The sequence below is a fragment of the Aphidius gifuensis genome, linkage group LG3, assembly GCF_014905175.1.
Source record: "Aphidius gifuensis isolate YNYX2018 linkage group LG3, ASM1490517v1, whole genome shotgun sequence".
NCBI lineage: Eukaryota > Metazoa > Arthropoda > Insecta > Hymenoptera > Braconidae > Aphidius > Aphidius gifuensis.
The window spans coordinates 6,915,338-7,059,516 of record NC_057790.1 but is presented as its reverse complement, the minus strand read 5'-3'; the positions used below and the strand labels follow the sequence as shown (position 1 = coordinate 7,059,516).

At 24.8% G+C, this 144,179-nt stretch overlaps 13 protein-coding genes and 3 long non-coding RNA genes across 28 annotated transcripts in view; 10 read left to right on the top strand and 6 right to left on the bottom strand.

The window, feature by feature from the left end:
• The window catches only part of LOC122851785, a 656-nt gene extending 306 nt beyond the window's left edge, over positions 1–350 (bottom strand). Inside the window, exons 1-2 of the long non-coding RNA XR_006373743.1 lie at positions 243–350; positions 1–128 (exon numbers count right to left, since the gene is read on the bottom strand). The exon at positions 1–128 is cut by the window's left edge and continues 74 nt beyond it. This is a non-coding gene — a long non-coding RNA (uncharacterized LOC122851785). The remainder of the gene's footprint in view (positions 129–242) is intronic.
• Positions 351–7,977: 7,627 nt separating this feature from the next.
• Positions 7,978–9,399, bottom strand: LOC122851784. Its single transcript, XR_006373742.1, has 4 exons — positions 9,171–9,399; positions 8,893–9,072; positions 8,577–8,778; positions 7,978–8,496 (listed from the first exon to the last, which is right to left on the bottom strand). It is a non-coding gene; the product is annotated as an uncharacterized LOC122851784 (long non-coding RNA).
• Positions 9,400–19,786: 10,387 nt separating this feature from the next.
• Positions 19,787–22,216, top strand: LOC122850817. Its single transcript, XM_044149883.1, has 7 exons — positions 19,787–20,128; positions 20,275–20,404; positions 20,487–20,851; positions 20,935–21,173; positions 21,279–21,577; positions 21,650–21,818; positions 21,910–22,216. The coding sequence occupies exons 1-7, from the start codon at positions 19,787–19,789 to the stop codon at positions 22,214–22,216; spliced, it is 1,851 nt and encodes a 616-aa protein (XP_044005818.1).
• A 3,346-nt stretch (positions 22,217–25,562) lies between these two features.
• LOC122851780 lies at positions 25,563–27,097 on the top strand. Its single transcript, XM_044151238.1, has 5 exons — positions 25,563–25,702; positions 25,821–25,855; positions 26,073–26,222; positions 26,369–26,413; positions 26,495–27,097. The coding sequence occupies exons 2-5, from the start codon at positions 25,823–25,825 to the stop codon at positions 26,651–26,653; spliced, it is 387 nt and encodes a 128-aa protein (XP_044007173.1). The 5' UTR covers positions 25,563–25,702; positions 25,821–25,822; the 3' UTR covers positions 26,654–27,097.
• A 622-nt stretch (positions 27,098–27,719) lies between these two features.
• Positions 27,720–30,275, bottom strand: LOC122850816 (ecdysone-induced protein 78C-like). Its single transcript, XM_044149882.1, has 5 exons — positions 29,991–30,275; positions 29,393–29,746; positions 29,009–29,290; positions 28,556–28,728; positions 27,720–27,765 (listed from the first exon to the last, which is right to left on the bottom strand). Exons 1-5 carry the CDS (start codon positions 30,273–30,275, stop codon positions 27,720–27,722), a joined length of 1,140 nt encoding a protein of 379 aa, XP_044005817.1.
• Positions 30,276–35,910: 5,635 nt separating this feature from the next.
• Positions 35,911–36,802, top strand: LOC122850815. Its single transcript, XM_044149880.1, has 4 exons — positions 35,911–36,010; positions 36,129–36,163; positions 36,389–36,565; positions 36,704–36,802. The coding sequence occupies exons 2-4, from the start codon at positions 36,131–36,133 to the stop codon at positions 36,800–36,802; spliced, it is 309 nt and encodes a 102-aa protein (XP_044005815.1). The 5' UTR covers positions 35,911–36,010; positions 36,129–36,130.
• Positions 36,803–36,844: 42 nt separating this feature from the next.
• Positions 36,845–39,553, bottom strand: LOC122850814 (ecdysone-induced protein 78C-like). Its single transcript, XM_044149879.1, has 4 exons — positions 39,450–39,553; positions 39,066–39,347; positions 38,653–38,784; positions 36,845–36,952 (listed from the first exon to the last, which is right to left on the bottom strand). Exons 1-4 carry the CDS (start codon positions 39,450–39,452, stop codon positions 36,845–36,847), a joined length of 525 nt encoding a protein of 174 aa, XP_044005814.1. The 5' UTR covers positions 39,453–39,553.
• Positions 39,554–43,358: 3,805 nt separating this feature from the next.
• Positions 43,359–44,668, top strand: LOC122851782. The gene is made up of 4 exons (XR_006373740.1): positions 43,359–43,514; positions 43,636–43,809; positions 43,908–44,106; positions 44,185–44,668. It is a non-coding gene; the product is annotated as an uncharacterized LOC122851782 (long non-coding RNA).
• A 4,264-nt stretch (positions 44,669–48,932) lies between these two features.
• Positions 48,933–52,064, top strand: LOC122850813 (receptor-like protein Cf-9). The gene is made up of 5 exons (XM_044149878.1): positions 48,933–50,045; positions 50,202–50,637; positions 50,998–51,180; positions 51,286–51,672; positions 52,018–52,064. The coding sequence occupies exons 1-5, from the start codon at positions 48,933–48,935 to the stop codon at positions 52,062–52,064; spliced, it is 2,166 nt and encodes a 721-aa protein (XP_044005813.1).
• Positions 52,065–74,743: 22,679 nt separating this feature from the next.
• On the top strand, positions 74,744–76,521 carry LOC122851769 (glutamyl-tRNA(Gln) amidotransferase subunit A, mitochondrial). The gene is made up of 2 exons (XM_044151225.1): positions 74,744–75,379; positions 75,450–76,521. The coding sequence occupies exons 1-2, from the start codon at positions 74,857–74,859 to the stop codon at positions 76,478–76,480; spliced, it is 1,554 nt and encodes a 517-aa protein (XP_044007160.1). The 5' UTR covers positions 74,744–74,856; the 3' UTR covers positions 76,481–76,521.
• Positions 76,522–79,728: 3,207 nt separating this feature from the next.
• Positions 79,729–125,210, top strand: LOC122851762 (kazrin). Of its 13 annotated transcripts, XM_044151205.1 has the most exons (18): positions 99,755–99,776; positions 106,969–107,484; positions 110,008–110,120; positions 114,885–115,371; positions 115,451–115,879; positions 116,578–116,954; positions 117,979–118,185; positions 118,262–118,628; positions 118,965–119,054; positions 119,350–119,563; positions 119,631–119,895; positions 119,957–120,304; positions 120,377–120,500; positions 120,565–120,709; positions 123,111–123,303; positions 123,750–123,776; positions 124,551–124,571; positions 124,870–125,210. In XM_044151205.1, exons 2-18 carry the CDS (start codon positions 107,391–107,393, stop codon positions 125,200–125,202), a joined length of 3,834 nt encoding a protein of 1,277 aa, XP_044007140.1. In that variant the 5' UTR covers positions 99,755–99,776; positions 106,969–107,390; the 3' UTR covers positions 125,203–125,210. The 13 variants fall into 13 exon arrangements, with proteins under 13 accessions (XP_044007145.1, XP_044007152.1, XP_044007140.1 ...); XM_044151210.1 differs by lacking the exons at positions 99,755–99,776; positions 106,969–107,484 and adding an exon at positions 79,729–79,812; XM_044151217.1 differs by lacking the exon at positions 106,969–107,484 and having other exon boundaries at positions 99,751–99,776.
• LOC122850811 lies at positions 125,206–125,514 on the top strand (the record flags this gene model as incomplete). The annotated part of the gene is made up of 1 exon (XM_044149877.1): positions 125,206–125,514. A coding segment is annotated over one exon (309 nt), but the record flags the coding sequence as incomplete, so codon positions are not given.
• A 1,101-nt stretch (positions 125,515–126,615) lies between these two features.
• LOC122850810 lies at positions 126,616–130,453 on the top strand. Its single transcript, XM_044149876.1, has 9 exons — positions 126,616–126,806; positions 126,892–126,957; positions 127,210–127,413; positions 127,490–127,744; positions 127,808–128,047; positions 128,117–128,182; positions 128,264–128,939; positions 129,646–130,223; positions 130,310–130,453. Exons 2-9 carry the CDS (start codon positions 126,937–126,939, stop codon positions 130,451–130,453), a joined length of 2,184 nt encoding a protein of 727 aa, XP_044005811.1. The 5' UTR covers positions 126,616–126,806; positions 126,892–126,936.
• Positions 130,454–131,738: 1,285 nt separating this feature from the next.
• Positions 131,739–134,582, bottom strand: LOC122851770 (EIN3-binding F-box protein 1-like). The gene is made up of 4 exons (XM_044151226.1): positions 134,448–134,582; positions 133,626–133,721; positions 133,195–133,526; positions 131,739–133,115 (listed from the first exon to the last, which is right to left on the bottom strand). The coding sequence occupies exons 2-4, from the start codon at positions 133,696–133,698 to the stop codon at positions 132,144–132,146; spliced, it is 1,377 nt and encodes a 458-aa protein (XP_044007161.1). The 5' UTR covers positions 133,699–133,721; positions 134,448–134,582; the 3' UTR covers positions 131,739–132,143.
• Positions 134,583–136,928: 2,346 nt separating this feature from the next.
• Positions 136,929–137,639, bottom strand: LOC122850809 (trypsin beta-like). The gene is made up of 2 exons (XM_044149875.1): positions 137,160–137,639; positions 136,929–137,072 (listed from the first exon to the last, which is right to left on the bottom strand). Exons 1-2 carry the CDS (start codon positions 137,637–137,639, stop codon positions 136,929–136,931), a joined length of 624 nt encoding a protein of 207 aa, XP_044005810.1.
• Positions 137,640–139,648: 2,009 nt separating this feature from the next.
• LOC122850808 (trypsin 3A1-like) lies at positions 139,649–140,845 on the top strand. The gene is made up of 4 exons (XM_044149874.1): positions 139,649–139,703; positions 139,775–140,097; positions 140,187–140,447; positions 140,699–140,845. The coding sequence occupies exons 1-4, from the start codon at positions 139,649–139,651 to the stop codon at positions 140,843–140,845; spliced, it is 786 nt and encodes a 261-aa protein (XP_044005809.1).
• Positions 140,846–144,179: the final 3,334 nt, after the last annotated feature.

The following is a 144,179-nucleotide window of genomic DNA, read 5'->3' as shown; positions in this document are numbered from 1 at the left end:
AGCATAGTAGGAGGAAATTTACACCAGAAAAACCAGCCTTTTTGTTCTCCCAGAGATGAATACACAGTCATTAAGGTCCATATAATTATGTACGTGATCATTGCATAAAATAAGATTTCTGACTTTTTCTAAAATTTATAAATATCATAATTAACAAATATGGTTATTAAAATAAAATTAGATAATATAAAAAATGATTTATATTTGAAAAAAAAAATATTTAGTATTTCATAATAACTTACAAAAATGGCACTAAACAACATAGCCAAAAAAACGACAGGTAGAAAAACTGCGAAAATATAATCCATTACTTGTGGTGAAGTATCAATGAGGGTCTTGGTGTCTATACCGTTTTCTGATGAAATAGTATAGAAAATTGACCCCTTTTTATTAAAAAAACAAAGACACCACAAGAAGTGTAACTATAAAAAACAATAGATAAATTTAATTTTTCATATAGTTAAATGACATTTTAAATTATTCACAAACAAATTAAATAATTTCATTTTATTGTATTTATTTTATTTTATTTAATTTTAACTTACCAACAGCATTCCAACACAAAAGATTGTCATAGGTCGAATACTATTCGAAAAACAGCAAAAAGTATTAGCCATTTTTCTTATACACGTGGCTCGATGAACAAAAAAAAAAAAAGAAAATGTGATGATCAAATTGTTGAATTCAATAGAAGAAGTATCCTGAGCGACAGGTTGAGGTAAACTGGGTAAACTGATTCAAGAATCAAGATGCTTGTTCCTGTTGCTCGTTGGAGACAAATTTACCAACTATTTGCACATGCGCAAAAGATGAAATCTTCTGTGAAATTTGAAAAAGAGTATGCATGAGCCTAAAAAAAAAAAAAACATATACATACATACCTTTATCATCACCTTTGAATGACTAATATCGATAGCTGACTCATCATAGTTAATTTTCTATACATGATGACAAATATAAGTTCAAAAAAAAAAAAAAAAAAAACCATATGTTGTTCAGAAACTAAAAACAGGACTCTTTTTTAAATTCACCGAATGTTTTACATGCCATAACAAAATAGAATTGTTTTATTAAATAATTTTTTGATAGGATTAATTATCTACCCATATAATTCTTATATTCGACAAGACTTTCAATTGAAAATGATCTTATCTCTTCAATTATTGACAAAAAAAATAAATAATTTAGTTGGAGAAATAACAAATATAAATAAAAAAATAAAACTTGCGGGAAAAACTATTTAGAATGAAAAAAAAAAAACCAATGATTAAAGGATTTTTGAACTGAATATATATATCGAATTGAATTGAACAATTCTACAATCTGTAAAGTATAGCATATGTAATGCTAGACATCAAAATTATTTTTGTATAGCTTTTATCAAATTTTTTTTTTCTTATCTATAAAGTTTAGAGGCTGTATATTTTTTTTTCTTTTTCTTTATCAGACTGTCACATTTAGTGGAATATATTTTGAGCACATTTAATGCCTTTAGGCTATATATGTTTAACTAAACTTCTAATACGTCATGTCTATTATTAAGCCAACTATATCAGCTTGAAAAATAAATTTTAATATTTATTATTTAGTCATTGATTTGTTTTCGAATTCTAAATGGTTTTTTCCAAGTTTTACCTATCATTTAAATTTGTTGTTTCCCCAACAGAATTATTTATATATTTATTTTTTTCGTCAATAATTGTATAAGGACGAATATTTCAAATATTATCAATATTTCAGTCCTGATTTTAGTTTAATGGTTATTTTTCGAAAAATAAGCAATGCAGCATAAAATAAATTAGTGTATGATTTAGGGTCAGTTAAAAAAATTGTTTAGTTGTAGATTTTTTCATCACTTTGTCGAAAAAACTAATTAATTTATTTTAACACGTGAACAATGTATCATCAATCATTATATATAGGCACTTTAATATTACATAAATTACATAAACAAATTTTTATTTATAATAAATGAAAACTTGATTGTAGGTATTCAAAAATGTGAAAAAAAAAAAAAAATTCTTAATTAAAAAGTGCTTTTATAATTCTATTAATGGGATAATGATACTCATATATTTTTATATTTTGTCAGTGGTAGCTGTAGTTTTGGTGCTGCTGTACAAGCACCAGTACGTGTTTATTTGGTGGTTGTTCTATGAGCACCAAGTGCATTTGATATTACTTGGTTGTTATTTATATATGGTTATCTTGTTGAATGTGCACATCAACGTGTACCTTTAATTCTTTTTTAAATAATCATTCATGATCGTAAAAATCTACCACGTAGTTGTGTTGTTACTTCTATAGCACAAAAACACTGTGCTATATATATAAAAAAATTATCATATAATAGCATTTAAAACCTCATAGAATTCCAAAAAAAAACTCTTACAGCCATTTGTTTTTTGCTTTTATTATTGTGACAATAGCTACTTCAAGTTTATGTTTATACGATCTTCATCAATTTCATTCCATATATTATTTTTTCTAGTTCTGATTTACCTTTAGCAGCAACTGTTTGTATTTTAACACGATGCTTTTCCCATTGCCAATGGTAGTAATCCTCTAACAAGATCTTATTCTGGTATATTTGTTTCACTTGGAATTTCTTTATATGTTAATTTATCATGATTATATTAAACAGCATTTAAACACACAGTTGATACTTGAATTATGTGTTACCCTTATATTTACACTACAACTAACACGTTGTTGATTAATACTCTTTCCACTGAGACAACTTGGATTACTTATTGAGCTTGTTGATGATGGTGTTTTAAATCTATTGTTACACCACCACAATTATTTGTATCATCTATTTTTTGTCCTTCATGAAATACAGTATTTAAATCAGCTGATCCAAATTGTTGTAATGTTAATTCAGTTAATTGTCTATCACTATGTATGGCAAGATAAAAACGACTAGAACAATCAAATGCTTCATGTGCTGATGATGGCATCCTACATTTTGGTGTTGCTGATTTAGTAAAGATGGACACGAGACGAGATGAGACGAGATTTGATCGAGTCTCTTCTCGGTCTCGTCTCGAGTAAAAAGAATCAGAGTCTCGTCTAGTCTCGGTGGTATAAATATAAAGTGAACAAAAGTAAAGTGTTTTTTTTGTCATTATCAATACAACATTTTCAATGTGAACACAATGATTCAAGTCTATTATTTTCATAAAAAAGATCAGGTGAAATAATAGCTAAATTATTATTGCTGATATCCAAATATTTGAGATCAAACAATTTATTGAAAATAATAAACTGAAGACTTGTCAGGTTGTTTGATCGTAAACACAAAAATTCAAGTCTTTTATTTTTATTAAAAATATCAGGTAAAATTTCTTGTACTTTATTATTACTGATATCTAAGAATATGAGATAAGACAAGCTGTCAAAAGTAGTAGACTGAATACTTGTCAATTTGTTTGATTTTAAATTCGAATAATTTAAAGATGTTAAACTCTTTAAAATGTCAATTGGCAAATATTGTAATTCATTACTACTGACATCAAGGTTCTTAAGATAATATAGTGGCTTAAAAGTATCAGAATCTAGATGTGCAAGTTTATTTAATCTCAAACTTAATTTTTCTAATGCAAACAATCATTTGAAAATTTCTTGGGGTAGTGATTGTAAACTATTGTTACTTATATCTAGATATTTAAGATGAATCATCTGGATAAATGTACGAGACTCAAGAGTTGTTAAAATATTTGAATGTAAATACGAGCTCTCTAAAGATCTCAATCCTCTAAAGATCTCAATCAAGGCAACGTACTTGCTATAGTATTTTCATTTATTTTTATTTTATTTTACAACAGGAAATTTATCTGGGTATTGTAAAAATACAAATTCTTAATTGATATGATTTACATGAATCACATGGAAAAAATCACATGGATAAATTTGTTAATCTATATGGAAATACTACTTTGTAATATATATTTCCAGTTTATCATTATATATATAACCATAGATGGTCGAAAAAAAACATATACACACGCCTTTTGTCATCACTTTTGAATTACTAATATCGATAACTGACTCATCATAATTAATTTTCTATACATGAAAAATTATGTAGGTATGTTTGAAAAAAAAAAACATTGTTATTCATAAACTTAGATCAGGACTCTTTTTTATTTCAAATAATGTTTTACATGTAATAAGTTATTACTAATAACGAAAAAAAAATTGTTTTAATATTTAATTTCTTTTGTATAGGATTAATTATCTACCCATACAATCTGTATATTCTTCAAAACTTTCAATTGACAATATCCTTACTTAAACAATTATTGACAAAAAAATAAATCTATAAATAATTCTATTGAAGAAATAACAAATATACTTAAATGACAAATAAAACTTGGAAAAAACAATTTAGAATTTAAAAAAAGAAAATAATGACTGAATAATAAAGATTAAAATTTATTTTTCAAGCTGATAATAAGCTTAATATACATGACGTATTGGAAATTTTGTTTATCATACCCTGAAGGCATTGAAAAATAATAATAATAATAATCATTCACGTGTGCCCAGAATATATTCCACTAAACGTGGCATTCTGATGAAGAAAATAAAAATATATACGCGGCCTCTAAACTTTATAGATAACAAATAAAAATTTTTGATAAAAACTACGAGAACAATTTTGATGTCTATATAATTACATGTGCGCATATTCTACATTTTACAAATTGTAGAATTGTTCAACTTCAATAATCATCTTTCGAAAAATAACCAATAGATCACAAAATAAATTAGCATGATTTAAGGTCAGCTAACAATTATTGTATACCATAGTCATTACTAATGAGTCATTAGTAATGACTAATCAGTCAAATATAAAATCGAAAGACCGCACTGCGGTATATCAAGACTCTCCGCAGTTTTTTGTTGATAGAATATCAGCTACTTTGTAATATTTTTCCAGATTATTACATACATTATCTTTTTTATCAACATATACTGGCCTTTGCCAAGTGATTCCAAATTTATTGAAAAAAATTTTACCTAGGATAAATAAATTCAAGAAAAACTTCACAGCTATATCATTTTGTTTTGTTTGAATAAACACCATTTTTTTTTAATACGTATAAATTTTATAATTTAAAAACAATTTTAAACTTTATTAAAAACAAAAACGTGGACAGAATAATTATTTATTTATTTTTACTTTTATGGTTCATTATAAATGATGTTTATTATTAATATTTTTTTTCAAAAGTTTAAAGATTTTTTAAAGAACGAATTATTCAAAAAATCTTGATACAATAATTATTTATAATTTTTATGGTTTTTTTTTTTTTACTGCTACTTTTTGTTGAATGTATTTTTGGTAATTGACTTTTGTTGATTTTTTTTTTTTTTTAAATATAGTCATTATCATTGATGCGTCAGTGTAAGGTTTTTGTTAAGACAAAAAATATAAAAAAAAAAAAAAATGCTGACGATGATATTTTTTTGAAAATGACTTGAACGAAAATTTTGATATCACATGATTTTTGAGACCTGTTTATCCATGTAGCGTATTATGCACTGGTAGCTTGGCCTGATGTTGCAATGCCTTGTCGAAGTTGTCGAACATAGAAGAATGCAACAACTAGGGAATACCCTATGAAAGCTGTGAAATAAATAAATAGTAATGTTGATAATATTAGCGGTGATAGAATTTTATATATATATATATAAATAAATAAATTTAATTACCGTATCCAATCACAACGACAGTAACTGATGGATAGTGTGGAGGAATTTTAAAGGAAATCCAACAGCCTCTTTCTTTTCCCACAGATGAGTACACAATCAATAAAATGAATACAATTATGAACGCGTTCAATGCACGAAATAAGATTTCTGACTTTCTCTAAAATTTATATATGATAATTAACAAATGGTTATCAAAATAGAATTGAAAATCAGAAAAATTCAATTTTATTCGGGAAAAAATATTCAGTATTTTATATTAACTTACAAAAGTTGCACTCAATAACATTGCTAAAGTGACAACAGGTAGGCAAACTGCGAAAATATAATCCATCCCTTGTGGTGAAACGGGAGTTCTCTTGATGACGATTTTGAATTCATTATAGATAGATAAATCCTTTTCCTTAAAAAAGGGAGGTAATACCAAAAAAAAAGCCTATAAAAAAAAAAAATTCATTTTAATATTTAATACAGTTCAATGACATTTTCAATCATTCATAAATAATTAAATAATAATATTCTATTTTACTTACTAGCAGTAATGTCATATTAATGATCGTTAAATTTCGAAGAAGCATCCATGCGGAGAAAGTAGAAGCCATTTCTCTTTCACGTGGCTTGATGAACAAAAAAAAAAAAAAAATGTGATAATCAAATTATTGAATTTAATAGAAGAAGTATCCTGAGCAGCAGGTTGAGGTAAACTGATTCAAGAAGCTAGCTGGCACTTGTTGGACACGAGTTTTCTGAAATTTATCAACTGTCTTATCATATTTTTAAAAAAATACATATGTAAATAATTCTATTGAGGGAATAACAAATATAAATGATAAATAAAACTTTGGAAAAACAACTTAGAATTTCAAAAAAAACCAATGATTAAATAATAAATACTAAAATTTATTTTTCAAGGTAATAGTTGGCTTCATAATATAGACTTGATGCATATAAAAATTTAGTTTATCATACCCTGAAGGCCTTATAATAATCATTGGCGTGTTCAAAATATATTCCACTAAATGAGACGGTCTGATAAAGAAAAAGAAAAAAAAAATATACAGCTTCTAAACTTTATAGATAAGAAAAAAAAATATTTGATAAAAACTATAAAAACAATTTCGATGTCTAGAATTACACAAGCTATTTTACAAATTGTAGAATTGTTCAATTTCAATAATAATTTTTCAAAAAATAACCAATGCGTGACAAGGTAATTGGTATGATTTAAGGTCAGTTTGAAATTATTTAATTGTAGATTGTTTTATCACTTTGTCGAAAAAACAAATTAATTTATATATTTTTATATTTTTTCAATGGTAGCTGTATTTTTTGTGCTGGTGTATAACTACCAGTACGTGTTTATTTGATGGTTGCTGTATAGGCACCAAGTGTATGGTTATCTTGTTGAACGTGCACATCAACGTGAACCTTCAATTCTTTTTTTAATAATCATTCATGAGTTGTATGTATGATAACTAAATATTATGTATACTCTAAAATATGCTCTTGTTGCTGGATTTCTTGCTGGTGGTGATCCAAAATCATGTCTTAAAACTGGTTGTAAAGCTGCAGCTATGATGGTTACTCGTCTTGGTGTTACTCTACCAAATGATGTTCCAGATGGAATTTTTAAGTAATAATAATATTCAAATGTAATATGAATTTGATTATTTTAAATTGATTTTATTTTGTGTGTATGTTAATTATTTGTGTATGTATGATAACTAAATATTATGTATACTGTACAATTTATTTTCAAAAGAAAAAAGTAATCAGTATTTAGCCAACAATTAATTGAGTACAAATAAAGTATTTATTTAATGTTATATCATTTTTTGTATATTGTTTTATAAATACAATTGGTTTTTTTATTGTTATCTATTTTATAAATACTTGGATAAAATTGGATATTTGAATAACACAGCTATAAAACTAAAACATGACAAATCAGGGTCATTTTGTTCTTAGTCATTTAATTATTGGTCATAAAATAAGGGCTATTTAAGGAGAAAGAAAATGAGATGGGCAACGTACTTGTTATAATATTTTAATGAAAATAAGCAACAAATTTAAAGAACACTGTATTTTTTTACATATTGATTGTGATTTGACACCTTATTTTATTTACGATCATCAATTTTTTATTTGATCAATCTACTCTGACAAGCACATTTAAAATTCTAAGATGGGAAAATAAATAAATAAAAAAATAAAAAATAAATAGATGAAATAAATAAAATAATATTTTAATAAATGAACAACAAATTTATAGAAAACTGTATTTTTTTACACAAATTATCATGAATGTAGTTGCTATTTGACTTTAACCCTGAGATGGCATCAGTGATACATCCATTTTTTATAAAATTAAATTTTTAAGCTAATAGTTTACAGATACGACATTAAATTGTGTTTGTGACTATATTTTATCACTTTTTATTTCATTTTACAACAGGAAATTTATCTGGGTATTGTAAAAATAAAAATTCTTAATTGATATGATTCACATGGAAAAAATCACATGGATAAATTTGTTAATCTATATGGAAATACTACTTTGTAATATATATTTCCAGTTTATCATTAGATACATTATCCTTTTTATCCTCATACTGAATTAAATAACAGATACCACCTTGAGCCATTTCTCGTATTTTAATTTGAGCATATCTCCTATGTATCCATATTATACACTGATGACTTGGCCTGATGTTGAATAGCCACGTCGGAGTTCTCGAATATACTCATACATCAACAACAAGAAAATCACTCTATATACTGTGAAAATGATAAATAGCAATGTTAATAATATAAACAGTGATAAAATTTTATATATAAAAATAAATAAATTTAATTACTATTTTCGACCACAGCGTAAAAAGGTGAAGAAAATTGTGACTTTCTAGAAATTATTTTTTGTTTTGATCCACTCAACAAAGTAGGAGGAAATTTACACCAGAAAAACCATCCCTTTTGTTCTCCCAAAGATGAATACACAATCAATAAGGTCCACAAAATTATGTACGTGATCATTGCATAAAATAAGATTTCTGACTTTTTCTAAAATTTATAAATATCATAATTAACAAATATGGTTATTAAAATAAAATTAAATAATATAAAAAATGATTCATATTTGAAAAAAAAAATATTTAGTATTTCATAATAACTTACAAAAATAGCACTAAACAACATAACCAAAATAACGACAGGTAGAATTACTGCGAAAATATAATCCATTACTTGTGGTGAAGTGTCAATGAGGGTCTTGGTGTCTATACCGTTTTCTGATGAAACAGTATAAAAAGTTGACTCCTTTTTAGTAAAATTAAAAAGATACCACAAGAATTCAAACTATAAAAAATAATAGATAAATTTAATTTTTCATATATATAAATGACATTTTGAATAATTTACAAACGAATTAAATAATTAAATTTTATGCAACTTACCAACAGCGCTACAGCACAAAAGATTGTCACACGTCGATAACTATTCGAACAGCAAAAATTATTAGCCATTTTTGTTATACACGTGGCTCGATAAACAAAAAAAAAAAAAAAAGAAAATATGATGATCAAATTGTTGAATTTAATAGAAAAAGTATCCTGAGCGACAGGACGACAGGTTGAGGTCAGCGTTGCCACAGCCAATGAGCCAAATATGAAAGTGTGAAAGTGTACCTCGAGTCCTCGGGGACGTTCCGAAAATCACTCGGAAACCCGGAAGTTCAAGATTGTGATCATAGAAAACTTTTGATATTTTGTTGTGGTAGACATGATTCTTTGTTTATGTATTTTTATAGGCACAAATCAATAAATTATTATTGTTTAATTATTAATAATAATTATAAAAATACTTTTCACAACTGTAATAAGTAACAAAAGCAAATGGCATATGCAATATGGCTGTTGGGGCTGTTGGCCTAGAGTGAAACCGTCAGAAGTTCACGAGGTATGTTATGCGCATGCGCGAATATTGACGCACGCAGAGACAAATAGACGTGTTTATTTGGTGATTGCTCTATGGGCACAAAGTGCATTTGATATTACTTGGTTGTTACGTGTACCTTTAATTCTTTTTTAAATAATCATTCATGATTGTAACAATCAACCACGTAGTTGTGTTGTTACTTCTAGCACAAAAACACTGTGCTATATATAAAAAAATTATCATATAATAGCATTTAAAACCTCATAGAATTCCAAAAAAAAACTCTTACAGCCATTTGTTTTTTGCTTTTATTATTGTGACAATAGCTACTTCAAGTTTATGTTTATACGATCTTCATTAACTTCATTCCATATATTATTTTTTCTAGTTCTGATTTACTTTTAGCAGCAACTGTTTGTATTTTAACACGATGCTTTTCCTATTGCCAATGGTAGTAATCATCTAACAAGATCTTATTCTGGTATATATGTTTCACTTGGAATTTCTTTTTATGTTAATTTATCATGATTATTAAACAGCATTTAAACACACAGTTGAAACTTGAATTATGTTACCTTCATATTTAAACTACAACTAACACGTTGTTGATTAATACTCCTTCCACTTGGACAACTTGGATTACTTATTAAACTTGTTATAATAATGGTGTTTCAAAACTATTATTACAACTACCATTCACACCACCACAATTTGTATCATATTTTCTTTTATTCTCCATGAAATACAGTATTTAAAACACCTGATCCAAGTTGTGGTTGTAATGTTAATTATCTATCACTATTTTTTTCAAGATAAAAAACTACTAAAACAATTAAATGCATCACGTGCTGATGATGGCATACTACATTGATTGAGTTAATGGTCAAAAAGCAGTTGTCAATATACACGTACACTTGAATCAATACCTAAAAAATTTACATCCATATTTGCATTACTTACGCTTGATGCCATTACTAATACTGCTACTTGGACAACTTGGATTACTATTCACTTATCGAGCTTGTTGATGATGTTGTTTTAAAATTATTGTTACACCACCACAATTTGTATCATCTATTTTTTGTCTTTCATGAAATACAGTATTTAAATCAGCTGATTCAAATTGTTGTAATGTTAATTCAGTTAATTGTCTATGTATGGCAAGATAAAAACAACTAGAACAATTAAATGCTTCATGTGCTGATGATGGCATCCTACATTTTGGTGTTGCTGATTGAGTTGGTGAAAAAAATACCTAAAAAATCATTCAGATATTTTATTCAACAATTTTAAATAAAATAAAATAAAAAATAAGTAAAGACAAATGCAAATGCGATTTAAATTAAAAAATGGAGCCTGCTTTTTTCACACAAAATAAGTGTGATAAAATAAAAAAATGAAAATTAATTTGTAATTTATAATTGATGATAAATTTTAATAAATTAAAATGAGCGGAGAATTATGTGAAAAAATTAGAAAAAAGTACCTCATATAGATCATTTTTGATGCGCAATGTGCAACTGCCTCACATGATCCTTGATTCCGCATCACCGTGTATCTATATATGTGCACCAAACAATGCAAGGATTTTTCAAAAAGATCGAAGTTGCCACACCGAAAAAAATTCTCATCTTATTTCTCCGCATGGGTCAATTTGGTAGAAATTCTGAGTTACCGAGTAGAAGTTCGGAGTAATTACGGAAAAAATTCAGAGTAATCACGGAGAAACTCGAAAAATTCGAAGGAATATTTTCACCAGTGTTAACTGTATCACCATTACACTCTTGAATTAAAAATTTAACAACTATATTAACAAAAACTTTAATAGTTTAATTTAACAATATTATATTGATTAAATAATTAATTATTTTATTTATATTTATAAATTAGGTTATAATTATATAGTTATATATTATATTATAATTATATAGTTAACTCACCAATTATTTGTCTTTTTGTTTTAGAAATCAAAACTTCACCGCTGAACTCACATACAGAAACAGGAGGGTACAACATTTTTATTATTGTATGACAAAACCATATACCTTAACCTGGTCATCACATGATGTGCTCAATAATTCCATATTCGGCAAACTTTAAATTTTTTCGGAAACTGTTTTGTTTTTGTTTATTAACTAATTCGTAAAAAAAAAAATTGAACAATTTTATTGTTGGTTATTTTTATCATAAATATATTTTTTTTTAACAATAAAATTGTTCAATTTTTTTTTCACGAATTGATTAATAAACAAAAACACAAGAGACTTTTCAGAGTTTCCAAAAACTAAAGAAAGAGATTTAATTTTCAAGCCTATTATTTAATTTATTATTTCTTTTTTTTTTTTTTTTATGAAGTAAAATTATTCAATTACAAAATACTTGATTATTCACATGATAGAAGCTTGGTAAAGATGCTCGCTCAGTTGTCTATATTTAGTCGAATTCAAATACACCTCAAATGCTCATAAATATTATTATTATTATTATTATTATATTATTGTTATTATTTTATGAGCATTTGATGTGTATTTAGTCCCATTTCATGATTTCTATGAGATTTCATTAGCTGGGTGATGCTCTAACTGCATGTTCCCAGTTCTTTAACATTAATGAATAATATTTTTTTTTTTTTTGTTGAATGTGCAACGTAAATGACTGGTGTGAATTATTTATTATTTGTAGTGATTACATAACTTGATATGAAACGCATTATCCAATTATATAAATTTTTCATTACAAATTAACGTTATTCAATTAATAATACTTTATTTTCACATTAATAATACTACAGTCGTTTGCAAAGATCACTCAAGGTATATTATAGTTTCTGGATATATTCTCACAAGATATATATTCTAAAGGCCAAATAGATATATTTCCCAGTTATTTTTTTTCCCATGCAGACAGAACAACCTGGAACAAGAGTCCCTGGTGAAATAATTTTTCGAATTTCTCTGCTTTTTATCCGACTCTACGCAAATGACCTAGGGCGGAGAAATTTTTTCACTTTTTCTCCGGTTTTTTTCTCGACTGGCGGAGACATTTCCTAGGTGCAAAAAGGCGGAGATGCGATTCTCGTGATCGTAGATGTGATAATTTGTTTATATTAAATTTATTTGTGCTTTCTTGATTGATAATAAAAATTTAATAATATAAATAGATATATTTTAATTTATATATTTATTTAAATAATTACAAATTTATTTATCATAGTAAAATATTTAGTTTTCATTAATAAAATTTAAAACTATTTTATAAATTTAATCTTTGCTAATTTTTTGAAACCTAAAGTTTAATATTTTTATCCTGATCATTTCATAAATCAAGCATAAATATTAAAAATAAAATTAAATTTATAAATTAATTTTTAATTAGTGTCAATAAAGAATTTAAAAAATATTTTAACATAAAAAAAAAAAAAACGAAGTTTTATCAAGTCTCCTTTCATATTTGTTTTTTTTTTTTTTACAAAATATATCTTGAAAAAAAATGAAATAAAAAGTAATATTAAATAGTTAAATATATGACAAGTGCATACTTCTCTTTTTGAGTTCACCTAAAATTATTAAGCATACCAAAAACTGGTATCACAAATATATGTAGACAACCATACTGCACAATAATATAACACCTTGTAGTGTTAGTGTTTCAATTGATGTTGATAGACTAACATCATTTGTTCAACTCTACGTTATAAATACTCTAGGATATAGTTATTAGTAAAATATAAAATCAAAAGAGTCCACTGCTTGAAAAAATTGATATCATAATTAGCACAATAAGTTCAGGGATGCATACATGTATCAAGATTATCCATGGTATATGGTAGCAATATTTAGAAAGGGATTCTTTTTCTGCATCAAAATCATACCATGAAAAAATTTACAAAAATTTATTAATGCTGTTTCTGAACATTACGATCCATTTTTTGTTTTTTTTTTTTTGTATCCAAAAACTTGATTTTTATTATTGGAATTTTTTGTTTTTTTCATAGCTCCATCTTTTTTTTTCTCTTTTTTGCTGCCTGAGTTAATTAACAACAGAAAACTAAAGCTGAAAATTAATTTATTATCAATTGAAAATTATATATAAATATATATTGAAATTAATAAACTTTATCTAGCATTAATAAAAATAATAATAATTATACTATTATTGTATGGATAAATAAAAATACACTTTATGTATTTTTGGAAGCTGACATAAAATAGTGGGACAGTGATTTCTTCAGTCCAAATCGTATTTGTAAACTATTAATTCGGAAGTATAATAAATTTACTTTTAATTTACTCAATTTTTAACTTTATAAAAAATGAATGTATCATGGATCTTTTGATTTTACATTTGACTAATGACTGTCGTAGATTATTTATAACTGGTGATAAACGTGACAAAATAAATTTATTTGTTGTTTCGACAAAGTGATTGAAGAATCTACAATTTAACAAATTTTTTGATTGACCTTCAATAATACATTGGTTATTTTTTGGAAGATGATTGTTGATAATTGAACAATATTCTACAATTTGTAAAATAGCATATATAATTCTAGACATCAAGTTTAGAGGCCGTATATGTTTTTTTTTTTTTTCTTCATCAGAATGCCATGCTTAGTAGAATATATTTTGGGTACAGGTCAAAGATTATCATTATTATTTTATGCCTTCAAGGAATGATAAACTGAATGTCTATCTGTATAATCCGTCAACTATCAGCTTGAAAAATAAATTTTAATCTTTATTATTTCGTCATTGGTTTTTTTTAAATTCATTCTGAATTAAGTTACTCGAATGTAAAGTTTTATTTATCATTTATATTAGGATTTATATTAATATATTCATTTTATTTGTCAATAATTGTATAGAGAAGAATATTTTCAATTGAAAGTCTTGTCGAATATATATAATATATATATACAAATTATACATGGAAAGATAACAAATCCTACACAAGAAATTAATTATTAAAATAATTTGACTCTGTTATCACATGTAAAATATTCTATATGATACATAAAAGGGATCTTGATTTTATTTTTTAAATAATATATTTATGAATAATAAATTTTTTTTTTTTTTTGAACATATCAATCATAATATACAAAACTGATCATGATAAGTCAGTTATCGAAAGTCTGGAAGTTCAAAATGGCTGTACACGAAAATAAAATATTATCAAAAGTTATGATGGTATTTATGTTTGTGTAACAGCTATCTTGAGCTTCCGGGCTTCGAAGTGACTTTTCTGCGTGACCCCTTATGTTTTTTTCTGAACACCCATACTAACTCTTTTTCAAATTTTATAGTAGATTTTATCTTTTGCGCATGTGCCTGTACATTCGTCGTGAAACATGATAAGACATTTGATAAATTTTGGTAAATTCGTCGTGTCCAAGAAGTATCAACTAGCTTCTTGAATCATTTTACCTCAGCTTGTCGCTCGGAATACTTCATCTTCTAATAAATTCAACGATTTGACCATCACATTTTCTTTTTTTTTTCTGTTTATCAAGCCACGTGAAAGAGAAATGACTAATACTTGCTGCTTTTGTTTTGGTCTTCGTCTTGGAACAATCATTATTTCGGTGATACCATTGGTAAGTTACATATAAAATATTATCATTGAAATTTTTTATTATTAATCTAAAATGTCATTTAACTATATGAAAAATTAAATTAAATCCTTCATTTTTACAGATTTACTATTTGTCAATTCCTTTTAATTACGAAGGAACATCGATATTGGCTTTCTATACTGTTCAAACATTAAAAAACGGCACGAAAATCAAGAACCTCACGTTAATTGATGTTTCACCTCAACTAATGGATTATATTTTCGCAGTTTTTCTACCTGCCGTTACTTTGGCAATGTTGTTGAGTACTATTTTGGTAAGTTAATATGGAATACTAAATATTTTTTTTTAGAATACAAATGATTTTTTATATTATTTAAATCTTTTTTAATAACCATTTGTGAATTATCATATATTCATAAATTTTAGAAAAAGTCAGAAATTTTATTTTATGCAATGATCACGTTCATAATTGCATCTATTTTATTGACTGCGTATTCGACTTTGGGAGAAGAAGGAGGCTGGTGGTTCCAGCAAAAATTTCCTCCTCCTGTTGCTCCTTCTCTGTTTAAGTCTACTGATGAAGTTGATGCCTTGTCGGAATCCGAAAGATCTCTTAGCGCTGTTATTGGATATGGTAATTATATCTCTTTATTTATTTAGAAAATTTTATCACTGCTAATATTATTGACATTGCTATTAATTAATTTCACAGTTATCGAAGGGTATTTCATGTTTGTTGTGTACTCGTATGTTCAACAACTTCGACAAGCCATTCCAACATCAGACATAAAAAGTCCATTAATATTTTAAGAATCTGAATAATTATTATTGTTTCTGAGAGAAAACAAATAACAAAACTTAATAAAATTAATTTTAACGTAAATCAAATTGAACCACTAAAATATAAAATACAATAAAAACGAAGAAAAAAAAAATATAATTTTTATAGTAAAAATTTTGATAGTCGAGTTGCGTTGATGTGGTCCAAAATATATCATATAATCTTAACATTTTTTGTTGGAGTCATTTTCGAAAAAGTATATCATTTTCAAGAATTTTTTTTTATCAAATAAATTTATGAAAAATTATCAAGTTCTTTTTCATTTATTATTATTATTTTTTTTTTTGTTATCTCTACAAAGCCTAACACTGATACATCAATGATAATGACTATTTACTCTCAAAACACATATGAATAAGAGTCATTTACCGAAAGTACATTTAAAGAAATCTAGCAATAAAAAAAAAAAAAACCATTAAAATTATAAATCATTATTGTGTCAGCATTTTTGTAAACGTTCTTTTATCCTCGAAAAAACAATATTCTTCTAAAAAAAATAATTAATAATATAAACCTCATTTACAACAAAATATAAAATTGTAAAAAAATCATTAATAATTATAATGTCAACGTTTTTGTATTTTATAAGATTTACAATTATTTTTAAAATATAAAATTTTCGTATTAAAAACAATTTGTAATTAGTTTTTGTAATCCAATCTGTATAATAATAATAATAACATAAACTACAAAAATAATAAACACAAATGAAAAATACGATTTGAAATTCAAAATGTTTTTTTTCTCCCTCTCTTGCTTTTTTCTTCACCTGAGTACAGAGATCGGTGGTTGAATGAGAAAAAAAAAAAAAAAAAAAAAAAACAAACAATCGTAAGCTTCTCTCTTTTCTCCAACAAACAATTTATAGCATACAGTACAGGTTTAATTTATTTTTCCGTTCTATCAAGTCAGTGTATAATTTTGAGAAAAAGTATTGATAATTTTTATATTATTTTAAGTATACTTTTTATTTTTTACAAAAAAAAAATATTTCAATATCAGTTTATTTTAAATTAACATTTAAAGAATAAAATTAATAATTCTGACTTGTAGAACGATAATAAATTTTCGTTTGATGTCAAGATATTTTTGACAAAGAAAATACTTAAAGAGTTTTTTTAAGAATAAATTTAAGAAATATAAAAGCATACATTTCCATCAACGAGAGCACCATGCTCGTGTTTATGATAAGATAATTAATTTTTTTAATGAATAAGGTTGAAATAAACCTGGATGTATAAAATTATGTTTCAAACACAGACACTATGTATATTGTCAATTTTTTGTTCACTCATTTGTATAGAAAAATAGACGAGAGAGTAACAAGATTGAATCAAGTGATTTATTTTTTCATCATGTAAATTATGACAATATTGTACAAGCATTTTTACAACAATATTATTAGCACTTGAAATAATAAATAATGGCATTCTAGATGAACTAAATAAACCACAAAAAATACATGCTATAAAAAAATATATTGATTGACTCCATGATACTTTATCAATAATCCATTCTTTTTCTTGTAAAAATATATAGAGTACACGATGAGAATTCCTTCAATTTTTTGATCAGTCATCTGTATAAAAAAATAGATGAGAGAGTAATAAGATTGAATCAAGTGATTTATTTATTTTTTTTAATTTAAAAACTTACTCTTTTAAATCTTTCCTTCAATTTATCATTAACATCATCAATGAATAATGAAAGATATTCTGGACATTTTGAATTTAAATTACGATAAAATTCCAAATTCTATACAATCATTTGTTCAAATAATTTATATCATTATTAAATTAATTATGAAGAAAACGATCAAAACGTTCTTTCAAGTCAAGTAATTTTTGTATAAAATGTACAGCATTTTATGATGCATCTTGATTTTCTTGTACCACTGATTTTCCTTGTCTTTTTAAAAAATTTGACAAACAAAATAAAGTTGTTTTAACATTTATATTAAAATCTCACAATACTTGTACTCAAAAAGAATTATCTCAACAATTGTTTGAATGTAAAATTCAATAAATACAATATCAACTACAAAAATAGTAACCACAAATGCAAAATGCGATTTAAAATTCCAAAATAAAGCCCGCCTTTTTTAACGTCTTCACACCACATCAATGTTATAAAAAAAAAAAAAAAAATTATTTATAATTTATAACGAATGTTAAATTTTAATAAATTAAAATATAAATTTTAGTTAGCATTCAGGATGAAAAAAAAAAATTAATAAAACATTTTAATTGATATTTTGATAGGTAAGTACAATTGTCAGTTTTTTTTTTTTTCTCCCACTTTTGCTTTTTTCTTTGTTCAACGACTTGGATAGGGGAAGAGAGAGAAAAAAAAAGTAAAAATTGGAAAAAAAAATCATTTTCAATTAAACTTTGTCAGTTGATGAGATTACAAAATAGTATATTGTGATACTAGGGGGTAAAGTAGTGTTTGATAAAATTCTGCTTAACCCCCTAATTTCACATATATTTTTCTTTCACGTAAGAGTTTACTTTAAACGCGTTTGTTGTCGTAAATTGAATTATTATCTCACTTTTCGCTGTACACGTCTTTTTCACTTTAACCGAAAATTCCGGTAAAATAATTTTTACGGTAAAATGAAAGTTACGCTTCCGGTAAAATGAAAGTTACGCACGGTAATGTGAAAAAGACGTGTGGAGCGGAGAGTGAGATAATAGTTCACTTTACCACCGCAAACGCGTGGAAAAAAGTAGTAAAAAAAATGCCTCAGTGAGGAAAATTATCATGAACTATTCGAAATTAATTTAATAGAAAAATGATAATAAAATGATGGATAATTAATTATTAATAAACGAAAATATTCATTGAATTTTATATGATAAATTTAGATAGAAAAAATTACATGAAATTATTTTTAATTAGTCGAAAATGTTTTATTATATTCATGATATTCTCACAAAGATAATAATTGTCCTAGAAAAATATGTAATTGATTGGTAATAGATTAAGCGATGGGTTTTTTTATTTTTTATATTTTATATTTGTATATTATATTTTGGAATTTGTACGACATTTAGGTAGAGTGGTTTCTTTTTTTGTTTGTCGTGATATCGAAATGGTCAATTAATTGAGTGGACTTTTGACCATGTGAACTTGCTTAAACTTTATAAATAACAAAATAGAAATAAAATGGCAATTTAATGTTTAAAAAAAGATATTAAAATAGATATTAGTGTTATACTTTTAATAGCAGTATCAAAAATTGGACTCATTAAGAGAAGAAATGGATAGAAATATCGAAATTTTTTTCGTGCAATCATGCTCTAACATATTCAAGTGTGATATGAGTCCTAATCTTTTTCTAAATTTACTTGTTATCAGTATTAATAATAGGTCAATACATATATTAATAATTTACATTTGTCTATATATAAAAAGTCATTTAGTCAATATAAATTAAGTCCAAATGTTTGCCGAAATTAATAGTTTTCTCTGAGACTTCCATTCGATTGGCAGGTCTCAAAGCTTTCTCTATATTTTTTATTTTTCTAATTAATTATTGGTAAGTCCAGGATAAAATAATTTTACATGAAATAAATTTATAAAATAAATAATAAATTTGATTTTAATATTTTTTAGAAATAAAATTAACAGGAAAGATGAAGAAATTCCAGTTGATATTAATATTTTTAATTTCATATAATTTAATTGAAATTATTAAATGTGAACCTGGAACGCCAATGGAGGCTTTGACAACAGCGAGTAAAATAAAAACAAGTCTCTCAATGCAATGGGTACCAGATCCAATAATAGCTAAAAGTTTTGTTGATGAATTAACTTATCAGTATAAATATGGAATCAATGATGATGAAAAAATACGTCCTGAAGTACGTCATTTTTTAAATTACATTGTTCATGATCATGATGGTACAGATAAAAGTCTGGAGATACTCGATTGGGATATGAAAAGAATTGACGAATTTTATATACCATTTAATGAACTTTTACAGTCAAATAAAGATGCTAATTTAACAGCTCTTGAAAATTATTTCAACGTTGTTTTATCAGATCAAGATGATGGGGTTCAATATGCTCTCAATCAAATGCAATCTTCAACAAGAAAAATATTTGATTTATTAAATTTAAAAATAAACACTGTCAAAGTAAATATTAATTTTAGCTGGACGTGAAAAAAATATTTATTTTAACGAAAAAAATTTATTTCCAGATGTGTAACGACAACATGATTTTGCGTCAGCAGCATATATCAAATTTTTTAAATGTCGCGATAAATAAAGCATATAAAGGATACTTTTTAATAATATCAGCATATAAATTTTTGATAAGAAAACATCAAGGTTTGTTTAAATAATGAAAATTAAAAAAAAATATTAAATTTAAAAGTAAATAGCTAACATTCAATTATTTTTTATACACCAGAGGATTATACACATAAAATAAACAATGCAATTGAAGAAGCAGAAGTACAAATACAACGTTTTGTTGACGATGCACGTAGTGCAATGTTTAAAGCATCAAGAGATATTCGTAATTGTAATACCCAATATGATATTAAGAATGTAACATTCACTGAAATTGTTGGACCATCCCAAGGATTCGTCTTTGATTCATCAGCAGTTGATATGAATTCCGATTGTCGTTCATATAACGTTGAATACAAAGTCATTCAGGACTCATGCAAATCTGATAAATCATTATGTTTCGAGCAGACATGTGCAGCAGATGGTGGAGTGCTTAAAAATTGTGATACAATAGGTGGTGATGCCATAAAAATATGTCCAGCAGTAAGTTAATCAAATTAAAATATTTTTATATTTTACAAACGATATTAAATAATTTTTATTCATTATACATATTTTGAATGTAGACAGATGAATCAAAACGTTATTTATCTGTTGATACTTATTGGGCGAAATATGGAAATCATTCAGCCACTACACATTGCCCGAAAAATTATGTATCAGGACATGTCATAAAGCAATCTTCGCTTTTCAGTGAAACAACCAGTCAATTTTGTTACTGCCAGTGTGAAAGAAAAAAATGGAAACACGGTGATGTTCGTGCAATATCTTTTCAATTGGCTCAGGCTGATTACTCATCAAACAAGTAATAAAATTAATTATTTATTTATTTATTTAAACATGTTTAATGGCAATAGTTATTTAAAACTTTCACTAGACATGAATTTTAAATTAATAAAAATTTTAATAGGGTCATTACGAGCTTAAAATTTCGAGAAATAGATGGTATGATATCATTGGCTGCACAGCACGGAGTTCTTTTACCTGGTGGAATTATTGATCAAAAGACAATTCAATGGGTTAAGACATCATATCGAAAAATAATGGACCATCAAGATGTTGTTCCAGAATATCAGTATTATCGCTATAATGATCGACAAATTATCAATGAACGAATATTGAAAGTTGGAAAAGATTTTTTGTATATAACATCTGGTCTATCAATAAATCTTGATGACATAACTGTTCCTCCAGGTCATGTTGTCATAGGTTCGTTGTTTAACATCTTGCTTTACAATTATTTGTACAATCAAAAATATAATTTTCATGTTTTTCTTTAAGGTGCTAAATTAAATAAATCTGAGGTTGTTGATGACAAAGATCGTGATGTACTTGAATTGGTTGTTTTGTCAATGGAATTTAATATTTATACAGGTAAATTAGATAATTCACAGCCACATTACACCTCAGCAACAAAATTCATGATGAAAAAACTTGGCCACACAAAAAGGTAATTAATAAAAAATCAATTTTTCAATACAATAATTTATGACTAATTTTTTTTACAATTTTATTTGTTTTTTTTTTTTTTTATTGTTTAGACAAATGATTGATCTTGGCGAGGCTGGAAATCCAATAACAATGCAAGGAAGCAACAATAAAATTTCAGCTGCTCATAGTAAAATTAAATTTCAACCAACCGATGAAAAAAAAGATCTTGGTCAATCAATTGTTCCATTTATTGATATACGCGATACGAGTTCACTATCATTATCATTGCCATTATCTTCTGTTGGTCTTTATCACCGTGGAGCTGATGGCTCTGGAGGATTTATTGGACTCAAATTTCAATCCTCTGATATTAGTGGCTATTTCGAAAAAGTAATTAACGATAATACAAGTGCTTAAATTAAAAATAAAATTTATTTTTAATTAATTACAATTATATTGAATATTATAATTTTTTTTTTTCGTTCGAATTTTTTGTTTTTTATTCTTTAAATATTATATTATTGTCACAAAAATAGATTAAAAAAAGTAATTACATTATCTTGTTGATAAGATGTTCCAAATAAAAATGATACCTCAATAATAGTAAAAAATAAATTAATATTTTTAATTATAGATTGGAAAAAACGTTGATGAATATTTTTGCTTATATAAAAAAATATTTTTAGTGATGCTGATAAAATAAATTAAAAAAAAAATATATATAAAAAATTTGTTCATTTTATAATGACCTCGTTTAATTATTATTTCTATTTTTTGATAAAATGTTTTTTTCAGACTTGTAATTCTTCCACAAGGTTATTTTTTATTCTATTTTTTATCAGTGACGAGACTGAGCGCCCGCTTGCGCGGTCGTTTTTATTTAACTTGAATGTCGATAGCTATTAGTACCTTGTTCTTTTTTATATAGGATTGTTTCATTGAAATTTAAATTGGAATGTAAATTTCATGTAAAAAAAAAAAAGCAATCAACAACAAATGAAACACAAAAAACCTTATTTTTTTTTTTCTAATTTTTATAATAATCATAAGAACTATCAATAATTAATCAGTTTCTTTTTCTTTTTCTCATTTATTAAATAAAGTTCTCATTCATTAAGTAAATTTCAAGTTGAAAAAAAAACAATTCACAAAAAATGAAACACAAAAAGTATTATTTTTATTTTCTATTTATGATGTAAGGATTATCAATAATTAACAAGTTTCTTTTTTGTTTTTCTCATTCATTAAATAATACTTTGTAATACATCATTGTTTATTGAAATTTAAATTAAAAAGTGAATTTCATGTTAAAAAAAAATTGTGTTTTTTTATTTCAAATTTTAGTTGTTCCATTTCAGGTTCTTCATGATTGTCATTTCTAAAAAAATGATTATTAAAATATTATTATACAATAATGTCATGTAACAATTTGAATTACCAAAAAATTTTATTCATTTTTGCTATGTTTTATAAATTAATCATTTTTAAAATTAAATTTTTTTTTACATTTCTCGAATAATAAATTGAAAAAACAAAATTATAGTAGATATTTACAATAATTAAATTTATTTTTATCACAACAAATAGCTTTTAACAAAGTGAGGTATTGGTTAGTATTTTTATGATATATTTTAAATTTATTCTTATATAGTTTTTATTACTATAATTAATAATGAAAATAGAAAAATATAAATGGACGTTATTATAGTTATTAATTATAGTTGGTCAACACAAGCATTTTAATGAAGATTAAATTTTGTTTTATTCTTTTGAACCAATTGAAAGCAATAAAAAAAGTTATTAAAAATAATTCAATCTCTAAAATATTATGTAAAATGTTTGAAAAAAACTTTTAAATTATTAATTAACTTGCTACATTAAAAACTTTAACAATAAACAAGCAAGCTTTCTGGATCTATTTGTCAATGAAAAAAAAATCTATCATTGAATACTTACTCCGTACATAATATCAAGTTGTTTTCGTGAAAAACCATTCTGACCTATTGCAAATGAGCTTTCAGTCATTAGCGGTGTATATTGACAAATCCATACCTTAATAAGACCAACTTTAAGAAGACGTATTGTATCTTCCCTGTTTAATGGGCCAAGATATTTACGAATAGTATGTAATGAATTACCTTAATTCCTATTGTATATACATATAAAGTCCATTTTTTCCCATAATTTAATTTTTTGAAATTCAACAATTTCAGCAACCGATGATACTCCTTCTGGATTTTCATACTTCATTAAAAATACATAAAAAAAAAACATTAGTACATATCAATCTATATATTCAAGTTTATCTATTCATATCAAAGAAAAAAGAAAATTAGGCAACAATTTACCATTGACACAGGTCTTGCAATTCCAAAATTTTCAAAAAAAAATGTTGAAATTTTTATCTTAGTCCAACGTTTTCGGAACCAATCGCGTATATATTGGTATTGACAATCAAGGTCATTTAATTCTGATATCTTTTGTGAGATGTCAAAAGTTGGTGAATTATCATTTGTACTTTCATGATGTTTTGTTATTTCTACTTTGAAATCTTCATATACACGATCAAATGTTCTTGCTTCTTCAGGAATATAACGATGTAAATGTTTCAATACCACAGCAGTACGAAACATATCCAATGCAGCTTTAGATAATACTTATAATGACAATGAAAATTTGATCATTGCATCAACAAAACCAGGCTGAAAATAGAAAAATATATATGGACATTATTATATTTCTAAAAAAAAAAAAAAACAACAATTTTTTTAATTCAATTAATATCAATCCAAATTGAGAGTGAATGTTTATTGATATTTATTTTGTAGACGAGATTGATAAACTATTAATAGTTGTTACCTTTTAACATGTGATTAAAAGGAATGGTTTAAAAATTACCTCAAGTTTTGTCATCAGATACTGATTTCAACAATAAATAAATAAATAAATGTTTAGCCAAATGTTGTTTATAGTAACGTTCAAATACATCTTTTTCTCGTAAAAATCTATAGAATACCCAAGTGTCTTGTCGAGAATTTTTTCAATTTTTTGATCAGTCATCTGTATAAAAGAATAGACGAAAGAGTAATAAAATTTAATCAAATGATTTTCTTTTTTTAATTTAAAAACTTACTCCTTTGACTCTTTTTTTAAATTTATCATCATCATCATCAATAAATAATGAAAGGTATTCTGGACTTTTTCAATTTAAATTAAGAAAAAAGCATTTGACGATGCATCTTGATTTTTTTGTACCACTGATTTTCCTTGTTTTCTTGAAAAACTTGACACAAAATTACAACACTTATTTTCCATCTACAAAAAAAAAAAAAAATAAAGTTGTTTTAACATTTAAATTAAAATCTCACAATACTTGTATTTAAAAAGAATTACCTCAACAATTGTTTGAAAGTAAAATTCAATATATTACATTATAAACTACAACAATAGTAAACACAAATGCAAAATACGATTTAAAATTCAAAAATAAAGCCCGCCATTTTTAACGTCTTCACACCAAATCAGTGTTATAAAAAAAAAAAAAAATTATTTATAATTTATAACGAATGTTAAATTTTAATAAATTAAAATATAAATTTTAGTTAGCATCCAGGATGAAAAAAAAAAAAATTAGTAAAATATTTTAATTGATATTTTGATAGGTAAGTACAATTGTCAGTTTTCTTTTATTTTATTTTTTTTCTCCCACTCTAGCTTTTTTCATTGTTCAACTACTTGGATAGAGGAAGAGAGAGAGAGAGAGAAAAAAAAAAAAGTAAACAAGCAAAATTGTGAGATTTTTTTCTTTAGTTTTTGGAAACTGAAAAATCTCTCGTGTTGTTTGTTGATTTATTCATTCGTGACAAATTCGACAATTTTATTGTTAAAAAAAAAGAAAAATCGGTTAGTAAAACGAAATTATAAATAATTTTCATAAAAAATTATCAATTTATCGAAATTTATCAAAGTTTATTAATAAAATGATGAGTATATGTATTAATAAAATAAAATTTTGTTGTAGACATGGAGTCAAGTACATCACGTGGTGACAGCCAGGTTAAGATACCTAATTTATATTGTTTTATCTTACAATAATAATAGTATTATAATTTATTTCATCATTATCTCTTACTGGGTTTTTTATATTAGTTTTTTTTTTTTTCAAAAATAATTAGATTTTTTTTTTTATACAAATAATTAATTCTTAATTTTATAATTGGCATGATTTAAAGCTTTCAACTAATCTTTATTATTTATTTATTTTTGTCAAAAGATCCCTGATGATGTTGAATCAATGGATTGCAATGATGATGGACAAGCTCCAATTATTCAAGGTCAAGCTGGAGAACAAAAGTCAGATGGTCAAGCTGGAGAAAAAATATCAGATGATCAAGCTGGAGGACAAAGACCTGCAGATGCAGCTGTGAGTACATTTTTTTTTTTAATCTTGATTGTTTGTTATACTCTAGATCTACTGCCATTTTGCATTTATTATTATATAATTTTTTTCTATAAATTAACTTTATTCAAATACTAAAAACTTTTTTTTTCACATTGTTGATATTGCAGCTGTTGGAAAGTATTCCTGATGTAACAGAACAACCTGGAACAGGAGTAAGTCATGTTTATATCTTTTTATTTATCTTAAAACTACTTTTTAACTATTAACTAATCATTTTAATAATTTTTTAACAGCGATTGGCTGTTTCCAATTCAACGTTAAATACAATGTTGAGCAATCCAAGAAACGTAGAAGTGGAGAGACAACGTGCTAACGTTCGACAGAGAGTAACGCAGGAGGTACCAAAGTTACCTCGTGAGAGCTGGGTTAAAATAGTGCCAAGACAACCATAAAAATATAATAACAATAATGAAAGACTGGTAGTGTCTGTTTCAAGTTATTAACCAACAAAAAAGCTTCATCTGAGCCTTTGTTGTATCAACAACAACCACAACAGTAACAGCAGCAAATTTCACAGCAACAACAAGCACATTACACAAAATGCATCATCAAACCAACATTATCAACACTGGTATTTAGTTTCTGATAATCAACTCTCAATTACACGACCACCACCCCCAACAATCAACAGACCACCAGGTTTAAATTAAAAAGTTATTGTTATTAAATTTTTTTTTTTTGTTCTTGAGACTTCGATTTAACTTTTTCCTCTTATCGTATTAATACTTTTTTTTGTTCTCTTTATATGAAACTTATCTACATTTAATAAGGTTTTTTCTTTTTATTATCATTGTTTCACTGAAATTCAAATTGAAATGTAAATTTCATGTAAAAAAAAAAAAAGCAATCAACAACAAATGAAACACAAAAAACCTTATTTTTTTCTTTCTAATTTTTATAATAATTATAAGAACTATCAATAATTGATCAGTTTCTTTTTCTTTTTCTCATTTATTAAATAAAGTTCTCATTCATTAAGTAAATTTTAAGTTGAAAAAAAAACAATTCACAAAAAATGAAACCCAAAAATTATTATTTTTATTTTCTATTTATGATGTAAGGATTATCAATAATTAACAAGTTTCTTTTTTGTTTTTCTCATTCATTGAATAATACTTTGTAATACTTTATAATATTTTTCATCATTGTTGATTGAAATTTAAATTAACTTCTTTATATAAAAATTATCTAGATTTAATAATTTTTTTTTTTTATCATCATTGTTTCATTAAAACTCAATTTTGAACGTAAATTTCAAGTAAAAAAAAAAAAAAGTCAACAAATGAAACCCAAAAATTATTATTTTTTTTTTTTATTTATGATGTAAGGGTTATCAATAATTAACAGCTTTCTTTTTTGTTTTTCTCATTCATTAAATAATACTTTGTAATACATCATTGTTTATTGAAATTTAAATTAAAAAGTGAATTTCATGTTTAAAAAATTTTGTTTTTTTATTTAAAATTTTAGTTGTTCCATTTCAGGTTCTTCATGATTGACATTTCTAAAAAAATGATTATTAAAATATTATTATACAATAATGTCATGTAACAATTTGAATTACCAAAAAATTTTATTTATTTTTGCTATGTTTTATAAATTAATCATTTTTTAAATTAAATTTTTTTTTGTCAATCAATATATTTATTATAGAATCATTCAAAATAATACAATAACAGAGTTTAAAAAAAAAAAGAATAAAATGTGTAAAAATCAATCAGTATTTGTTAGTTAATATGAATGTTTTTCAAGAGATAACTTGTCTTCTCTCAAGACTGTTTATTTCAGTCTAAATGATAATAACATGGAAAAAATAAAGTCATCATCATCATCATCATAGTAAAAGATAAATAATTAATTTAATAATTGATGATTCATATAGATATAACTTCTACGGATCAAGATTCATCCAAGGCTCTTCGTCTAATAATATTGATAATAATATTATAAAAACTTTCAAAATAATAAAATAACATGTTTGAATTTAAAAAAAAAAAAAGAAAAAAGAATGGAAAAACTCTAATCTGAATACGAATATTATGATGTTTTGATAACTTTTTTTTTTAATTATCGTTTTTTTCAATTATTTATTTCATGCTGAAATTTCTTGACAGTTTTCAATATCAAAAAATTCACGAAACAAAACCGAAAATTCTATTTTACTTGAATTTTTTTTTAACCAATCGAGACAATTCTCGTGTAGTAACTTAAGTTCTTGTAATTCTGATACTTTATTTAAAATATCAAGAGTTGATAGTATATCATCTGAATTTTTATGATATTTTGTTATTAGCTTATTGAAATTTTCAATTTCGCGATCTTGTATTTTTCGTACAGTTTCAGGATCTATTAGACCAGGTGTCGGGCTAAATAAAGCAATTACACCAATTAATTCCGTTTCATCTGAAGACAATTCAAATGGTTCTAGCGACAATGTAAATTTAATCCATGCATCAACGAAATCAGTCTGAAAATAGAAAAATATAAATGGATATTATTATAGTTATTAATTATAGTTGGTCAACACAAGCATTTTAATGAAGATTAAATTTTTTTTTATTCTTTTGAACCAATTGAAAGCATTAAAAAAAGTTATTAAAAATAATTCAATCTCTCAAATATTATGTAAAATGTTTGAAAAAAACTTTTAAATTATTAATTAACTTGCTACACAAAAAACTTTAACAATAAACAAGCAAATTTTCTAGATCTATTTCTCAATAAAAAAAAAGTCATTGAATACTTACTCCATATATGATATCAAGTTGTTCTCGTGAAAAACCATTATTACCTACTGCAAATGAGTTTTCAGTTATTAGCGGTGTATATTGACAAATCCATACCTTAATAAGACCAACTTTAAGAAGACGTATTGTATCTTCCCTGTTTAATGGGCCAAGATATTTACGAATAGTATGTACTACAACCTTAATTCCTAATGTATATATATAGTCCATTTTTTTCCATAATTGAATTTTTTGAAATTCAACAATTTCAGCAACCGCTGATACTCCCTCTGGATTTTCATACTTCATTAAAAATACATAAAAAAAACATTAGTATATATAAATATATATATTCAAGCTTATCTATTCATATCAAAGAAAAAAGAAAATTAGGCAACAATTTACCATTGACACAGGGCTTGCAATTCCAAAATTTTCAGAAAAAAATGTTGAAATTTTTATCTTAGTCCAACGTTTTCGGAACCAATTGCGTATATATTGGTATCGACAATCAAGTTCATTTAATTCTGATATCTTTTGTAACATGTCAAAAAGTGGTGGTTTATCATTTGTACTTTCATGATGTTTTGTTATCTCTACTTTGAAATCTTCATATACACGATCAAATGTTCTTGCTTCTTCAGGAATATAATGATGTAAATGTTTCAATACCACAGCAGTACGAAACATATCCAATGCAGCTTTAGATAATACTTGTAATGACAATGAAAATTCGATCATTGCATCAACAAAGTCAGGCTGAAAATAGAAAAAATTGATTGAACATTATTATATTTTTTAAGTATAAATTGTCAACACAAACAGAAAGTTTGCTTGTTGATTGAGATTTATATGGAGATTATTGAATAATTGGACATATTGGAAAGAAAAAAAAAAACTTGTTAGATAAAAAAATACCATGTGTCATAGACAATAGTAAAATACTTATTGATACTTAAATGTAAAAAAAAAAATAATAATAATGTCATTGAATTAAACTCACGTTAATGAACAAAAATTCAAGTTGTTTTCTTGTAAAACAAGTACCATCTTCAAATATAATTGAACCTTCACTTGTCATAGATGAAGATGTTTGACAAATCCATGCCCTAAAAAGTGTAAACCGAACCGTTGTCGACAAATCTGATTCCTCTACGTCAGTCTTACTGAAAAATGTACCAACTAAATCTACCACTTTTTGTATTGATGGTTCTATTTTTATTGAAAACTGTTCGAATAACTTAATTCTTGATGATTCAACATCTTCAAGAGTTGATAATGCTCCCATTAAATTTTCAAGACTTTGAGGCTATATTAAAATTTAAATATACATAAATTTATTATTAATATGTCTATCATCTATTAATTCAAGTAATCTCAATTCATAAAAATAAACTAATCTATGTTATTACCATTCTAGAAGTTCTGTTAACTATTGTTTTTGATGACTTGACAGTTTGACACGTTATGTGCTGTTCAGTGCTGTTGTTGGCTGGCGCGTTGGGGATGCCAGATGAGTGATATCAGCTGATTTATCGAAGAAACCGATATTGACGATTTATCAATTCGATATATCTCGGATGTTCGATATTACTTTGCATACTTGCTTGTTGCTGAAATCATCAATAATTATTTTTTTAATTGGTCTATTTTAAAAACTATTATATTAGCTACACAGAAAATAATCGTTAGAAAATTGTTTATTATTTTTGTCTAATGTTAACACTAAAATATATCGTGAGATTTTTTTAATGTCGAATCGACAAATATTTTTATCGAAATAAAAAATATTTACGTGGCAAAAATGCTTGAGGCTGTGGTTTTTTTTTTTCGTTTTTTTAAAAAAAGACTAAATATGCCTTATCATATCTCGTATTGTTTTTTAGTGATAATAAAATAATCTGAAATAAATTTTTACAAAACATACATGTAGGAGTAAAAATTCAAAATCCATATAAAAAATAAATAGATATATTTGTTGAACGTATATAATAATATTATTTTTCATATTTTATATTTACTCTGAACTACCAATTTATTCATATTGAAATAAATGTGAAAAATATTTTTTTTTATTAAACAAACTATTTTCGAAACAACATTTATAAATAGTCAAATATATTTTTATGATCGATTGATTTTAAAATGCCGCCTGTTTGAGCCACTGTCTATATATGACATCAATGCCACGAAAATATTAGACAATTTATAATGAATTTTTTTTATCATTAAACAAGCTTATAAATGCATATATTGAATAAGAAATTATTTCACTATTATTCAATTTGTAAGTACTTATTGATATAATATCAAGAGATTCGGCAGATCAACTGTCGCCTCACTTTTTTAAAATCGTCCGAGCTAAATAATTTGCTGAATTAGAAAAAAAAAAAAAAAAAAAATTTAGCCAGTTTTCATTGTAATATTGTGTATTTAATATATCGAAATTGTTATCGTGAGAATGTGCTCAATTTTTTTTTTCATACAACAAATTATTCAGCTTATTTGTACAAAAGTTATTACAAAATTTTGACATCTTTCTGCGCATATCAATTCTTTTAATTAGTAAAAATAAAAAAGCAGAACAAAATTTTGAGGCCTTTGATAATAATAAAAATTTAATTTATTTGAACTTTATAATCATATTATAAATAGATATTTTAATTCATAAATTTTCAGAAAAAATTTCAAGAAAAAACTTGTAATATTCATTCAAAAAATTCAATTATCAAAGTAAAATAATTAATTTTTATTAATAAAATTTTAAACTATTTTCCTGCTGATTTATTGGTACCCAAATTCAAATATTTTCGTACTAATCAATCAATAAATTAAGCATAAATATTAAAAACGACTGACCTTAAATCTACAATTTGTAAAATTAGCATATGTAGATTTAGACGACAAAATTTATATATTTAATTTTTTTTTTCAACAATTGCATGGGTAAAAATACTTTGAGTTAAAAATAATAAGTATAAAAAAGATTCCTGGATTTTGTTTATGAATAACAATGTTTTTTTTTTTCAACATATATATTTTTCATAACATACAAAATTGACTATGATGAGTCAGTTTTCGATATTAGTTATTCAAAGGTGCTGATAAAAAGTGCAGTGTATGTGTTTTCAAAACATTTATACTAACTCTATTTCAAATTTTACTATTTATCAATTGCACAGTTACCGGAGGGTATTTGGTGTTTGTTGTGTACTCGTATGTTCAACAACTTCGACAAGGCCAAGTTATCAGAGTATAATGGACTCAAGTCAATACACCATAGTTACAAGTTCCATGGCATATCGTTGTTGTTATTTTAAAAATTTGATTCATTATTATTATTGATAAATCAAAAAAAAATAAATAAACACAACCTCACAATAAAATCAATGTTAACGTTAAAATCAAAATAGATTTCAAATAAAATATTTTGAAAATCGAGTCATATTGCTGTAGCTAAAATTTTTGTCTTATTTGACTGAGTCTATTTCAAAAGAATATTATTGTCATTATTTTTTTAATAAAATTTATTACAAATAAATTATCAAGTTTTATTTAATTTTTATTAAAAAGTTTTATCAAATCTTATCCCTTTATATTTTTTTTTCTTCCACAAAATATATCCAATGTGGGTACTTGAAAAAAAAATAAAATTAAAAAAAATGTTGAATAGTTAAATATTCTAGAAGTGCATTTTTCTTTTTCTGTGTTCACCTAGAATTATAAAGCATATCAAAAACTGGTATCACAAATATATGTATAATAATAACATCCTGCATAATAATGACACTTTGTAGTGTTAGTTTACTTGTTACCATTGCAATTATTGCTGTTTCATAAATAAATAACAGTGTATAAGATTAATTATCTTTCCATATAATTTGTATGTTCGTCAAGACTTTCAATTGAAAATATTCTTACTTATACAATTATTGACCAAGAAATAAATATATAAAACTAATAAAACTTATGAAAAACAATTTAGAATTTAAAAAAAAAAAACCAGTGACTATATAATGAAGATTAAAATTTATTTTTTAAACTGATAGTTGGCTTAATAATAGACATAACGTATTGGAAATTTTGTTTATCATACCTTGAAGGCATTGAAAGCTAATAATAATAATAATCATTGACGTGTGCCCAAAATAAGTTCCACCAAACGTGGCATTCTGATAAAGAAAAATAAAAAAATATATATATACGGCTTCTAAACTTTATAGATAAGGAAAAAACTACGAAAATAATTTTGATGTCTATACAACTACACATGCTCTTTTACAAATCGTATAATCGTCCAATTTCAATAATCATCTTTCGATAAATAACCAATGCATCACAAAAATTATTATCGAAATTATTATTGAATTATTTGTCGAAAAAACAAATAAATTTATTTTGTCACGTGAACAATATATCATCAATTATAAATACTCTATGACAGTCATTAGTTAAATATAAAATCGAAAAAACCACTGCTTTAATTAAATGATAAAATTATCAACCCAATAAGTTCAGGGATCCATCAAGATCATCTGTGGCAATATTTCAAAAGAAAAATTTTTCTGCATCAAAATTATGCGATGCAAAAATTGAAAAAATATAAAATATAATTTTATAAGAAAAAAAAATAATTTTCTTAATTAAAAAGTTTATTCAATTTTATTAATTGAATAATGATACTCATATGTATATTTTTATATTCTTTCAGTGGTAGCTGTAGTTTTGGTGCTGCTGTACAGCCACCAATGATGATGTCTGAAAACCAGTACGTGTTTATTTGGTGGTTGTTCTATGAGCATCAAGTGCATTCATTTTACTTTGTTGTTATTTATATGGTTATCTTATTGAACGTGCACATCAACGTGAACCTTTATTTTTTTTTTAAATAATTATTCATGATCGTAAAAATCTAACACGTAGTTGTGTTGTTACTTCTGACACAAGAACATTGTGCTTGAAAAAAAAAAAAATAATACCAACATTTGTTATATCAAACAATTTAATTATGAAAATAAAATTTAAAAAAAAAAAACAACACTTATAGGCATTCGTTTTCTTGCTTTTATTATTCTGACAATAGCTGCTTCAATTATATGTTTACGATTTTCATCAACTTCATTCCGTATTTCATTTTTTTCTAGTTTTGATTTACCTTTAGCAGCAACTGTTTGTATTTTAACACGATGCTTTTCCCATTGTCGATGATTTTAATGCTCTAACAAGATCTCTTTCTGGTATATGTGTTTCACTTTGAAATTCTTTGTATATGTTAATTGATCACGATTATTAAACAGCATAGTTGATGAGTTGATACTTGAATTATGTGTTATCTTATATTTAAACTACAACTAACACGTTGTTGATTAATACTACTTCTACTTGGACAACTTGGATTACTTTTTGAACTTGTTGATGATGGTGTTTTAAAACTATTATTACTACCACCACAATTTGTATCATCTTTTCTTTTGTTCTCCATGAAATACAGCTATTGAATCACCTGATCCAAGTTGTGGTTGTAATGTTAATTGTGTATTACTATTTTTTGCAAGATAAAAACTACTAAAACAATCAAATGCATCACGTGCTGATGATGGCATACTACATTAATTGAGTTATGGCCAAAAAGCAGTTGTCAATATACACGTACACTTAAATCAACAGCTAAAAAATTTACGTACATATCATTTAGAGATTTTGTATAACAGTTTTATTTTTTAATTTGATTTCATTTGCACTGCTTACACTTGATGCCATATGGTGATCGTTAAATTCATCCATTATTGTGTTGCTAACCCTATACCAAGTAAACAGTATAATCCAAAAATATTTGATGAATAGGACAATCTATGATCCATTGTATTTTCAGCATTATCATCATCATGAATAAGTGAGAATTCTTCAACTATTTTTAAATGGCAACATTTTTCAATCCAAATTGAGAGTGAATGTTTATTGATATTTATTTTGTAGACGAGATTGATAAACTACTAATAGTTGTTATTTTTTAATACGTAATTAAAATGAATGGTTTAAAAATTACCTCAAGTTTTGACATCAGATACTGATTTCAACAATAAATAAATAAATAAATAAATGTTTAGCCAAATGTTGTTTATAGTAACGTTCAAATACATCTTTTTCTCGTAAAAATCTATAGAATACCCAAGTGTCTTGTCGAGAATTTTTTCAATTTTTTGATCAGTCATCTGTATAAAAGAATAGACGAAAGAGTAATAAAATTTAATCAAATGATTTTCTTTTTTTAATTTAAAAACTTAGTCCTTTGACTCTTTTTTTTTAATTTATCATCATCATCAACAAATAATGAAAGGTATTCTGGACTTTTTCAATTTAAATTAAGAAAAAAACATTTGACGATGCATCTTGATTTTCCTTGTTTTCTTGAAAAACTTGACACAAAATTACAACACTTATTTTCCATCTACAAAAAAAAAAAAATCAAAGTTGTTTTAAATTAAAATCTCACAATACTTGTATTTGAAAAGAATTACCTCAACAATTGTTTGAATGTAAAATTCAAAAAATACATTATAAACTACAAAAATAGTAAACACAAATGCAAAATGCGATTTAAAATTCAAAAATAAAGCCCGCCATTTTTAACGTCTTCACACCAAATCAGTGTTATAAAAAAAAAAAAAAAATTATTTATAATTTATAACGAATGTTAAATTTTAATAAATTAAAATATAAATTTTAGTTAGCATCCAGGATGAAAAAAAAAAAAATTAGTAAAATATTTTAATTGATATTTTGATAGGTAAGTACAATTGTCAGTTTTCTTTTATTTTATTTTTTTTCTCCCACTCTAGCTTTTTTCATTGTTCAACTACTTGGATAGGGAGAGAGAGAGAGAGAGAGAGAAAAAAAAGTAAACAAGCAAAAGTGTGATCTTTTTCTTTAGTTTTTGGAAACTGAAAAATCTCTCGTGTTGTTTGTTGATTCATTCATTCGTGACAAATTTGACAATTTTATTGTTAAAAAAAAGGAAAATCGGTGAGTAAAACGAAATTATAAATAATTATCATAAAAAATTATCAATTTATCGAAATTTATCAAAGGTTATTAATAAAATGATGAGTATATGTATTAATAAAATAAAATTTTGTTGTAGACATGGAGTCAAGTACATCACGTGGTGACAGCCAGGTTAAGATACCTAATTTATATTGTTTTATCTTACAATAATAATAGTATTATAATTTATTTCATCATTATCTCTTACTGGGTTTTTAATATTATTTATTGGTTTTTTTTTTTTTTCAAAAATAATTAGATTTTTTTTTTTATACAAATAATTAATTCTTAATTTTATAATTGGCATGATTTAAAGCTTTCAACTAATCTTTATTATTTATTTATTTTTGTCAAAAGATCCCTGATGATGTTGAATCAATGGATTGCAATGATGATGGACAAGCTCCAATTATTCAAGGTCAAGCTGGAGAACAAAAGTCAGATGGTCAAGCTGGAGAAAAAATATCAGATGATCAAGCTGGAGGACAAAGACCAGATGACCAAGCTGGAGGACAAAGACCTGCAGATGCAGCTGTGAGTACATTTTTTTTTTTAATCTTGATTGTTTGTTATACTCTAGATCTACTGCCATTTTGCATGTATTATTATATAATTTTTTTTTAACATTACTTATTAACTAAAAAATTTTTTTATACATTGTTTATATTGCAGTTGTGGGCACACATTCCTGATGTTACAGAACGACCTAGAACAAGCATGGATCATGTATATATTTTTTTATTCATCTTGAAACTACTTTTCAACTATTAACTAATTATTGTAATAATTTTTAACAGGATTGTTGTTTCCAATTCAACGTTTAGTATGTTGAGCAATGAAACGTAGAAGTGGAGGTCTTGAAAACGTGCTAAGTTTATGATGAAGTAATGCAGGAGGTACCAAATTTACCTCAACAGGGCACTAAAATAAAACCAAAAAAACCATAAAAATATAATAACAATAATAAAAGACTGGCAGTATCTGTTTCAAATTATCAACAAACACAAAAGCTCCATCTGAGCCTTTGTTGTATCAACAACAATCACAACAGTAACAGCATCAAATTTCACAGCAACACCAAGCACATTACACAAAATGCATCATCAAACCAACATTATCTAACACTTTATTTATTTGTTTTCTGATATTCAACTCTCAATTACACGACCACCACCCCACAATCTACAGAACACCAGGTTTAAACTAAAAACAAAAGTTATTGTTATTAATTTTATTTTTTCTTTCGTTCTTGAGGCTTCGATTTAACTTTTTCTTATAACGGATTAATACTTCTTTTTTTTTTCTCTTTTTTATATTAAAATTATTTACGTTTAATAAGGTTTTTTTTTTTTTTTATATTATCATTGTTTCATTGAAATTTAAATTAAAAAGTAAATTTCAAGTAAAAAAAAAAAAAAAATCAACAACAAATAAAATACAAAAATTATTAATTTTTTTTCTAATTTTTATAATTATAAAAATTATCAATAATTTATAAGTTTTTTTTTTCTTTTTCTCATTTGTTAAATAAACTTTTCATTCATTAAGTAAATTTCAAGTTGAAAAAACAATTCACAAAAAAATGAAACACAAATTATTTTTTTTTTTTATTTATAATGTAAGGGTTATCAATAATTAACAACTTTTCTTTTTTCTTTTTCTCATTCATTAAATAATACTTGATAACACTTTATAATACTTTATATTTTTCATCATTGTTTATTGAAATTTAAATTAAAAAATGAATTTCATGTTAAAAAAAAATCGTGTTGTTTTATTTAAATTTTCAATTGTTCCATTTCAGGTTCTTCATGGTTAATATTTCTAAAAAAATGATGAGTTAAATATCTTTTTTTATTACCAAGTAACAATATTATTTACCAAAAAATTTTTATTTATTTTAGCTATGTTTTATAAATTGATTTTTTTTAAATTAAATTCTTGTCAATCAATATATTTATTATAAAATCATTCAAAATAATAAAATAACATAATTGATTTTAAAAACAAGAAAAGAATAAAATGTGTAAAATCAATCAGTATTTGTTGATTAACATGAATGTTTTTCAAGAGATAACTTGTCTTCTCTCAAGACTGTTTATTTCAGTCTAAATGATAATAACATGGAAAAATAAAAGTCATCATCATCATCATCAGTAAAAAGATAAATAATTAATTTAATAATTGATGATTCATATAGATATAACTTCTACGGATCAAAAGATTCATCCAAGGCTCTTCGTCTAATAATATTGATAATAATATTTATAAAATCATTCAAAATAATAAAATAACATGTTTTGAATTTAAAAAAAGAAAAAGAATAGAAAAACTTTTATCTGAATACAAATATTATGATGTTTTGATAACTTTTTTTTTTAAATTATTTATTTCATGCTGAAATTTCTTGACATTTTTCAATATCAATACAAACCGAAAATTCTATTTTACTTGAATTTTTTTAACCAATCGAGACAACTTTCGTGTAGTAAATTAAGTACTTGTAATTCTGATACTTTTTGTAAAACATCAAAAGTCGATGGTAAATCGTTTGGATATTTATGATTTTTTGTTATTTCTTCATTGAATTTTTCAATTTCACGATCTTGTAATCTTTGTACACCTTCAGGGTCAATCAAACCAGGTATTGGGTTAAATAAAGCAATTATACCAATTGATTTCATTTCATCTGGAGTAAATTCATATGGTTCTAATGACAATGTAAATTTGATCCATGCATCAATAAAATCAGGCTGAGAATAGAAAAATATAAATTGACATTATTATATTTCTTAATTATAGTTTGTCAACACAAGAATTATTATAGAGATTAAATTTTTTTTTATTCTTTCGAACAAATTGAAAGTGATAAAATAAGTTATTCAAAAATAAGTCAATCTCTCAAATATTATATAAAATGTTTGAAAAAAATCTTTAAATTATTAACTTGTTGCATAAAAAACTTTAACAATAAACAAGCAAGCTTTCTGGATCTATTTGTCAATGAAAAAAAAATCTATCATTGAATACTTACTCCGTACATAATATCAAGTTGTTCTCGTGAAAAACCATTCTGACCTATTGCAAATGAGCTTTCAGTCATTAGTGGTGTATATTGAGAAATCCATAACTTAATAAGACTAACTTTAAGAAGACGTATTGTATCTTCTTTGTTTAATTGGCCAATATATTTATGAATATTATCTGCTATAATCTCAATTGATATCCTATATATATACTCCATTTTTTCCCATAAACGAATTTTTTGAAATTCAGCAATTTCAGCAACCGATGATACTCCTTCTGGATTTTTAGGCTTCATTAAAAATACATAAAAAAAACATTAGTACATATAAATATATATATTCAAGTTTATCTATTTATATTAAAGAGAAACGAAAATTAGGCAACAATTTACCATTGACACAGGTCTTGCAATTCCAAAATTTTCAAAAAACAGTGTTGAAATTTTTATCTTAGTCCAACGCTTTCGAAACCAATTGCGTATATATCTGTATTGAAAATCGAGTGCATCTAATTCTGATATCTTTTCTGAGATGTCAAAAAAGGATTGTTTATCATTTGTACTTTCATGATGTTTTGTTATTTCTACTTTAAAATCTTCATATATATTAACAAATGCTTTTGATTTTTTATTTATATAACTATGTAAATGATTCAATACTACAGCAGTACAAAATATCTCCAATGCAGCCTTAGATAATACTTTTAATGACAATGAAAATTTTATCAATGCATCAACAAAGTCAGGCTGAAAATAGAAAAAATTGATTGAACATTATTATATTTCTTAAGTATAAATTGTCAACACAAACAGAAGGTTTGCTTATTGATTGAGATTTATATGGAGATTATTCAATAATTGGACATATTGAAAAGAAAAAAAAAAAACTTGTTAGATAAAAAAATACCATGTGTCATAGACAATAGTAAAATACTTATTGATACTTAAATGTAAAAAAAAAATAATAATAGTGTCATTGAATAAACTTACATTAATGAACAAAAATTCAAGTTGTTTTCTTGTAAAACAAGTACCATCTTCAAATATAATTGATCCTTCACTTGTCATAGATGTAGATGTTTGACAAATCCATGCCTTAAAAAATGTAAACCGAACAAGTGGTGACCAATCATCTCCATTTATGCCAGCTTTACGGCTGACTGTATCAACCAAATCTACCACTTTTTGTATTGATGGTTCAACTTTTATTGAAAACTGTTCGAATAACTTAATTCTTGATGATTCAACATCTTCAAGAGTTGATAATGCTCCCATTAAATTTTCCAGACTTTGAGGCTATATTAAAATTTAAATATACATAAATTTATTATTAATATGTCTATCATCTATTAATTCAAGTAATCTCAATTCATAAAAATAAACAAAACTATGTTATTACCATTCTAGAAGTTCTGTTAACTATTGTTGTTGACGACTTGACAGTTTGACACGTTATGTGCTATTCAGTGCTGTTGTTGGCTGGCGCGTTGGGGATGCCAGATGAGTGATATCAGCTGATTTATCGAAGAACCCGATATTGACGATTTATCCATTCGATATATATCGGATATTCGATATTACTTTGCATACTTGCTTGTTGCTGAAATCATCAATAATTATTTTTTTAATTGGTCTATTTTAAAAACAATTATATTAGCTACACAGAAAATAATCGTTAGAAAATTGTTTATTATTTTTTTCTAATGTTAACACTAAAATATATCGTGAGGTTTTTTTTAATGTCGAATCGACAAATATTTTTATCGAAATAAAAAATATTTACGTGGCGAAAATGCTTGAGGCAGTGGTTTTTTTTTTTTCCTTTTTTTTTTAAGTCTAAATAAGCCTTATCATATCTCGTATTGTTTTTTAGTGATAATAAAATAATCTTAAAGAAATTTTTACAAAACATGCATGTAGGAGTAAAAATTCAAAATTCATATGGAAAAAAAATAGATATTTATTGAACGTAATAATATTATTTTTCATTTTTTATATATTTACTTTAAACTACCAATTTATTCATATTGAAATAAATGTGAAAAATTTTTTTTTCTATTGAACAAATTGTTTTTAAAACAGCATTTATAAATAGTCAAATATATTTTTATGATCAACTGATTTTAAAATGCCGCCTGTTTGAGCCACTGTCTATGACTTATCAATGCCATGAAAATATTAGACAATTATAATAAATTTTTGTTATCATTAAACAAACTTGCATACATTGAATAAAAAATTATTTAACTATTTTTCAATTTGTAAGTACTTGTTGATATACTATCAAGAGACTTGGCAGGTCAACTGTCGCCTCACTTTTTTAAAACTCGTCGGAGCTAAATAATTTGCTGAATTTGAAAAAAAAAAAAAATTTAGGCAGTTTTCATTGTAATATTGTGTATTTAATATATCGAAATTGTTATCGTGAGAATGTGCTTAATTTTTTTTTTTACACAGCAAATTATTCAGTTTTGTAAAAAGTTATTACGTACTCTAAAATTTTGATATCTTTCTGTATATCAAGTCTTTTAATTAGTAAAAAAATGAAAAAGTATAACAAAAAATTGAGACCTTTGATAATTAAAATTTAATTTATTTCAACTTTAATAATATAAATAGATATTTTAATTTATAAATTTTGAGAAAAAATATCAAGAAAAAAAATTCTAATAAATATTCATTTAAAAAATCTACAAATTTAATTATCAAAGTAAAATAATTAATTTTCATTAATAAAATTTTACACTATTTTAAAAATTTAATCTTTGCTGATTTTTTAAAATCTAAATTTAAATATTTTGGTACTAATCATTTTATAAATTATTAAGCATAAATATTAAAAATAAAATCAAATTCATATAAATTGATTTTTAATCAATGTCAATAAAAAATTAAAAAAATATATCAATATAATAAAAACTAATTTTTTTTAGATATAAAAAAAAAAAAAAAATTTATTACATATACTACATTATTTTATGGAAAAATAATGAATTTCAAATGTGAAATTTACAGATACAAACAACAAGTTGTTATCTAGTAAATAATCATTATTCGTCATCAAACTTTATGTAAACAACCACGTCTTTGTTTTTAGAACTATCATGCATTAATAAATTATTTATTTATATTTTTTCAATTTTTTTATCGCATAATTTTGATGCATGGAAAAGATCTTTTATCAATTATTGCCACTGACTATCTTGATACATCCCTGAATTTATTGTGTTGTTAATTTTGTCATTTTATTCAAACAGTGGTCTTTTGATTTTATATTTGACAAATGACTGTCATAGAGTATTTTAACTGATGATATATTGTTCACGTGACGAAATAAATTTATTTGTTTTTTCGACAAAGTAATAAAAAAGTCTAAAATTAAACAATTTTCAACTGACCTTGAATCCCTTGAATCATGCTATTTTATTTAGGACGCATTAGTTATTTTTCAGAAGGAAATTATATTGAAATCAAACAATTTTACAATTTGTAAAATAGCATATGTAGATTTATAGACATTAAAATTATTTTCGTACTTTTTATCAAATTTTTTTTTTATAATTATCTATAAAGTTTAGGGGCCGTATATTTTTTTTTCTTTTTCTTCATCATAATGCCACGTTTAGTGAAATATATTTTGAACACACTGATAATTGTTCAAAGTATATAATAAATAAAATTTCCAATGCTTCAAGTCAACTATCATCTTAAAAAACAAATTTTTATTTTTATTATTTAGTCATTGTTTTTTTTTTTTTAATTTTAAATTGTTTTTTTCAAGTTTTATTTATTATTTATGCTTGTTATAACTATATATTTCTCCAATGAAATTATGTATATATTTAATTTTTTTGTCAATAATTTTATAGCTAAAAATATTTTCTATTGAATGTCTTGTCGAATATGCAAATTATATAAAACAATAATTAATCGTACACAAGAAATAACTTATAAACCAATATTGGTTTGTTATCACATGTAAAAAATTCTTTGATATGAACAAAAAAGTCCTGATTTTAGTTTATGAATAACAATGGTTTTTTTTTTTTCAACATTTATGAGTCAGTTATCGATATTAGTTGTATTTAAAGATGTGTATTAAAGATGTGTATATGTTTTTTTCGCAACACTCATACTGACTCTTTTTCAAATTTACAGGAGATTTGATTTTTTGCGCATGTGCCAGCGCATGCGTTGTAAAATATGATAAGGCATTTGATATAAATTCGATACTCTTCTTGTCCAACAAGTGCCAACAAGCTTCTTATAATTTCTTAAAGCATTTTACCTCGACCTGTCGTTCAGGATACTTCGTCTTCTAATAAATTCAATAATTTGATCATCACATTTTCTTTTTTTTTTTTTTGTTCATCAAGCCACGTGAAAAAAATGGCTAATTCTTGCTGCTTTTGTATTGGTCTTCGATCTGGAACAATTATTATTACGATGTACCTGTTGGTAAGTTACACAAAATATTATCATTTAATTTTTTCATGAATGATTTATAATATTATTGAATTATACAAAATTAATTATATAAAAATAATATAAAAAATTAAATAATTATTATTTTTTATAGGCTATTTTTTTGCTGATACCTTTTTCTAATGACAGAGAGTACATTATTTATAGTGATCCATCGAATATGACTGAGAAACCCATCCAAATTGATGGTTCACCACGTGGAGTGGATTATATTTTCGCAATTTTTCTACCTGTTGTTACTTTTGCTATGTTGTTGAGTGCTATTTTCGTAAGTTAATATAAAATACTGAATCTTAATTAAATTTTTATATTTTTCTATTCTATTTTAATAATCATTTTTTAATTATCATATTATATAAATTTTAGAAAAAGTCAGAGATCTTATTTTATGCAATGATCACATTCATAATTGCATTTATTTTATTGACTGTGTATGCAACTGTGGGAGAAGAAAGAGGTTCGTGGTTTCTGTTTAAATTTCCTCCCACTGGGTTTTATCAACAAGATGAGAAACTGTATACTCAGTCTAAGCCCACAGTATTTTTAATATCTGTAATTCGATATGGTAATTATACCTCTTTATTTATATATAAAATTTTATCACTGTTAATATGACTAACATTACTGATTATTATTTTCACAGTTACCGGAGGGTATTTCATGTTTGTTGTATACTCGTATGTTCAACAACTTCGAGAAGGCATTCCAACATTTGGCCAAGTCATCCGTGTATAATATGCTCGAGTTAAGAAAACATAGACATGCAGGTCTCATATATAGTATGGTTTTTATTCAATTTAGAATTTTGAGTAACTATTGTTGTCGCCTAAGAAAAGAATAGAACCTTTCAATAAACTTAATCTTAACGTAAATTAAAATAGACCACTCAAAAACAAAATACAATTAAAACTTACAATAAAATATATTTCAAAATAGTATAATTTTTAAAGTGAAAATTTGGATAATTGAGTCACGTTATTTTGGTTACAAAAATATCATGTAACATCAAAGTTTTTGTTTGAGTCACTTTCGAAAAAATATCATTGTCAACATTTTTTTAAATAACATTTATAAAAAATTATCGAATTTTTATTTATTTATTTTCGTTATCTTATGAAAGCCTCATGCTCACGTATCGATGATAATCACTATATCTTCTTGGAAAAAAAAAATATTAATAAAAGTACTTTACCGAAAATAAATTTAAAAAAAACGTAGCAGAAAAAGAAAAAAGAAAAAAACCAAGAATTCTAAATACTTATTGTGTCAACATTTTTGTTTTTTATAACGTTTTTTTATTCTCGAAAAAATAATAACTTAAAAAAAAAAAAATATTAATAATCTAAACATCATTTACAATGTAATATAAATGTAAAAAAAAATCATTTATAATTATTATGTCAACATTTGTGTTATGAATAAAGTTTAAAACTATTTTCAAATTTAAAAAAAATAAATGCATTGAAAAAAAAAAAATTGTATTTATTTATAAATAAAAAAAAATATACATATTGCTACGAAATTTTTTCTCAATATATTTATTTATTATTATTACTATTATTATTTAGTATTACGTCTTGTAATTTAGAGAAACTGAATACTTTGCTAGTTAACAATGAGTTTGAGACTCAATTTATATCTTTGGAAATAATGAATTTGAAATTATCCTATTTAACAGATTTATTTTTGATACTTGTTATTTATTTCTTTATTATTTTTATCTATTTTATATTTAAAAATACTTGAGTGAAACTGGATTAGTAAATATATACAAAATTGACTATGATTTGTCATTCAAAGGTACTGACAAAGGTGTGTATATAATTTTTTCAAAACATCTATACTAATTTTATTTTAAATTTTACAAGTGTTTTCATCTTTTGATGAGACAACTGATAAATTTTGGTGGATTTGATCCAACAAGTTTTTTGAATCAGTTTATCTCAACCTGTCGGTCAGGATACTTTGTCTTCTAATAAATTCAATAATTTCATCATCACATTTATTTATTAATTTTTTTGTTTGTTCATCAAACCACGTGATAGAGAAATGGCTGATACTTGCCGCTTTTTTTTCGGTCTTCGCTCTGGAACAATCATCATTTCGGTGTTACTGCTGGTAAGTAACATAAAATATTATCATTAAAATTTTTATAAATAATTTAAAATGTCATTGAACTATATAAAAAAATTAATTAAATTATTATTTTTTATAGGCTACCTTTTTGTTGGTACCTTTTTATAATGACAGGGTGTTCACTTTCTACAATGATCCATTAAAAAGAATTGAGAAACCCATGACAATTGATGGTTCACCACGTGGAGTGGATTTTAGTTTTGCAGTTTTTCTACCTGTTGTTACTTTAGTAATGTTGTTGAGTGCTATTTTTGTAAGTTAACATAAAATACTGAATATTTTATCTAAATGAAATTGAATTTTTATATTTTTCTATTCTACTTCAATAATCATTCGTTAATTATCATATTATATTATTTTTAGAAAAAGTCAGAGATCTTATTTTATGCAATGATCACGTTCATAGCTGCGTTTATTTTATTGACTGGGTATTCAATTGGGAGGGGGGGGGGAAGAAAGAGGTTCGTGGGTTCGGTTTAAATTTCCTCCTACTGGGTTTTGTTAACGAAATGAAAAATTGCATGCTATGCCTAAACCAACAACATCTTTTATTGCTGTGATTCTATATGGTGATTATATATCTCTTTATTTATACACGGCTAATATTATTAACGTGCTACTATTTATTAATTTTACTGCAGTTATTTATGGGTATTTCATGTTTATTGTGAACAACTTCGACGAGGCAATCAGTGCATAATATACTTGAGTCAAAAATGCATGGATATACAGGTTCCATGGTATGGTTGTTGTTATTTTAAAAATTTGATAAATTATTATTGTTGATGGATCAAAAAAAAAAAAAAAAACAAAACAAAACAACAACAACACCTCTCAATAAAATTAATGTTAACGTCAAAATCACAATACATTTCAAGAAAATATTTTGACAATTGAATCATGTTGCTGTGGCTAAAATTTTTGTCTTATCCAACTGAGTCGACTCAATCATTTCAAAAGAATATTAATGTGATTATTTTTTTTAAAAAATTTATAACAAATTATCAAGTTTTATTTATTTTTTATTAAAAAGTTTTATCAAATCGTATCTCTTCATATTTTTTTTTCTTCCACAAAATATATTCAATTTTGGTACTTGAAAAAAAAATAAAATTAAAAAAAAAAAAGGCAAAGGATCAAATTTAACACGAATGAACGGAGAGGAAAAATATTTCGATATATTCAATATCGTGCTGAAGTTGAATTAAAATGTATAAACGAAAAAAAAATATCAACTGATGATTCCTCATTAGCAGCATTATCATCAACAACATGATATTACAATGATGTGAATTTATAAAAATATGTTGTTATTTTTTGTGGCATTAACTGTACAGTTGAATTTATAAAATTTTCTTTTTCAAATTGTCGAATTTCATTGTAAAGTTCTATACGTGATTTAATACGTTTTTTAATTTTTTCAATAAAATTTTCAACACTATAATGAGTCAATTTATTTGCTGTTGTTATTTTATTAGTATAATTTTTAATATTTTGTGTTATAAAATTTAAATCAGCCATATTTTGTGCCCATTTACATGGCTGACCAATACCAAGTGTTGTAAATTCACAATTTTGCTTTTTCAGAGTGGTATACTATATCGTAAAAATATAGATAAAATTCAAAAACAATTTTTTAAATTAAATAACTAATTATTTTTCTTGTATTTCATAGTTGATAAATACAATTGATTTATTATTACGACAAAATATAAATTTTTAAAAAATTGGCTCATTTAAAATTCCAAAAATTACCATTATATTATCAAGATATTTGTTTATGGTATACATTCATGATAACATTCAAAAGAGCCTGATTTATTTGTATGATTTATTTAATAGGCAACTCATACAGGAGAATTAATCAAAATACATAGGAAAAAACAGAATTATATCAACGATACAGTATATTGTTAGTGTTCATTCTCAGAGAGCATGTAATGGCCTGGCGAAAGTGTTTTCCCTCCAAATGTTGTGAGCGGGCTCTCGATTAAGTAACGAACCATATTTTATGTTACAGATAGTAGGATAATGTGTAATTTCCAAAAAGCGCACTACCCCTCTTACGCTTTGGAAATTCACACATTATGTTTACTAACTCAGTTTACATATGCTGTTGTTACATGTGCCCAATCAGAGAGTCATTAACTTCATTTGAGGGAAACACTCGCCAAGGCTCGATTTTGCCCCTCCAAATTTCCGTTGAGCATACTGAGTGGGCACTTGTAATTTTAACCATGTTTGTGTTATTAGTAATAATGTGAATTTCAAAAGCGCACTACCCCTTGCGCTTTGGAAATTCACAATACTGTTCCCACTGCCCTTGTAACATATTGATAATTATATCAATATTAGGGACAGGGAATATGTGTGAATTTCTAAAAAGCGCACTACCCCTCTTGCGCTTTGGAAATTCACACATTGTTCCCACTGCCCTTGTAACATAATATACTATAATGTTACTAGGGACAGTGGTAATAATGTGTGAATTTCCAAAAAGCGCACTACCCCTCTTACGCTTTGGAAATTCACACATTATTCCCACTGCCCTTGTAACATAAAATTATTTGCACTTCAATTACATCATCAAAAAGTTGAATTTTCTGGTACTCATTCATTTCCAATAAATTCAAAACTCTATTGCAAAATTTAAACTAATTAATTAAAATTTATAAACGAGCATTTTATTGAAAAATTTTTTTTACAAATGATTGGTCATGTGATAAGCTCGTGATTCTCATATACAGTTTCAGCCGCATCAGTAGAATAAAATTTGATTTATTGTCATGTGGTAAATTTTTTTTTATTCAATTATGAACAATAAATTTATAATATAATTTTTTTACAAATCTCAAACTGCTGACTTTTTATTTTATAGATAATAATCTCGACATAAAAAGTCACGATGTTATACAGATAATATAAAACATGCACAGGTTAAGACATTAAAAAAATTAATTTATGACTTCCGCGTTATTTAGCTTGGTAAAAAAAATATAAAAAATATTCGTCTCAATTTGAATATTTAATCAGTGATATTGTATTATTTTTCATACCTATGCCTATCCATTATTTGTACAATATGTAAATTTTATATATAAAAACATTTTAATCTTATTTTTTTCGTCATGGAATATTTTTTTTATTTATCTATGTCAAAAATGACTATAGCTGTCGTCAAAGATTAGTTGTGTCTATGCATATATAAACGAGCAAAGCGACACATCTAAATCAGTGTATCAAAAAAATTACACAATGTATTACATTGGAATTTTTTTGTTAATAATAAAGTATTCATCATTAGTGGCTTCTGAAAAAATTCATATTAATACAACGCCTAGTACAGCAATCGATATATATTCAAGGTCAAGTAATTGGAAAAATTTTCTTGTAAAAGATTCACTTATAAAATGGTATTCAAACAGCCTTCAAATAATAAATAAAAAAGCCAATGCTATTTTATCTGATGCATTCGACAGCATATCATCTCCATCGATTGAAACACTTCAACTAGATTTGGCTGATGGACGACTGTATATTGATTCGAGCTGTCTTTTAAATTTTCAAAATCTAAAAAATTTAGAAATTAATTCAGCATCAGTCTTACTTAATCCATATAGTTTTTATGGGCTTAAAAATTTAACGTATCTCAAAATAAAGCTGGACAATGAAACAGCACGACACATAGATAAAATATTATATCAACAATTGCATTTAAATAAATTGGAACTTGTAGATAATCATGATTCAAATATTTGTTATTCAACAAAAGAAAATAAGACTATTAATCTATTACAACTTCATTATACAGGTGGTTTGTTTAAAACACTGCCTCATAATTCATTTGTGTGTTTTGCAAATCTTCGGAGTATAACAATCACTGGAAGTGAACTGATGCTTCTTGAACCTGGTGCATTTAATGGTTTAAAAAAATTGGAAACCATCTCACTAATATCGAATGATAAACTCACTCATGTACCTTCAAATGTATTCAATGTTCAAAGTTTAGAAATAATAAATTTGAGTAACAATTCAATAAGTACAATCGATAATGAAGCATTGAAAATTGATAATAGTAAATTATCATTAGTCAATTTGAGCCACAATTCATTGGAAATAATTGAACAAGGATCATTTCGAAATATTAAATGTCATTTTATTGATTTAACACAAAGTGGAATAATTGGTATTGTTGATGGTGCATTTAATACCTCACGTATAAATATCATTGATCTAATGAAAAATAAAATTCTAAAATTTAATTCATTTAAATGGGGAATTAATTATACTATTACATTGGCTTTACTCGATATTATAACATTCGATATTGCAACGAGCTCGAGCCACAATGATAACAAAATTTTTAGAGTAACATATAAATTAAATTCCATTTATTTAAAAGAATCATCTCAGTGTTATTTAAGTGAATATGGTATTTTTAAAATTTGTAAAAGTAAAAATAAGAGCATTAACTCAGTCACTGATATTTCTACCTTTATTTCAATACTAAAACTCGAAATACAGGACGACGAGGCATCATCAATTGACAATTATGCATTTAAAGATTTGAAAATTTTAACTTTGCAGATGAGCTCTGCCGCAGACAAATTTACTATTAGTAATAATTCTTTTGCAGGATTGCCGAGTCTTAAAGTTCTCGAAATTAAAACAAAGCCAATTCAATTAAAAACACCTGTTTTTTATAATTTACAATCATTGATAGCTCTCGAGATACCAATGATTGAACCTCAAGAATTTCAATGTCAATCATTTTCAAATCTTCAAAGTTTAGAGGAGCTGATACTTGTGAATTATAATACAGTTAACATTTGTTATGGTCTATGTTATACTATCGATTTTGGTATTAAAAGTCTTGAATACAAAAATAGTACTTTTACAAAGTTCGGATCAATGAAATTATCATGCTTGAAAAAATTAGAACATCTTGCTATAACCAATGGTGAGCTTAATGCATTAACATCTCACTCATTCTATGGATTGGAAAATATAAAATCTTTGGATCTATCATCAAATCAATTGACACATATAGATCAAAATATTTTTAAAGTATTAATTCATTTAGATCATCTCTTACTGAGTCATAACAAAATTAATTTAATTGATGATAAATCATTTGAAAATAAAATAATATCAATGCTTGATTTGAGTTACAATGAGTTAATATCGATTAATAAATATACATTTTATGGTCTTAAATGTAAACATTTGGATATATCAAATAATAAATTATTATCAATTGAAAATTCGGCATTTTCAAGCATGGATCTTGATATATTGTATGTTTATAATAATATTCAAGTTTTAAATAATAACACCAATGCTTGGATCGTTGGTGAATTTAATATGCAAACTGATTGTTTTGATGAAAAACCATTTACAATTTGTAAAAAATTTAATACTTTAACATCGGTGAACCTTATGAAAACTGAATATGACTATATAAATTTTAAGCTTGCTCTCAAGCTTAATGTTATTTTGGAAAGTCAGAAAGTTGAATTATCTGGACAAATATATTCAATTGATAGAAATGCATTTAAAAATTCAAATATTAATACAAATTTGAATACACTAATATTTCATCAAACAGACCATGTATTTACAATTTATCCAGAATCATTTGAGGGCTTAAAAAATCTAGAAAATTTGGAATTAAATGTTGGAGCAATCGTGCTGAAAGCTAATTTATTTAATAAATTACCATCTTTAAAATATCTTAAAATTGAAGTTGATGAAACTTTACTATATCTCAGTCAAGTATTGGGGAGTTTAAAAAATTTAAAAACCTTGGAAATTGTTGGAAATGATACTATTGGTATTTGTCAAAATGCATTTTCATATAAAATACCACATTCGTTGACTGACGTTCGTTATACAAATGGTATGATTAAAAACTTACAAGCAAATTCAATGACATGTATGCCACAACTTGAAAAACTTATTATAACAAATACACAATTAATGACTATTCAAGCTGGTACATTTAAATCAATGAATAATCTTAAATATTTGAGTTTCGAATCTAATAAAATAACAAGAATTGAAAAAGGTACTTTTGAGAATCTCAAATGCATTGATTTACATTTGTCTTTAAATAACATAAGCAGCATTGAGGATGATTCATTTAAAAATTCTAACATTCAAAATATTTATTTATTTAAAACTGGTGTTACTTTAGTCAGGAAATCTTCGGGAATATCTAAATCTACTCATATTAAAATTTCTACTGATGCTGAAATAGAACGTCAAATATATTTGAGAAAATCAAATTATGTGCAATTCAAATAGCTTCTTTAATCACATAACGTCAATATTATTTCAGAAAGTTATTTTCTTTGTCATTCAAATGAATCACATATATTATTATAAACATTTTTTTTTTTTTTTTATCATTAGTTTTCTTGATTAAAAAATTTTAATTCGATATTACAAATTTTATTTTCTATGATAATGTCTTTCATATGTACGTGAACAAATTAATCAAAATCAAATAAATTATGTTACGAGCATATTACATTTAATTTTTTCAAGCTGTTTATTGAAAATAAAAAATTTGTTAAGATTATGTATATCGTATAAATGAAAAAAATAAAAAAATTTATTTCACTCAAATTAATGATGGATCTATTGAAGCTTTTTAATTTAACCATTTGTTTGGATTTTTTTTTTTTAATATCTTATTTGGTTTACAAATTATGAAAGTACTTGCCCTACTTTTTACTATCCATTATACGATAATGAAATTACATTTTGGAATGATTGGTGATATTATTTTTTACGCACAATACGTTTCTTATACAATAATCAACCAATTCCTGGTGAAAATTTTTCTCCGAATTTTTCCGAATTTCTCTGTGATTACTCCAAATTTCTCGGCGATTACTCCGAATCTCTCCCAAATTAACCCATGCGGCGAAATGAGTGGAAAAATTTTCTCCTCGTCGACGATTTCGGAAGAATTTATCCACGGTAAAATTATTTTTTTTCACATGTTTCTCCGCGTGTGTTTTTTTCGCGGAGAAATATTTCCGAACGTTCCCTTACCCAAGTTGATTCGGAGAAATGACGGAAAAATTTCTCCTCGTCGTTGATTTTAGAAAAAATTATTTTTGCACACAGTTGGAGAAATGGCGGACAAATCTCTCCACCCTTTCTCTAACTTTCTCCACCATTTGTTCAATTTTTTTGTACCTTTTTCAATTTTCAATTTTTCCAAAAAAAAAATGACTAATTATTAATCGTTACATAACGCAAAGCTTATAATGATGTTTATTTAAAAAAAAAAAAAAAATGAAAATTCGAAGACACTTTTTTTCAAAAAAGTTGATATACCTGAGGTACTTGGTCTACAAAACTTCCGTGATCGTTTCATCAAATTGATTAATGTGGGGAAATGAGTATAGAAAAATTTCTCCTCGTCGTTGATTTCGGAAGAATAACTCTGCGGTGAAATTTTTTTTTTCACACGCTTCTCCGCTTATTTTTATCGCGGAGAAATATTTCCGAACGTTTCTCCACCAAAGTCAACTCGGAGAAAATTCGTAAAAAATTTTTCCGCGGTAAAATTATTTTTTTCACATGTTTCTCCGCGTATTCTCAAAATGGAGAGATATTTCCAAACGTTTCTTCACCCAAGTCGATTCGGAGAAAATTCGAGGAAAAATTTTGATACCTTTCCCCACTCATTTCTCCGCATGGGTTTATTTAGGAGAAATTCGGAGTAATCGCGGAAAAATTCAGGAGAAATCGCGAAGAAATATTTTTCACCAAGGAAACAGTAAATATATACACGAAAAAAAAGTTTTGAGAAAAAAAAATCAATACTATTTCAATAAAATTCTTGGAAAACTTTTTTTTTTTTACTTCGAGCAGTTGCGGACCTCAGCGAGCGACGTTAGCATACAATTTTTGAGAATCAACTTAATGTAGTCTATGTTTTTTTTTTTTTTTTCACTAAATAATATTTTATATTGTTTTACACGCTAATATATATTCACCAAATAAACTTAAAAAACTATAAAAACTTCATTTTATATTTTTTTTACACTAAAATTTGAAAAATTTTCACGACATTTCGAAATTTTTGAAGTCCGTATGATTGAAACAGTGTGTGTGATTCAACAGATAAATATTTTATCAATATATATTTTCTACCACGTGCTCCTCTCTGTCTACGAAAGTGTTGGCGACGATACCACCTGGAACTAAAAAACAAAAAAATTTATGAAAATAAATAATTAAAAAATGTAAAATTAATTGTACCTATGCCCACCACCACGTCCACGTGCACCACTATACCTCGTTCATCATCTCCATTATCAAGTTGTTGTTGTTAATTGTCAGGTTGTTGTTGTTGGTGATTTTCATCCAGATCAGGATCAACAATGACTATGTTGAGTGCTTTTGCTTCAGCTATAAGGCTTTCTTTTGAGCAGCAATAGCATCAGCATGTTTTTTTCGTATATGATTTCCTCTTTGTTTTCCATTTTTTCTAAAAAAAAATTTTAAAAATATTTATTTAAAAATTTTTTTAATTTTTTTTGTAACAAATTAATTAATTTATATTTTATAATCACAGGCTGCAAGTAAACTTAACGATAAAGTATCAATAGCTCAGATGCATTGCTTTACATTTGTCTTTAAATAATATAAGCAGTATTGAGGATGATTCATTTAAAAATTTCAACATTTAAAATATTTATTTATTTACAACTGGTGTTACTGTCAGAAAATCTTTGGGATTATCCAAATTTACTAATATTAGAATTTCTACTAATGCTGAAAAAGAACGTCAAAACTATTTTAGAAGGTTAAATTCTCCGCCATTCATACAGGTTTTTAAATAACATAACGACAATATTATTTCATAAAGTTATTTTCTTTGCCATTCAAATGAATCACATATATTATAAACATTTTTTATCTTTTTTTTATCATTAATTTTCTTGATTAAGAATTTTTAATTCAATATTACAAATTTTATTTTCTTTTATACTATGTGCTTGAACAAATTAATCAAATAAATTACGAGCATATTACATCTAATTTTTTTCAAGCTGTTTATTGAAAATAAAAAATTTGTTAAGATGATATATCCGATATAAATAAAAAAAATAAAAAAATTTATTCACTCAAATTAGTGATAAATCTATTGAAGATTTTTAATTTAACCATCTGTTTGTATTTTTTTTTTTTTTTTGAATATCTTATTTGGTTTACAAGTTATAAAAATATTTACCCAACTTTTTACTATCCATTATATTTCTTGTTGGAATGATTGATGATATTATTTTTTACGCAAAACGTATCTTACACAACCAATACTCAACAAAGCAACTAATATATGGAAAATAAAAAAAGCGTCTTCTATCGTTGTAATAAAATAAAAAAACAAATTTTTTTACAAAAAAATACTTGGCTACAAAATAAGTTTTAACAATTTAGTAATATTTTATTTTAAATTAATCTCGTTATTTATTGAAAAGAATCATTGCATACAGCAGCTGGATTTTTTTAATAATATTCTTAATAATGTTTTTAATATTACTAATGATTATAACATGCTTATGTTAATTTGTAAAATAAAGATAAGAATAAATTTCTTAATTATTGATTATTTAAATTTATAACTGTACATTAAGTTAAACATAACTCTTAGATTAGTGTAATCAGAAGAATTTTTTTTTTCATCAATAAATTCGATGTATATTATGTTGTTTTATTAGTTAAAAAAAAAACTGATTCATCCCTTTTTTTAAAAACATCAAATATTATTCAAATCAAATGATTTCGGAAATTTAAAAAAAATGTAAAAAACCCTTCTCTAAAACTAATTTTGGTAAATTTTACTCTTGTAACGGATTCGTTCTATTGAAAATTGAAAATTTTCAAAACTCCGGCGAAAGCCCGTGTGGTTTATCTCGATTATTTCAAATTTATTACAGTTTAATTCTTTTTACAATTTTAAATTATATGATTGAATTTTTTTTTTTTTTGCCTTGACGTGTGCGCTGTCAAATTATGTACACAAATCAAAATACAGAACAAATTTGAGGTTATACTTCATGTAGGTATTGATATCAATGATTCTATTAGATTTGTTCAAGAAATAAATCAATACAAATATTAAAAAAATAAATCGTTCAATTTACTTTTTTTTTAACTAAATAAATTTTTTTTTTCAAATCATTTTGTTTAATACTTTTATTTATAAAAATTTTTCCGTGGCAATTTTTTTTTTTTTTTTTAATAACGTGATAATTTAAATAACTATTTTATCGATCAAGCAAATTATAACCACGGCAAAGAAACTTTTACGCATGCGCGCATCCCTTTTTTGTCAAAAAACGGTGTTAAAATTTAAATTATTAGTTGTTTATACTTTCAATAACTTTTGAACAAATAAACATAAAAAAAATTTGTAAAGCCCAAAAAATTCCTGATTAAATTTCTGAGAGCCACACTCTCTTCTAAAAAATCGTTAAAAGCAATCCTTCATGTCTATTTTTTTATTAGAACATACCAGACACTACTTATTATTATAAACAATTGTTGATATCTAATTAACGCGAGTTCGAAGCGTTTTTTATCAAGACAGTTTGGCTCTCGGTATTTGAAAGGCCAACAATTTGAGACCGAATGGAAGTATATATAAGTTAATTTTTTAAAAAGTTATGCGAGGTATAAAAAAACGTAACTTTTGTTTTTTTGTTAATTAACAAATTTCTAACAATAGCAAAAAAAAAACTACCTCTTAAATGTCTATGCAAAAAAATGCATCCACGATTTGTTTTTAGTGTTCTTAATATTTTGATTTTAAAATTTTTGCAAAAACATTTTTTGTTGATAACTAATTTATTAACGATGAGAATATTTTTTTTTTCTATTCTTGGTTGTAGTATTTCTTCTAGGCTTTAATTTGGTTCTAATACCAACATCCTATCTAAATTATTTCAGAAGATATGAACATTTTTCTAAATTCATATAGTAAAAACAATACTATATAGTAGGCTTCCGCCTACGTAAAAATGTTGAATAGTTATATAATCAAGAAGTGTATTCTTTTTCTTCTGTGTTTACATGGAATCATCAAGTGTACCAAAATCTGGCATCACAAATATATGTATACTACCATACTGCATAATTATAATAACACTTTGTAGTGTTGGTGTACTTGCTACTGTTGCAAGTGCTACTGTTTCATAGATTAGCCTCCCTTATACTCAACCGTTGATATATAAAATTATCATAACTCACTGCATTTGCCGTTGAGTCAATGCCCTAGACATAAGAATTATCAAAACACACGGGTAAAATTATAAAATTTGAATTGTTATTAGTATAAATATTTTTAAAAGTTAATTAAATTGTGGAGAAGATATTGAAGAATATATGATTTAAATATTTGTTTGTAATAGCTCTGTATTTTTATTTTAGATTACTCCATAACTTTTTAGCATTTATATTTAACTAAAAAAATTTAATCTCTTTGAATTGTTTATTTTTATTATTGAAATTTTCTATTTCTTTATTTTGCAACCTGAGTCGATTAACGACAGAAAATTAAGCTGAAAATTAATTTATTATTAGTTGAAAATCATAAATATTTTGAAATTATTTATAAGCTTTATCTAGCATTAATGAAAATAATAATAAATATACTATTATTGTACGGAAAAATAATAAATTTCAAATGTAGAATATACAGATACCGGCAAGAAGTGAAACAAGCTGTTCTCTGTTGTTATAATAATCATTTATCTTTTAACTTTATGTATTTATAGAAGCTTGCATAAAATAGTGCAACAGTGATTTCTCTCGTCAAGGGTCGTATTCGTAAATAAATTATTTTATATTTTTTCAATTTTTTCATCGTATAATTTTGATGCAGGGAAATGACATTTTTTTAATTATTGCCACGGACTATCTTGATACATCCCTAAACTTATTGTGTTTTATTTTTTTTATTTTATTATTTTATTTTTTTATATTTGACTAATGACTTTCAAAGATTATTCATAACTGACAATATATTGTTCACGTGACAAAATAAATTTATTTATTTTTTCCACTAAGTGATATAAAAAAAATCTACCATTAAACAATTTTTAACTGAACTCAAATCATATACTAATTTATTTTGTGACGCATTGGTTATTTTTCGAAAAATGATTATTGAAATTAAACAATTCTATAATTTGTAAAATAGCATGTGTAATTCTAGACATTAAAATTATTTTCGTAGTTTTCATCAGAAATTTTTTTTTCTTATCTATAAAGTTTAGAGGCTATATAATATATAATTTTTTTTCTTAATCAGAATGCCACGTTTAGTTTTGGTCACACGTCAATGATTATTATTATTATTATTTAATGCCTTTAGGGTATATGATAAATAAAATTTCCAATGCGTCATGCCTATTATTAAGTCAACTATCAGCTTAAAAAACAAATTTTATCATTTATTTTACGTAGGTGGATTTATTAGTCATTGGTTTTTTTTTTAAAGTCTAAATTGTTTTTCTCAAGTTTAATTTTTTCATTTATATTTGTTATTACCTGAACAAAATTATTCATATATTTATTTTTTTTGTCAATAATTTTATATAGGTGAAAATATTTTCTATTGAAAGTCTTGTCGAATATACAAATCGTATGGAAAGATGATTGATCGTACACAAGAAATTAATTATTAAAACAATTTTATTTCGTTATTACATGTAAAACATTCTTTGATATGAAAAAATTTTAGTTTATGAATAACAATGGTTTTCTTTTTTCAACATTTATTAGTCATAATAATAGACAAAATTGATTATAATGAGTCAGTTATCGATATTAGTCATTCGAAGGTGATGACAAAAGGTGTGTATATGTTTTTTTCGAACACTCATACTTACTCTTTTTCAAATTTTACAGGATATTTCATCTTCTGCGCATGTGTCGTAAAATATGATAAGAGAGTTGATAAATTTTGTTAAATTCGTCGGGTCGTGTCCAACAAGTGCCAGCATTCCAACAAGCTTCTTGAATCAGTTCACTTCAACCTGTCGCTCAGGATACTTCTTCTATTAAAATCAACAATTTGAACATCACATATTCTTTTTTTTTTTTGTTCATCGAGCCAAGTGTATAACAAAAATGGCTAATACTTTTTGCAGTTTTTTCACGAGTTATCGACGTTGTACAATCTTAATTGTTGGTTTGCTGTTTGTAAGTTACATAAAATTTAATTGTTTAATTTGTTTGTGAATAATTTAAAATGTCATTTAAATATATGAAAAATTAAATTTATCTATTATTTTTTATAGTTACAATCCTTGCACTGTCTTTTTATTTTTGATACTGAGAAGTCAATCGGAATACTGTTTCACTAGAAAACGGCACAGTCACCAAGATCGTCATTGGTACTTCACCACAAGTAATGAATTATATTTTCGCAGTTTTTCTACCTGTCGTTTATTTGGCTATGTTTTTAAGTGCTATTTATGTAAGTTATTATGAAATACTGAATATTTTTTTTTTCAAATATAAATCATTTTTTATATTATTTAATTCTATTTTAATATTTGTTAATTATGATATTTATAAATTTTAGAAAAAGTCAGAAATCTTATTTTATGGAATAATCATCTATATAGTTTTCTGGACCATATGGACTGTATATTCATTTCTGGGAAAAGAAAAAAGCTGTCTTTTAGGGTGTCTATTTCCTTATACTATATTGGGTGGATCGAAAAATGAAGAAGTTAATTTCAAGTCAAAATTCTTTTGGTCTATGATTGAATATAGTAATTATATCTATTTATTTATATATATAAAACTTTATCATTGTTTATATTATTAACATTGCTATTTATTATTTTCACAGTGCTCGGAATTGTTTACATGACTATAGTGTATGAGTATGTTAAAGAACTTCGACGTGGCTATTCAACAGTCATGAGTGCATAGCAGAAGATATGTTCCATATAGTATTTCCATATAGATTAACAAATTTATCCATACAATACTCAGATAAATTTCCTTTTGTTAAATAAAATAAAAAGTGATGAAATTTAGTCACAAACACATAAATTAATGTCATATCTGTACACTATTGATTCAAAAGTTAAAAATTTAATTTTATAAAAAATGGATGTATTTTTTTTTCTTATCTATAAAGTTTAGAGGCCGTATATATTTTTTTTTCTTTTTCTTTATCATATATGATATAATGCCACGTTTAGTGGAATATATTTTGGACACGTCAATGATAATGCCATCAGGGTATGATAAAAAAAATTTCTAATACGTCATGTCTATTATTAAGCCAACGATCAGCTTAAAAAATAAATTTTAATCTTCATTATCTAGTCACTGGTTTTTTTTTTTTTAATTCTAAATTGTTTTTCTCAATTTTTATTAATATTTATATTTATCAATATTTATATTTATATTTGTTATTACTCCAACAGAATTATTTATATATTTATTTTTTAGTCAATAATTGTATACGTAAGAATATTTTAGATTGAAGGTATTGTCGAATATACAAATTATATGGAAAGATAATTCATCATACACAAGAAATTAATTATTAAAACAATTATATTTTGTTATTACATGTAAAACATTTTTTGAAATGAAGAAAGAGTCCTGATTTTAGATAATAAATAACAATGGTTTTTGTTTTTTCAACATATATTTATCATTATGTATAAAAAATTAATTATGATGAGTCAGTTATCGATATTGGTCCTTCAAAGGTGTGTATGTGTTTTTTTCGACCACTCATACTTACTCTTTTTTCAAATTTTATAGTATATTTTATTTAATGCGCATGTACCTGCGCATGCGTCATAAATTATGATAAGGCATTTGATAAATTTTAGAAAACTCGTCGTGTCCAACAAGTGCCAACGAGCTTCTTGAATCAGTTTAGTTCAACTTGTCGCTCAGAATACTTCTTCTATTAAATTCAACAATTTGACCATCACATTTTTTTTCTTTAATTTTGTTCGTCAAGCCACGTGGAAGAGAAATGATTAATACTTGCTGCTTTTGCATTGGTCTTCGACCAGGAACAATTATTATTACGGCGTTGGCGTTTGTAAGTTACATAAAATATTATCATTAAAATTTCTTATGAATAACTTAAAATGTCATCGAATTATATAAAAAATTAAATTAAATTTTTTGTTTTTATAGTTATGCATTACGTTGAATCCATTAAAATATAAGGGAGTGACGTTTGCTGTTTATAAGTATTCAGACGCATTAAATGCCTTCATAGGAAGCGGCGAGGTAATTGATGTTTCCCCACAAGAAATGGATTATATTTTCGCAGTTTTTCTACCTGTCGTTACTTTAGCAATGTTGTTGAGTGCTATTTTCGTAAGTTCATATGACACAATATTTTTTTTTAGAATATATAGAATTTTTTATATTATTTAACTCTATATTTTAAAAACCATGTTTTAATTATCATGTATAAATTACAGAGAAAGTCAGAAATCTTATTCTATGCACTGATCACGTTCATAATTTTATTGATTTCATTGATTGTGTATTCATCTGTGGGAGAAGTAAAAGGCTGGTGGTTCGAGTGTCAATTTTTTCCTACACTGTCATATTCAATCTTCGAGGGAAAAATTTATGCTTCGACTTTATCCATGTCAATTATATTCGCTGTGACTCAATATGGTAATTATATCTATTTATTTATATATAAAATTTTGTCACGAATAATAATATTAAAATTACTGTTTATTCATTTCACAGTTCTTGGAGGGTATTTCATGTTTGTTGTGTACTCGTACGTTCAACAACTTCGACGTGGCTATTCAACACCAGTCCTTACTGCTTAATATCTTCGAGTCAAATAAACATGGATGAACAGATTTCATATGTATCGTTGTTGCTATTTTAAAAATTTCAATAACTATTGCTGTTTTTGAGTGAAAAAAAAAAAACAGAACTTCTCAATAAAATTAATTTTAACGTAAATCAAATTAAACCACTCAGAGATAAAATACAATAAAAACGAAAAAAAAAAAACTTCAAAAATAGAAAATATAATTTTTAAAGTTAAAATTTTGATAATTGAGTCACGTTGCTGTGGTTTGAAATATATCATGTAATATCGACATTTTTTGTCATTTTCGAAAAATATCATTGTCAACATTTTCTAACATGTTACTATTTTAAACTATGTAAAAAAAAAAAAAAAAATATTATTCAAAGTCATTTACCGACAAACATTTAAAAAAATGTAGCAGTAAAAAAAAATCATTAATAATTATTGTGTCAACGTTTTTGTTTTTAATAAATAGTTTACAATTATTTTTAAATTACAAATTTTATGTATTGAAATAAAATTGGATTTATTAAAAGTCTACAATCAAATAATTTTTTTAATTGATCTTAAGTCATACTAATTCATTTCGTCACGCATTGATTATTTTTCAAAAAATGATTATATTGAAATTGAACAATTCTACAATTTGTAAAATGGCATGTATAATTCTGTAGACATCAAAATTATTTTCGTAGTTTTTAATTTTTTTTTCTTATCTATAAAGTTTAGAGGCCGTATATATATTTTTTTCTTTTTCTTTATCATAATGCCACGTTTAGTGGAATATATTTTGGACACACGTCAATGATTATTATTATTATTGTTAAATGCCTTCAGAGTATGATAAATAAAATTTCCAATGCGTCATGCCTATTATTAAGCCAACTATCAGCTTAAAAAATAAATTTTAATCTTCATTATCTAGTTACTGGTTTTTTTTTTAAATTCTAAATTGTTTTTCTCAAGTTTTATTAATTATTTATATTTGTTATTACTCGAACAGAATTATTTATATATTTATTTCTTGGTCAATAATTATATAAGTAAGAATATTTTTAATTGAAAGTCTTGTCGAATATATAGAAAATAATATATGGAAAGATAATTCATCATACACAAGAAATAAATTATTAAAACAATTATATTTTGTTATTACATGTAAAACATTTTTTGAAATGAAGAAAGAGTCCTGATTTTAGATAATAAATAACAATGGTTTTTGTTTTGCAAACATATATTTATCATCATGTATAAAAAATTAATTATGATGAGTCAATTATCGATATTGGTCATTCAAAGGTGTGTATGTGTTTTTTTCGAACACTCATATTTACTCTTTCGTAAATTTTACAGTTTTTTTTATCTACTGCGCATGTGTAAGCACACGCGTCGTAACATACGATAAGAGAGTTGATAAATTTCGTTAAATTCTTCTTGTCGAACAAGTGCCAACAAGCTTCCTAAATCAGTTTCATCAGTTTACCTTGACCTGTCGGTCAGGATACTTTGTCTTCTAATAACTCAATAATTTTATCATCACATTTTCTTTTTTTCTATTGTTCATCATGCCACGTGAAAGAGGAATGGCTGATACTTGTTGCGGTTGTATCGGTCTTCGAACTGGAACAATTATCATTACGGCGTTGATATTTGTAAGTTACATAAAATATTATCATTTAATTTTTCTATGAATAATTCAAAATGCCATTGAACTATATAAAAAATTAAATTAAATTCTTTGTTTTTATATAGATTGAGTTTTTGATGTTTATTGTTGATATACTACGTATTAATAGTATGACAACTGTCTTTACTGTCTATACTCCATCATTTGTAAATAATACAAATACCGAGACCAAAACGGAAATTGACGGATCACCACAAGGATTGGATTATATTTTTGTAGTTTTTCTACCTGTCGTTACTTTGGCAATGCTGTTGAGTGCTATTTTCGTAAGTTCATATGACATACGAAATATTGTTCTTTAGAATATATATGATTTTTTATATTATTTAACTCTATTCAAATAACCATGTATCAATTAATATTTATAAATTTCAGAGAAAGTCAGAAATCTTATATTATGCACTGATCACGTTTATAATTTTATTGATTTCATTGATTGTGTATTCATCTGTGGGAGAAGAAAAAGGATGTTGGTTCCAGTTTAAATTTCCTTCTACTATGTATGATGTTGTAAAACAAACTCATGAAGTACCAAACAAACTCGATTTTTATGCTTGGCCTAAATCTGTATCATCTGTTACTGCTGTGGCTCTATATGGTAATTATTTAATAATGTCCAGGCAATATTATACGGCGGATTTATAATTTTATTCAAAGAATGTCACTACATTCTTTGTTTATACATAAAATTTTACATCTACTAATATTATTAACATTACTATTTATTAATTTCACAGTTACCTTAGGGTACTACCTGTTTGTTGTGTACTCGTATGTTCAACAACTTCGCCAAGTCAAGAAAGCATAATATGCTCGAGTCAAGAAAACATGGATATACAGGTCTCATGATATGGTTGTTGTTTTTTTAGAAATTTAGGTAACTATTATTGTTGCTGAATCAAAAAATAAACAGAGCCTTTAATTAATCTTAACGTAAATCAAAAGAAATCACTCAAGGTCAAAATAGAATTAAAACGAAAAATAAAATAGATTTCAAGATAATATAATTTTTAAATTAAAAATTTTGGTAATTGCTTGTTGATGGAGTTGAAAATAGATCATGTAATATCAAAATTTCTGTTGGAATAATTTTTGAAAAAATATCACTGTCAGCGTTTTTTAATCAAATTTATAAAGAATTATCGAATTTTTATTTATTTATTTTTTATCTTTACAAAGCCTCACGCTAATGACTATTTAAAAAAAAAAAATAATAATAATAAAAGTAATTTACCGAAAACATAAAATAAAAAAAAATCATTAATAATTACTATGTCAACGTTTTTGTTTTTTAATAAAGTTTACAATTATTTTTAAATTAAAAAATTTTGTATTTATTTATAGATAAAACAAATACACATATATCGCTATAGCTACGAAATTTTTCTTTGATTTATTTATTATAATTATTATTATTTATTATTAAATCTTGTATAACAAAAAATAATTCGCTACAAACAAATTTTGACCCATATAAAATTCTATGTAAATTAATTTAGGTATAGATTAATTTTGTTAATCATTAATTTATATGTTGAACAGTTTTGATTGTATGAATTTTCTACCAAATGGAAATGTGTATTAAAAAAATTCAAATCTTTTATTATTTATTTCAAATAATATTTGTAAAATTAAATATATTCGTCTAGAAACAATTTAGGGATTTTTCAATTTCTAAAAACCCAAGCTTTTGCCATATAAAAGTGGGGAATTTGTCCCGGCCCCATAAGTTTGATAAATTTCAGAAAACTCGTCGTGTCAGGTGACTTTTTTCCAACAAGTACCAGCCACTACCAGCAAGCTTCTTCAATCATTTTACCTCAACCTGTCGCTCGGAATACTTCTTCTATTAAATTCAACAATTTGACCATCACATTTTTTTTTTTTTTATTTTGTTCGTCAAGCCACGTGGAAGAAAAATGGTTGTATACTTATGAAAGTATTATTCCTCGACAGTGAACAATCATTATTACGGCGATGATGTTTGTAAGTTACATAAAATATTATTATTTAATTTTTTTTATAAATAATTTAAAATGTCATTGAACTATACAATAAGATATTAAATTAAATTTTTGATTTTTATAGACTTCTTCTCTGTTGACTATTTTTGTTTTACCATTAATGAGTGGAATTGTTCTTACTATCTATACTGTTTCATCAGAAAATGGTACAGAAACCAAGACCTCCACCCAAATTGATGCTTCACCACAAGTAATGGATTGTATTTTCTTAAGTGTTCTACTTGTCGTTACCTCGGCAATGTTGTGGAGTGCTATTTTGGTGAGTTAATATGAAATACTAAATGATTTTTTATAATATTTAAATATATATTTTAAACCGTGTGTTAATTATCATGTATTAATTACAGAAAAAGTCAGAAATCTTATTTTATGCACTAATCACGTTCATAATTTCATGGATTTCATTGATTGTGTATTCATCTGTGGGAGAAGAAAAAGGCTCTTTTTTTCAGTTGAAATTTCCTCCTACTCAGTATACCTTTGTATTTATAAAAGGAACTGATGAGGTACCATACAATTTTGAACTCCGTGCTCGTTCTAACTCTGTATTATCTATTTTGGCTGTGTTTCAATATGGTAATTACATTTCTTAATTTATTTATAAAATTTTATTTCAACTAATATTATAACCATTGCTATTTATTAATTTCACAGTTATCACAGGGTACTACATGTTTGTTGTGTACTCGTATGTTCAACAACTTCGACAAGCCATTCCAACATCAGGCAAAGTCATCAGTGTATAATATATCTTCATGTCAAAACAACATAGATACAAATAGACCGCTCAAGGTCAAAATAAAATAGAAAAATAAAATAGATTTCTGCAGATTAAATTAAAAATTTTGATAATTGCGTCACGTTGATGTGGTTTAAAATATATTATGCAATATCAAAATTTCTGTTTAAATCATTTTCGAAACAATATTACTGTCAGCGTTTTTTGAATCAAATTTATAAAGAATTATCGAATTTTTATTTATTTCTTACGCTTATTTCTAACGCTGATGACTTTTTAGTTTCTAATAAAGTTTTTTTATCTTCCAAAAAAAAATAAATTGAAAAAAAAAAAAAAAATTAATAATATAGAAATCGTTTACAACAAAACATAATATCATGTAAAACCAAAATTTCTGTCCGAATCATTTTCCAAAAATTATCATTATCAGCGTTTTTTTTATCGAATTTATAAAGAATTATCGAGTTTTTATTCAATTTTTTATTATTTTTTATTTTAACAAAGTTTCACGCTGAAGCATCAATGCTAATGACTATCATTTCAAAAAAAAAATATCAATAAAAGTAAATTCACCGAAAGTAGATTTTCAAAAACGTAGCAGTAAAAAAAAAAACATAAAAATTATAAATAATTATTATGTCTACGTTTTTGTTTTCAATAAAATTAACAACAATTTTTAAATTATAAAGTTTAAGTATTTAAAAAAAATTGTATTCATTCAGCTAAAACAAATCGATAAAGCTGTGGAATTTTTCTTCAGTTTATTTATTTATTTTTATGGATATTATTGTTATTATTATTTAGCATTAGATCTTGGAATTATTTCCTCAATTTATATCTCTGGAAATAGTTAATTTAAAATAATTATTATCCTATTTAAAAACTTTTTTTTGATACTTTTATTTCATTGTTTATTTTTATTTATTTTATATTTATAAATACTTGAGTAAAACTGGATTATTAAATATCAAAATTATAAAGCTAAAATATGACAAATCAGGGTCTGTTTTTCTTTTACCCAGTTAACCATTAGTCAAAAAAATTAGTGACGACATTACATTTGTTTTTAACATATAAAATCTTTATTATTTAATCATTGAATTTTCTTTTTAATTCTAAATTGTTTTTCCAAGTTTTATTTATCATTTATATTTGTTATTACTCCAACAGAATTATTTATATATCCATTTGCTTGTCAATAATTGTATAGATAAAAATACATTGAGTTGAAAATAAATAATAAGTGCAAGAATGGTTCGTAGACTTTGTTTATGAATAAAAATGATTTTTCACCATGTGTATTTTTCATAATATACAAAGTTGACTATGATGAGTCAGTTTTCGATATTTGTCATTCAAAGGTGCTGACAAAGGTGTGTATATAATTTTTTCAAAACATTTATCCTAATTTTATTTTAAATTTTACAAGTATTTTCGTATTTTGATAAGACAGCTGATAAATTTTGGTGGATTTTCCGTGTCCAACAAGTTTCTTGAACCAGTTTACCTCAACCTGTCGGTCAGGATACTTAGTTTTCTAATAAATTCAATAATTTCATCATCACATTTATTTATTAATTTTTTTGTTTGTTCATCAAACCACGTGATAGTGAAATGGCTGATACTTGCTGCTTTTTTTTCGGTCTTCGCTCTGGAACAATCATCATTTCGGTGTTACTGCTGGTAAGTAACATAAAATATTATCATTAAAATTTTTATAAATAATTTAAAATGTCATTGAACTATATGAAAAAATAAATTAAATTATTATTTTTTATAGGCTACCTTTTTGTTGGTACCTTTTTATAATGACAGGGTGTTCACTTTCTACAATGATCCATTAAAAAGGATTGAGAAACCCATGAAAATTGATGGTTCACCACGTGGAGTGGATTTTATTTTTGCAGTTTTTCTACCTGTTGTTACTTTAGCAATGTTGTTGAGTGCTATTTTTGTAAGTTAATATAAAATACTGATTATTTTTACCCAAATGAAATTAAATTTTCCTATTTTTCTATTCGATTTCAATAATTATGTTATATTAATTTTTAGAAAAAGTCAGAGATCTTATTTTATGCAATGATCACGTTCATAGCTGCATTTATTTTATTGACTGTGTATTCAACTGTGGGGGAAGAAAGAGGTTCGTGGTTTCGGTTTAAATTTCCTCCTACTGGGTTTTGGCAACGAAATGAAAAACTGTATGCTATGCCTAAACCAACAACATCTTTTATTGCTGTGATTCTATATGGTAATTATATCTTTTTATTAATATATAAAATTTTACTTCCTCTAATATTATTAACATTACTATTTATTCTTTTCATAGTTATCCAAGGGTATTTCATGTTTGTTGTGTACTCGTACGTTCAACAACTTCGACGAGGCATTCCAACAACAGGCCAAGTCATCAGTGCATAATATTCTCGAGTCAAAAAACATGGATATACTTGTTGTTATTTTAAAAATTTAGTTAATTATTATTGTTGATGAACAGTGATATCTCAAGTCCTATTTGTAAACTTTTAATTTACTCAATTTTTAATTTTATAAAAAAAGTATGTATCATTGATACCATCTAATTAAGGATTGAAGGAAATCAAAAACCACGTGTTCATTTTTAGAAATATCATGCATTAATAAATTATTTTATATTATTTCAATGTTTTCATCGCATAATTTTGATGCAGAAAAAATATCTTTTTTTAATTATTGCCACGGACAATCTTGATACATCCCTGAACTTATTGTGTTGATAATTTTGTCATTCTAATCAAGCAGTGGTCTTTCGATTTTATATATTTGACTAATGACTATCGTAGAGTATTAATAACTGATGATATATTGTTCACGTAACAAAATAAATTTATTTTTTTTTTCGACAAAGTGATTGAAGAATCTACAATTAAACAATTTTTTACTGAACTTAAATCATATATACTAATTTATTTTGTGACGCATTGGTTATTTTTCGAAAAATGATTATTAAAATTGAACAATTCTATAATTTGTAAAAAAGCATGTGTAATTCTAGACATGAAAATTATTTTCGTAGTTTTCATCAAAAATTTTTTTTTGTTATCTATAAAGTTGAGGGGCCATATATATTTTTTTTCTTTTTCTTTATCATAATGCCACGTTTGGTATAGAATAAATTTTGTACACACGTCAATGATTATTATTATTGTTTAATGCGCCTTCAGGGTATGATAAATAAAATTTCTAATGCGTCATGTCTATGATTAAGTCAACTATCAGCTTGAAAAATAAATTTTAATCTTTATTATTTAGTCATTGGTTTTTTTTTAAATCCTAAAATGTTTTTCTCAAGTTTTATCTATCATTTGGTCAATAATTGTATAGGTAACAATATTTTCAATTGAAAATCTTGACGAATATACAAACAATAATCGAAAATAATTAATCCTATATCACAAATTTAATTATTAAAACAATTTTATTTTGTTATCACATGTAAAACATTCTATGAAACATAAAAAGAGTCTTGATTTTAGTCTCTGATTGGTTTCTTTTTTTTCTCAAAATATATTTGTCATAATATCCAAAATTAATTATGATGAGTCAGTTATCGATATTAGTCATTCGAAGGTGATGACAAAAGGTGTGTATATTTTTTTTTTTCGATCACTCACACTTACTCTTTTTTTTCAAATTTTATAGTAGATTTTATTTACTGCGCATGTGCCTGCGCATGCGTCATAAATTATGATAAGGCATTTGATAAATTTTAGAAAACTCGTCGTGTCCAACGAGCTTCTTGAATCAGTTTAGTTCCACTTGTCGCTCAGAATACTTCTTCTATTAAATTCAACAATTTGACCATCACATTTTTTTTTTTTTTATTTTGTTCGTCAAGCCACGTCGAAGAGAAATGGTTAATACTTGCTGCTTTTGTATTGGTCTTCGACCAGGAACAATCATTATTACGGCGTTGGCGTTTGTAAGTTACATAAAATATTATCATTAAAATTTCTTATGAATAACTTAAAATGTCATTAAATTATATGAAAAATTTGATTAAATTTTTTGTCTTTATAGTTTGGCAGTTTGACAATTCCTCTAGAACCAAATGAAGCGTATTCATCAGGTTTCTATACTGTTTCATCAGAAAACGGTATAGAAACCAAGACCTTTAGGCAAATTGATGTTTCACCACAAGGAATGGATTATATTTTCGCAGTTGTTCTACCTGTCGTTATTTTGGCAATGTTGTTGAGTGCTATTTTTGTAAGTTAATAATATTTTTTTTTTAAATATAAACAATTTTTTATATTATTTAATTCTACTCTAATAACCATGTGTTAATTATCATGTATAATTTTCAGAGAAAGTCAGAGATATTATTTTATGCAATGATCACGTATATAATTTTATCGATTTTATTGATTGTGTATTCATCTCTGGGAGAAGAAAAAGGCTGTTGGTTCCGGTATAAATTTCCTCCTACTATCTTGTTTCCAAAAACAACCGAAGAATTCCATGCTGTCTCTAAATCCATATCATCTATTCTCGCTGTGTTTGGATATGGTAATTATATCTATTTATTCATATATAAAATTTTATCACTGCTAATATTATTAACATTACTTTTTATTATTTTCACAGTTTTCCACGGGTATCTCATGTTTGTTGTCTACTCGTACGTTCAACAACTTCGACAAGGCATTCCAACATCAGGCCAAGTCATCAGGCCAAGTCAGTGCATAATATAAAAGTCCAATGGTATGGTTGTTGTTATTTCAAAAATTTAATCAATCATTATTGTTGATGAATCAAAAAAAAAAATGAAAAAAAAACAACACCTTTCAATAGATTTCAAGAAAATATTTTGACAATTGAGTCATGTTGTGGCTAAAATTTTTGTCTTATTCGACTGAGTCATTTTCGAAAAAATATCATTGTCAGCATTTTAAAAATAAAATTTATAACAAATTATCAAGTTTTATTTATCGAAAAGTTTTATCAAATCTCATTCCTTAATATGTTTTTTATTACACAAAATATATTCAATGTTGGTACTTGAAAAGAAATAAAATAAAGAAAAATATTGAATAGTTAAATACTCAATAGGTGTATTCTTTTTCTTCTGTGTTTACCTGGAATTATCAAGTATACCAAAAGCTGGCATCACAAATATATGTATACTACCATACTGCATAATTATAATAACACTTTGTAGTGTTGGTGTACTTGCTACTGTTGCAATTGCTGTTTCGTAGATTAACCTCCCTTACTCAACCGTTGATAAAATTATCATAACTCACTGCATTTGCTACTGAGTCAACACCTATTATTTATGCCCAAGACATAAAAATTATTAAAACACACGGGTAAAATTATAAACTTTGAATTGTTATTAGTATAAATATTTTTATAAGTTAATTAAATTGTGGAGAAGATATTGAAGAATATATGATTTAAATATTTCTTTGTAATAGCTCTGTACTTTTATTTTGGATTACTCCATAAGTTTTATTTAACTAAAAAAATTCAATCTCTTTAAATTGTTTATTTTTATTATAGAAATTATCTATTTATTTATAGCTTTGTCTTTTTTATTGCAACCTGAGTTTATTAACAGCAGAAAAATTAAGCTGAAAATCAGAAAATGTATGTAATTACCATTTTAGGATTGCAGGAAATTAACAACCATTGTTCATTTTTAGAAATATCATGCATTAATAAATTATTTTATATTTTTTCAATTTATTTTCATCGTATAATTTTGATGCAGGGAAATGACATCTTTTTAAATATTGCCACGGACTATCTTGATACATCCCTGAACTTATTGTTTATTATTTTTTTATTTTATTATTTTATTTTTTTATATTTTACTAATGACTGTCGAAGAGTATTTATAACTGACGATATATTGTTCACGTGACAAAATAAATTTATTTATTTTTTCAACATAGTGATAAAAAAAATCTACCATTAAACAATTTTGAACTGACCTTAAATCATTTAATTTATTTTGTGACCAATTGGTTATTTTATTTCAAAAGATGATTATTGAAATTCAACAATTTTACAATTAGTAAAAGAGCATATATAATTCTAAACATCTAAATTATTTTCGTAGTTTTCAATAAAAATTTTTTTTTTATCTCTATATAAAGTTTAGAAGACGTATATTTTTTTTTTTTTCTTTTTCTTTATCATAATGCCACGTTTATTAACAATATATTTTCAACACACGTCAATGATTATTATTATTATTCGATGCCTTTAGGGTATAATAATCAAAATTTCTAATACGTTGTGTTTATTATTAAGCCAACTATCAGCTTGAAAAATATATTTTAATCTTTATTATTTAGTGATTAATTTTTTTTTTTTTCATTTTAAATAGTTTTTTCCAAGTTTTTTTTATCATTTATATCTGTTATTCCTCCAACAGAATTATTCATAAATTCATTGTTTTTTCGTCAATAATTGTATAGGTAAGAATATTTTCAAATGGAAATCTTGTTGAATATACAAATCATAAGTGTAGATAATTAATCGTATTAATTAATTATTAAAACAATTTTATTTTGTTATCACATGTAAAACGTTCTTTGAAAGAAGAGAAGAGTTCTGATTTTAGTTGATGAATAACAATGCTTTTTTTTTTTTAACATAAATATTTGTCGTAATATACAAAATTGATTAAATGAGGCAGTTATCGATATCAGTCATTTGAAGGTGATGACAAAAAGTGTGTATGTTTTTTTTCGAACACTCATACTTACTCTTTTTCAAATTTTACAGGAGATTTCATCTTCTGCGCATGTGTCAGCGCATGCGTCGTAAATCATATGATAAGTTTGATAAATTTTAGAAAATTCGTCATGTCTAACAAGTGCCAGCAAGCTTCTTCAATCATTTCACCTCAACTTGTCGCTCGGAGTACTTCTTCTATTAAATTCAACAATTTGACCATCACATTTTGATTTTTTTTCTGTTCATCAAGCCACGCCCAATAGAAATGGCTAATACTTGCTGCTATTGTATTGTTCTTCGACCTGGAACAATCATTATCACGGCGCTCTTGTTTGTAAGTTACATAAAATATTATCATTTTTTTTTTAATAATCTAAAATGTGATAGAAAAAATGTGATACATGAAAAATTAAATTAAATCTTTTGTTTTTATAGATTTATTATTTGTCGATTTCTTGTAATTTTGATGGAAGATCGGCATTGGTTTTCAATACTGTTCAAACATTAAAATCGGGCACGAAAGTCAGGATCCCCACGGCAATTAATGTTTCACCTCTAGAAATGGATTATATTTTTGCAGTTTTTCTACCTGTCGTTACTTTGGTAATGCTGTTGAGTGCTATTTTCGTAAGTTAATATAAAATACTGAATACTTTTTTTCGAATTAAATTGAATTTTTATATTTTTCTATTCTATTTCAATAACCATTTGTTAATAATTATATATTTATAAATTTTAGAAAAAGTCAGAAATCTTATTTCATGCAATGATCACGTTCATAATTGCATATATTTTATTGACTGTGTATTCGACTCTGGGAGAAGAAAGAGGCTGGTGGTTCCAGTATAAATTTCCACCTACTGATATTCCGATTGACTCTGATGAAGTTAATGCCAAACCTAAATCTACAAGAGCTCTTTACGCTGTTTTTAGATATCGTAATTAAATTTATTTATTTATATATAAAATTTTATCACATGCTGCAGCTACTATTATTAACATTATACTTTTAATTAATTTCACAGTTATCGGAGGATATTTCATGTATGTTGTGTACTCGTATGTTCAACAACTTCGACAAGACATTCCAACATCAGGCAAAACCATCGGTGTATAATATCTTCAAGTCAAAAAAACTTAGATAAACAGGTTCCATGGTATGGTTGTTTTTATTCTAAAAATTTAAATAATAGCTATCGTTCCTGAATTAAAAAAAAAAAAAAAAAAACTCTTCATAATTAAAATTAAACTCAAGGTAAATTAAAATGAACCACCCAAAGATAAATGACAATTAAAACTAAAAATAGATTTCAAGATAATATCATTTTTTAAGTAAAATAATTTAAATAATTAAGACACGTTGCTGTGTCTAAAAATATATCATGTGATATCAAATTTTTGTTCGAGTCATTTTCGAGAAAATATTATCGTCAGCATTTTTTTTTTATGAAATTAATAAAAAGTTATCAAGTTTTCATTTTTTTTATCTTTTATCTTAACAAAACCTCACACTGAAGCATTAATGATTAATTTATCAATTTTTTTTAATAAAGTTTTTTTATCCTCTGAAACATAATAAGCTTAAAAAAAAAAAAAAATATAAACATCGTTTACAACAAAATTTAACAGTAAAAAAAATCATTAATAATTATTATGTCAACGTTTTTGTTTAAAATATATAATAAAGTTTATAAAATTATTTTTAAATAATTAAAAAAGTAAATCATTGAATGTATTAAAAAAATATGTATTAAAAAAAATTTTAATCTATTGAAATAATAAATCAATAACATAAGACTGCGAAATTTTTCTATAATTTATTTATTTCAAGTAAATTTTTTTTATTACTTTTAAAATGCTTAATTAATATATTTTCTGTACATTTTTTCTGACACTTTAGCTTTAAATTATAGTAGAACTGCATTACTGATTTGAATTATTCCCGCCAAGCGGCCATCTTTGACTCAAGTCTTTTCTGTCGCTCTTTCTTCTTCCTCTCTTTTTTTTTTTGTTGATACTTGCTAGCGTATGTGTGTGTGTGTGATGTATGCATTTATCCATTTTGAGGTTATAAAATTAAATTACACAACAATAATAAAAACATAAAAAAATATATATAAAAATAAACAATAACAACAACAAAAATGAATAAAATACTGTCATCTTCAATAAAAAATGTAAGTAAAAAAATCCATAATGCTGAATTAAAACCATCTGAATTATACAATGCATCATTAAATTTAATAAACAACATAAAACCATTAAATGCATACATAAATGTAACTGATAAAATTGGAAATGATCAATCAAATGAATCAAACAAACGTCAAAATGATGGTAAACTATTAGGTGAACTTGATGGTATATTAATTGCAATAAAAGATAATTTTTGTGTTGAAAATGTACCAACAACTTGTGCATCATTGATGCTAGAAAACTTCATACCTGGATATAATGCAACTGTTTATAAAAAGCTACGTGATAATGGTGCAGTACTTATGGGTAAAACAAATCTTGATGAATTTGCTATGGGATCTGGAACAGTTGATTCACACTTTGGACCAACAAAAAATATTTGGGGTTCTAAATTATTAGATAATTATACAATTGAAAAATCTGATTTATCAACAAGTAACATTGATTGTTCAGACAATTGGCATATTGCAGGTATTTAATTATAATTTATAAATACTTAATTAATAAAATAATATTTTCATAATTTAATTTTCATTAAAAGGTGGAAGTTCTGGTGGTTCAGCAATTGCTGTTGTAACTGGTACATGTTTTGCAGCATTGGGTTCAGATACTGGTGGTTCAACAAGAAATCCAGCATCATATTGTGGTCTAGTTGGATACAAACCAACTTATGGTCTTGTATCAAGACATGGATTAATACCACTTGTTAATTCAATGGATGTACCTGGTATTTTAACAAGAAATATCAATGATTGTATAGAAATATTAAATGCAATTGCTGGTCCAGATGATTATGATTCAACAACAATTAATAAAAAATTTAATCCAATTGAACTAACAGATTCAATTGATGTTAGTGGACTCAGAGTTGGTATACCAAAAGAATACAATTTATTAGAATTAAATGATGAAGTTAAAAATACATGGAATAATGTTGCAAATATATTGACTGAAGCTGGTGCAATTGTTAGTGAAATATCAATGCCACATACTGATTTATCAGCTGTTTGTTATTCAGTATTAAATCAGTGTGAAGTTGCTAGTAATATGTCAAGATATGATGGTATTGAATATGGTCTTAGAGCCAATGAAAATACATCAACTGAAAAGCTATATGCTAAAAGTCGTTCAATGGGTTTTAATGATGTTGTACGTAGTAGAATATTAACTGGCAATTATTATTTATTACAAGAAAATTATAATGATTATTTTTTAAAAGCCATGAAAATACGTAGATTAATTAGTAATGATTTTAATGATATATGGAATAATTGTGTTGATGTTATATTAACACCTACAACACTTACTGATGCACCACTTTATAAAGATTTTATATCAAAAGATAATCAAACTCAATGTTCACAACAAGATTATTGTACACAACCAGCAAATTTAGCTGGTATACCAGCAATTAGTATTCCAATTTGTCATTCATCAAGAGGTATGCCATTGTCATTGCAGCTAATGACACCATTTTTACATGACAAACAATTATTTAATATTGCTAAATGGATTGAAAATGCTGTACAATATCCAAAACTTGTATTAAATAATACAAAATTAATTGAATAATTAAAAATTTTTAAATATATTTATTTATATTGTTAATAATATTTTTCTTGTTTCATTTTTTTTATATTCATTTAAGTACAAATTATTATCATTTCAATTTTGGTATACAACACTTGCTTTTACTGATGATATTGTTATTTAAATTTATTTAATAATTTGTTAAATTTATGTATGTTTTTAATTACAAGTTTTGTAAAATGTTTTTTATATTTAAGATGATGGGTTTTTATCTCTAGACTGTTATTGACAATAGTCTTTTCATTCGTCTCTGAATGAATATATGAATTGTAAATTTTCGTCTGTCTCATTGGCAATCTACCTATTCGAGTCACCTCAAACAAACATCAAAACAATAGACTGACATTTCTCCTTTTACCTTTTGCAAAATGCATTTTTAAAATTTATTTATTTTCATTGATAATAAAATTCAATTTAAAATTTCATGTTAAATAATAATTTCAAATTTTTTATATCTTTTTTTTTTTTAAATACAATCATTATTTCTTGTCTAGAAATTATTAATTTCTATCGTTGAGGTAAAATTTCTATCGTTATTTTTAATTCGATAGTTTATTTGTCAATTTGGAAAAAATTTTCATGAATGATTCAGCAGTGTGTTGATAAAAAAGGGTTTAGGGTTGGGCAAAGATACTTGATAACGCATGCGTCAAGGCCTGGCCCCCCAGGGGCTGTGTCGTCGTCGTCGTCATCGTTGCTGCTGTTTTTAGTATACTTATTTTTCTATCCACATTGCTCCGACAGTCATCGGTTCGACATCAAAGCCGCCGTGTCAACCCTCGTGCAATACTTAAATTTCATCCCTCAAATATACACTAAATCGTGATTAAAATTTTATCAAATACAAAAATAAAAAATACATAGCAGTGAAGGTGCCAGTGAATTTTTTTAAATTTTTCTTCTTTTTCTTGCCATTGTTTTTTTTTCTTTTTCTTTTACTACTTGTATTTTTATCAGTAAAATTTTTTTATCAATCTTTATCGCGCTTGCGTGACCTTGATCAGGGCCTGTTATTATTTCATTTTTTTTTTATTTTTGTATAATATATTTTTTAATCGTGCGCAGTTCTTGAACTTTTGCATGACATTTGAGCTGAAAATGTGAAAGGATCTCTTTTTGATACGTGATGAAATAAAAACATCAAAAATCTGACTATTCATTGATATTATCACTGATAATATTTGACATCAGGGTTGTTTATTTATTTTGAGTGTTATTGGAAGATATTTTTTTCGAAACTTGAAGATTTTATCAACGTGCTTATACAACACGAGGATTTTTAGGTGCGTGTTTTAATATTTTACTAAAATTCTTATCAATTTTTTAATTTAAAAGCTGAATTTATTATTTTCTATCACTAATTTGTAGTTATTATATACTTTTTTTTAATTTTTTTGAATTTAAAACTCTTGACTTGTGTGACTTTTGAATGACAAATTGTCGCTTTATTGGTGTCGTCAAGAAGAAATTTTTATCCACTTAATTCTGGTCTAGATTTTCCGCCCACAAAACTACTTTACACATGTCATCATCAATCTTTTTTTTTTTATTTTTTTTTCATCCTATTTAAAAGCCATTGTAAAATTGATAAAGATATTATAAAAAAAAATTTGTAGTAATTCTTTTAAAAAGGATTGCAACTGTAAATACTGTAAAAATTTTAGATAATTAATGGCAATATTTTATGCTCTGACTTTTGACTGGCCAATCAATTATTCTGCTTGGATACAAGGTTTTTATTGTAAGGTGCATTGTTAAATACTCAAAATTAATCAACAAAAGAAGTCTCATTTAATTTTATCATATAATACTTGAAACATTTATCTAATTTATTTTAAATAAATTATTTATTCACATTTTTTTGACTCATTTTAATCATACAAATAACTCTTAAAAATAAATGTTATTTAATTACAAATAATTAATACTTTTTAATGTAAATTTGCAATTAATATTTGAATTTTTTTTACTTATATAAAGAACAAAGAAACGAGTGTATAAAATTCACTTTTTGTTGCAAGGGTGGCAAAGTGGTGAAATACAAAGTTTGTTATTTTTTTACTTGCAGATTTATTGTGTATTTTTTTTCTCTTTTCATTGGATGACATTATCGATATGGTTAGTCTTAAAATAAAATAGAAGGGTTAGGCATTGAACAAAAAGATAGGGTAAAAGGGGTCGTAATAAAATGTGTAAAAAAAAAAATACAATGGGATTTTTGGAGTATAATCACAAGCTTGTATATAATCCGAGAGAGTCGAATTTATAATTCTCTGGTGGTATTTCCATCCCAATATATATTTCCGATAGAATTTTACTCAGCCACAACTAATCGATAAATTTATAATTAATCATAAAACAAAATTAATAACAAAACAACATGATTTTCAATTCTATTAATACCATTTTTCTTTTATAAAAATATTACTCATTTATAAATTATTTATCTGATAAATATTTTAATTAAAAATTTTACTTAAAATTTTTTTATCAGTCTATTTTTTTTCTATATTCTATGTTATCTATTTATTTTTATTTTTGTACATACAATTTGAAATATATTAATAACTTATTTTTTCATTTTAAAAATAATTTTTTTGATAAAAAAAAAATTACCGAGAAGAGTGCTTATCAACAAAAAAAAAATAGTTCCCATGTCTATAATGTATTAATTAACAATAATAATATCACTAACAATCGAAAAAGTTAAATAGAAAAAATTACAAATTGATTTTAATCGAAAAAAAAATCAAACAAACAAATATTTCTATAAAAAAAAAAACGTAACGAATCCGGATGTTACATAGCTGTACTTTTAAAGTTCCGATTTTTTTTTTTTTTATTATTTACATTATTATTATTATTTCCTCTTGAATGAACAAACGTCAAGGCTAGATGTTCCCTGCTGAGAACATCGGGTGAGCACATTTGAACGTTAAAATGTTACATTTCGATTGGACAACATTCACTTGAAACATCCGGGACACAATTATAATTATTATGATTATTTTTTTTTTTTATACAAGTTGATTATTATTGTTGTTATTACAATGATGGTGTTGATGATGATTTTAAAAAATTAAATAGAGGGAAGGGATGTTATAATAGAAGAAAGAGCCATTAACTGTTTGATACTGAATATGTTGCTGACCCCCGCATCAGTATATTTTACAACATGACTTGACACAGTGAAATTTTTATTTTAAAATATTATTTTTATATTTAAATGATTGGTATTTAGTTGATTTATAAAATTATGTTTTTGTGGGGAAGGTGGTTATTATGGTTTTTACATGCTAATTTATTAAATTTTGGTAAGTGAAATAATTGAAATTAAAAATATTAATTAGTTGTTTTATTTTTATTAATTAAATATCACGATGATGATTGGTTTTTTAGTATTGAGCTGCTGATAAATGACATTTGATTGTGAATTTTTTCTTGGTTGTAAAAGAGATAAAATCATTAACAATATTATGAATTGATACTTGATTTTATCACGGTTTCCCTTTGTTCGTTATATCATGAAATGAAATAGTTTAGTTATTGCTTGTAATGAGAGTATTTTTGTGGTTTCTGTGTGTTGATGATGAGTGACTTAATTAAGCTGGATCAAAGCGATTTGCTATGTCAAATAAATACATGAAAATTTATATCATGAATACCAAGTGAATTGAGTATCTGAAATTAGATTCATCGTTGAAATTGAAAACCTCAATAAAATATATAAAAAACCGATAAATGAAAATGTGAGTTTCCAATTATTTTATTTTAGATTATTTTTTTTTTAATATTCTGAATGAGAATTGTTGATAAAGTATGGTGAATTAAATTTTCCTACAAGTGATTAAATTTAAAGAGAATAAAAAAAAATATTAAACTTGGAATAAAATTTCTATCAGGAAGAAGAAAAAGCGAAGAACGAAATATCTTTTACCGAAAAGTTTTCGTCATCGTGTTTCTGATGGCTCTTTTTTGTGCTATAGTGGAAATTTTTCAAAGACCTAATTAGACTTTTGGAGTCTTTATGAATAAACATAATATTTAAAAAGAAATTAATTTATATATATATATTGCAAAGATTTGCAAGTTCTTAGAATATGTAACGAGCTGAATTTAATATTATTTGTATTTTTGGAGTTATATTTACTTTACCAGTTTTATTTCATACTTTTAATTGACTGAAAAATAAAAAATATTGTTGTATTATGTTTATATAGATGATGTGAATTTGCACTTGTTGGTGTATATCGATAAATCTTAATAACCGTGTATTAAAAAATAAAATCAACAGTCAAAGATTGTAATATTTAATGCGAGACTGATAGAAAGAAGAATTTTTTTTTTTTGTCTTTCAATAGTAAAATTAACAAATTCACAGATAACTTTGAGATATTAATTAACTATCTCAAATAATCGTTGGTTTTTTTCTAGTTATTTTAAATATCATCTTTTTACATGACGTTTTTCCCTCATCTTAAGATAATTTATTTATTTAAAAGTAAAAATTTGAGTCTCAATGGAAATTTAACATTTACCAACTACTCGCGAGTCAAAAGACAAATTACATTTATACATTTTATATTTTAATGAAAAAAAAATTATAATATTCCTTATTTTCATGACATAATATTTATAAATTAATATATATATTCAATAATTTATTGTCTACTTGAAATATGTTTAATACTTTTCAATTATAAATTCGTTTTCTTGATTATTGTTCGATTATTAATCCACAGCTTCTTAAAAGTAAATCATTTATTTAAATATTTAAATCTTATTTAGATAAATATATGAATTTTTATTCTTTTATTATAATTTACTTGATTATTCATTCATTTATTCATTTGCTTATCAATTTATATTAGTTTTTGATTATTATTATTATTTTCCAATATTATATGCGTTTATTTATTAAACCAGGTCGACACTTCCGATTCATACTGAATAAATACTAGCCCGAGTTTTAACTCCGTTATGATGAAACGTGTTCCTACATTATACATACCATATACGTCTTCAAATGATTTATAATGCAACTCATATTCATATTTATTTATCACTTGTTTTTCACGTCAAAAACTTCATCGTTTTTCAATCACATAAATTCGATATTACATAAAACTACATTTCCTTGATTAAAACAAAATATATATACGAAACTAAATTCTCCTCTTTTATTTAAACTTGTTCTTGATCTTTTTATAATCAGCCCTTCTCACGATCCACCACTAATTACCTCCCAGAATAAATAAAAAACTCAACAATTATTTGATATTTTTTTAAACGAGTTTGTTCAACAATTATATTTTTTAAGAAATTGATTCAACTCAATTATTTTTAGAGTATATTGTAATAATCATTGATGATCACAATTGTTGTCATTGGTGTATATAATAAATGTCCTCAGTTATTTCAAGGATATATAAAGGATATTTTAAGATGAGGGTAAACTAGATATCAGAGTAATTGGCTGAACGTTGGCCAATCAAGAGCTATTGAATCGTCTCAAATTCACTGCTCCAATCATCATTTAAACCACATCCTTCTAAATTTTCGGTTACGTCGGAATTACGAAAATACATATATTTAATGATATATATAGACATCATTACCACAAGCTATATATCCTCTCAATCAAGTTTAGTTAATTTATTTAATTTCAAATCTCTTTTACTCGATCACAGCAAATATTCAATTTGTCAACAAATATATTTTCACATATGAGCAATTATTTAATATTTCTATATACTCAATAATTTTATATAAAATTTTTAATAACTATCAAAATAATAAAACAAATAGATTTTATATTTCAAAATTGATTATTGTGACTTTTATTCAACAAACCACAATTGAATTTCAGATACCCTCTGGATTTTAGTGGTCCTTGCAAAATTTATTCATTTTTGCCTGATGCCCAGGGGGTACTTTGATGGAAATTATTTTTTTTCATTGTTTTTTTTTATTCTATACCCTGTTTTACTCAATTAACAAACCAGCAAAATTTTCCATCTCTTTTTCATTTTATTTTCATCATGTAATTACTGTGCTTGATGTTACAAGAGAATATATGCGTATTTTTAAAACTGACATTGTAATAGTTATTTATTTTTAATTATACTTTAATTTTTTATCAAATTAAAAATATAAATAAATTAATAATAAATATTGTTGTTTGTTCAATAAATTGTATACTATTTCTCTTGAGGCTTGTATTTATAAAATTTCCAATTTGATGATCATGAAATTATATTTTTATCAAGCAATATGATTTATATCTGTTGAAATAATTTATTTATTATAATAATGATAATAATAAATGTTTGGAATTGAAATAATTAAAATTTTGTTAATGATGAATGTAGAAAGATGTGGATTATTGTTTTATTTGTGTGAGAAAATATATGTATAATATGGGGTGTCATTGTGTACCTTTACAACACCCCCTTTTTGTACAAGAATATTTGTGTCCAAGAGGGGTGACAACCCCCAAACAGAAACATTTTTGAAAAGCCCCTGGTGACAGATTTATTGGCAACATTGTATTGATATTTTATTTATAAAAAAAAAAATAGGAAAAAAAAAATTAACCGTGTATTATGAAGATGACATTGTCATTATACATGAATCTTTGTTGGGAATTCAATTTTAAAATACAAGAATTTAATCACTGATGAATTGAGGTAGATAATGTGATAATTTATCGTTGTGAGAATTAAAGTGAAATTTTAGTTTTTTATTTGTTTATTTATTTTTTGGAGAATATAGAAAATTGTAGTAGATGAGATTTGTATTTTTTAACATTATCTGGTTTATTAAGTTAAATGCCAAGTAATAAATTTTATCAAATGATTTCAAAGTGTAGTAAAAGCAATTTTATAAGAAAAACACATTCCCACTGACAATGATAAATGAAAACAGACTCGAGTAAATACGAAATAAAAACGAAAGATTTCATTAGCCAGTTGTGTTTCTACTGGAGTTGAAAAAATATGTGAATACGTGATTATATAATCAACACGCTAAAATCGGATGAATAACTTTTCTTTTTGGACGTGTGATTTGAGAGAATAAATTGATAACTTGTTGTATTATGTATGGATGATAAGAAGAACGAAATATCTTTTACCGAAAAGTTTTCGTCATCGTGTTTCTAATGGCTCTTTTTTGTGCTAGTGGAAATTTTTTAAAGACCTAATTAGACTTTTGGAGTCTTTATGAATAAACATAATATTTGAAAAGAAATTAATTTATATACCTATACATATTGCAAAGATTTGCAAGTTCTTAGAATATGTAATGAGATGAATTTAATATTATTTGTATTTTTTGAGTTATATTTACTTTACCAGTTTCATTTTATACTTTTAATTGACTGAAAAATAAAAAATATTGTTGTATTATGTTTATATAGATGATGTGAATTTGCACTTGTTGGTGTATATCGATAAATCTAAATGACCGTGTTTAAAAAAATAAAATCAACAGTCAAAGATTGCAATATTTAATGCGAGACTGATGGAAAAAAGAATTTTTTTTTTTGTCTTTCAATAGTAAAATTAACAAATTTACAGATAACTTTGAGATATTAATTAACTATCTCAAATAATCGTTGGTTTTTTTCTAGTTATTTTAAATAGCATCTTTTTACATGACGTTTTCCCCTCATCTTAAGATAATTTATTTATTTAAAAGTAAAAATTTGAGTCTCAATGGAAATTTAACATTTGCCAACTACTCGCGAGTCAAAAACAAATTACATTTATACATTTTATATTTTAATGAAAAAAAAATTATAATATTCCTTATTTTCATGACATAATATTTATAAATTAATATATATTATTTAATAATTTATTGTCTACTTGAAATATGTTCAATACCTTTCATTTATAAATGTATATATCGACAAGCATCAAACCACCTTAATTATTAAATATACAATGATATAAATTATTCAATATTCCATATAAAAAACAAAAACGCAGAATAATATAAATTACCTTAAATAAATAATAAAATAAAAATATATTTAAAAAATTACAAGTATAACATTGGGCTTATTGATTAACCATCAAAAAACCCAAATGAATCATCCCCTAAAAAATAAAAAGTTTTACTCACAAAATCAAGAGGGTCTTTGAACAACCCACCTACGTTACGACACCAATATATTAACTAAATATATACTCGAGTATTTAAAATCGACAATAAAAAAGTTTAACTATTTTATACATTTGTACCATGTTGTATATATACATCAACTAAAAAATAAACATTAAATAAAATTTATAAAAAAATTGCATCATTGCGTGCAGAGTTTATTTTATCGTTTAAACTTTCATTAACAATTTATAAATTCAAAAAAATAAATACTTTTTATTCTTTTAACCTTTTGACTGTTATCAACCAACACTGTGCCCTATCATGTCTCAAGTTTTTTCGTTATGCAACACGCAATACCTTTTTTTTTATTTATTTTTTTTTCATTACTTTTTATTATCATATTTTATTCATTTTTATTTATCTTTTTTTTCTAGCTATCATTAAAATTATTGACAACAAAAAATTCTATTCATGTTATAAATTTACGTACTTACCTATTAAAATCAGCTTGAGAGTTTATACAATCCCTATTTTCAAAAGCTCATAAACCCCATTAGCAAATTTTTTTTCTTTCAATATAATGGAAATCAATCATTCAAAATTATCAGAATTATTTTATAAATATTCATATTAAACCCAATCCCTCATTATATTCAACAAAGAAAAAAAAAAAATACTTTTTACATGATTATTAACTTCAATTTTTGATGTATATATTGACTCATTTATTTTCTTTTGTAAAATATTGATAAATTTATTTTTATTACAAAAAAAAAAAAAGATCAATATTGGATCCAATTTCGTTAGACAGATGAATACAACGAATGATTGGAAATTTGTTGACATTAAAGAGAAGAAAATATAAACAAACAAAGAGACAATATTATAAAAAAAAAAAAAGCAACGTAAATATTAGTATAATTAATTACAATAAATTGACAAGATTAATGGATAATAAATAAATAAATAAATCAACAAAAAAGTAAAATTAAATTAAATACTTTTTCTATTTTAATATTGTTATTTATTCAACAATAATCTAATTAAATTTTCAATGTTTATCTATTTATTTTTCATTTATAATCTTGATATCAATTAATTTCATTGAAATATTTATATATGCAAAAATGTCAATAGTAATTATTGATATATTGATAGATGAAAAAAAAAAGTTATCATATGTTTTTTTTATATTTTATTGTTGGCTTTGTTGATAACCAACTTGAACCTGGAACCGTGGATTGCACATAATTATACCAAAGCTCATTATATAGGTCTTAATTTGCTGCAGTAATTTTGAGTGAAATTATTTTAATTTATAGTTCAAAAGCTCATGATAATTGAACAAAATTTATTCTGGAAATTGGAATTTAACCAGTAAGTCGATAAATAATTTGTTTTTAACCAAAAAAATGAATTAACAATTGGATAATTTATTTTTAAATCTGATAAAAATAATAACGGATCATGTGTTTTATATTTTCGTCCATGAAATTGATAAAATACTTGGAAATTTAAATAATTAAATAACACTCAAATATTCGTTTTTGAAATGAATAAAAGGAATGTATTTAACGATAATTAAGCAACTAATCTTCGGGCCAATAATTGCACAATAAACACAAGTTAACATCTCATGATGGGAACAACTGAGATATATAATGATACCTGCTATTTGTGGAGTACATATATATTAAGACAATAGTATTTGTGTAGTGGTTATCGAGCCATAGTAATGGTCATCGCACAAACACTCTCGACACATATATTTGCACCATCATGAATTTATAAACAGGCATTATAATTTATATAAAAATATAAAATTCAATCGATTGTTCATTTAATTTTATTCAATAATAATGTACAACTAATTAAAATATTATTATTATTATTATTATTATTTTTTTTTTTTTTGTAAAAGAGCATAAATCAATATAAACTGCACTTTCATATTCTAGATAAAAAAAATAATATTCAAAAGAAAATAAAAACTGTGTCACATTGATATTCAATGGTAAGAATATTTTAAAAAAAATTCTTACTTTTTTTTTTTTTTATCAACAGACCTCACAAATGCACTTTAGTTAATTTATTTATTTATTTTTTCATTTATATACTATTACATGAAAATTCTATGAAAATAATATTTTTTATTTGATTTTTTTTTTTAATGATATAATATTTTTAAAAAAATTATCAATTTTACAATTTACTTTTTTTAATTTATAAAAAGAATATTTACTTGTTTGAAAAATTTAAAAAAATAAAAATGCAACAATTTTTTTTGAATTAGATACAAACTTGTGTGTTTATTAGAAAAAATCGATGATATAGATTTGCACTTGTTGGGGTATATCGATAAATCTTAATGACCGTGTATTAAAAAATAAAATCAACAGTCAAAGATTGTAATATTTAATGCGAGACTGATAGAAAGAAGAATTAACAAATTTACAGATAACTTTGAGATATTAATTAACTATCTCAAATAATCGTTGGTTTTTTTCTAGTTATTTTAAATATCATCTTTTTACATGACGTTTTTCCCTCATCTTAAGATAATTTATTTATTTAAAAGTAAAAATTTGAGTCTCAATCGAAATTTAACATTTATCAACTACTCGCGAGTCAAAAACAAATTACATTTATACATTTTATATTTTAATGAAAAAAAAATTATAATATTCCTTATTTTCATGACATAATATTTATAAATTAATATATATATTTTATAATTTATTGTTTATTTAAAATATGTTTAATACTTGTTTGGATTAGATACAAACTTGTGTGTTTATTAGAAAAAAAAAAAAGCTCCTCACTCAAATCTGACATTGGCTATTATTATTTGTTTCAAAAAAGATATTGTACAATCATCCACACAATGTAATCATCAATCCATCAGAAGTTTTTTTAACAAAAAGAAAAAATAGACGCATGTACTATGTAATCATTTTACTATGTTTTATTTATGTGTGTGCTTTCAACTTGGAATTGAAATCACCTCATTTTCTTTTTTTTTTGTAATCATGGATATGTACTTAAAAGTATATGATCTTTCACTATGTAAATATGTAAATATATAGACTAGCTATTCAAAATAATTTATGGTATATGTCTCTTGTGTTGCTCTCTTAGCCTAAAATCAACAAACCAATGAAAAAAGGTCACAAAACTTTAGCTATACCATATGACCCAGTTTTAACAAGTGCAAGCATCATAAAATATATGTTTTTAATAAAAGACCTTTTTATTTTATTAAAAGCTCATATGCAGAAATTTATTTTACCTTTTTTTTTTCATGCACAGTGTGCACTTCAACTGTAAATACGATTTTTTTTTTATTTTAATTTTTATATACCACTTGATATTTATACACACAAACTGTCAACAAAAAATTAATTAAGAAATAAAAAATTCCAAAATTTTTTAACACAATTAATTTATATTTTAAAAAACCTTTGTTTTTTTTTTGTATTTCAAGCTTTTTTTTTATTGCTTTAATCATAAAAGTCATGTTAAAAAAAAAAAAAAAAAATCTTCAAAGTGATCGAGCTTTTTTTTTTTTTTTGATATTATCTTTTGTCTTGATTTCTTTGATGTAACATTACATCTCCATATGTCATATGAACCATGAAATTTTTCACTACTACTTGTTGATGAAAAAGCAAAAAATATAAATATTATTGAAGCCATATGAGGCAATCTCTGTCCATGACAATTACAATATAAAAAATAAGCCTTTGATTGAAATTATTTGATCAAACAATTTGGTTTAATTGTCATGAAAATACAATGATCGATATTTTGTATAATAATACGAGATAAATCTACAGGTATTTATAGAAATAATCTTTATATTTTGCTTTTGGAAAAGCCACCCATTGTGTCTTCAACCACCAACGACATCCAGCCCACCCAAATGACAAAATTTTAGGAATGAGAAACTCTCGTTGGCAATACCAAAAGTTCATGTAACATATATAAACCTTAATTCAATTTGAAACAAATGATATATATTTTTGTCTTTTATCTTTTGTTTAAAACATATAGCATCAGGTTTTCGTCTGCGCTTAAACCAAGTCTGTATGTTTGCCTCTGTGCGCCCAAGTATTGATCCATGTTACCACCCTCTACGTAGTTACCGCCCCTGCGGGGATAGCTTGGCCTGAGACCCCCCTTAAATTTACCCACCCAACTCTATCTCTTTCTCATTTTCTATCTCTTTTATCAGCGCACCCCTAATATAAAAACCAAATTCTAGACAAGGATACTGAGAGCATTCACATATATGCGAACAAAGTAAGACAGAAATATATAAATAAATGAAAAAGTGATTGAGATAAAATGAGAAAGAAAAAAAAAAAAAACTATATTTATTCCTCAACCAAACTACCCTTACATCTCGTTTCTATATAACATCTACCTTGCTCTTTATTTCATTTCCATCTTGCTCTGTGCTGCTCTGTGCTCTCACCCATTTATACCAACATTGACTCAACCACAAACCGTATTTCTCAACATGCAGCACATTCATACTCTTAGCCTATATGTTTAATATATCTACGAATACATTTGAATGCTGATATATACATATATATAGTCACCCTGAAACTGGATAAATTAATACACAATTCAGATGCTGGAGGCTTTTTTGCACTGCTTATTTGCCTACTGGCTAAAATCCTTTTATTTTTTTTTGCTTTATCAGGCTACTGGATGGTCATTTAAATTCATCAAAATGTATTTCACCTATAGGCTATTATTATTTTCAATATCAACAGTTAATAAAATTTAAAAAAAAAAATGTTTGATATATATATGAGCATTGATTATAATAGTCTTTGCTGAATTTATTATTTTTTTTGTTTTATGAAAATGATAACACAAGCTTTCGACATAAACTTTTCATACCCTTTTTAATTATTTTTTTTATGTTTGGGTTTATGATGTTAATTAAATATTATTCACAATGAAATGTTTATGAAAAATAAGCATGTAAAATTATTTTGAGTTATAGAAATAGTAATAAATAAAATAGGCAAACGAGAACATTGAAAGTATTGTAAATAAATATTACAATCTTTAAATATCATTATTAAATAATAAATTAAATATAAAAATTATAATTAATAATATATAAATAAATTAATTTATAATAAAGCATAATTGAAATTTTATATGCACATAGATTACTATTTACGTGATATTAAATATAATAGTTATTAAAATATTAATGAATTTAATTAATAAATACATTCATATAGATTTAGATATTTGAAATTTTTCATGCATTTTTTTATTCAGTACACAGATATGATTCACGATTGATTCTGATGGTTACGTGAATATTACATGCGTGTGTTGAGAGATAAAGAGGGCCGAATATTACGTGATAAAATTTGAAAAATAAAATCAAATGAACAATGAGGAAAAATTTGGAATGATATTATAGAAATACTATTATATAATTTAGATTATATAGAGATTTAGAGAGTGTGTAAGGATAAGAAACTAGCATTTAAAAAAAAATAAAATAAAATTTTTGCAGATATATAGACAAACATAGAGGCATCTAAATATATTTTATTCACCTTATTTTTTTTTTAGTAAAATATTTTATTTATACTTTTAAAAACTAGAGTATTTAAAAATTTTTAAATTAAATATTAAATTTTATATTCATTCATGTTTAATAATAGTATAAATATAAAAAAAAATCTATTATTATTATTGATAGAAATTTTAAAATTGTTTAATTATATTGTATTTAAAATTTTGCTGTAAATAGTTATAATATTTGAATATTATTGGAGTAAATTAAAGTGACTTTAGTGGTAATATTGTACACTTGATTTTCTCTAGATGATGAAAAGTGGTTTATAAAATAGATGCTTTACTTGGTACTGGTCAGAATGTTGGTACTTTGATGTTGTGTTTAGATGATGTACCACAAAGGAGTATACATGTAGTTGAAACTGAAACCATCAACTAACTAACTAGTTATGAAATAAGGGTGATGATTTAGATTGCTGGACACTGAATGGGTGTCAAAATATTGAAACTAGTGATTAGGATGTAATTCAAGAATATGGTTATTGTGCAAGGAAGCGATGCTTCAACTAACTTGATTATTCACATGATATACTGACCTAGAATTTAACCAATTAACAATATTATCATTTAATTTAAATTATTTTCAGTTTAAATAATTAATTTTATACTTTTTTTTCTATATTTTTCATGTTGTTTTAATCAGATTTAATTGTTTAATCTAATTGCTTGTTGTCAGTTGTCGTTGAAGTTTGTTGAACGACATCGACAAGTTGCAGGCTTGTTGCTAATCTTCCATAAACTTTGGATCAAGTGTTGTTAAATATTACTTAATATTGTCATGTTGACACAAGGGCCAAACAAATACATCAAAATAAAAGTTTCATAATCTTATCTCTAACTTTATGTGCTATTGCAATTTTTTCTTTTAGTATTTTTAATATGAAAAAAGAATATTTCTTTGATATTAATATAAAAAACTTGTAGCTACCATAATTATCTACGACATAGAATCTCATGTTATTATTTTTTTCATTTTATAAAAACTCCAACTTATAATATTTTACTAATAACACAGCAATTTATGAAACAAAAATTGTCAAAATATATTCAAGATAAAAATCTTCGGTCATTAAAAAAATAAAAACATCAGTATTATCTAATTTATTTTCTATTTTTTAATTATTTCTATATTAAATTATTATTATTATCATTAATTTGACATTTGTATATTTTATTACAAGTGGTACTCAACTGATTTTACTACGACCCTTTACATATATTCAAGTGTCTCTTCAACTTTTGTATATATACAGCTGACTTTATAAATGCTTCTCCATTTTTTCTTGTTATATCCATTGTTTCCAAGCTCCAAAAACAATCAAAAAAAAATATTTTTACCTATTCTATTCTTTTATTAAAATTATGTAGAGATATAATTTTGTGATTTTTATTTGCAAAAAAAAACAACTGTTATAAATTTTTTTAAATATTTAAAAAACTTTATACGAGTCATTAAATTAAATGATAGTATTTTTGAGCTACAAATGTAATCATAGAATTTAATATGTAAATTAATGATTATTTAAATTTTTCATGTCAGCTTTTAATTAAATTTAAGGATTTTTTAATTTTCTAGAAGTTTTTGATTGTTTGATAATTATTACTGACTTCAACTCGGATTAATTGATTTTATATTTATTTAAATATTTAATAAGCTTATGTGGCTTCGGAGATATAATTAATCGATCACGCTTTTTTTATATTTATTTTATTATTATTAAAAAAAAAAAGATGAAAATTACGAGCTTGGTAGAGCAAGTGAAATTGAGGATACGGCTGGCTACTCGTAAGCTTTTTCTCGTCCGATAAGGATTATCTCGGAGATTATATTTTCCCTCGACATTTTTCTCGCTCTCTTTACTGCTCACCTGATGTAGTATTTATTTATTTATTTATGTAACTATCGTCTGAAACCTTCTGAATAGTCTCACTCTTTATCTCTTCAATTAAAATTTATTATATGAATTAAAAAAATAAATAAATCTGTCGAATAATTTTATTTATCAAAATAAATTTACAACAAAAAAAAAAAAAGATTATTTTTAATTTTTTAAACTAGTTTTTAACAATAAATATTAATTATTTATTTATGTTTTTATTAAATATATAAAGTTGATTTTAATTTAATAATTTACGCTATAATTAGAGCTTTTTTTTTTGTCTATAAATTTTGTTTTTGAAAGGTAATTTATGTTATTTAAATTATAACAAATTGTTATTGAGTTGTAAAAATAATTTTATCTTATATCAATAATGAAAATGAAGGGTCAATTATGATGTACATGTTGATAGGGTAATCACTGTTTTTATATATCGTGTTTCTTTTTATATACACCTAGAGCTTTTTTTTTTTTTTTCAATATTGTTTTTTTTTTTTTTATGCGATACCAGAGAAGCCAATATTATTGCAAGTATTTATTACACTTATTTCTCGGGTTTTCACAATCGACCTTATTTTTTATTTTTTCACTCACTCTTTGATGCATCTATTCTACAAAAATTACTCGACCGTTTTTTGTGTGATATTAATGCCATTTATTTTACAACTTTTTCCATTTTTTTTAATTTTATTTTCCATAAACCTTTTCATTTCTTTTTCTCTTTTTAAATACTAAACTAATTTTGTAGATGGGATAAATTCTCATCAGCTCAAATGAAATTAACATTTTTTTTTAATTACAAAATCAAATTTTTTAATTTTAAAATATTTTATAGTTACTTTGGAATTATTTTGGATTATCTCGTATCGCTTTGAAAGTCCAATTAAAGTCAGAAGAAAAAAAAATATTTTTATTTACATAAAAATATATATACAGGTTTATTCAAAAAATAAATTTATTTTATTTATTTTAATAAAACGTGGAAATTTATGCACGTGATCAAATGAAAATATAAAATGCATTTAAAAAAATAAAACGACATGAAAGCGGGTAAAAAAAAAAAAAAAATATCAACTATGTATATATAAAATTTTAAGTTACAAGTTGAAAAAAAAAATTGAAAAAATTATGCACCGAAAAAAAAAATCGAATAGGAAAAATGAAAATCGAAAAAAATAATAAATTGCCACTCTACTTATCGTAGGGTGAATTTTCACGTAAATCTGTGTGTCGTATGTTGATGATTGTAGCTGTCGAATATACATTTTGATATTACGAAGAAAGCCTTCAAGAGTTTACCCGATGAATACAAAAAAAATATTACTCAAAGAATATCCCGCTGTGTTATATACGAGAACACGTAATACTAAATCAATATTTCACAATAGGGTTGTCATCTCGTTACCCAGGTCAAAGCTTTTTTTCTTTTTTACATAATTTTTTTTCTCTAAATCCAAAATGCCCTTGGCCTTTGGCATTAACAGCCTGAATTTAATTTATCAAAATTATTTTATTTCAATCATATCTGTATCTATTTTTTCGAAATCGAAATCGAAATTTTATCAATTTTTTTAAGTTCGAAAATTTGAAAAAAAAAAATAATAATAAAAAAAGACAAATGAGAAAAAAATAGTAGGTGGGTCCGGCAGCCACGTGTGCGTTGTCGCGCGAGACACTTATTCAGTCCAAAAAATTTTTTTTTCCCTCTAGTTTCTTATTGTCCATGCCTGGAAAACCATTTCACCCCGCAACTACCCCTTGATATAGAACACAATCGTCCTTGTACCCTCGCCTTACTTTTTTTTTTTTCGTTTGAAATTTATATATATATTTCATGTACACTAAAACGCGTTTCGTATTCGTTCTGTGTACTCAATCTTCCACCAACTCAAACTGTTAGTAGTCACCCTACTTGTATTGGATCACAACCCTCGGGTTTTTCCATATCGTTCATGACATACTCCCCTTCGGCTTGACGCGTCTCGTCTATGACAGTATTTTCGACCCTGTTATACTAGTAAAGTCAATGAACCCTCTTATTATATATATTAAAATTTATTTAAAAAAAAAAATTCTATTTTTTTTACTTGTTAATCTTTGTCATTAATGAATTAATCAATAATTTTATTTAAAAAAGAAAACTTAAATGGGACTGAACGAAATTATTTTACTTGGTGTTGGAATGTTACGACACATACAAGCTGTTGATTGTAATGCTTATGAAATTGTTGAAAATATATTCGCGATTGTAATAGTAAAACTTGGGAGCCAAGAAATGTTGGTGGTGCTATTTATACAACAGTTAGTCTTGTCAATCATGGATGTTATCCAAATATTGTGCGTCATTCCTATCCTGGAGGTAATATATAATTTTTATTATTTTTCTTTATTCTTTTAAGAAAGTTTGAACGTTATTTAAATGTAATATTATTATCATAAAACTCGCGTATTTGATTCACAAAATTATTATACGTATTATGTTGAAATTTAAAAATCATTTGACCCACAATTGATGATTCATGTTGAAGCTGGCAATTTTCTAACACGTGCGTAAATGCACAGTGGTATTTAAAAAAATTGTGTATTTAAAACTTTTCATATTCTCAAGTAACACTGTTTATTTATTTATTCAATTTTTGGTTTTTATAAAAGCTCATGTTTATATTAAATACTGATAGAAAAAATACAACACAATAATTGCATCGCGTAATTTAGACACGACAATTTTTTAAAATGATAAATTACTAGTTACTTTAAGCATCAAACAATATACAAACAATTCAAGGTCGTACGTTAATTAAAGAGCCTTGAATTAAATAAACAATTAATGTTATTTTTCAATTGGTTTATTTTTTATTTCTGTTAACTATAATTGATTGATATTTTTCAATCGCAATCACTTTATGATAAGACTCTATCCCGCATTCGTTTATAAACTTCTTGAAATTGTTTTTTTCATTTATATATTTTTATTTTATATACATAAATTTTCGTTCAATATTTATTTACATATTTTTTAAACTCACGGTTAAAATATATTTTTTTATTATTCAAAGAAAACCAGAAAATATATATTCATAGATTCGTAATTCATAACATACAACTGATTGAAATTTTTATAATAAAAATATTTCAGTCAGCAATAAAATGTTATTGAAAAAATTTTGCGGTTGACAATTTCGTCGATGTAATGAAGGAAATAAAATGAATAAATACGTAAGCTAAAATAATTTTCTAAAGATGATACGTCGACCCTCAAAAAAAAAAAAATCTTCATACATTTACCCCTCGTCTTATTCCACCCCGTGACCCAACAAGCAGAAACGTATTTCATATAGTATATGCAGCAGTCATAATAGATAATATTCCCCAGAGATGATAAAGAAAAATACACTATCGAAAAAGTTTTCCTTTCATTTTTCACATCGACATCTCCAACAAAAAAATCATATTACAAAAAAAAAAGAAAAAAAGAATAGAAAATTTTCCAATTTAAATACAAAAACACTTGTTATTAAATTGAGATAAATTCACGATCATTATCTTTTTTAATTTCTAAAAATTTATAAATTGCCTCTCAATGTTCGACAATCTTGTGAGCATCAAGCTCTATCAAAAACAAAGCAAAAAAAAAATAATCAATAATTATCCAATATGCCTTTCCATATCCGTTTAATTTTTTTCAATGACCAAAGTAAATTGTTCTTCTACCTCCATGACATTCAGGGAAATTGAATTTCTTTTAAAATATGAAAAAGAATTGAAGAAAAAATATATACATCTACTGCTGCCCATTTTTGCTGATATAATTGAAACGATTGACGTGAAAAAAAAAAATATAATAATAATAAAAACTTGAAGAAGAAGAAGGGCAAAAAAAAAAAAAAGTAGTCATTGTTTAATTTGAGATCTATAAAGGTTAGTCGTTTGGAAGTTGATCGCAATGCTCATGTACATGTACCCATATTACAAAAAAGAAAAAAAAATACAATAACGCTATTTTTTTTATTTTTTTTTTTGAATTGACTGAATAGAGATAGAAGCTCTCCCCACCAATTTGATCCTTGCAGCAGGTGGTACCTTGTCGATGAATATATACAGGCTCACTAGTCACCTGGAGCTCCAACCTTTTTTTGCCTGCTATTTTAATCTTTATATATATAAATATAATCTCAACCTTTAAATCTTTCCATCAAAATAAAACACCTTCATACAAATATATATTACTATCTAAAACAATTATATTTTTATATTTAACTTGTTATTATTTTTTTATCGTATATGATTAATTATTTTTTTGAAATATGTTAGATATAGGTGAGCTGATGTTTTGACTTGTGCTGCACATGTAGGACTTCCATATGTTGTTGAAGTTTTTTAATTTCAAAAGGAAAAAAAAAATATTTGTAAGGGTCAAAAAACAAACTGACTTTTTGGTATATTTTTTTTTTGACATGAGTTTTAGTTTTACGAATATTATAATATTTCGAAGGCAGTTTCGATGTGTTTCTAGGTATAAAAATGAGTCAGTGTGTAGGTAGGTTGTCCTTATATATTTGTGGGTTTCCTTGAGAAACGACAGCTGCAGATTTTTAGTCTGGCATCTGCTACGTATGAAAACCACGATATATATTGAGCATGGTCCACAAGGTTTCTGTGGTTTTTGTCTCGAAAAATAATTTAATTTTTTTTTTAATTATTTTTAAAATTATATATTCGATTGACTTTACGTAGTAGTTTTAAAAAAAAAATGTATCATTGAATAAAACCCACTGAAAATCGCGAAATAAAAATTTAAAAAATTGATCTTTGTATGTTTTCTTGATCTCACGTTTTTTGATAGATATTTTCTAATGATTTTTTTTTGTAAAAGATCAATTAGAATGCAGACCTATTTTTATAATTAATTTTAAAAATTAACTTTGAAAAATAACAATAAAAAAACAACAATTAAAATTAAAAAATTTCATCTGTAAAAGTAGATAAAAGATGTAAATTTTTTTAATTAGTTTTTAATTAATTTTTGTTGTTATTTTTAATGATCAGATTTTGAAATTTTTTTTAGAAATGTTTACCTACAAAACGAAGGATTATAAATTTGTAATTTTATATTTTTTTTTGATGATTTTTGTATGAAAATAAAAGAAAAATCTGACCACTGATTTCCTGTTATTTTGGAGTCGATTCACCAAAAAATAGCAAGCAACTTACCGAGTGAATATAAACCCTCAAATAACAGTTCAATGATGGATAAAAATTCAATATTAAAAACAGGGTGAGAGTACAGTAATAAAAAAAAAAAAAAAAACAAGTGTCAACAACTAAAAAGTTTATAGTAAGCTCGTTTTTTCATCGGAAAATAAGCTCGATGAAAACTTGATACAAAGTATGCAAGATAAAAAAGATAATGATAAAGAGAACAGATAAAAAGTTAAAAAAAAAAAATGTAATAACATTCATCTCGCAACTTCACTCATGTAAAGTCGAATTTAATTTATGCATCAAATATGTTCTTTAAATTTTTTTTTTGTTTCTTTTAAAAGTTCATATAAAAATAAGTAAAGAACAAGCAAAATTTCCATTTTTTTTTTTCATATTTTATTTATATACTTATATTTTCGTTAAGAAGTAAAATTACAGTAGAAAAAATAAAAATTTGAAAAGCTGCAGTACATAGTAATGTATGTGCATTATTCAACTTCCTGTTATTTTAGTTTTTTTTTATATGTTTTTTAACGTAAACTTTACTTGTCGATATTCCAAGTTTTTTTTTTTTTTTAGATTTATTTTGAGATATATTTTTCACATAGTTTTTTTGTATGCAAGTATTTTTTTGATGTTTCCTTTTTGGCCTGTCGTCTCAAGAAGGCGACCATAAGGAATTTTCAATGTTGTGTATTGAAAAGATATTGACAACAATCCAATACAAAAACTTGGTAGACCAAAATTTTTTATACAAAAATTTTATACATGCTTTGATAATATTCGTAAAATATACATTATCCAATAAATTTTTTCGTCTTTTATTACAACTGAAATATTTCTTTATAACTTGATATGTAAAAATGAAAAAATATAAAATCTTAAAGCCCTCTTTGGCTCTTTTTATACATATGAATATAAATAAATTGAAAAAAAATATATTGGCACGCTTCAAATTGCTATATTTAAAATTCAAAAAAAGTACTAAAAAATATTTTTAAAAAACCCTCAGGTGTATCGTATGACTTGTCCTTGAGCTAATTTCTTTCAACTCAAATTTCTCCTTCCGCAATTTTTATTTTTTATTTTCTGTTAAATAAATTTATAAATGAAAAGTATTAAACATATTTCAAGTAGACAATAAATTATTAAATATATATATTAATTTATAAATATTATGTCATGAAAATAAGGAATATTATAATTTTTTTTTCATTAAAATATAAAATGTATAAATGTAATTTGTTTTTGACTCGCGAGTAGTTGGTAAATGTTAAATTTCCATTGAGACTCAAATTTTTACTTTTAAATAAATAAATTATCTTAAGATGAGGGAAAAACGTCATGTAAAAAGATGATATTTAAAATAACTAGAAAAAAACCAACGATTATTTGAGATAGTTAATTAATATCTCAAAGTTATCTGTAAATTTGTTAATTTTACTATTGAAAGACAAAAAAAAAAAATTCTTCTTTCTATCAGTCTCGCATTAAATATTACAATCTTTGACTGTTGATTTTATTTTTTAATACACGGTCATCTAGATTTATCGATATACACCAACAAGTGCAAATTCACATCATCTATATACACATAATACAACAATATTTTTTATTTTTCAGTCAATTAAAAGTATAAAATGAAACTGGTAAAGTAAATATAACTCCAAAAATACAAATAATATTAAATTCAGCTCGTTACATATTCTAAGTACTTGCAAATCTTTATTTCATTTCCAATTTCATGTTTATATTCATAAAGACTCCAAAAGTCTAATTAGGTCTTTGAAAAATTTTTACTGTCACAAAAAAGAGCCAAACTTATTTATTTTTTTAATAAACATTATCTTAATAATATAACAATAAATTAATTGAGCATTTCCATTATTTTTCAATAATACTCGATTGAAATTAATTTTATTTTTTTAAATGTACACAACTGTGGGACTCCAATAAAATACGAGAATGAAAAAAAAAAATACTATGTGCTTAATGTAGCAAGGACACGTACAATAAATTTTTTTCAAATACCATAATAATAATAATGAATTTGAGGATGACCAAGGCGAATGAAGGAAATAAAAAAAAATAAAAAAAAATGAGAGGAATAGGGCAAGTTCCTGTGTGTTATAATCCGGTATTTTATATATACATGCAAGTACATTTATCCCCTCTTTTTTATAAAACACAAAGTTGATTTCTCCTTCTCCACTTCAAAAAGCACCAATCAAATTTAACATTGGGCCTCACATATACAACACAACAGTCGTTGATGTCTCCTCTTCCCAAGTTCCAATTTCATCTTTTAACTTGTGTTCAGTTAACTCCCGGCTTTTATAGTATTTAATTCGTCAAATACATCAAATAAATTACAAAATATTATTATTTATTTTTAATATTATATTTACATAAATATATAAATAGTGTTTTTATTTATTTTTTTATTTTTTTTTCCAAAAATACACTGGGTAATTTATACATTCTCACGTTTCTCAGTGATTTTTTTTTATTTTCATCTTTTTTTTTTTTTACTTTCTTTGACTCCTTTTTTTTTTGTTTTTTTTTTTTCTAACGGTAAATCAAAGCTGCCAGTGTTTTTCTGTGTCTATTGTCTGTCTGTGTGTGTTTTTTTTTTTATTTATTTGGCCTTTGGGCATGCAAAAGTAGAACATTTGTAAAACCGTACAAGATGTGCATTGAAAATTGACAGTGAATCCTAAATTTATGTGAAAGATGTGTCGATACAAAGTGTAGTTTTTTTTATTATTTATCTTCTTTTATCTGGATTAAAAAAAAATACATAAAAGTATATATTCAGATGGAAATAAAGTTTGGAAATTTAGAACATATAAATTGTGAATTTGGATTTAACAAGAATATTACCTGGCAAATATTTAAACACAAATTTATATTGTTAATGGAATTTTTTGGCTGAAAAATCATCGCTTTTTCTTCCATTTCTTATTTAAACTTTTAATGTTTTTTTCTATCTTACTCCAAAAAAAAAACAAAAACTTTTATCTCAATTTTTTTCAACTAAAAAGATTTCGCCAACTATTTTTTTATTTTTCCATTTTTCTCATCACTTTTATAATATTATATTTATTTTTTTTTATAAAGAAACTACTTGTTTACTTTTTTGTAGAAAAAAAAATATATTTAAATTTGTTTTTTTGAGTTTTAGTTGCTAATTAATACGAAGAGAATATTTTTATTTATTGCTTAATATTTTTGTCGATTTTAATAACAGATATATTTTTTTTAATTATTATTATTATTGTGGGTTATTATTATGGTAATATTTGCTGTTTATTTTGTCCACCCACAAGTGTTTTTTTAAATTTATTCTTGTTATTTTATACGGAGATTATTTTGATGAACATGTATCAGTATCAGTAACACAATAGACTCGATAATTACTTGCATTTTTCATTAACAATATATTATCCTGAATACATGTATGCAGTGTAAAATATTTATTTTTCTTTGCATAATAAATTAATAATTATCATACACGTTTTTTATATAATCATAAATAAAAGTTACATATATCCACAGAGAAAATCATAATAATCGAAAAAGAAATTCTTTTAAAAAAATCGAATAAACAATAAAATATTCAATTATAAACAATAAAAATAGTAAATAAAATTAAATCGATAAACAAATTATTTATAAATTAGAAAAAAAATTTTTTTTTATTTATTTAATTTTGAGTCGAAATGAAAACAAATCGAAATTGTCATCGAAATTTTTTTGGAGTAAAAATAAATTTATGGAAATATGATAATTTTAAAGAAAATATAAAGCCAATATTTTAAATGGTATATATATTTTTTTATTGATAATATATATTTTAGTTTTTTAATAATAATATAGATTTTATTTTTTTTTTCTATATATTTTATCGAAAAAATCAGGTCTGCTGACGAAACGGAAATTCGTTGAGCAGAAAAAAATATCGTGATGATAAATTTTGAGGACATAATGCATATTAAAATTTTCACTTATTTTAAAATTTTTAAAATATATTTTTTTCGTTATTAATACGATATAAAAAGACTTGTGCTTGCACACTTTAATCTCCCCTGAAACGATAAATATTTATGAGAATTTTCCGGTGTTCTGAATAAAGTACATGATGTCGCATCGTTGCACTTCATAATTTGAAAAAAAAAATTAATAATAAGTCAACCGCATCAACACTGATAACTGACCTAAATAAAAAACCTACTAAATTGCATGAAAATGCAAAAAATAAAATAGAAAAAAAATCAAATGGAAAAATGCAAAAATACAAATTTCACACTCAAAAAACGTTTGAACCTAAATGATCTTTCCGAGCATGCATGTATGATATTTTACCGATAAAAAAAAACAAAAATAATTGTTATTATTTTGTGTAACTATAAACTACATAAAAATAAATCGTAAAAACATTTATCTTTTTTTTTTAAATTGCCAAACTTGGCTATCAGCCAGAATCCTTATTTTTATTGTTAATAATTTTTTTTTTTTCTTCCCGAATGATCATTACTTTATTACATTAAATATCTACTTGTAAATACTTGTAAATTTTTTTTTTAAACTCATTTTTAATGTATACATTTATTACCTTTTTAATGAAATTAAATTTCTATGGTTAATTATATTTAAAACTCGTTATCTCTCTTTCAACAAATTAAAATATATATTACACTTTTTTTTTATTTTTTGCTTTTGGTAGTTTTTATTTTTTTTATACTACCAAGGCCAAAGCTATAGAGTCGTAAAATGCATTTAACCATGGGGCAATAGATCATCATACTACGGGATTTTTTTTTTTTTTTTTCATGATAATATCGCGATTGTAAAATAAAAAAAAAACCCTCGCGTACTTACTCGTCGTGCACGAGTAATCATGAAGGGGAAGTTAAGAATATTCAACCTTGCTTATAGAATTTTTTTTTAAATAAATTTTTTGAAATTTTTTTCTAGTTTTTATCGAGTAATATATTTTTTATTCTTTGCCCTTTGTCAATGCATTTTTTAACAGTAACAAACATAAATATTTTCAATGCAGTTGAATGAACATTTTACCTGAATAATTTTTGAATTACATAAATACTTAAAGACACCTCCAGTTATTATTTATAAAAAAAATTATAAATAATAATAAAAATCGTGTAGGGGGTTGTTTTATTATTATTTTTTTTATTATTTTAGATATATAAATAGTAGGTCGGTACGTTTGAAGATCGGATTTCGTTTATCGCTTCATGTAGGTCGCTTCCCGCAATTATACACGACAAATAAACCAGAGGCAAAAAAAATAAATAAATATATTTATGCAGGGGACATATTTATACTGAGCCGGAAATCACAATACCGGTAATCATCATCATCATCAACAATACATAAAATTAAAAATATGAAATATTTAAAATTTTATTAATTTCCTCTGACGTTTTATTCAACAAAAAGTTTTATCTCAAACTTTAATTTAGATATAAATATTTATGTTATTAATATTTTTTCATTTTTTAAATACAAAAAATTATAAATCCATTTAAAGTTTAGTAAAAAGAATTTTAATGCAATTTTTATTTCAATGAGATATTGATTATAATTAAGGGATTTCGTCAATTCTTTTCCGAATATGAGAATACTTTGAAATTTATACAGTAGATTCTTGAAATACTAATACATTTTATGTAATTTTTTGGTAATTGTTTGAAAGCTCGTTATTTTTTTATTAATTTTCAAAGTTGACAACTTTTAACATGTGCTCTTATGGAGAATGCGAGTTTTTGTCAAAAAAAAGTCCATTAAAATACCAATATCTCTAATCGACAATATGACATCGTGAAAAAAAACTATCGGGTTATAAAATGAGACAAAATAAAACGTATGGAAAAAAAATAAAAGAGATTTGGAGCTTAGTTTTTTTACAATTAATAATTAAAGTATGAAAAAATTGATTTTTATGAGGAATTATCGAAAAATCACTAGAGACCTCTTGCGGATGACTTTTAGAAACACAATATTTCTATGAGTGCGATAAAGACAAAAAACAGAGGAAACAGATGTTGTCTCACTCATGGACGAAACCCCTTGAAAAACATGCAAGTTGAAAGGTTGAGCTTTTTTTTCATTGATAAAAAAATATGCAAATGATAAAAATCCTCAAAGCAGATAAATGAAAAATAAATGTTTTTTGAGTATTTCATTATATTTAATGTAAAAATAATATATTGTTATTAACATTAAATAGTTTTGAGAATAAATTTAGTTCATAATAATCATTTTATATCGTAAAATGATATGCAAACCGCAAAACAGCTCGGTCTAACGGTCTAGAATTAATTTCAATTTCAAAAACAAATATATATATATATAATCTGTGGATTAAGGAGGTCAGTTTTGTGTCTATAAATGTTCATCGATGAATAAATCTCTTCCTGTATAAACCTGTAATGATAATAATATGATTCTATAATATTCAAAATATTTACAAAATAATAAAAAATCAATTTGCATTATTGAATAATAATAATTTTCATTTAAATAAATATTTTATTGAGTAAAAAAATTTGAAATTTCAAGATTTATTTATGAGCTATTTGTATATATTTCTATCTGATTTATCAAGTAGAATTTTATCTGTCAATATTTCGAAATTTATATTTATAAAAATTTACAATTTATTCGTTTAAAAAATATATCGTTTTTATATTTATCAATACTCCTACATATTTTTTTTTTTTTTTCATTGAAGAATATTGTATTTTTCTTTTACTCCAAAACGAGATATTTTATTTGTATATAATTTACTGTTTAAATTAGCTTACCATGAGTGGGTGGATGATTTAATTTAATCGAAATAATAACGACAATTTCATATCCACATACAGATAATATGCCTCGAAATTATTTATAATAAATTAATGGATATTTGTTGGAAATTATTATTGAATAATCTATCAATAATATATATTTTTTTGAAATAAATTTTCCTTTGATTATATGACCCAGTTAAAAAATGTAAAACTCTTGTGATTTTTATTGAAATAAATTATCAATATTTGATTTAAAAACTCAATCAAAATATATATTTATTATTTTTAGAATTTATTAATTAACTCTTAATTATAATTCTAGTAATTTATTCATTTTAATTTATATTTTTATATAAATTAAACTCTGATTTTTGCGTTATTTAAATTAACAATGCTGAAAAGAAAAAAATTGATTAAGATCATTTTGCATATACAGACATGAATAAAAATATTTATCGTTTTATTTTCACAGTATATCTTTATCAAAATCTCTATCTCTTTTATTTTTTTTATCCCAACTTGGTATTGCAATTAAGAGTCAATCTAAATTGTCTCCGGCTGGGCGGGATGTGCACACAAGGGTCACATGAATTTCTACTACCCACATTTATTCTGAGCTTGCCATCGTCACACTTGCTCATTTATTCTCAACAATTATTACAATAAATAATTTTTTTTATATAATAATGCATTGTTAAGTTGTCATTATTATACAAATTTTTATAAAATTTTTTAATGCTTATTTTGATAAAGGCAAAATACAAAATTTTACATGTAAATATTCATGTTCTTTTGGAATTTTTCGATGGGGAATTGGTACTGGCTGGCTCATACCTCTTTCATATATAAAACAAGTTGAAGGATTTTCATTTCTCCACGTTGATGCTGCTGCTGCATTGGTAAGCACTGGCAAGCGTCGACATGAAACATCCAGGGGTAATTGGCTACATATATTATATACTCTACTGTATGTTAAATTCATACCTTTTCTTCTTTCACTTTTCCTCTTTCATCCTCATTCCATATCGGTTTTTTTTTTTTTTTCTTTTTCATTTATTTTGCATTGCATCTTTTTGCTATCAAGGGGAAATAAATTTTCATGGTACCATCCTATTTGGACTTTAATTTAGAACGACAGGAAATTCTCTAGAGAATTAATTCTCATTTTTTATTTTTTAACAAATGGCTTGTATTAGGCAGTCATGTGATAAATTAGGTCTCGTTATCTGTCCTCATAATTTTACCAAAATCTGTGTTGGATCGTGTAATGATTTTTTGATATAAAATAAATGAAAGTGGTTATTTATCATTTAGGATAAACAATTTTTTGTAAAATATTATAAGTTAATATTTTTAGCAATATGTCGATCAGAATTCAACGATCCAATGATAAAGTTGATTTTTATATTTGGAGACGATGAGAAACCATCCGAAAATCATGAATTTACGCTTCGAAAAATTCATATCGTATCATCATAACAGAATAAATTTATAGGATTTCATATATTATTATGATTGAATACACACGATAACACAACATCTGAATATAATGCACATGCAGCAAAAAATTTAATATGACATTTATCAAGCACCTGCAAGGATATTTATCAATAAATGAAAATCTTTATATATATGCGGAAATAAAAGTAACTCCAACTTTCAAAGCTGTAGATAACTTTTGTCTATGTTAAGATGATATTATAAATTTGCACTTGTTGGTGTATATCGATAAATCTAGATGACCGTGTATTAAAAAATAAAATCAACAGTCAAAGATTGTAATATTTAATGCGAGACTGATAGAAAGAAGAATTTTTTTTTTTTGTCTTTCAATAGTAAAATTAACAAATTTACAGATAACTTTGAGATATTAATTAACTATCTCAAATAATCGTTGGTTTTTTTCTAGTTATTTTAAATATCATCTTTTTACATGACGTTTTTCCCTCATCTTAAGATAATTTATTTATTTAAAAGTAAAAATTTGAGTCTCAATGGAAATTTAACATTTACCAACTACTCGCGAGTCAAAAACAAATTACATTTATACATTTTATATTTTAATGAAAAAAAAATTATAATATTCCTTATTTTCATGACATAATATTTATAAATTAATATATATATTTAATAAATTATTGTCTACTTGAAATATGTTTAATACTTTTCATTTATAAATAATTTCATATACTTATTTGATTATAGTCCGACCAACAAGAGACTATATAATAATTTAATTTTTTTTAATTCTGTGTAAACACAGAAAATTACAATGATTGATATAAATCTCATCGTGAGAAAAAATAAATTTTATATTCACGAGTTACGTATATATACTTGGCTGACTGCGTGTACAATATATAAGGCAAAAGAGTATATTTTTCAAGTCTCTAGATAACCTGCGGAAAAATCCAACTTTTATGATAAAAATATTACTTTAAGTAAGTTGTTGTACATACCCACAAAACCCCAAGACCACCAACCTCAAAATAATAATGATAATAATTATAATAACAATAGTGAAAAGTATATAAAAAAAAAAAAAGAAAAAATATTCTCTTCTTCAGCGAATTCTAAGGTGTTATTAAATTGAGAAAAAGTTCTCATAGCATTATTCAGCAGGCATATATTTTTTTTCTTCATATTATGTACCTACTGTACTCAAAAAAGTTTCATCCTCTTCTTCAACATTGAAAAAAAAAGTTCCAAAACTTCTATACTACTGTACTCATCTATTCTCTTCAAAGCGATGAAAAAAAAAAAACTAAAATTTGTATCTTTGAAAACGAAATGTATATATATTCTTTTGATTATTTCTCATTTTTATAAATCAAATTTCTAGGTATACTTGGTGACAATCCAATAAAAAAAATAATAATATAAAATTTGAAGCATGTCGATCAAGTGACACAAGCTGGTGATGAAACACGTTTTTGAAATTCGAGAATATTTGAAAAGCAAAAGGATTATATATATAAGAAAATCGATAAAAAAAAATATATTGTTCAGATAAATATTGGCCTGGAGTAAAAAGAATAAAAGACAGTATTGAGTTTGAAAATTAAATCCACATTCCAGATGAATTCTCCAGAGCAAGCTGTTATATTTCCATCTCGGGTGAAAATTATCCAAGCAGCTTTTGTTGATTTATTTTTTTATTCAACATAAATGATATATACTGATAAATAGCAATCTTGGATAATCGTGAAATTAATCGGAAAATAATATATAAAAAAAAATTAATAATAAATAAGTGATAAAAAAATGAGTACGGTTATTGATAACGGCACTGAAGCCGCTAAATCACGTGGTGCATTTACTAGAGCATTTGCTAAACGAGCTCAACCCTATGAGGAAGGTGAGTTCATCAGTTCAACGATGACTATCGTGATTTGATATCAATCAGTAAATTATAAACTCAAATAAAATTATATACTTTGAAAATTAAATTTATATCTATTAATTTAAATTTTTTAAAAGCTTTAAATTGTTTTTTTTTTTTTCACAATAAATTGAATATAAAATATAAAAATATATTTTTCATTTAAGGAGGTTATGCAGCTATCACTCTTTTTTTTTAAATATAATGAGAATGTTCTGAAATTTTGTACACAGTTAGATCTTTTCATTCTGAATACAACGGTATAATTATTTTCTTATGTTGATCGGTTGAATTTTTTGTAATTAATTATTGAAAATATTATTTAACATTGGCTCTTATGGAGATTTCAACCATTTTTTTCAGATAGAAAAAATGATGAAAAAGTCTTGAAAAAAATCACACATATACTAGAAACCGAGTTTTATTAATTGCGCGAAAAATTTTCATATGTTGATCGGTCAATTAATGAGTAATTAATTATAAACTTTACAAAAATTAGATGTGGCAACGTATGGCATGTTCAAACACACACACACATACCCGCAGTCCCATATATTGTATACGGGGCGCAGGCGCTTTTCACTTAATTTTTTTACAGTGTAGCCGGATCTCAGTTTTGTCTGTGACGTCAGAAGCGCCCCGCAGCACCCGCAATGAATTTGTGCATAACCTCCTTAAGTGTAATTTTTTTCTGGATCATTTCAAGTATAAAGTATAAATTTTTATATATAAAAAAAATATTTTAGATGTTTTTTATGGAAAAATAAATTTTTTAAAAATATGGGAATAGTTAGATTATGTTAGGCATATGGCATTTTGTATTTTGAAATTTATAAAAAAATATATCAAAGTGGCATAAATTTCCGTTATACTTTTACTAACAAAAAATAGAAAAGTCGGTGGAAAGTAGAGCTTTAACCCATCTTACAACATCCCTACATTTCTTGAAGGCATTTTCCTTTTTATTTTTTCTTTTTGCGGTCATGGCTTTTTGCAGTTTATTATTTTTATGCTCAGTTTTTTTTCCACCCCTGTACAGACCTACATTGTCATGAAATATTTACCTACATTATATGCGACACATTGACATCATCTTTACCTTCTACTTTTTATCATAAATTTTTATATTTTATTATTATTTTGTCTTTTTTTTTTTCACATAATAAACATGAAATCATTGAGAATATAAAAATAAATAAAGCCACCTGTACGTAAATTTCTCAAGAACGTTATAATAGTTTTTTTTTTTTGAAATTTTTTTTTTTTTTTAAACACTCAAGTTTTACTTTAAAATAAAAAATATTTTATAAATTTTTAACATGCTCCAAAAACATGGTTACGAAACCAGAAAAAGAAAATGACCAGAAATATTTTTTTAATTTTTTATTTTTCTCATTATATGAAAAAAAAAAATAATATATAAATCTTGAAAAAAAAAAAAAAGTAATATAATATTAATTAACTACATTTTATTCTCATTGTTATAAATGGGTTACATGAAAAATTTAATTATTATTAATTACCGAGAACAAAGAAAAATAAAAAGAAAAAAAAATATATTTTTTCAAAAGAGAATATTCTATTATTCTATATATTAATTTGAAAAATAAAATAAAAAAAAATGACATGTGAAAAAAAGAAAAGCTAGATAAAAATGTTGAAAGGTTTTCAATGCTATGTTGTACTTGGTTTATTTTTTTCTAGTACTTTTAGACATGTATTAACCTTTCTGAATTTATCTACACAGATACAAAGTAGACAAGAGAATATACAAGTAAACCTACTCGAATATTTATTTTTCAAAAAATAGTGTTGAAAGTCTTTCTTGGTGAATCTGTCGATAACATTTTGCCTCGTTCATTTCACATTGAATTTTCCTTTTCATTCTCTTCATCATCATCAACATCATCATTTTAGCTAGGTGGCTCTTCCTAGCTACAAAGACCTTTTTGTATTTTGTCTCTTGAGAAATTTAATTATCGTTTATGCTCAAAAATAACAAGTATGATAACAAGCATGCAAGGATGACACATACACTAGTCAAAGTTTTACCAGGTTGTCCATGAAAACCACTTTATATATAACGTACATCTCTTCAGCAAGAAACCACCTTACTCTATTCACTGCAACCAACCAACAAATATCATTTAGCTCCATAACAAAGTTGGCTTATCGAACATCCTTCGACATTTGCTGCTTCTGGACATTCATCCTTCACTTCTATCATCTTCTTCTCTTTGTTAGTTCAATAAATATTCAATACATTGTTTAAAAAATAATTTAAATTTAATATAAATACATGGATAAAAAAATTCCACCATCACGTTTGAATTTCATGTCAGTTTAAAACTAGACAACTTTTTGTTTTTTTTTCTTAAATTTATTTTTTTAATTTGATTAAATCGAGATAAATAATGTTGATAAATTTTTAAAAATATTTTACATTTTAAATTATCTTTATTACTTATTAATTAATTATTTTAATTTATATTTTTTTAGCACTCAAAAGTTTAAATCGATTGAGCAAAGATGAAAGTGGAATAATTCATGATGATGGAGATTCAACGCATCCCACCTTGGCCTTGATGAAACGCATCCTTGCTGATGCACAAGTAAGTTTTATTATAAAATTAATATTTTTTTTAATTAAACAAAATATATTGTCGTATATTTATAATTGTTGAAACAAATTTTAAAGAAAATTACATAGGGCTGAGTTATTTTGTTCTTTTGAGAAATATAAATTTTCCTGTTTTTTTTTTTTTCATATTTTTGCTCTAATAATTTCTGGATGAGATGTATACAAAGACAAAAAATATTACACATATACACAGACACACTTTGACAATGTAAATATAAAATTTTGTACAAGTCTAGTTGAATAGGGTGATACCATGCAATTTTTACCACTTGGGGAATCATAAAAATTTCAGACAAACAAACATTCTTCAACTTGCTTAAAATAAAAATCTAAAATCATTTTTTACCTTTATTATTCAATTCTTTTTACATATTATAATTTTTTTTTTATTATTTAGAATATACTCAATTATTAAATATACAATTTTATTAAATTTACTTGTTTTATTATTTTTTTTTTTTTACTTTTAAAATATTGTAAATTGGAACAAGGGTAAATTGAAAAAGTTTATTATTTTAACAAATTTTTTCAAAGTGTTATTGATAAAATAAAAAATCTAATTAATGTATTCAATTGTTGATGATATTTTATTTAAAATCAATAATGAATTTTTTTTTAATAATAATAATTTTTCATGGTAAAAAAAAATGGGAGTATGTTTGAAATTTTGAAATTTTGTTCGCAAGATTTAGACAAGTAATAGTTGACTTTTCTCCAAAATAACAACATCAGGAAATTACTCACTTCATTAACTAAAATCATAAATACAAACTTGTAAATTTTCAACACATTTATAAATTTCTTTGATGATGTGTATATGTATATTTAAGTCTACTTATCGTGAGGGTGAACATGAAGAGCTGCATTAAATCTGAATTTTCAGGGAAACAAGATTTAATGCAAAGTTTATATATTTATTGGAGTATCGTTAATTATCATTAGAACAAGTTGATGATGTTGATATAATTGAAACTTTATTATATATAACTTTGGTAATTATATTATTATCTTCTGAAATATATAGAGTGAAAAAATAATAAAATAATTATTTTAAAAGTGCAGCGGAAAATCGAAAGAAAAAAAATACAATTTATCAATTTTTTTTTTTATTTGATTTGATTTTTTTATGATGGTTGTAAAAGTTAGTTTGTCTTGTTGTATTTTTTTTTGTTTTATAATATTAACAAATATAAGCACGAATTATTTCAAAACTTTTTACCCATGAGTTTGTTTTTAAATAATTATTTTATAAACAAATAATGTAGACATGCGCGTGACCCAATGAAGGCAAAAAAATAAAAACTATATATAAATTCAAAATTCGTCAGAACGTTTAAAAATATATATTTTCATCTGATTTTTTTTGCATTGAATTAGTTAAAATACCAACTTATTTTTGTGTTAAATTTTGATAATTGATATTCAATAATAACAACAGAAAAAAATAAACAAAATATATGAAAAATCAACTTTTTTTTACGCTCACAAATAGAAAAATTTTTTATTTTAATTGTTAACTTTTTTGTTGTTACTGTTCGACTTTAATATTTTTGAAAATCATATCAAAAATAAGTCTTCATTTAATTTAACCCATTGCAAAAAAAAAATTATCAAAAATATCTATTTGTTTATGTAAAAATAAATTTCGAATTTATAATTTTTATTTTTCTGTCATCAGCGTTTCGCGCGCATCCACAAAATAATACTGTCTATTAAATAATTATTCAAAAACAAATCCGTAAATTCAAAATTCAAAATTATAATTGTACAAATGCACCATAAGTTCCAAATAAACTAACATTTATATTTGTTTAATCAGAGTAATAATAATCGCATGATGAATTTTCGTTACATTTATCCGGATCAAGTTTTATTTTTTCCACCAGACAAAATTCAAATTATAAATTTACAATTATATTTATTAATTTATTTTATCATCAAATATAACACTATATTAAATTTATAATTTCATTATAATTACACACTGACGATACCAAGTACTGACAGTAGTAAATATATAATTTCTCTGCTGATGTACTCCACCGACAATAGTAATATATTATGCATGGAAAAATTATTTTCCAGCAAGTGCCAACTGTGCAATTTTTTTTTAAAATCCCTCACAAATACCTTTTTCATTTTTAAAACGTAAAAAAAAATTATTTTAGCGTTTATACTCTTTTTTTATTTTTCATGTTCGTAACAGCAAAAGGTATACGTGTGCTGAATCCAAGGCTTGTTCACAAAGTCTCTTCAAAATCTGCACCCTCATCCCTACTTTTATCTTCTCGAGAAAATTACTTGTCACATATAAATATATATATAACTTTCTATCTCAAACTTGTTATACTTAATATTTTTTTTTCTTTTATTATTTTTCTACCAACATGTACAAAATGTAATGAAACAAATTTTTAATGAGACTTGTTGCTACTTCATAATACATATCCAACAAAAATAAAAAATAATTATTCTTTTTTCACATTAGTAAAACTTTATAATCCATCTCTAATAACAAAATATAATAATAATAATAATAATAATATAAATAAATTTTTAAAAAACTAATTTTATTTGTTAATTAAATATTTGTCATTTGGAAAAAAAAACCATGTCATTTATTTTTATTACATACATTTTGATGAAAAAAAAAATATATTTTTTGTTAGGATTAATTATTAATCAAGCTGGACAATTTAAAAAATATATATATAAAAGTGAAATGAAAATTAATTAAGATGAAAATAAGACAATAGAATAAAAGGTAAAATAAAATTAACAGGTTGTTTATTAATGTGGGAGTTTAGGTGAATTTCTATTGGATGTTTCAAAGTTAGATAAGAGTTACATATATGCATTGATAAATCTACACCTGTGTCAGATTAAAATTTCTATTGTGGCTAATTTGTATAAACTTATAACTCTTTCTCACACTTTGTTTGTCTGTTATTGTCACACTGCAGTAATGGATTAACAAGACCACATGTAAACCCTGACCAAATATATGTACATTTAATTAATCACATATGAAAACTACACTAATAAATGCCAAAATAATTTTCATTTATCTAAAATCAACTGTTATACTATCACTTTAAGGAGGTTATGCACAAATCCATTGCGGGTGTTGCGGGGCGCTTCTGACGTCACAGACAAAACTGAAATCCGGCTACACTGTAAAAAAATAAAGTGAAAAGCGCGTGCGCCCCGTATGCAATATATTGGATTGCGGGTATGTGTGTGTGTTTGAACATGCCATACGTTGCCACATCTAATTTTTGTAAAGTTTATAATTAATTTCTCATTAATTGACCGATCAACATATGAAAATTTTTCGCGCAATTTATGAAACTCGGTTTCTAGTATATGTGTGATTTTTTTCAAGACTTTTTCATCATTTTTTCTATCCGAAAAAAATGGTTGAAATCTCCATAAGAGCCAATGTTAAATAATATTTTCAATAATTAATTACAAAAAATTCAATCGGTCAACATAAGAAAATAATTATACCGTTGTATTCAGAATGAAAAGATCTAACTGTGTACAAAATTTCAGAACATTCTCATTATATTTAAAAAAAAAAAGAGTGATAGCTGCATAACCTCCTTAATTAAATGAAAATTGAAAAGTTTTTATTTCTTTTTCTTTTGAATATTTTATATTGACGTTTAAACATTGTAAAAATATTATATTTTAATAATTTTTTTGTTCTCTTTCACTGTGTCAGCATGAAATACTTTATTTTATTTTTATATTTATTTTTTTTTTTTACTCTTTTAAGGGTGCTCGAGCACGATTGTGCGTGTCACGTACTACGTATAAGCTGATTACCAAAAAAAAAATTACATAAATAAAAATAAAATTACAATGATAAAGAAAATAAATAAAAAATAATTTAATAAATGTTGGTTTGATAAATTGAACAGCCAATAATAATAAAAATAATAAAAAAAAAGGATTGTGGGTGTGAGAGAATATAAATTTATTTTATATTCATTTTTTTGATTATATTTCAATCCGTCACAATGTCATATCTGCACGTAATTTTTAAACTTTTATTCTAGTTTTATTTTTATATAAAAAAAAAACATCAATGTTCTTGTTAAATTGATTTTTTATTAGTGAAAAAGAAAGCAGTAGAGGATGAAAAATATTGTATACATGTAGTTTTATTTCCTGGTTAATAGTCAAAGTGGTCAAAACAATTTTGACTCTGTCTATTTTCATATCATCACCCGGCATATATGTCCACGTTGAACTCGCTTCCTCGTGCTCAGTACGCATTGCAAACCAATCGAGTCTTATTAACTCTTGTGACTAATAATAAAAATAAAAAAGTAAATCAAATAAATCATTTGTAAAAAATTAAATTTGTTTATTTATTAAAAAGTTTACAACAAAATAAAATTAATCATTTATTTTACAAATTAAATTAATAGTTACAAAAATATATAATCTTGATTTATATGTGTCTTGTTTGTGACAATTTCTAGAGAGAAATGCGTTAGTAAAACTAGGCAAAAGTTCAAATACTTGACAGACACATTCATAATAAAAAATAGCACAATATCTGTTTCTATAATTAATTTTTAAAAAGTTTTCTAGATATTATTATCTATTTTCTGTCAACACACAGTATTGTGTGACACATATGTCGATATTGTTATCAAACAACATTTAAAGAATCTAAAAATAAATATTTGGAAAAATTAAAAATTGTTTAATTTATTTTCAGGCAAAACTTCGCGTAATGGTGGAAGAAAACGCAGCAACGGGTGCCCGTCTTGACGGTGAACTCGAACGTGCACGTGGTGAATGTGCAAGTTTACGTGGTGAACTACGTGAAGTTCGTGGTACACTTGTAACAAATAATACAAGTAATTCAACAAATGGCCAACAAAATAATATAAGTAGTAGTAATAACACTTCAACAAATACAACAATTCAAGGAACAATAACAACAACAACAACAACAATAATAAATAGTTCAATTGTTGGTACAACATCAAATATATCAACAGGATCAATGAATAATCATGAAGTTAAAATTGATTCATCACAACAAGATGAATTAAAACGTTTAAGTACAGCAAGTAGTCCTGTTGATAAAAAAAATATACCAAGTGAAAAATCAGTTAGTCCAATTGATAAAACAAACAGTCCAATTGATAAAAAAGAACGTTCAAGTCCAATTGATCGTAATCGATCAAGTCCATCAATTGGTAATTATTAAATAACTAATATTATTATAAAAAAGAGGCGAAAAAGATAATTAATATATATTTATATTTTTATATTTAGAAAAAAAAAATGGTTCACCAAGTCCAAGTGAAAAAAATCGTCGTCCATGGACAAATGTTGATAAAACACGTTTAGGTTCAGGTGGTAGTGTTGATTCAAGATCTGGTAGTGCAAGTCCAGATCGTTGTAGTAATCGTGGATTATTTCAACGTAGCGGTAGTGAACGTTCAAGTGGTGAAAGATTACGTATAACAACATCATCATCATCATCACCATCATCATCATTATCAACAACAACATCAACAACAACAACAGCAACAACAACAACAACCACAACAACAAATCGTGATTCATTACGTTTATCAAAAGAAACAAGTGAACAAGATACAAGTAAAGATTTAATTGATGGTGATGTACGACCAGATGATGACAATGAACCACCAGCACCAGCACCCGGAAGTAGACCAACGTCTCCAAGCAATCCTCTTGGTATTAAAATATACACTTTACTATGCTTACTCACTATAACGTTGATGCTATTATTATAACTCTTTACTATATAATCATTTGTAAAATCTTTAACCACTCTTCTTTTTCTTCTTTTTCTTTTACTTCTTTCTATCTTATTCTCTCCTCAATCATATCAACAGTAGTAGTACTTGACAAAAGCTTTTTGGCTAAGTCTTTCAACTACAAGTTTTACTGAGAACAAACTTTAAATTGATAATAATAATAATAATCGGCTTTTGCTTTTATGATTTTCTTTGCTTCTTTTACTTGTTTTTTATTTTTATTTTCTGTTTGTCTCTAAGCTTCTTCATGTTTATAAATATATTTACTAAAAATTATAGAATTATACAATATAATTATTTGTGATATTGTGTAATTCTATAAAATTATTATCTCTATTTTTATGATTAATTATAAATAAAATGTATATTTTTTATTTTTATAAATTTTATTTTTTTTCATTTGGTAAATCTAATTAACATGTTATACTGTTAAAAAACTTTTTAATGAATTATATGGTTGACTTAAACTAATTAAAATAGCTCAGCTACTTTTGTACATTTTTTAAATCAAAAAAGTTATTAAACTAATTAGTTTTAACTTGAATTAAAAAGTTTTCAATGATAATTTTTAAATAAATAATAATAATTATAAATTTGTTATTAATTTTAATAAAGGTATTGGAGATGCAATTGTTGCATCAAGATTATCAAGTTTACATGTTGGACAACCAGTAGAACTAGCAAGTGCACGTCGTTTACGTCTTGAAAATGAAAGATTAGTTGCTGAAGTTGCTAGATTACGTAGATTATTATTAAGTGGTGCTGCACGTGGTGAAGTTGGTGGTGATGATGCTGCAATTGAAGAAGAAGCACGTTTTGTTGCACTTGAAATGGAATTACAACATTCACGTGAAGTTGTACAAGCCCTTAAAACAGATAGAAAACGTTTAAAAGCTGAAAAATTTGATTTACTAAATCAAATGAAAGCACTTTATTCAACACTTGAAGACAAAGAACGTGAATTACGTGATTTTATAAGAAATTATGAACAGGTACTATTTTTTTCTAATTAATTATCATTAATTTTATTTCAATAATAAATATCCAAAACGAAAATCCATTTATTTCTATATTCGAAAAAAAAAAAAAAGAAACAATAACCATAAAAATTCATAAGAATTTATTTTTCCTTTTTATGACCTAGTTATTTTATTATCCCAAAAAGAAATAAAAAAAATTCATTCATTATATAGAATTTATCATTTTTTCCCCTCAACAAAGTGCCTCATATTTTATCCACATCCCAATCATGTCCTACTTTTTCAACATGATCATTACAAAAATGAAATTTCACTGAAGCCAAAAACTACTCTAGTGATCTTTATAATATTTCTATTTTAAAAAATAAAAAACACACATTAAAAAGACATAATAGTTATACATTTTTTTGCATGAAAAAGAAAGAAGTAGAAAAAAAAAAAAAATACTTGACAATTTTTATCTTGGTTTTATCTCTGATCTGTTTGATAGTTGCAATTTGATTTTTTTATTTTTTTATATTTCTAACTCTAGCTGTGTGTATACGTTTACTTTATCCTCTTCAATATCCAGACAATCTCCTTGGAAACTTTCACCCTTCGCCACAAGCTTCCCTTATTTTATTTTTTTCTTTTCTTGGCAAACACTCACACTTATCTTGAAAAACGAATTGTTGAAAAAAGATTCACTGGGGTATTTTATATATTTTTTTTTTTTTATTATTTTCACAAACCAAGACAAGTATAACACTCTAAATTTTGTTGATTCTATCCCTCTTTTCAACACAAAACCATTAAGAATTGCATATATTATTTTTGTTTTTTTATATTCAAAATGTTGTCGTTAAGTTGATCAAGATTCTACTCAGATTCTAATCAACATAAACTATTGCCAGCAAGATAATCTTATCCCCCTAGTAATGTAATAAAGTCAAATAAAAATAATATATATTTCATGATGTTGTAAATGATGAGTTAATGTAAAATATGATCAGAATTACTGCCCGTATGTGGGTATTTTTTTAATTTATAATTTTAGCGGATGAGGGAAAATGAAATGACACTTGGACGTTTACAACAACAAGGTGCTGGTTTGCCAACAGAAGAACGTGAAAGAGAACGTGAACGTGAACGTTGGAGTTTATTAAGAGCTGCTAGAGATGAAGCTGACAGAAGTCTCAGTTTAGCTGCTAGTCTTTCTGATAAAGAAGCTGCTCTTTCTCATGCACATGCCACCATAAAAGAAGTAATAAAAATTAATTTAAATTACTAATAATTTATTAATAAATCTTCTTTATTTATTTATTTATTTATTATTTTAGCTTCAACGTCAATTGGGTGATCGAGGTGGTAACAGTGGTATTTGTTTGAGTGATCAAGAATCATTAGTATCATTTCCACGTGGTAGTGTTAATGGTACAGCAACACCAGGTGCATGTAGTACAAGTGGTATTGGTGGATCATTACTTTTACCTCATCTTACAAGTCAACAAGCACTTGGTGTTAATGATATATGTACTGGTGGTAGTGGTGGTAGTGTTGGTGTTACTGGAAGTTGTGTATCTGGTACAGGTCAAGCTGGTGATCGTGGTAGTTGCAGTGCTGATAGTGGTGTTCGTGGATCAAGTGATCGAGAAAGTGGTGGGGCTACAAGTGTTGGAGGAAATTTATCAGATTCAACAACTGATGGTGAGTCATCTTGACCTCCTTCTGTATTTTTTTTTTTTATTATTATTTATTCAATTGCTTTCACACTTTATATTATCATTTTACAATTTATTTTATTTTATTTTGTAACAAATTTAAAAGTAGAATAGATTAATTTAGATGATTTTTTTTTTTGTCAAGGGTGCAACATAAAGAAGGCTTTGCCCTGAGTAAATCATTATATTATTTTATAATTTAATTAGTAGAAATTTTAATTATATACAAGACATTATTAAGAGCACTATTATTTTTAATAAATAAATGCAATATCCATCCTTGTGCACTTCCTTAATTCATGTTCCTAATATTTCCGTGTAGGCACACCGACAATAACCGTCGAGGGAAGTGGCCTCGACATGGACAGCATCTCAGTCGTATCATCAATTGCCCCATCGCACATGTACCAATGTAAGTGTAAATATTCGTGTTATCAAAAAAAAAAAAAAAAAAAAATTCAACCAACATCGATAAGATACAAACACACATTTACACAAAATTATATTATATCCTCCTCTACACACCTCAATCAATAAGCATTTACAAAATAAATCAATATATTATGCATGAGCTCAAGCATGAGCCAAAAAATTCTTTATGTTGCATCGTTATAAAAAACAATTATTTAAAATAATTGTAATAATAATTATTGATGTATTGATGTATTTTAATATTATTATACTATTTTTAATTTGTTTAATTTTAGCAGCAACAACACCAAAAGATTGTAGTCCAACATTATCACCATTAAATGCATTTTCACGATCAATGGATACATCAATGTCACGTTCAGTTGAACAACTATCAAGTCCAATGGATTCAGAGCCAAGAAGAAATAAACAACCTCTACCTGTCGCTGCACCTGTCGCTCATGCTCGTTCATCAGCAACAAGAGGTGGTCCTTGGGGTTCAATTTCAAGGTAAATTATATTTAAAAAAAAAATATTCTACTTATTTATTTAACATTAATAAATTATTTATTTAAAGGGTATTTGCACGTTCACGTCATAGAAAAACATTAAATAATTCAATAAGTAATACTGGTAATGATGCATCAGATACATTTGATCCTTATCGTTCATGGTCACCAATGACTGAAGATGGTTATGCTGAAAAACTTAGATTATTAAGAGAAGCAGCAACAATACCAATGGAAAGATGGCGAGCACCAACTGTTCTTGCATGGCTTGAAGTTGCTCTTGGTATGCCACAATATGGACCACGTTGTGCTGAAAATATAAAATCTGGAAAAGTAAATAATCATTAATTTTTTATATTTAAATTATATATTATATATAATATATTTATTGCAGGTTTTATTGGAATTAAATGATGCTGAACTCGAGGCAGGCCTTGGGATAACACATCCATTACATAGAAAAAAATTACGTCTTGCTATTGAAGAACATCGTCATCCAAATCTTGTACGTTATCCATGTATATCACAATTGGGACATACATGGGTAAGTTCTGAATGGTTACCTGATCTTGGTCTAGCACAATATGCTGATAGTTTTGCAACAAATATGGTTGATGCACGTATGCTTGATCATATTGTTAAAAAAGAACTTGAAAAACTTCTTGGTGTTACGAGAAAATTTCATCAAGCCAGTATCATGCATGGTATTAATTTATTGAGAATGCTCAAGTACGATAGACAGGTTAGTCTATATAATTAAACAAAGTATAATACATTATTTTCATTTTTAAATTATTAAAATTATCATTTACAGGCACTTGCTGTGAGACGTCATCAATCAGAACAAGTTGATGAAGATCCACTTGTCTGGACAAATCAAAGATTCATCAGATGGGCAAGAAATATTGATCTTACTGAATACGCTGATAATTTAAAAGGTAAAATTAATTAATCATGATTTTTTTTCTTGTAATTATATATGTAATTTAAATTTTTCTTTAGATTCTGGAGTTCATGGAGCACTTGTTGTATTGGAGCCATCATTTACAGGTGATACAATGGCAACAGCATTAGGAATTCCACCAGCAAAACATATGATACGAAGACATCTTACTGCTGAATTAGAAGCACTAGTATTACCAGCAAGGTATTCAATCTACTGTCATCAAGAACCGTCTTTGGACAACGCCCACTAATCATCTTTAAATATATATATAACACTCACCCTACCCCTTCATTAACTAATCAATCATATTAACCCTCTTATTTTTTTCAATCAAATACGGAAACCAAACATGATCTTTTTATTTCTAATCAGTATATAAAATACAACGGTAATTTTTTTTTTAAACGAAAGAAAAGATAGGAAAAAATAGGCTAGAGTAAAACAAATATCTCGTTTTTATTTAGAAAGATATATTTTGTTTGTCAAAGGCACGTCAAAAGAATTTCAAGTGGTTCAAATTGTAGAAAGGGCAAAGAAAGGGTTTGACAATTTCTCATTGCTTCAGGCTTCGTAATCAAAGTAAGGTCTACAATACACTGGGTAGTTAAAAAGTAAGAAAAAAACAATGAAAGAGAAAAAGAGCTTTTTATTTTTTTAAATTTTTTCAACGGCTTCGGATCGATTCATCATGTTCTTTTACTGCAGAATTACGATTTCAAGTGCAACCGTCTGTATACTCTCATTTTGCGTTTCCCTATTTTTTTTTTATCTAGCATATTTTTTTTTTTTTATACGTGTTTGTGGTTGTGCTTTGATTACTCGACGTGTCATTATATATCGAAGCTTTTTATCTTTTAACTTGAACGGTGACTAAACATTTGAAATAAAATTAAAAACATTCTATAATATTTTATAATTAAAAGAAAAAAATTTACCCTTTATTGTCGGATTGTTTTAAATATTTTATAATTAATATATAAACAATAGAAAATTTTTTAATAATACATAGGGGTAAAGATTTTACACCACGTAATATATCTTTGCCTTGAAAAGTATAATTTTTAAAATACCCAGCCAAGTGGCTGCTGTAAAAGAAATATATATATTAGCAGTTAAAAAGGGTGATAAATCTTCCAAGCGTATAAGTCATATATTCTATCTACAAGTGTTTCTTAGGTAATTCAATTTAAAAAAAGAAAAATGTCATATAAAATCGGAAAAAAAATTTTAAATAAAAAAAAATCGTGGCGTCTCTTCCAACGACAGTATATAAATTATAAAACTTGAATAAAGTTTTCGAAATTTCAGAGCTTTTACTAGCACTTGCCGAATAATAATAATGAATTTGAAAAAAATTAAAGCACTTAGTGTAAATTGACGAGTCTAATTATCATAAATCCAAATTGATTAGTTAATTAATTAATTAAACAAATAAAAATATATAAATAAATACACGATATACCCGTCATTATACCAAGTAATACACACACGTAGATTACAGAGATTTAAAAATGTTAACAAAATATACAATTGACATTCAATGTACATATAAAAACATTCATCAATTTCGATAAGAAATTTTTGATTTAATAGTTTTTTTTTAATATATATTAGTCGGGTCTGCAAGTCCACAAAAAAAATAAATATACCAAGTAGAGACAAATCAATTGCAGTATATATTTTTTTAAATTAAATTTTTTTTTTACTTTTTTTTGATAATTCATTATCTAGCTGAGCCGTAGCCCACAGCCACTGCCTGCACTGCACTATAAATCGCTATGTACAGCACTCATAAATATATATTTTTTTTTTTAGTGAAAAATATTTGGTCATTTTTAAAATCAGATTTTTAAATTTGTTACTGCATAGAAAAAATAAATTGTAATTTAACAAGATATTAAGCTTTTCCATTTTTTTTTGTTTTGGTTTTTTTTTTCTAAATTAATTTTTTAACATTTAAAAAAAATTATGTAAAAAATTTATTATCTGATTTTTAATAATGCCATTTATTCTGCATTGATAGTTGTCATTTTTCAGTAAATAAATTCAATATATATTTTAATATATTTTTTTTTTAAATGTTGTTGTCTCACACTCAATGAATTTAATTATTCGGCTCTAATGTTGTCCTTCCTTGGCCCAATAAATCAAACAAAAAAAACTAAATAAATAAATGAAAAAATTAACAAACAATATAGAAAATTAAAAAATAAATAAATTATTATTTATAGTAGGATAAAGCCCAGCATTAGAGCCAAGTAAAAAAAAATAAAAATCGTTAGCGCACAAAATGCTTGTGTATGTATATTTATGTTGTACTTATAGATTAAATAATAATTATTAATTTTAATAATTAAAAATGATAATAATAATAATTAAAATCTCTAAATTAAAATAATGAAAAAATATATAACAAAGATTATTAGAATCTTTTAGAGTCAATATTAAATGTTTTCGAGCTTAAATATTTTATTTAAAATATAAAATAAAAAATAATAACGTGTGTGTGTTGCGGTGTATTGTCACGAGGTATATACGTGTAATTAATTATTATTTATTGTACGCAAAAGTGAGCATGAGGATGTGTGTATGTATTGTGTAGAAGTCATCTGGAAGTCATCCCAAGAAATCATATTGGTGCTAGCAGACCAATGAGTACAATAAGTGCTGGTGGAAGTTTAGGACGTGGTAATCGTGCACTACATCTTCAACATCATCAGAGTTCATTATCAGCACTTCATATGGCTGCAGCAAATGCAGCAAATACTATTGACAGAAGACGTTCAAGTTTGAGGGTAATGTAACAACAATTTTTTTTTTATATTTTCTTATAAAAATTTGCTTAATTTTTGTTTTTTTTTGCATGTTTTCATCATCATCGTCATCAATTTTTTAATAATATATATATTTTCATTCAAAAAACGCTACTGATGATATTTTTTTATCTATTTCATATAATAATTATTATAATTATACAAAAATTTTATTTAAAAAAGTTCCATCAATTGATTTTTGTTTATGTTCAATTGTTTTCGTTTTTCTATTGAAAATTTATCGTCAGTACGATTTTTGCATGATGCCTAAAGCTTGCTAACAATAAAAAATAATAATTTAAAAAATATAAATGATGAATAACATCATTTTATTTTGCTGTGAGCTATGAGCTCAAATTATATAATTTTTTTTATTATTTTTTATTAACACGAAATCATTAACACTGCATTTTCGTGGATCATCGCAGACCTGCAGTCTTCTTTACCTGAAAAAGGTTCGGTATAATTCATTGTCATATTTTTTATAATTATTATTAATTTACATTTTTTTAATTACCAGTCAATCAAATTTTATTTATCATTTTTAATATTTTTCGTGAAAATTTGAAGCTAATTTAATTATAACAAAATATTGGGCACATAAACTGACAATGATAACAACATTCATTAATTTTACAAGCAAATTAAATATTTAAAAAAAATAATAACTATTAAATTCTCATTATTTATTTAATTATCAAAAATTTCATATAAATAAATTACGTAATCGTTCTGATCTCTCCCTTGGATATGATGGTTAAAAATTATCATGTTAATTATAATTGAAAAAAAAAAATTAAGACTGATCGATTACAAGCCTAAATTTATTATTAAATAATATTTGTGTCAATTATCTTTTTCTTTTTATTAATTAACATATATTATAAAAATTAAAATTAAAAAAAAAATATATGTCTTTGGTTTAGGTAAAGAAAAAAAAAATATATTAGAAATTTAAAAACGTAAAAAAGAAAAAAAAATGTAAATATCCATACAAGTAAGTTTTTCCATAGATGTATGTAAAATAAAAAATAAAAATTCCTGTTTTTCCAAATTGTAAGGAATAATAAAAATTGGGAAAACTAATCTGATATTTAAACGAAAAAAAAAAAAAAAACTCATTATAGCATGATAATCATCAAAATTGTTGTAAATATAAAATGTGATTTAAATGTGGATGATTGTTTTTTTGGGTTTTTAACTGACCTGTCTCATCCTCTTGCATATAGTTATCATGGAGGAGCTCTCAGGTATGAGAATAACATTTAAAAAAAAAAAACAAATCTAATAAAATCATCATAATAAATCAGTCTCACAAGTCATAAATTCGCTGTCATATAAAAAAAAATCAATTCAATAAAGTAGTGCATTTATTAATTGAAAAAAATAAAAAAAGAATAAATTTTTTTTTTAAATATTGCACTTTGTTTATTGGCACACTTGTAGAATCATTTAAAAAAAAAAATAAATAAATAGCTGCTTGATTTAAAACAAAAAAGAAAAATGATATTGTCAGTTATGAAATTAATGTTTATTTATTTATTTTAGGGTTCTTTAAGTAGAGCATTTGGTTTTCGTCCTCGAAGTGAAAAAGCATCACCATCATCATCATCAGATACTGGAAGTTTGATAAGTCAATGTCAATACATGAGTAGTATACGTAGTAATTCACCACCACCACCACAATTACCACCAAGACCAAATGGTAATGGTAATTGTATTATTAATAATAATAATACAAATAAAAATAATAATGCTGTAACAACAATAACAACAAATGGAAATTTATTAATTGGTACTGGTAATAAACGTCATCGTCGTGTTAAAAGTATTGGTGATATTGAATATATAACAAATGCACCAGTTAGTACACCAGTCTGACAAGACGATAGGTCCCAACGTACGGGACCTTATCGTAGTTTATCTGAACGTGGTTATTCATCATCATATTCATCATCACAATATGGATCATATTCTGGTTATAGTAATATTATTAATTCTGATCGTTCTGATTATTACTATCATTTATCACCAAGTAATAATTATTATCAACAAGGTGGTTTTTATTCACCACAAACATCAACTGGACCACGTTTTCCAGGTGTACAAAGATATGGTAGTCTTGCTGAAGAATCATGGACATCATCAGCAACAAAAGATGATACAAATTCATCAAGAACATATCTTGCTTAATTATTTAAATTTAATAAAGTGATTCCTTTTTTATTTGGAAAAGAAAAATTATATATTTGACCAATCGTGAAAATTAATCAGGAAGATAAAGTTAATGTTTAATAATAATCATTGAAAAATATATTTATCAAAAATATGATATTTGCTCAGTGTGCAATTAACAATGGATTATAATATTTTATTTATATTTTTTTTTTTTTTTTGTTTGAGCATAATGTGATTGCGTACAAATATGCATTCCATGAGTTTGCCCTTAAATTTAATTATGTGACATTAATAATTATATATTGTGCTTATTATTAATGATATTTATTATGACAAAATTAAAATATTAATATTACATCGAATAATTAATATGTATTTATCTTGTTTAATAATGTAATGTGAAATATTTTTATCAATGTATTTTGAAAATTACAAAAAAAAAATAGCAATTCATAATTTAATATAATAAATTATTTAACTTCATTTAAATTAATGTCATTATTATTAATTCCAAGACTGTATTTAATTATCAATTTATAAAATTAAATAATTTTAAAAATAAATTATTGATAAATTTAATTTAAAAAATTAAAAAAAAAAAACAATTAATAAAACCAAAATATTTATTCTTAGTTTATAAATTATATAATTTAATAAAAATAAAATACAAAATTTCATTAAAATAAATTATGTTTTCAGTATTGCCAAAAAATGATGATAAAATTACGTGAAATTAATGCAAATAAATTTTTGTAAAATATTTATTCAATTAATATTTAATATATATTAAATAATTATATGAACACCAAAAGTATCATTGGTTAATGAATAAACAAATTAAAAAAATATTAAAAAAAAAAAATTTAAGACATTCTGTATGTATATATCTTTGTGAGTTTTAATGACAAAAGTATATATAAAAAAATAAATTAAATAAATAAATTATAAATGCCTTAATTTTCATTGTTTTATTTGTTATTTTTTAAATATATTAAGGCGAATTTTGATTGTACTGCAAGGGAGAGACAGGGAGAGACTGTCGGCGACAATGTTGTAAAAACAAGTCAATTCGAAATTCAGCTTGTCGAATTGGCGGGCTGAGAGAGAGGGATTGTGCTTTGAATTTCAGGGAATCCCAGTGTGCATAAATATCTCTGTTTATAAACAATAATAATTTCTTATCAACCCAACTCGAGTTAACTCTAGACGTGTAATTCTATCTTGCTTTATTTTTTGCTTATGCATCAGATATAAAAAAAGTATTAATTATTAAGTATAACCAACAATATTAATCACAACTTAAAAAAGTAAGTGTCTACTTATTAATTATTATCATTAAATATACATTTTAATTATTAAATAAATTAATTAAATTTAATTATTTATTTTTAGAACGTAATATACAACACAAAATAAAGATTATATTTGATAAAAAATATGGAGGAAACACGAATGAAGGTGAGTGCATAAAAAACCATTGACAAAAAAAAAAAAAAATAAATTGATATTGTTTTGTTTTATTGCGCATCAATGACAATAAATTTTTTCATTTTTTATTTATGCTATTAACAATGTCAATTAAAAAATTTATTTAGACAATTTTATGTTTTATATTTTGACAAAAAGAATCAACAATAAACATGTTAATAATTTACTATTAAAAACATTGTAAAATTAGTGTAAAAAAAAAGTTTATAAATTTTTTAACAGTGGTGTGATGATTTGGAGAAATTACTTGAATGTCCAGTGTGTTTTGAGAGACTTGCCGGAACAATATACATGTGTACAACCGGACATAACATATGTAAATTATGCTTTGAACAAATGCGAGAATGTGGTACATGTAAAAAGCCATTTTCATCAGCTCGTAATTATTTGGCAGAAGATTTATCAATGTCTCTTGACATGATGAAGGTATGTATTTGTTAATAAACAATAAATAAACATATTAATAATAAATATAATAATACTGATAAATGTTTATATATAGATCTCAATGATGGATCCAAATGACATGATAAATAAAGTATGGAATTTTAAGAAAAATTCAATTGGAACACAGACTGATTTTGATCCTTTGTTTTCAAATATTTATCCTTCAACACTTGACATTAAATCTGTTCTTCCATATGACATCCCATGGGGTGATTATCCATGTTTATTGAACAATGGATGTCGTTTTAAAGAATCATTTGTTAATATGATTGGTCATTTCAAAGCTGAACATCTTAATGATTATGAAGAGGTTTGTTTATCAATTTATAATTATTTATGCTAGCTATTAATAACTTTTCATTTTAAATAATAGTTTAGTAATGATCGAATGCCATTTTCAAAGACTTGGGAATTTCCATATGACCTAAAAATGAATTACAACAAAGCATTTTTAATATCGAAACATGCATTATTTTTGCTTCACATTGGCATTGATAGAAATGGAAATTTGAGATCTTATATTACCAGTTATGCAAGTGGAAGAGAAGCTCGACGTTTTGCTTATACAATACAGATTGAATCTGGTACCAAAGAAACATATTTTTTTGGCAAGGTAAATTGTTTTATTAATATTTTTAATATTTTAATTATTTATATGTTAATTCATGTTGTTTTTTCATAGGCAAATTCATGTCGTTTAGTTACTGCATCAATTGAACGTGAAGGCTATTTTATAAAATCTAATGAGGCAATATTTGATGAATTTGTTGCAACAAAAAAACTGAAAATATCAATTGATATTGAAAAAAGAAACGTAACACTTGATGAGATTCGTGGTGAAATGTCCAAAAAAAGAGATGATAGTAGTATGAGATCAATGGGAAGTGAAAACAGTTTGAATAGTAATTCTCATATTGAAAAAATAGATCATGTGCCAAGACGTCGTAATAGAAATCATCATGGGAGACCAAGAAATCAAAGTTTATCAAATCAATTGAATTCTAACAATACTTCTCCCAAACCATTGATGAGTATATCAAGTAATTCTCCTGTTATTATAAATCACCAACAAAGACAAAGATCACACGAAGATCAAAGACCAAGACGTGCTTTATCAAATCCATCGAGTGTCAATAGCAACTCTCAGTTTGTCAGTCAAATAAATATTGATACTGCTGCCAGTAATTCAGCATGTGGACTGAGACGAAGATTTAGAGCATCAAGAAATCCAAGTTTATCAAATCGGTCAAGTGGTGATAACAATTCTAAAGAAGCTGGTGCTGGTACTGGTACTGGTGGTGCTGGTGGTGCTGGTGCTTCTATTGCTTTACCACATGGTAATCCAAGTTCCCAACAAGTTCCAAAGATCAGAAATTTCAGAGACCGAAAACCTACTGAACTGCCAAATACTCGTGAAAATTCAACACCACGAGAAACACAGAATTCATTAGAAAACAAACTTTATGCTAAATTGTATGATGCATTGAAAAATGAACTTGGACGTGGTAATGAAAAATAAAATTTTTCCTCATTTTCAAGATCAATAATTTTGTTCTTTATATATCTATTTTTTTTCTCAATTATTTGGTTTATAATATTTAACTTTATTATTATCAAAGAATTAATATTTAAGTTGATTGAAATAAAAATAAATTCACTACATGATTAAATTATTTTGAAAATAATTACAAACAATTTCAAATTATGATTAATAAAAAAAATAATACAAGCTTTATATAAAAATATAATTAAAAATAATTTTTATTATATTATTACTTACTTGTATTGTCGTTTATATTAAATAAAAATATTTTTCAATTTGTATATTTACAATGTGATTTGTGTATTTACTGAGTATGAATTTTTTATCAAAATTTATTATTCAAGCTAACGGATAAAAAAGTAATAATAATAGAGCACTTAAAAATAGCGGGTACAAAAGAAGAAACGTGTGTTTATTTTTATTATCAGTTAAACAATGTTTTACATATGAATATTATATCTCTATAATTGTTTTCTAATTTACGTAATAATTTAGGTATATAAGACAAGTTTTCAAGTGTCCCATTAACCAGTTTAATAAGTCATACAAAAATGAAATTTTTTATAACGTTAATGTACTTGATATTTAATAACAATTATGGTGAGTAATATTATATTTTAAATTGTTTAATAGTAAATTTTAATATACAATTATTTTACAAATTTTAGTTATTGATGGAAAATTAGCAAATAAAGTATCTGGTGGTGTCAGAACAACAGTAAATGAACAGCCTCATCATGTATCTGTTGTACATAATGATCATATAATATGCAGTGGAAATATTATCACTCAAAGACATATTTTAACATCAGCATCTTGTGTTGTAATTAAAGAAGAAAATTCTATTATTATTGCCAGTAATCTTCAAGTACTTGTTGGAGCAAGTGATGCAGGTCATCGTGATATTTATTTTGTTGATATTGTTATGTGGCATGCAAATTACGAGCCAAAACAATTTTGGAAAAATGATATTGGAATATTACGATTAGAACGATCAATAATATTTTCAGCAAATCGTTTAAGTATTTCATTGCCAAATTATTATAGTAGTTTTGGCAGAGTAATGGTTTTAACAAATTGGGGAAGAATTGTATTAGAAAGAAATAATAATGTCAAATATCTTGAGTTTCTTCAAGTTACTGGACTAACTCGTAACGAATGTCGTGAAACTTTTCCTAGTTATTTATTAGATTATGCAACTCAAAGCTGTGCAAAAACTATAAAGAAAGATGCTTCAATTACCATGGTAATCATTTAGCTATTGAAACAAAATATATACAAAAAGTTATTATTCATTTTTCATTCAATTATTAAACTTTTTTTTGTCAACAGGGTGACAGTGGTGCTGGCATAGTTTCTACGGGTAAATTAATGGCAATTGCAACTGCTTTTAAACCAGATAAACCTAATTTTTTTATCTATACAAAAATTTATCCTTTTATAGAATATATTAACAGAATTACTAGAATTTATTAGTCATATTCATACGTGTATTTGATAATGATTTTTTTTATTTAATTACTCGAAGTTTATCCAATAAATTTGAAGAATAATTATAATAAAATGAACAAGTTATTAACATTGAAATGTTAAATAAAATTGGCTAATAATTATTATATTAACTCCATCAACTATCCTCTTTTTTTACCCTTTTTATAATTTTTTCTCTTGTTGTCTCTTCTTGACCTTGTGGCGTGCAAAAATGGCTTATTTGAATTACGCATTTTTTTAGTAAGTAAATTTAAATAATTATTAAAATTACAGCAGATGTATTTAAAAAAAAATTGAAATATTAAATTAAACAATAAAAAATGGATTTAGATGAAGGAAATATAAATTTGCTATCGAGGAACATAATAAATTATAAAATTAAATTGACATAAATAATCATGGATAATATTAATATTATAAAAAATAACATTTAAAAAACATAGAAACATTGTAAGTTTATTTGATATTGACCAATTTTTATTTTTTATTGTTATTAGCAAGGCCAGAATGTTTGCCGGAGTTATTGGATGTTATTAATTGCTATAGCAGCCTAGTAATTTATTTAATTAAATAGAATAAATATTGGATAAACATTTGCTAGATTTGACAGGGGTAATTGTTTTAAAAGTTAACTTAAATAAACTATAATACTAAATCTACCAAATGAATTGTTTGAAATGCGGTAAATGGAGTTACGGTCCGATTGGTGTACTATTAAAGATTTCTTTAACTAATTTATTAATTAATTTTTACCCTTTTTCAAAGAAAATTAAATCGGGAAAAAAATACTGGTGTTTGTGGTTTAGAAAAAAAGTGTTTTGAGAATGCAAAAAAGGGGTAAGTAAAATTTTTTAAGATTCAATACCTTTTTTTAATACCTTTTTGATTTGTTTATTTATTTTTATTTAAACAATTATTTAAACAAAAATATAAACAATAAACTGAACAAAAATTTAAACGATTATTTCAACAAAAATTTTTGTTGAATTTATAGTTTAAATTTTTGTTGAAATAATCGTTTAAATTTTTGTTGAATATTTAATGTTTAAATTTTTGTTTAAATAATCATTTAAATTTTTGTTGAATTTATTGTTTAAATTTTTGTTGAATTTATTGTTTAAATTTTTGTTTAAATTTATGTTTAAATAATCGTTCAAATTTTTGTTGAATTTATTGTTTAAATAATTGTTTAAATAAAAATAAATAAACAAATCAAAAACGATATTAAAAAAAGGTATTATATCTTAAAAAATTTTACTTACCCCTTTTTTGCATTCTCAAAACACTTTTAAGCTAACTTTTAAAACAATTACCCCTGTCAAATGAGAGTCATCTAGCAAATGTTTATCCAATATTTATTAAATTTATTTAAATAAATTACTATGTTGCTATAGCACTCCGGCAAACATCCTGGCTTATTGGTAATAACTTATTACATGTTTGTTTAAATTGACAATTATTTTTATAATTAACTTCTTGTCATACATCCACAGGAATTTGAATTTAATTTGCGATGTATAAACGATGATGATTTTATCGATGCATTAACAAAAATAAAGAAATTAAAATATCTTGTTGTGAAGACCAAATTTACCATATGATCTAAAAAAAGAAACACCAGCGGAAGTGACTATAAAATATTGACTGACTTCTTCAAGACAATGTCATCGAAATTTTATTGATAGTAGCATTTATCAGATACGTAATAACCCTGTATATCTATGAGATGTCCTGAGTCATGTTCAAGACTTTCATAATCTTCGAGCACATGTCTGATTACCATGACTCTCAAAACAATATTATTTGTACGTTTTTTCGTTTCATCTGCAGCATAAACAAGTGTTTTACTTGTTATACCAGAAGAAAAAAGCACTATATGTTCAAGATTTGATGCATTTTTTATAATTCTCATGATACCAGTATCAGTTACATTTTCACACCAATTACACTCAAGTGACCGGAGTTTGTACATGTTTTTAAACATTTCATCTCTAGCATTATGAACATCAGACAGCTGAAGCACTTCAAGGTTTTCTAATTTAGCTAATTCATTAAGAGCCAAACTTGATACATTATTGCATTTTTGTATATACAAATTCGTTATTTTTTTACAATTATTTACAATTTCAATAATGACATCATCATTAACATTTTCAGTTCGACAAATATCTAATACTTGTAGATTTTTCAAATATGATATTTTTACAAGAGCCTCTCCAGTAATTTTTTGACAATCGGATATATCCAGTTTTTTAATTTTTGCACATTCATTGATAATACTAGCAAAAACATCACTATCAACTCCCTCACACCCTCCCAAATTCAATTCTTCCAAATTAATTAAATTTGAAATTTTTTTCAGAGCATCAGCAGGTACAGTCTTGCAACCATTTATATTAAGACATTTTAAATTTTCTGATTGATTTGGAAGATTGATTATACAGTCATCAATATTTTCCATCTTGTCCAGTGTCAACGATTCCAACTCTGGAAGATTCAAAATAAACGATGTACCTTCTTTAACTTTACAAGAAATAAATTGAAGTTCAATCAAAGATTTTATTTTCGAAATTTCCATGACAGCGTTGTTATCAATATCGTACTCTTTCAAGATAAATTGACGAAGATTCTTAAACTGTCCCAATGTCTGAAAAGAAAAATTAACATATTAATTTTCACGAATATTATTTTTATTATTTAAATATATTTAAAATTTAGAAACTTACTTCATTAACATTATCTTGAACGATATTCAATATCTTGCTTATATGAACTGGTTCTTTATAAAGAAAGGAACCTTGTTTTACAGTAAGACTTTTTAATTTCGTCATATCCGTAAATGCATTAATAAAATCATCCTCGTTTATACTACTGAAGCTAAATTCAAATTTTTCCAAGTTCTGACAATGTTTTTTAACAGTTGACATGATTGTCGAACCACATATCTCCCAAAGAATCAATGAATGTAAATTCATACCACAACGTGATAATATCCATTCGACATCTGATTCAATTAAGTCATGGTAACGCAGATCACTGAAATCAATTTCAGTACAATCTATAAAATTTAAAAAAAAAAAAAAAAATTAATCATCATCAATGGATTCCATCCGTGATATATCCAATTTTAAATATCGATATAAAAATTGATAATTACCGAGTAATGGAGGGATAATTTTCATCTTTTTCTCGTTTAAATTTTTTTGAAATTGCGAAAGTTCAGCTCCCATTGTTGTTGCAAGCAATATTACTTCTAGAAACAATAAAATCATTTAATTTAAAAAAAAACGAAATAATGTTCATGTATTAATTGATAATTTTTAACACATTATTACATATTAAATAATATTTCATAACATCTTGCAACACATTTTTACAATAAATAATTGCATCATTCACTTGAAATTTTTTTGAATATATTTATGTACCTTGATAATTATTTTTTTACATTGTTATTATTTTCGAAGTGTTAAATAATAAATTTACATATACATAGATAAATCCACATTAGTGATCGTCGATGACAAACACCTCAGGTGGATAAAACACGTCAGATACTTATAAAAAAATATCGTCTTGATGACTCATAAAAATTTCCAAAAATAAAAAAAAAACTTTAACATGTTCTGCAGAAAAAAGAAGAAACTATAATGTATATACTATACTTATATTTATAAAAACGACAAATCGAATAATACAAAAATTCAACAACAATTATTGTAATTTTTAACTTGAAAATTTCAATTATAATTTTGAAAAAAAGGAAATATATAAATATTTTTTTTAATTTTTCGTTATTATAATAATGATTTTAACTCTTTGTGTTTAATAAAAAATAAAAAAATGAGAATACCAATCAACTTTCTATAAAAAAAACCAACACGTATGAAAAAAATCGAGTCAACAACGTATTTCATAATATGTTGCAACTGATGATCTTGATTAATTCACAAAAATTTTTTATCTGATATTTATTTACCTGAATATATGACTGGATAGCTGCGATGTAATTACAAATGATTCAATTTATTTTTAATTGTAATATTTTAAAGAACACTCAATTTTTATTATTAACAAGCGTGGCTCCAATAATAGTCGTCGATGATGACTGACTGATTAATGCTTGTGATGATGAAACCGGCCAAAGAGAGGAGCGACAGCTTTCAATATACACTATAAAAAAATACTCCGATACTCCAAAAAGGTGTTGGAAAGAGAGAACGCTCCGACGTTGTTGTTCTTTTCTCACTATTATATACCATTATTATCGACTGAAGACAATACATTATCAATGTTTTATCAAAATATAAAAAATAGATGACCCTAGTAATTGATTTCCCATCATCGAAAACTTTTTCCTCATCAAATGTTTCTTTTTTTAATGACAGTTCAAACTAAAAATAATAAAAAATATCCATTATTTTAAACAAGTATGTATCTTAAATTTTTTTGTACAACTTCACGACAAATTTACACAATAAACTAATAAAAAATTCACTTGTAATTTTATGAAATATATTCACCTGATAAATTTTACAATATGTACCGTATAAATCAATTATTACAACGTCAGAAAAATATTTCTTAATTTGTATTTATAATTTTTATTAAAATGCCTAAGCCTTCGATGAATTGACTTACTCGGCTACTGATTGCTGCTGTTAAGTAAAAATAGAAAAAAAAATTTTTTTAGTAACGAATTCGTTCTATTGAAAATTGAAAATTTTCAAAACTCCAGCGAAAGCCCGTGTGGTTTATCTCGATTATTCCAAATTCATTACAGTTTAAATTTTTTTTACAGATTGAATTTTTTTTTTTGCATACATAAAACAATTTTGTAAAGCCCAAAAAATTCCTGAATTAATTTCTGAGAGCCACACTCTTTTTTAAAAAATCGTTAAAAGCAATCCTTCATGGCTATTTTTTTATTAGAACATACCAGACACTACTTACTATTATAAACAATTGTTGATAACTAATTAACGCGAATTCGGAGCGTTTTTTATCAAGACAGTGTGGCTCTCGGTATTTAAAAGACCAACAATTTGAGACCGAAGTATATAAGTTAATTTTTTAAAAAGTTATGCGAGGTATAAAAAAACAGAAATTTTGTTTTTTTTGTTAATTAACAAATTTATAACAATAGCAAAAAAAAAACTACCTCTTAATTATATAGATTTTGCAATTTTAAATGTCTAGGCAAAAAATCGCATCCACGATTTGTCTTTAGTTTTCTTAATATTTTCTATTTAAAATTTTTGGAAATTTCTCTTTTCTTGATAACTAATACATGAATAATTATAATAATTTATCTTATATACCCGATTATAGCATTTTTCACATCCTTTAATTTGGTTCTAATACGAACTTTCTAACTATATTATTTTAGGAGATATGACCGCATTTTAATAAATTCATATAGTGAATTCAATACTATAGCTTTGCCTACGTAATAATTCATCAGTTAAAAACTTTTATAAGGCATAAAATTTAATACTTCAAATATCCAAAGATAAATGGTGACAGCTTTTAGAGTTTTTCATGGATTTACAAAAATATATTGAATTTAAATTAGTACTAACACAATCAGGACTTGAATCTCAAACAATTATTACTACCACTGGTGCTTTTACTTTATTATTATTACGTAAATTGTTTAAGGATGATGGTGAACAACAAAATCATACTACTAGAAATTTGAAAAATCACAAACGTCCCTGGTGGAAATATTTCTCCGCCGTTTTTCTACGATTTCTACGCGATTTCTCGGTCTTTTCTCCACTTTTTTCCGAATATGACCCATGGTTCGAGCAATGGTGGAATTATTTCTCCGCCTTTTCTCCACCTCAAATCCTTCTTTTAATTAATATAAAAATTAATTTATTTTCATTTATAAAATTTATAAAATTAGACGACTAAGTCTAGGACCTAGTTTAGACGATTAAATTTTATCAGGGTTTCTCAAGGCCACTAGTGTCATTAAAAAAAAAATGTTTATCTAGAAATATTGTTTAGAATTTTTCTGTAGTTGTCTGAAATTAAAATTTTTGAAATTTATTAAAGAATGTTAAAAGACTTTTCTGAATTTTTTTTACATTTGAAAAGATGAGTTTATCAAGGTTGTTGTGATTTCTATGAAAATTTCATCCATTTTATGTAACGCATATTTTTTGTTTAAATCCATTATTGTCAAGAAAAAAATAGTCAATTAATACTGCATTTTATACTGAATATTTCATGACAAGTTATCATCCAATAAAATGCAGTATTAATTGTCAATTTTTTTCCTTACAATAATGAATTTAAAAAAAAAATACAACAATATTTTGAGGCATAACATTGAAACACATGATGGTTGTTATTAAAATATGAAATGATTATTAAACTACTAAACAAAAATTTAGTTTACTCAACTAAATAATAAATAAATAATCGTTTTTTAATTGAAATATAAATATAATTAATACATTCTTATAATATAGTTGATAAATTCTGCAAAAGGATAAATTTTTGTATAGATAAAAAAATTAGGTTTATCTGGTTTAAAGGCAGTTGCAATTGCCATCAATTTACCAGTATAAACTATGCCAGCACCACTGTCACCCTGTTGACAAAAAAAAAGTTTAATAATTGAATGAAAAATGAATAATAACTTTTTGTATATATTTTGTTTCAATAGCTAAATGATTACCATGGTAATTGAAGCATCTTTCTTAATAGTTTTTGCACAGCTTTGAGTTGCGTAATCTAATAAATAACTAGGAAAAGTTTTACGACATTCTGGACGAGTTAGTCCAGTAACTTGAAGAAACTCAAGATATTTGACATCATAATTTATTTCTGATACAATGCTTCCCCAATTCGTTAAACTCATTACTTTGCCAAAACGATCATTATAATTTGGTAATAAAATATGTAAACGACTCGATGAAAATATTATTGATCGTTCTAATCGTAATATTCCAATATCATTTTTCCAAAATTGTTTTGGCTCGTAATTATTATGCCACATGACAATATCAACAAAATAATAATCACCCATACTTGTATCACTTGCTCCAACAAGTACTTGAAGATTACTGGCAATAGTTATATAATTTTTTTTTTCTATGACAATACAAGATGCTGATGTTAAAATATGTTTTTTTGTGATTATATTTCCACTACACATTATGTGATCATTATATATCACAGATACATGATGAGGTTGGTTATTTATTATCGTCATCTCACCGTTATTTACTTTATTTGGTATTTTCCCATCAATAACTAAAATTTAAAAAATAATTGTAAGCTAGAATTTATTTTTAAACAATTTAAAATATATAATGTTACTTGCCATAATTGCTATTAAATATCAAGTACATCAGCGTTATAAAAAATTTCATTATTCAACTGGCTAATGAGACACCTTAAATCTCGTCTTATATACTAAAATTATTGCGTAAATTAAAAAACAATTATAGAGATATAATATTAATATGTAAAACATTTTTAAACTGATAATAAAAATAAACACACGTTTTTTATTTTTTACGCGCTATTTTTAAGTGATTTATTTTTATTCCATTTGTGAAGCAATAAATTTTGATAAGAATAGATTCATATGACTTACCAATTATTTTTTTTTAATATAGGTTTATTTTTTTCCTCATCATTTTTGAATAAATAAATTTTGTAATAATATTAATTTTTTTGTATACTATTTAAATGCACAGACGATCACGCTGATCTTTCTTGTGAATTGCTCAAATTTAAAATTCAGGGCAATAATAAAGAGTTTTTATGTTCCTTTTTTTTTCTTGATAAATTCATTACTCATTGAAATCATGGTTATATTGTAATAGAGATTGGTAATTACCAAGAAAAAATATATATCCTGAATATACGTCATTCAAGGCACATATTCAAAATATATATTTTTTCACGGGGGAAATAATATATATGTATCAATAACATCTACACATAAAAATAATCAAAGTTAGTACATGTGGTTTATGCATGAGAATGAATACAAAAATTGTAACATTGACGAATATTGTCATATTGACATATTGATATATATACCATGTGACATTATAAAATTGATAAATTTGTATTTGACATTCATAAAAATCACTCACAATTTGATGAGTGAAAAGAAATAAAATAAGATAATGATAATATAATTATAATCACGAAACATTTATAAAAATTAAAACTAAACAAAAATAAAACGGACAATCGAAATTTCTCCGATTTTGAATTATCTTCGTCTTTCCCTCCAATTTTCGTATCTTTTACTATTTTTTTAAAGAAATTCCAAAAAAATCGGAGAAAAGACAGACCAATGTCGGAGAAAGAGCAGAGAAGTATATTTTAGTCGGAAAAAAACGGAGAAAAGTCAAGAATTTTACTTTTATATCCACCATCTATTCATATATTTTATTTTTATCTAATCAAATAAAATGAATAGCTATGAATTTATAATTATCAGTTTTGTTTATATACAGAATTCTGATGGCATTGATCCACAGATGTTATGAAAAACATGTTAAATAATGATTAGATAAAAATGAAATGATCACATGACAAAATAAATTTTGAGTATAAATAAATCGCGCTAAAATAAATTTTGTTAAAAAAATTTTTTACTTTGCCATTTTCTATTTTTATCATTTTTCCTTTATCTTTTATTCTCATACTTTCATCAGATGATTTTAAAAAACAGAAATAACATATCTATATATATTATATATTCAGGTATATTTATTTATTTATTTAATAACCCAGCAGCACTTAGTGCCATTTTAGGGGTACAGTGTAAAATTACATGGGAAATGTAATTTAGCAAAAAAGTATACATATATTTCTTTGAATGAAACAAACACCTACGCAGGAATTTATAAATTTATAAATTCCTGCGTAGATATTGGTTTCATTTGGAGAATCATCATAAACACCTCAAAAAAATAATCATTAAAATCTAAATCACCTAAAAAATAAAACAAATAATTTTCATAAAATCAAACAGTATAATAATTTTAGTAAATTGTATCTAAATTGTTTGCACGTATTATTTGTTTTTTGATATATGTTTGAATTATTTTGTCGCTTTTTAAAACCTATATAAGGTAAATCATTTAAAAAAAATTCTCATTGGTAAAAAAAATTAAACAAAAAAATATTTCTCAATCCGAGATGATGATTATTTTAATAAAGAAGCTAATAATTTGTCTAACTCTCATTTATCCAAGTAAGTTTATTATTTATTTTCATAAAATATAATTATAAATTTTTAATTAATATATTTTATCTTTTAAACAGTTTGTAATGGAAATAATCCAAATAAATTAATTGACAGTGTTAAAGTTCATGACATAAAAACATTTCCATTTATTGTATCAATACAACTGAGAAACCATCATATTTGTGCTGGTTCAATAATTGGTCCCCGTCATATTTTAACAGCAGCAAAATGTATTTCATTCGGAGATAAATATAAATTTTTAGGAAATTTAAAAGTTCTTGCACGAACAACTGATATTTTCACGTTATCATCAGGGCTTCTTTACGATGTTAAGCATACTGTTTTTCATCCGCATTATAGTACAATAGGAACCGGCGAAAATGACATTGCCATACTCATTGTAAGTAAAAATAAAAATTTATAAAATACTTAATGATAAAAACAACAATAACATAATTAATTAATTATCATTATTTCATTTATTTACAGCTGGAAAATTCAATTGGTTTTTCTGCAAAAAGTTATCCAATTAAATTGCAAAAAAATCGAATTCATGATCGTTCATTAGTTTTAAATGTTGGGTGGGGAGGAACACGTAATCCAATGAGAGGACCTGCGAAAAAACTGCATTTACTTGATATGCAATTGGCAAATAAATTTGATTGTCAACATGCTTTTAATGGTTTTTTTGTGAATCATAATTATCAAAGCTGTGCTTATGGAATTAATCCATTTTCAGGTGTTGCTATGGTAAGATTAATTCGACAAAATAAATAGCGACAATTTAAATTACGATAATTTTTAAAACGACGGTTTAATTTTTAACAAAATATATTTATCAAAAATAAATTACGACAATTTTTTTATAATATTTGACACCAATTTCATGTATTAATAATTAAAACTTTTTACTTTTTTTTTAAATTTATTTTGTCGCGATTTATTTTTGCAGATTTATTTTGATATTTAACGATCATTTTTAATTTATTTTTTATTTTTAGGGTGACGGTGGTAATCCACTTATATACAATAATAAAATTGCTGGAATAACAACACTTTTTAAACCACAATCACCAAGATTTATAGTATACATAAAAATTTGGAAATATGCTGATTGGATTCAAGAAACTATTGATTTATATTTATAAGTATAATCAATAATCGATTATTAATTACTATAAATTTTTAATTTTTTTCTTGTTAAAAATATTACGCAGTAATATGATTTAAAAATTTTACAATTAATCTTTAAATTAAATGATTAAATTTGATAGTAACTTGATGTTTTTTTGTTTTTATCAAAATTTATTTCGTCATTTATACAAATGTAAAGGTATCATTGTGTATTTAACAATTTTTTTTTATTTGTATTATAAACACAGGCATTTTTAAAATAAATATTAAAGATATAAATTGAATCTAATTTTTATTTTTTTCCTGATAAAAAATATTAGATTTTTATTTTTTAAATAATTAACATAATATTACTTATAAATGTATTTTTCGAATTTTAACAAAAAGTGATTTTTGTACTCATAAAGCGAACTTATCTAAAATAAAAAAATCTATAGATAAATAATTTTAATAAAGATAGTAAAATATTTATAATTGAAGATATCAAGGTCACATAAATTAGAAGTAATAATTATAATTATGAGTAAATCAATCCGTCGCTTTTATAATTTCAAATGATTTTAAAAATAATCAGTAAAAAGTTAGGATTGCTTTAAAATATCCCTCGATCAAAAATTGATTATAGAATTTTTCCCACAAAATAAAAAAATTGATAAACATAGAGAGAAAAAAATGAACATAATTTAACTAAATTTAGTCCTAAAAAACAGAAACAATTACTCAAATAAATATTCATTTAAAATCAAACTATAATTTCTTATTTTTTTCAACAAATAATTCATAAAATTTGTCAATTTTAATTGTAAAAAAAAATCCTGTTATTAATTTCCGTAAACTGTTAAAAAAATAATATCTATATTTTAATATGTTTTAATTTTTATCATTTTTTATGTACAGAATTTAAAATTTATGTGAGATAAAATCTTTTATTAGCTGAATAAAAAAAACTGAGACATTTCAGTATATTTTTTGAACTCGTTTCAACATTGTTAAAAATATTTAAATAAAAATAAAAAATTACAATGAAATTTGTCATTTGGATCATGTACTATTTGATTTTCTTCGTATCAAGTAATTATTTTAATAAATAAATTTTATATTTACACATTGAAGATTATTTATAATTAAAAACTTCTTTTTGACACTCTGTTTGTAAAAGACGCCATTACGCACCAATTATAATGCGTAAAGAAATACTTTTACGCACGATTTTTTAACAAGAAATCGTGCGTAAAAGTATCTCCTTACGCACTATATTGGCGCAAAATGCCGTCTATATTACAAACCTCGTGTCAGTATTAATCTCGTTGTGAAGAAATCCTCCACGATTTAATATCGTCACCAGGATACTGTTCTCAACTCCTGGTGACTCGTATTGACACCTTCAAAATCGTGCAAGAATCACCTACTTCACGTACTAGTTATATAATATACTATTTTTTTAAATAATAATTTAAAATATCTATAATTGTTTTAAATATTATATTGTCTGTAAATTATAAAAACGATAATTTATTTAAATTTTAAAAATTAAATAATTTTTAATATGTTAATACAGTTATTATTGCAAAAAAACCAATGAAATTAGTAAATGGAATGTTTGTTGAGATAAAAGATTATCCACATTTTGCTGGAATTTTATGGAATAATCATCCAATATGTAGTGGATCAATAATCAGTAAAAAACATGTCATAACAGCAGCAAGTTGTGTACTATTTGATCTAATTTCAATAGCATCAAATCTCAATGTTATAACAGGAACAAGTGATATTTATAATGAAATTAATGGCATTACATCAATTCATGAAGTTAGTTATGTTATTTATTTCAAAGATTATTCATCACCAACTAATTTATGGACAGATGACATCGCAATATTAAAAGTATATTATTTATTTTAAAATTATATAACAAGTTTTAGAGAATAATTATTTAAATGTAATAATATTTTAATGATTTTTAAACACAGCTAACAACTGAAATAAAATTTTCACAATATCAATGGAAACTTAATTTACCAACAAGTTATGTTTCAACAGGAAAAAGAGCAGAGTTAACAGGACTAGCCAAAGGAATCGTTCCAATTGATTCAATTGATGAACATGCTATGGCTTATAGATATATTCAAATGGTTCTTGCTGAAGCTCAAAGATTAGACAAATGCCCTGATTTATTTAAATGGCATGAAGTTATAATTGAATTTAAAAAACGAGGATGTGCTAATATCATATCACTTGGAGAAATTACAGAAGTATGTTTAATATTATATTTAAAAATTTATAACAATGACAATTTTGTTAATGAAGAATGTTAATTAATAATTTTTTAATTTTTAAAAACTTCAAAGGGCGATGGAGGAAATGGATTAATTCTTACTAATAAAATTATTGGTATTGTATCTGTTTTTTTTTTAAACGATAAAAAAACATTTATTTTTACAAATGTTCGGCGATATAATAATTGGATTAATGAAATCATAAAAACAGAATTATAATTGTTTTTTTGTTTTTGTAATTTTATATAGCTTTAAACGTTAATTTATTTAATAATAAAAAATTAAAATTATGTTATTTTTAATGGATAATTAAAATAGAAAAAATTGTAAAAAAATTCTTATCAAAATTTATTATCATAAACCTAAATTATATTAATGATTATATTAATGATGAAATTTAGTGTAGATTGAGGAGGAGGACACAACAAAGAGGTGAATCCATCTGTAAATTTTATTTAAAGAAAAAAATATAAATAATTTTAAAAAATAAATACGTATGCCCAACGAAGAAGATCAACGTCGAACTTTTCGAGATCTTCGTGCTGCGTAGCACGTTTGGCGTCGTCCTCATCGTCATCGTGCTTTCATATCCACGTTTTTTTTTTTTTTTTTAATAATTTAATTTACCTGGAAAAAAATAACTCACATTTTGTTTAAGTATTATTTGGATATTGGATTGTAAATGAAGACAACAAGAAATTTTATTTTTATTTTTCAAATATTGAACTATTGTGTCATGGTGTCGAAAGTTAATAATAAAATTAATTATTATTAATAAGCAAATATAATTTATAAATTTGATAATTGATTTATAATAAAATTATAATAATGGGAGAAAAATCAAGTGCTGATTTTGAATTTGGTATACCACCAGAAGCACCAGTATTTGAACCAACACCTGAAGAATTTCTTGATCCACTTGGATATATTGCTAAAATACGTCCAATTGCTGAAAAATCAGGAATATGCAAAATTAAACCACCGCCTGTAAGTATTACTCATTTATTTATTATTCGAAATAATTATATTATCCAGAAGCTTTGACTAATTAACAAATAAAAATAAATTTAAT

Excerpts from the sequence above, each read along its gene's own strand:
- LOC122850817 (XM_044149883.1), top strand. The coding sequence starts at position 19,787 with ATGGAGGCTTTGACAACAGCGAGTAAAATAAAAACAAGTCTCTCAATG. Across the intron at positions 20,405-20,486 it reads TTTGATAAGAAAACATCAAG|AGGATTATACACATAAAATA; the intron begins GTTTGTTTAAAT and ends TTTATACACCAG. Across the intron at positions 21,578-21,649 it reads TCCAGGTCATGTTGTCATAG|GTGCTAAATTAAATAAATCT; the intron begins GTTCGTTGTTTA and ends TTTTTCTTTAAG.
- LOC122851780 (XM_044151238.1), top strand. The coding sequence starts at position 25,823 with ATGGAGTCAAGTACATCACGTGGTGACAGCCAG. Across the intron at positions 25,856-26,072 it reads CATCACGTGGTGACAGCCAG|ATCCCTGATGATGTTGAATC; the intron begins GTTAAGATACCT and ends TTTTGTCAAAAG. Across the intron at positions 26,223-26,368 it reads AAAGACCTGCAGATGCAGCT|CTGTTGGAAAGTATTCCTGA; the intron begins GTGAGTACATTT and ends TTGATATTGCAG.
- LOC122850816 (XM_044149882.1), bottom strand. The coding sequence starts at position 30,275 with ATGGGAGCATTATCAACTCTTGAAGATGTTGAATCATCAAGAATTAAG. Across the intron at positions 29,747-29,990 it reads TTGAATTTTTGTTCATTAAC|CCTGACTTTGTTGATGCAAT; the intron begins GTGAGTTTAATT and ends TTCTATTTTCAG. Across the intron at positions 27,766-28,555 it reads GAAATTGAAAATTTCAATAA|AAATGTCAATCATGAAGAAC; the intron begins GCTAATAACAAA and ends TCATTTTTTTAG.
- LOC122850815 (XM_044149880.1), top strand. The coding sequence starts at position 36,131 with ATGGAGTCAAGTACATCACGTGGTGACAGCCAG. Across the intron at positions 36,164-36,388 it reads CATCACGTGGTGACAGCCAG|ATCCCTGATGATGTTGAATC; the intron begins GTTAAGATACCT and ends TTTTGTCAAAAG. Across the intron at positions 36,566-36,703 it reads AAAGACCTGCAGATGCAGCT|TTGTGGGCACACATTCCTGA; the intron begins GTGAGTACATTT and ends TTTATATTGCAG.
- LOC122850814 (XM_044149879.1), bottom strand. Across the intron at positions 38,785-39,065 it reads AACTTGATATTATGTACGGA|CCTGATTTTATTGATGCATG; the intron begins GTAAGTATTCAA and ends TTCTATTCTCAG. Across the intron at positions 36,953-38,652 it reads GTTTGATTGACCCTGAAGGT|TGCCCTGTTGAGGTAAATTT; the intron begins GTACAAAGATTA and ends GTTTTATTTTAG.
- LOC122850813 (XM_044149878.1), top strand. The coding sequence starts at position 48,933 with ATGTATTACATTGGAATTTTTTTGTTAATAATAAAGTATTCATCATTA. Across the intron at positions 50,046-50,201 it reads ATGATAACAAAATTTTTAGA|GACGACGAGGCATCATCAAT; the intron begins GTAACATATAAA and ends CTCGAAATACAG. Across the intron at positions 51,673-52,017 it reads ATTAATGACTATTCAAGCTG|AAAGTTATTTTCTTTGTCAT; the intron begins GTACATTTAAAT and ends ATATTATTTCAG.
- LOC122851769 (XM_044151225.1), top strand. The coding sequence starts at position 74,857 with ATGAATAAAATACTGTCATCTTCAATAAAAAATGTAAGTAAAAAAATC. Across the intron at positions 75,380-75,449 it reads AGACAATTGGCATATTGCAG|GTGGAAGTTCTGGTGGTTCA; the intron begins GTATTTAATTAT and ends TTTCATTAAAAG.
- LOC122851762 (XM_044151205.1), top strand. The coding sequence starts at position 107,391 with ATGAGTACGGTTATTGATAACGGCACTGAAGCCGCTAAATCACGTGGT. Across the intron at positions 115,372-115,450 it reads TCGATCAAGTCCATCAATTG|AAAAAAAAAATGGTTCACCA; the intron begins GTAATTATTAAA and ends TTTTATATTTAG. Across the intron at positions 124,572-124,869 it reads TATCATGGAGGAGCTCTCAG|GGTTCTTTAAGTAGAGCATT; the intron begins GTATGAGAATAA and ends TATTTATTTTAG.
- LOC122850810 (XM_044149876.1), top strand. The coding sequence starts at position 126,937 with ATGGAGGAAACACGAATGAAG. Across the intron at positions 126,958-127,209 it reads TGGAGGAAACACGAATGAAG|TGGTGTGATGATTTGGAGAA; the intron begins GTGAGTGCATAA and ends ATTTTTTAACAG. Across the intron at positions 128,183-128,263 it reads ATTTTATAAAATCTAATGAG|ATTCGTGGTGAAATGTCCAA; the intron begins GCAATATTTGAT and ends ACACTTGATGAG.
- LOC122851770 (XM_044151226.1), bottom strand. The coding sequence starts at position 133,698 with ATGGGAGCTGAACTTTCGCAATTTCAAAAAAATTTAAACGAGAAAAAG. Across the intron at positions 133,527-133,625 it reads AATTATCCCTCCATTACTCG|ATTGTACTGAAATTGATTTC; the intron begins GTAATTATCAAT and ends TAAATTTTATAG. Across the intron at positions 133,116-133,194 it reads TTCAAGATAATGTTAATGAA|ACATTGGGACAGTTTAAGAA; the intron begins GTAAGTTTCTAA and ends TTTTCTTTTCAG.
- LOC122850809 (XM_044149875.1), bottom strand. The coding sequence starts at position 137,639 with ATGTGTAGTGGAAATATAATCACAAAAAAACATATTTTAACATCAGCA. Across the intron at positions 137,073-137,159 it reads AAGATGCTTCAATTACCATG|GGTGACAGTGGTGCTGGCAT; the intron begins GTAATCATTTAG and ends TTTTGTCAACAG.
- LOC122850808 (XM_044149874.1), top strand. The coding sequence starts at position 139,649 with ATGATGATTATTTTAATAAAGAAGCTAATAATTTGTCTAACTCTCATT. Across the intron at positions 139,704-139,774 it reads TCTAACTCTCATTTATCCAA|TTTGTAATGGAAATAATCCA; the intron begins GTAAGTTTATTA and ends TCTTTTAAACAG. Across the intron at positions 140,448-140,698 it reads CATTTTCAGGTGTTGCTATG|GGTGACGGTGGTAATCCACT; the intron begins GTAAGATTAATT and ends TTTTATTTTTAG.